We start from the raw sequence: 144,179 nt of genomic DNA, 5'->3' as shown, positions 1-144,179 counted from the left end.
AAGGCGGTGCTTGGGAGAAGAGTGAGGAACACTGAGTCTCTGGGGTTAGTCCAGGCCTAAGCCCCTATCCGGTATCCCGTGTGTTACAGCACCAGACACTCTCCTTTTCTTACACTACCTGTACGTGCGCACACACACACACACACACACACCCTGGCTACTCACAATGACGAGTGGGCCTAACAAAAGACCTGCACGTGATCTGTGTTCCCCCACGCCGGACAGGCCGGCTACTTTACATGGACGGCGTTATGCAAGTCATGACGTCATGGCCGACCAATGGCGTTCCTCGAAGAGGGGCACTTATGCCATCCTACTGTTTCAGCAGGGCCTGAAATGCTTACAGCTAAATCCTAGTGATTAGCAGTGAAGGCCACTTGTGTGTTTGCAAGGAGGAAAAGCTCTGTAAAGCCAAAACTCTGTTATCTGGCTAAGGCCACAGCAAATGTGCTTACCTACAGCATTTGTGCTGACTTGTACATGATACGAAGAAGTAATGTGGCTGCACTTTACATTAGGATTTGTATCCTATGCGTCTTCTGTAAGATGATTGTAATGTGTTTATACAGCACAGCATCGTTTGATATAGAAGCCTTGACAGACGCCTGTTTAGTGGTTATTGTATCCGTGAATAATATTACATGTGCATTGTGGCATTACAATTCCTCCCGCATAAAAATTACTGCCTGAAAGGAGACACTGAATACATAAACACAGATACACAATTAGCAAGATATGCACGCACACACCCAGACACACAAAACACTCCCTCGCCACAAAACGCATCGTCAACACAGCCTCCCCACAGCCACCAGAGAGGGTTTTGATATTCCAGTGGTGCTATGGGATGCATCATCTTTCATATCACATACTGGCTGAGTTGCTAATGGTCTCACCAGGCTTACATCAGCCGCTCAGAGCCAGACAGACAGACAGAGCCGAGAGCAGCAGACAGGGCTAACTGCTAGCTGCTAACCCAGACTACATCTCCCATAAGCCCATCATCATTATTTTGATGACCTCATGATGGCCTTGGCTTGTGGTGCGTGGGAGTGGCAGGTTAGATCAGACCACATGGTTTAAATGACCATGGGCCCAGGGACACCAGCTGAGGTTTGTTTATGGTCATAAACATCATGGTCATGTTTGGCTAATTTCTATAGCTGGGAAATAAGATGCCATATTGCTTTTTTTCCCCACAGGAAAGTGACTGCATCTCCATGGTAACTAATCTTAGTTCTTTTATGGTCATGGTTTTATGTCATGGTACAGCTCCTCTTTAGGTAACACACAACAATGAGAACATGAATTCGCCAGCATATCAATGTTTTTCAAACTGCAAATGATGGCCTACTAAGCACACAGGCACCAACATGCTAACCTATATGCTAACATGCTAACCTCAGTGCTAACACACTAACCTACGTGTGAGCATGTTAACCGACAGTGCCTGTCAAAAGTTTGGAAACACCTAGCCTTTTATAATTTCTGAGAGACACAACCTGTTTTTCATTGTTTTTAATGACTGAATTCAATCACTTAATCACTCAGTCACGGTCTGTGACTGAGTGATTTAACCATGACATTTAACCTACATCTATAATGTGTTATAATGAGCATGTGACAAGGAAAAAATTAAGCTTTTTGTACCAATATCTGTACATATGTGCATTTGTACTTACAGTTAAATGACCTATTTTGTTGCATATAAACAATATGAACATGCGTGTCTCTCAAAAACGATGAAAGACAAGGTGTTTCCAAACTTTTGACAGGCAATGTATGTGCTAACATTCTACCTTCAGTAATAACATGCTGACCTATGTGAAAACCTCACAAGCTGCCAGAAGAAAACAAATAAAACTGTTACTGGTCTTTAATTATGTATATCCCTAAAAATAGTGTTTATCTTGTATTAAGACTGGAACATGCAAGGGTGGGAATAATACAGCAGTACAATGTACAGTTGCAACAGCTGTTGTTGAACCAAAGCACTGCCTGAAAAGACCAGCAACATTAAGGTATATTCTAAATGGCTTAAATGGATGACCATTCCTCCAATAAATGTAAAAACATTAAACAACGGGCTCTGAATGGTCAAATGTGGTCGAAATAAACAAATGAACACAATTGGCTACATTGTTACTGATTGTTACTCACATTTAGGAGCCATAGATCTAAATTCACTGGCTTTTACAGAAACTACGAGTAAAACCATTGGTGAAAAGTGTTGTCAATATGTTGTAGATCGTTCTATACATGTTCAGCCAGCATGTTAACATGAGACACAGAAGCATGCCTCCATTCAAAACAAAGTGCAGCCTATATAAATGTTGCTATGGAAACAAAGACAAGAGAGAGCATGTTTGAATATTCATAGCGTGGGGCTATATATCTCAACATTACATAAATATATTCGACTCAAGTCTTCTGTTGAACCCGATCTCAAACAGAGGAAGGATCCTCTCTGCCATACGTTTGGCCCTGTTGAATCACTGTAACACTCAACATGGTGTGTGACCTTATTTGCATACTGTATAAAGGAGCGTGACCTCATCCTGCCTAACTTGCATAACCACATGGAGATGGATCCCTTGATGAGTTGAATGAATGAGATGAAGTCAGAACGTTATCTGCAAAAACAAAACACTGAGTTTGAGCAAGGACTTGAAAGGGTGGACATCAAACATGATGAAGACACGCCACACCGACACTGGGCATGAACGTGCCCCTAATGTGGTTTGTACACGGCAGAAGCAGACCACAGAGTTCCGGCTATAAAGCTGCAGGACGGAAGGCACTAGAAGAGCTTGGGGTTCCACATGCTCAACGTGAGAGAAACAGGCTGCTTGTGCTACTTTTGTCACAAATGTCTTTTTCTCTCTCTCTTACCCAAATAAGCTCTAAATCTCCGGGCTCAGGCTATCCAAACAGGGCGGGCAACGCTCCGCTTCACAATACCCAGAGTTCCGGGCTTTTCCAAGGGGCCTTGTTTTCATGGCAGCTTTCTGCTGACCCTGGAAAATACCCATCTGGCAATGGACCTTCAGCTTGGCTGTGTCCAAAAGGGCAGAGGTGGACCGAGCTCGGCAGCAACGCCGGCTCGCGAGCGAGCGCAGACACGGGCACGGCGTTGTACGGCTGGACAGGCACGTAAATAAACTCCAAATGTGGACGCAGAGACACAAGGACAGACAGACGGCTCGCTCTGCATCGAGACGTATAACTAAAATCACCCGTGAAAGCCTCACGATGGACACTCCCCGCTAAGCACGCGCTAAAAGCAGACACACACACACATCCAACCGTCACATGTAAACACCCCCCCCCCCCCCGAAAGCCCACAAAGTAAACACCCAGCCACACCCTAGTATCCACCCACACACATCCCCCCCCCCCTCCCCCCCAACCCCCCCCCCCCCCCCCCACCCCCTCCACCCCCCCCCACGGACACTATCCACCACCCGCACCTACACCACCACAGCCTTACGGGGCCAGTGAGCAGAGTGAGGGAGCCATACCGAGCTGGCGGGTAGAGACAGTCCTTCAACGCTTCGCCATGGCATCCCTCCAGACAACGGCAGCCAACGGCGGCCGCCGTGACGCACTCAAACACCGCCTTGTCCTCCGGGGCGGCGAGGAGCAACGAGCCGTTCATCAGCGACGGATCAGCCGGCCTCCCTCTCTCCCTTTCCTTCTCTCCCTTTCCCTCTCTCCCTCTCCTCGACTCGAAGGGAGGAAGGAGGGAACAGGAGGAGGCAAACACACACGGGGGGAGATTTTCTTCAGCAGGCTTAAGGCCACTGATCCCTCCCCCCCCCCCCTGCCAGCCTGATCTCTTAATAACGAGATTACGTCGCCCTCGGCAACACACGCAAACCAGAGGGGGAACGAGAGACACAGAGGGAGGACGGGTGGACAAAAGACAGCTGTCTCCTCCCTCCCTCCCTCGTGTCATCCTATCTATGCCGCCCATCTCCGTCCTGCTGTCCTGCGTTTGGATGTCTAACAAGCTTTCTAGGCACGCTTCCATTCAGCCGGTCGGCTGCCCCCCATCCCCACCCCCCACCCCCATCCCCACCCCCCACCCGCCCCCTTTCCCCCACTAACCTGGTCGCCATGTAGAGAGCGGCTCGAAGGCGTTCAGCCCTTTCCAAGCGCCTTCATTCAAGCAGCGTGAGCCGTGGAGGAGGCATGGGAGGAGGAGGAGGAGGGGGCGAGCGAGGGAGGGATGAAGGGGAGGGAGGACGAGTTCCGGAGCATGCCAGGAGGACGAGAAGGGAAAGACACAGAGAAGGCTGCAGCGCGAGAGAGAGAGGAGAGGAGAGAGAGTTCCCTACACAGGGATACCCTGCTGAGGCTAGTAACTCTCGGTGTCTCGCTCCCTCACTCTCTCTCCCTCCCCCTCTCTCTCTCTCTCTCTGTAAGTTGACGATACCTCCTTTTCTCACCCTGTGCCTCCGCTCTCTGTCCTGTTCCCCGTGCCCCGGGCAGTTACCCTATCCTCCAGCTCCAGTGATAGCTGCCGTATGCAGCAGAGCTCCGTTCCGCTTCGCGAGGACGCGGCGCCCGCGTCGCGGACAGACCCGAGCAGGCGAGGGCTGCGAGCACAAGGACAGAGCGCGCGTGCGGGAGCGGGATCGATGGAAACGGCAGCGCGGCAGAGCGAGAGACACCGTGACAGAGAGGGTTAGGGCTAGAGAGGGAGGAGGACGGAGTGAGAGAGAGAGAGATTGTTTCCACTTTGCATTCTGCCACTGCCTGGTGCAATGAGCCTGCTGGCTGCTCAATTATTCAGGCTTTTCATGAGTGGAGGGGCTGACATCACCCGCATCCAGGTTACTTTACATTCTAGCCTCTCCTAAATCATACAATCACCCCCACCGCCCCCAGGCATAGCCAACCACACCATTTGCTAGGAAGTACACACACACACGCACACGCACACACAACTTGTTCACCTTGAAGACTGACTTTCAAGTTGGGATATAGCAAAATAGAAGTATGTACTGTATGAAGGCCTGCTTTTTTAAATGTAAAGCATTTCTTTTCAGGCATTAGAGTTGACAGACTTAGATTGACACTCCAGTCCTTCAGAATGTCAGCTCATGACAACACCATAGTTATATCAGAGCCTATCCACTCCCTATTAAGCCCCATTGTACCGAATTATGTTGCAGTTACACCAGAGTTCCACTGGGGGTGATCGCGGTCAAGTGCAAAATGAATGGGAGTCTATGGAGCTAAAAGGAGGAAAGCAGAACTTAAAACATCGCTCTGCTCAGGATCATTTATGTCTCCACTCAAAGTGTAGAGTGTACGCACCACACTAACACCACCAAATGTTCTCTCTTTTCCACTTCAGTGAGAAAAAGCTGGCTAAAGCTGTTTCACCACCCATTCTGCATTGAAATCACTCCTGTCAGTCACCTGTAAAATGTATTGCACATACCTGGCTTAGCACGTAGCCAACACAATGGGCTTCAACCAAAGTTCTTCCCTGCTTATGTGACAGTCCTACTCTGTACCCATCTCTTTTCCAGGCTGAATTTGAGCTGTTCTGTCAGAATTCAGATTTACATCTAAAAATACCACAGTTCAAGTCTTGACTGACTGACATTTTAGAGCCTATTAAGGTGATGTGCACTGCCTGGGTACAGTACTTGATTTGTCTCAGCTCATGTGGAAAAGTTCACCTAAGAAAGCCTTAGTCAACGGCGTAGAATTTTGTGCCCAACATAAGTTTACTCAGGGAACAGAATATTTAACACCCAACCTTTTATTGCGCTGAGAATTTAGGATGGCAGTAAAATGTGCTTTTGGTATTTACAAAAGACACCAATTAATTATAATAACAGGCAACATACAGCAATGTCTGTTATGCTACAGTCATACACTCTCCACAGTGTATCCTAGTCCCATGAAATGGTCTGGAAATATCTACAGCAAAGACTTATGGTCCACAACAAGACAGTCTTGACCATGCACCTTAAACACCCTGGCACAGAAAAGTCTCTTTCAAAAGCCTCACTGACCTCATGACACATACTTCCTGGACGTTTGGTCTGCCATTGTTGTCAAGTCCAAATGAAGTTGTTGACCAAAGCATCTGATTTGACGGTATGAGGTATTTGTACGTGCTCTCCGTGAACACAAAGCTAAGTTACCTATACCGACCATATTCCGCCTAGTTTTGTTGTGTCAACATTGCCCTCGTGTTCAATGACCTCCGTGGCTGTGTTCACGCCATCGCCATAACGACCGCCATGGGAAGACGCGTGGCCGTGTGGAAGTGCCTCATCTGTGTTGGGGACTGTGCCGTTCCCATGGCGACCACACAAGCAGTTCTTGTGTACGCCGCTACTTGATGTGGGATGCAGAGACAGAGAGAGAGAGAGAGAGACAGAGAGAGAGACAGAGACAGAGAGAGAGGGAGGGAGGGAGAGATAGAGAGAGAGGGAGAGACAGAGAGAGAGGGGAGGGAGAGATGGAGAGAGAGGGAGGGAGAGATGGAGAGACAGAGAGATAGAGAGACAGAGAGAGAGGGAGAGAGAGAGGGAGGGAGAGGGACAGAGAGATACCTGGCAGTTGTAGACAAGATCTTTAGCCTGTCATTGGGTGTTGGGACACATTAGCTGGGCACTCACGCGTGGCGTGTTATCCTCTTTCCGGGTGTTAGAGTGCACTTTGCCGGGGGGAGACTGAGTGTGTTCTACGGCCACTCTGAGCGACAACGCAGGTCGCTGTGGTACCCCCCCCCCTTCCTCCCCCCTCCCTGCTCGCCACCCCCCCACAGCACCATCTCCCACTGTGACTGTTTAAACCAGAACCCACGCTGGAGAGAAGCTAGGTTAGATACCTCAGGAACTTTAACTGCATTGTGTGTGTGTTTGTGCGTATGTGTGTGTGTGTGTGGGGGGTTGTGGCATATGAGCATAACTAAGAGGCAGTGCGTGGGTAAGTGTTTGTGTGTGTGAGACAAAGGGAGAGACAGAGAGACACACGCACAGACGCACACAGCCAAACAAACTCGAGGACAGGCGGAAAGTCCTTGGGAGTCGGCCGGCACTGCGGAGGGGGGGGGGGGGGGGAGTCACGGAGGGGTGAGCGGGGGGGGGGGGGGGGAGGGGGCGGGAGGTATTTCGCTGGAGGAGACAAGCTGCCAGCGACACAAAGCCCTCGGTGGCACACATGGCAACGGCGGTGCGCGGGCGCTGCCATCTGTAGAGGGGACATGGCGGAAGTGGGGTCTCCGAGCCAGGGCTGCCTGGGCGGCGGGGCGGGGCTGGGGGAAGGGGGAGGGGGGTAAGCCTGCTTCGGCGCTCTTTTGCTTCCTCTCTGGAGCGTCTCGCTGGCAGCTTAGCCTGGGCTCTGACCCGGCTCCGATGACGCTCCGCGCCCCGAGGCGTGAGGCAATCTGGTCCCCGAAATCAGACGGCATCGAGACAGCGTCTCCTCCACGCGTCTCGACGCCGAAGAACTATCAGCGAAAGGGAGGGGGGGTACATGACTAGAAATGACGACATCTACACTACGTTACTCAGATGACATAAGAGAGGACAGGACGCATGAATATGCATTCAACAGGAACACCTGGTTGCCTGAACAAAAACAAAAACGTGGAGGGAACCGCGATAATCGCCGGACCGATGACAAAATCAAATCCTTGACCTTTCTGGAAACAGGGATTTTCCAGCCCTTGCTCTGCGATCGCAAACAACGCAACACAAAAGGGCTCGTTTGGCCAAACGGGGAGGCAGGCGGTGAGGGTAAACAGAGGCAGTCTATAACAGAGTCAGTGGCACTAGGTTACTGTTTGCTCGCGACAGAGCCTTTTGTAACGCTTGGTGGGAAAAAATCTTGTTATCGTTCAGGCTGTCTTTCATTAAACGCAACCGTACGGGGCCCTACCATGCTTGTTTGCTTTTTTTGGTCATTACGCAACAGCCAGACAGAAATGGGCTGGCGAACGCACGCCAGGCCGCCTCTGAACGCAGCTCGCGGCCCATTCATGGTGAAGGGGGTGGACCCCAGTGTGAAGGGGGCTGGGGGGAACTCCCCGTGCTGATGATGCCGTCAGTCAGCCAGACCGCTCTGTCCCTCAGCCTGCCCACCTGGCTTGCTTATGCTGACGGCGGTAACTCAGCTGAGCACGTCCGTTAGAGAGAGAAAAACTCATCTTCTCATCACGTACATTTTTTGTTCATTATAATTCTCGTTGTGAGCTGTTTTTCCGATGTGTTTAAGTGCCGAGCCCGTTGCATGGTGAACACACAGAATCGACGTATCCTTTGCTTTTGTCCAAAGCGACGGGCCTGTGGGGGTTTGAACCGGCAACCTCTTCATCTGCAGCCAAAAGCAGCTCTACCCCCAGCGCCTTACCTAGGAAATTGAAAACAATTCCTGAAAATCTAATCACTGTCTATGCTGGGAAACACAGGGGCTCGAGCGTTCAGGGTGATCTGCAGAGAAACCAGAGCTGATGACGAAGAGCGAGAGAGACAGAGAGAGAGAGTGAGAGAGACGGGGGGGATGAAAACAAAGCCCAGTTCCTTAGAGAACAATCGGCAGTCTTCTGTTCTCTAGAAGCCCCCTGCTGAGGCCTGGGAATCAGAGCCTGGCTTTCCGGACATGATGATGCAGTTTACCCCTGGAGAGAGAGGGAGGAGGGGGGTGGGGTGAGAGAGAGAGAGAGAGAGAGAGAGAGAGAGAGAGAGAGAGAGAGAGAGAGAGAGAGAGAGAGAGAGAGAGAGAGAGAGAGAGAGAGAGAGAAAAAGAGGGATTGATTGAGGAGAGAGAAAGAGACAAAAAGAGAGAGGGAGGAAAGGGGTGGGGGAAACAGAGAAAGAGAGAGGGAGGGAGAGAGCATGAGAGACAAAAAAAAGAAGGAGGAGAGGGATAAGAGAGAGAGAGACATAGAGAGAGAGAGAGTAGGAGAGACATAGATAGAGAGAGAGAGAGAGAGAGTAGGAGAGACATAGATAGAGAGAGAGAGAGAGAGACATAGAGAGAGACAGAGAGAGAGAGAGAGGGGTGGGGGAGACAAAGAAAGAGAGAAGGTGGGAGAGAAAGGAGACAGAGGAAAAGCAGGGCAGTTTTCGTCTGAAATGTTGGCAAGCGCAGGCAACATCCGAGAGTAAAGGGAGCGTGTGTGCGCACGCGTGTGTGCCCGGTGGTTATCTTGTGCGTTTGATGCCTGCATTGGGCCTGGATCCCATCAGAAGATAGTCGGATGTTGGGAATATAAGGTCTTGGCAGGCAGGGCCTTGATCTAGGATGGCTTGTTCTCCAGGCCCACACCTTCTCACACTACAGTGATGAAGACTGAGACAGAGAGGGAGGAAGGTGGTTCAGCCTAAACCACCTGTACGAAACTGCCCGTGAAAGCCTATTAATCACCATCCCCATTGAGATCAATGAGCTGTCGGAAAGACATGAAACACAAGAGGACAAACCAATTATCGACAAATAGTGTTGCGGAAGGGTTTGTGTGTGTTGCTAACAGGAGGGATCAGAGAGAGACGAGACAGTGTGTGTTTGCCTCCTACACCCTGTAAGCTAGCATGTCGGTGAGGGCCTTTGTATTGTTTTAGATTAATTCATCAAGAAAGAAAGATTGCATTTATAAGGGCTTTTCTTTATCTATCATCCCAGTAATGTATTCATCAGTGTCTTGGTGCAGGAGCTAGGGAAGCAACTATTGTTCAGTACCGGTAAAAATATCTTAGCAGCATGTCCCTGCTGGCAAGCATAGGAGGCTTGTATAATGCATTACCTTGGCGGGCGTATGTGTGTGTAGTTGTGTGTGTGTTGTGTGTTCCTGGAGTGTACGGGTGTGTGTTTAGTGTGTGCGTGTGTGTGTCTGTGCTCGATGCATATGCATGTGTGGTGCTGGGCTGTGTGCGTTGTTGCGTGTAGCGTGTGTGTGTGTGTGTGTAGTGTGCGTGTTAGACTGGAGGCTGCTAAAGCTGCCATTGGGAAGAGGAGGGCCGGGACTGGAAGGGTGTGAAATAAGGGATGACTTCCCAGCAACGTGCAATTGATCTGCTCTCATGTGACTAAAACATAAATACAGGACAGCACCGCAGTCCCCCTACTTAGAGTGACAGATGAGTCACAGGGACATTTACATTTAGTCATTTAGCAGACGCTCTTATCCAGAGCGACTTACAGCAAGTACAGGGACATTCCCCCCAAGGCAAGTAGGGTGAAGTGCCTTGCCCAAGGACACAACGTCATTTTTGCACGGCCAGGAATCGAACCAGCAACCTTCTGATTCACAGCCAGACTCCCTAACCGCTCAGCCACCTGACTCCCATGACCCAGGGAGCCCCGAGTGAGAGGCAAGCTGAGCTCCGTCATGAGAGGGGAACGTTTTTCCTCCAGGCACAACTGTGGGACGCCTGGTGCTCATCCACACGTCTGTGCGCACACGCACACACAGACACAGGCACACACACACACACACAGTCTGCCCCGGGTGCATCAGGCAGCTTGGACACAGACATACCGGCCCAAGCTGCTCGGGTCTTCTGACAGCTAACATCCCAACTCCGGGGCCGTTGCCAAATCCTGACCAATCACACGCACCGCCACTCCTCCCCTCCTCTCTGCGACTCCGGCTCACCATCCCACCATTCAGCTCATCATTCATCATTCATTAGCAACATCACCTGGTGTTTATACCGACAGTGGTAGATATCTATCTTAAATATCAAGCATAATCATACCTCATGCGTATCACCGGCACAAACTAACCTGTTACATAAACAACTCATCAGTGATTCAAACAGCCAGGATAAAATCACAATCACGCTAACCGCTCAGGGAGAACAATTGAACACAACCTGAATTGTAGTTTTTAAATTGTATAAATAAATACATACATACATACATACATACATAGACACAAAGCTCAAGCTACATCTAGATACACACCATATGCTCGTGTGTGAACAGGAACAGCGGGCTTAGGCCCACTGATATCACTGATGATACGAGCCAGGTCTTTTGTAAGTACAGATAATCTGTAAATGCAAGCAATCACACACACACACACACACACACACAAGCATTCAGCACACACACACACAAGCGGGCAATCATACATACACACAAGAATACACAAGCATGCATACGCATACACACATAATGGATGTGATGTGTTTAGTATGCAGCGGTGACCCGTTGTCTATAAGGCCCTGGTGTATACTCTCTGATTAAGTGGTTGAGATATTGACTGATTGAATGACCAGGAGGCCGGAGGGCTTTGCCTGCGTGAGAGAGGGAGAGAGGGGGCGGGGGGAGAGAGCCAAAGAAGAGCGATAAAAAGAGAGAGAGGGGGACAGAGAGAGAGAGGAGGGCGGGGGAGAGAGCCAAAGAAGAGCGATAAAAAGAGAGAGAGGGGGAGGGAGAGAGAGAGAGAGAGAGGAGGGCGGGGGAGAGAGAGAAAGAAAAGAGAGTGAGAGAGAGAAAGAGAGAGAGAGAAAACAGAGAGAGAGAGAACGTGAGCGAGAGAGAGAGAGAGAGAGAGAGAGAGAGAGAGAGAGAGAGAGAGAGACTGGATGAAAACCAGTAATGAGGGATCTAGGGCTGGGACTGTTGGTGTCGTCCCTAAGGGTCGTTCCCATGCATCACAGCCTGCGCTCGTTTGTTCCCGTCACCTGCAGCCTTGCGAGCGGCTCCTACCAAGTCGTGCACAGAAAGACCCTTCCCACAGTCCCTTCTGTGTGCCTCTCACCGTTGTCAGCCATGTCATCACCATTAGTTACAGCAAAACAGCAAATGACACGAGCAGATACAACGTTCGATTGCAGCGGAAGTCGATCTGGGCCACGGCTCGTCATCGCGTGGAGAGCTTCGCCGTACAAGCTAGGCACACGGGAAGACCAGATGTGCTCGTTCGTCCTCGTTCTCCTCTCGCTTTTCACTCACGTCGCGTTCCCGGCGAAACGCGGAGAAGCATTGCCAGACTAACGCATCCAATCATCACGGCATGTTGAAAAGCTGCAACGCAACAACGTGCAAACTAACAGCCAGACGAGTCACGTCCATGGAAGACAGTAAACACTTGTTGTGTTGGGGGTGCAGGGACAGGGTTGGGCCTGTGTCCGGCAGGCCTCTCGGTGCTGGCTAAGCTCCAGTCAGGTATACAATGTCCCCACGTTCCACAAAAAAAAACGCAACAACATGTTGTGTGCGTAAACGTGCAGCAAGCCCTGCACCGAGAGTTCACAGTTTAGTGAAAGTAAACGAGGGCAGGGAATGAGAGGAGGATGAGGGGAGAGGTAGATAGGACAGGATGATGGGAGGATGAGGGGAGAGGTATGTGGGAGAGGATGAGGGGAGAGGTATGTGGGAGAGGATGAGGGGAGAGGTATGTGGGAGAGGATGAGGGGAGAGGTAGGTGGGAGAGGATGAGGGGAGAGGTATGTGGGAGAGGATGAGGGGAGAGGATGAGGGGAGAGGTAGGTGGGAGAGGATGAGGGGAGGATGGGGGGAGAGGGAGGTGGGAGAGGATGAGGAGAGAGGGAGGTGGGAGGATGGGGAGAGGATGAGGGGAGAGGGAGGTGGGAGAGGATGAGGGGAGGATGAGGAGAGAGGGAGGTGGGAGAGGATGAGGGGAGGATGAGGAGAGAGGGAGGTGGGAGAGGATGAGGGGAGGATGAGGGGAGAGGGAGGTGGGAGAGGATGAGGGGAGGATGAGGGGAGAGGGAGGTGGGAGAGGCTGTGATGAGAGTGCGGGAGGCAGGAAGCAGGGCCGCACGTTGACAGAGCTGCTCCCCCCTTTTTATTTCTTCCCCTCTCCTGCGGTGCTCTGTAATTCGTCACTAAAAATATCTAGCTGAGGAAGAGGCGCATAAACAAACGCGTGCGGAGGAGTGGGAGAGAGACAGGCGCACGGAAAAAGAAAGGGAAAGGGAGACTTACACAACCAAAAGAGAGAGAAAGAGAGGGGAAAGAGAGGGGAAAGAGAGGGGAAAGAGAGAGAAAGAGAGGGGAAAGAGAGGGGAAAGAGAGGGAAAAGAGAGAGAAAGAGAGGGGAAAGAGGGGAAAGAGAGGGGAAAGAGAGGGAAAAGAGAGGGGAAAGAAAGAATGACAACCGAGACAGGGCAACGACAACAAAAAAGCTGGAGAATGCCGCGTTCTGCACACAAGCGCTTCAGAGCGCGCGCGTGTGCGGTTTCTATTCTTCCAGGCAGCCACGTGATTCCTCTCCTCAGCTGCTTCCCTCACACGGAGCTTGCCGGAGGGGTGCAGTGGATGGACTGGGTCCAGGCTCACCCAGGCCCCCCAGGGGTGCAGAGAGGGAGAGAGTCCACGCCAACACAGCCTTCCGACAGGGACAGGAAGACGAGGGTCCATGCCTCCACAGCCTCCACACCTCATTCGTCAACACTACAAAGCCACGACGACAACGCTAAGCAAGGGACTGCCAAACGAACACGACCGCGAAGCTGTCGGATCGTACCCTGAGCTCGCACGCACGCACGCCGACAATCCGACACACACACACAGGCACGCGCACGCCGGCACAACATCTCTCCAGCCTTACCAGGCGAGTTTGAAGCCTTTCATTAGTACGGCGAGGACTGTCTGACGGACGGGTCGTCTTCTCGGCACTGGGCTGCCCGCTCACACCGCTCCATGCTGGAGCCTGAGAGAGCCTGCCGCAGCCTCGCGTCCCGAGTCCGGAGCAGGAGAGAGGGGAGGGACAGGCGCAGCCTGGGGAAGCCCCGGAGCTTGGTTCCCTTCCGCCTGGTGGTGTGGCCTCTGCCCTGGGCTGTTCCCCCCTGGGCTGTTCCCCCCTGGGCTGTTCCCCCCTGGGCTGTTCCCCCCTGGGCTGTTCCCCCCTGGGCTGTTCCCCCCTGGGCTGTTCCCCCCTGGGCTGTTCCCCCCTGGGCTGTTCCCCCCTGGGCTGTTCCCCCCTGGGCTGTTCCCCCCTGGGCTGTCCCCCCGTGGGCGGTTCCTCTTCTTCCTCTGGAAGCGCCGGCTGAGGATCCGCAGTGTCGAGTAGCGGCGCCAGCGGCTCGCTGCTCGCCCGGTGCGACGGCTCCGCTCAGATGAACCCAGATAGAGGGCGAGGGAGCGCGTGTGGGGTTGCCGACAGGGCTAGCAAACGCGCGGACGCTAAGTGCGCGCGCTCCGAACGGTGTCCGGGGTGCCGTTTGCTCGTGTCTGTCTCTCTCTCTCTCCCCGCGCGCACACACACACACACAAACGTGTTTCTTCCCCCCGTGCAAAATCTCTCTCTCTCGGCTGCTTCTCTTGTGGCCGTTCTCTCTCTCTCCCTCTCCGCTCCTGCTACAGATGAAAGCTGCACTTGCCAGGCTCACACTGAGCATGCTCCGCCTCTGTTCCCTCCTTCCCTCTCTCTCTCTCCCTCTCCCTCTCCCTCTCCCTCTCCCTCTCCCTCTCTCTCTCCCTCTCTCTCTCCCCCTCTCTCTCCCCCCTCTCTCTCCCCCTCTCTCTCCCCCCTCTCTCTCCCCCTCTCTCTCCCCCTCCTCCCTCCCTCCCTCCCTCCCTCCCTCCCTCCCTCCCTCCCTCCCTCCCTCCCTCCCTCCCTCTCCCTCCCCTAGATGGCTCTCGCTCTGTCACTGCTGCGAGTGTGGCTGTACGGTCGGTAAACTTTAAGGAGACACTGCCGGGAAAACGTAGCCCAGGCGGAGTGACCTTATGTCGTGTCGCTGGAGTGCTTACCCTCCCTGGGCCATGCTGGATCCGGATGAGGAGGGTATTATGGGAGACCTGTTGCGGTCCTTTAACGCTCCCTTCTCTTGTCAGACTTACATGGTAATCAGAGCCAGCAGCTAGACCCCTTAATCTCTTAATGCAGGGAAGAGAGTATGCGAGAGGTTATTCCATGCATGCGTGTGCGTGAATGTGTCTGTGTGTGCGTAAGGATATTTGTTAATTTACTTTGTCTGAAGGGCAATGAATACGGTATGAGTTTGACAGTTGGCATGTCTTACTGCATTATATTAATTCATATGGATTGTCTCTCCCAAACTCCGCCTCCCATCTCCCAAACACAATCGGCCAGTTGACCAGAGTTAGACGGCAGCATATTCCTCCCCTTTAATCGCCTTATGCACCGCACGCAAATTACACCTCATTTGCACTGCTAATGCTCCAGCTAATGCTAACCACTCTCCATGACAATCACTTCACAACCTACGACTGCTAGTTAGTAACGCGATAGAAGCCAGCGACGGCCCCCAAAAAGACACGCACAGAATACCTACTGGGGAAAGATCAACGATTTAAATTACAAGGGGATTGTTGAGTCGATTTTCGACCAATTTGAAACCTTCTTTCTCACTCTAGTCTGTAAAAACCCTGTTCAGAGGAATGACTGAAAAAGGGAAGAGGAGGAGGACAGGCTGTAAGAGGAGAAGAAGGTATGAGAGATCACGATAACACTCTGGTGACCCGAACAATCCTGGCAAAGTTCTGAGAGAACACACACACTCACACACACACAGATCAGCTGAGCCTGTTGAATCACCATGCGAGGTAACCGGTAGAGCATTAAGGCCCTAAAGGGTCAATACACCGCAAACATATAATAAGGGTTATAAGACGTTTTCTTATAATCCTCAAAGGCAGTTTGCAGTCAGTATCCGAACTTACAGGGCAATAACTGGAGCGTAATATCCTTTTGATCACACACAGACCAACATCTTGAGCCACAACGCTAAAACGAGTTACCAACTGAAGGCCTGCCACATAAAATAGACAAGATACATTGTTTTGGATATTTGAAAAGGACACCCAATTCTACCGAACCCCAGGAAAGGACAGGAGAGGACGGGCTGGGGTGAATAGTTTCCTGTGTTTGTCAGAGCAAAGGCCCGTCTGCTGCTGCTGGAGGGGAACAGTGGTGTCGTCAGCCCCTGGGCACCTCACCCAGCAGGACAGCGCTCTCGCTCTCTCCCGCCAGGCGCCCCGTGCGGCCGGTCGCAGAAACACCCGCTGGCTTTCGGAGAAGAGAAAGAAAAAAAAAAGGGCACCCGAACAACAGCAGGATGAAACGGAACGACCACAGCTGTTGTCTCCTTCTTTGTGCCACTTCCTAGGAGAGAAAAAACCCGGTAGAATCCTTGGAAATGATGTCCTTGTTTTCTGACAAAAAAACGGGGGGGGGGGGGGGGTCATTGTTGTAGAGTGCAGGATGAACCCTGATAACATGAAGCCTCCTGTTTCTCATCAAATATGACTAACACGTACAATCAGTAACACAGTCGTTCTCATTGCCATTTTCTGAATTGTTGGGAGGGTTTGCCGACATCATTTGCAACAGCTGAATGTCGATTTAAAGGGGAAAACAACGGCGGCTTGCTGCCAGCTGGTTGTGACTTCTGGTTAGGATTCGTTCTTTTCTTTCAGACTATGTGGTGTTCTGAAGTAGCGACTGACAGCTTTTTCTTGGAAAAATGCAAATGCATTAGGAGACTCCTCGGGGGCAGAGATAGAGGGTGCTGAAAAGGACAGCTCCTCAGGAACAGGACACAGACTGGAGACCTCTGGAGACGCCGCTCTCTGTCTCCCCCTGCTGGCTGAGATGCCCTCGGCAGACCCATCGCTGCCTGCTGTCACCAGCTCAATGACATGAATTGGAACAGCTTTCCCAATCTACATTCAAACGTCACGTTTGCTTTAAAGTAAACAATGTTTTTATGATCTGGAAGTATTAGGGATGTCCATGCGTATCCGTTTAGTAGTAGCAGCTGGAGAACACGATGCAGGACTTAATGTTCTTGAAAGGGAACTAGGCTATAGGCCAATGTTATAAAGCTAAAAGCCCCAAAGTGGACACGCCTTGTTATGCAAGACAACACTACAGGATATCTACTCTCATTTAAAATATATTTGTCCATTTTCTCTCCATTAATCAAAGAAGTCCACTTGTTTCTAGGAATATAATAGATAGGTAATCGACATTAATCTCGTGTATTAATCCTGTCGTTGTGACCAGATTTATCGCCACATGGTTTTCTTTGGACATATATAGGTTGATCCCTGCCAGCCAATGAGAGTCGTGCATGCGCGATCAGGTGACTAGGTCTGTCACATTGGTTTATTGTCACAGTGGTGGCGATGCTAATCCCAACCCCCAAGCCACGGCCACACAGCGGAGACAGAGAGCAGCTCTGGGGCCGACTGTAACAACACACACACACACACCATGCTATAAATATTTCCTGTGGAAAATACCACTAAACTGATCGTGGATTATTGATGGTTTACGAACATAAAACAGAGTGGGTGTGCAAGAGAGGAAGAGAGAGAGAGAGAGAGAGAGAGAGAGAGAGAGAGAGAGAGACAGAAAAGGAGATGACAAACCAGTACTTGAACTTCCCCCTCCACTATAAATCGACCAATCAGCCTGATGAAAGTGGGCCCACAAACAGGCTGATGCAGGGAGCGGGCTCCACGATCGGCCTCGACGTTAGACGTGAAACATGGCCGTGGCGCTCGGGAGGGAACGTCACGTGGGCCATAAATAAAAGAACAAAGTAGGGCACGCGTCGACATTAAAGCCCTCATTAAAAACTCTGCTACTTCCTGTTTCTGCATCAGCAAGCAGGACCTAAAATAGACAGGGCTTCTTTTTTTTTTTCTTCTTTTTTTTTTTTTACACCAAATCCCCAACACACACAATTAATACATGACCCAGAGGAGGAGAGTGGGGGTGGAGGAGGGGGGGGTTTCCTCTGGTTCCTGTTTGATTATTATAATGCACAAAGGAAACCAGTCGACTATTCCAATAAAACCGGCTAGGATTTGAAGTCACCTTGACCAAACCTGAAAACACTAGGGGTGAGTGTCGCTGAGTGTAGCAAACTGCCACATAAAGCAGTACAGTATCTGATGGAAATCCAGGACTCTTGTATTTCTCAAAGGTTTTGATCATCCTTTTTTTATGTACCATGAATGGATCTGGTGGAATATCAGGCTGCAGGCAGCCATTTTGGCTCAACCGTATTTGTATAACGCCGCACCGCACAAATACAATACACTAACGAGCGGATGTGCCCGTGCTCTCTACCATTATTATATATCAATGACTCATCACATCCAAGTCCCTGGCCTCTTGGAATAGACTGGCTGCTCGTTCCAGGATGTGAGGTCATCTTGCTCGAGGAAGGATCATATTCTGCACTCATCGATCTTAGTCGGCGTTTTCCCCTGCATGAACGTGCCCTCACTGCCGCCGCGGCGGAACCACACGGACGCTCATATCGAATAGGGCTCGCGGACCACGTCGTTTACTGAAATGTCAACAATGTTTTCTCTTTGTTAACTGTGTCCTCTCCACTTTGAACCCCTAGGATGAACGAGTAGGTCATGCACAGCACAGATCACTGCAGCGAAGCTGTATTATTGACCAAAACAAACGCTTTTCTAGCAGCGGATGCACAGTACATCCCAGGACATGGTGAGCAGACTGAATCAGGTCCTTTAGTGAGAACGCTCACATGACCACACCGCCTGTCCTGCACTTCCAAGTCTATTACGAAAGAGCCAACACTGGACAGTGGATTTATGTGAAAACGAGCATACCGAGTTGGTCTCCAGGATAGCATGAGAACATCGTCTACAGCTTGAGGCCCTGGGGATTTCATGAACTCAAATGCGAGCCTCCGTAGAGAGGTGAGCCCATCTGGCTCCTCGTCCGGCAGGCTTCATTAACAACAGTGAACGTGTTCCCTCTGCATCGCTGCAACCTTTCTGCTGTCACTTTTAGTGCTGCTCGTACTGTGTCAACACACACACACACACACACACATACTTTATACAAACTGGCATGTTGAATATGTTTGCTGGAGCATGCACACACAAACGCCCCCACACACGCCCACACACACAAACATGTAGGACACGAAGTGGAGTAGAATGAAGGGCTTAAGTATGTATGTACGGGTCTAGTCTGAGCTTTGACTCATCCTCTCGACCCCACCAAAGTCTGCTCAGTTGCCATAGAGACAAGTAGAGCCCATTATCATCAAAGTCAGGATGAGATGGTTTCACAAGGCCACATGTGGACCCCACCTGCTAGTTCTAACCTTGTACAGGTGTACACACACACACACACACACACACACACACAGTTCATTGTTTGCCATTGGTTGTCATGCCATCAAAACAGCACAAAGCATTCAGGAACAACACTTGAGTTATTTTGAGCCGAGCACATGATTAACATCACTCTGAATGAAAGAGCCGCAAAGCTTCCACTCGACAAATCACACCTCCCCGACTTCCACTGAACAAATGTACCAAGGCAATTCAGTTCGATTTTCCCACACAATCACCCCCCTCCCCCCCAAACCCCAGAAAATAGTGAATATTCCCACTAATGTAACATCTGACGTGATCAAGGTAATGGAACTCGAAAAGCACAAAGAAACTCAAGCATCCGCTTCCAACCACAATTCTCTAGCATGGCTAACACAGTCCTATATAGAAAATTTAAGCTCAGATTGCTTAGTTAGTAAGCCTAACCTGGTGTACTTACATTATATATAATACTGTATTAGTATGCATTAGTATGCATGCTAAGGTCAAGTTTACTGTGGCGAGTAGAACCTAAACTATATTTGATGCATTTCACCCAGTAACAGACACACATAAGGCACTGCAGCATACAGGAAAGTGAAGCAGGCCACCTCTGGCTGCGAGTCACAGGGTGACACAGTTCTGCGGGGACACGACGGGACCCGGGCGTGCACCACAATGCTGACAGCGCATCTGGTACGCCATCGATGTGGCAGCTAAAGGACGAGCCGCAGCCCCGACACCTCCTGACACTGTGAAATCGGAGAACAGGAGCCAGGGTGTCTACCTGTAACAAGCCACCCCCCCCCCCCCACGGAACGCGGCTAGGTTTTGCAAGCTTCAATGCGCCACTGAGCACTTCAGATAGAAACCAACGAGATGCCATCTTTACCCCAGCTTTGATGCGTGGTCTACTTAATAATAGGTCTCTGACCCATACCAATACCCAGGAAACTAATTCTGCCAAGAAGAACCTATAGCTATACAAATAAATTTGATTTTTTGAAGAACCGAGAGGATGTGCCAGAACGGCGGAGCTAAGCAGGGAAGGATCACGTGGAAGATAAGATGGCCGCTTGTCCATTTGAATTGTACAACATAAACATCAGCTACGGTCCTTTTGACTTTCATCAGCCAACCCCGATCAAGGACTGTAACGCTCGGTCGTAACACAATCATGAAGATGAACTCACAGTGCCACGGAGAGATGTTTTTAACGGGTCAGCTGAAAGGCTATGATGGATGGGGGATGGAGGGCCACGGAAGTGTGCATATCCTACCTTTGCGGTCTCCATATCAGTTTCTTCCACTTCCTCTGCTTGGCCTATCGGTAGAGAAGAGGGGGCGACACAATCAGAAACATGGCGGGGGGCATCACCGGCAGGTGTCCACACAGGTTTGATACCCATGACAACCACACTCCCAGCATGCCGCTGGGACGGCACCGCCGGTTCGCGCGCCGCGAGTCGGCGTTACCCGGGGTTACCCGAGACACAGCATGATGAAACGCAAGCTGGCGTCAAAGCCGGTCGAGAGAGAGTCTGGTGGGGAACGAGCTCAAGTCCCTTTCTGACTGTCTTGGCTCGACATCTGGGAAGATCTTAAAGAGAAAGTTGATCCAGTCAAGTTATTTTGTGTTCAGGGTGTGGGGTTACGTAAGGGTTTTGGCAAATTGCTCACAACCTCCCGAAATATAACTTCACTCTGGTAAATGAATTAGAAAGATGGCATTCGTCATATTATTGGACGACAATATGACGAATATACGGACAACATAGATGTTGTCGTCGACAGGATTTTCTCGGAGCGAAAGGAAGCTCAGACACATCTTATCTCCAAGGCCATCGCTTGCGCGCGCGCGTGCGTGCGTGACTCAACACGGCAGCGCCCACGTCTCCCGTGAATCACTCCTGAGGCCTCGCTCGCTCGCTTCTCCTTTGACTATTCAACTCCCATCCTCCGAGGGTTGTCTCGCATCCCGCTCGCTTCTCCTCTCCGGGGAGATGCGTGGCCTTCCCACTCAGTCACTCATTCACTCGCCCATTCACTCACCTCACTCATTCACCCCTCCCTCCATTGTGTCTGAGTCGGAGTGGGTTCCCAGCGCCCACTAAAGTGGTTACCCTGCGTGGGAAGGGAGGACGTTTCTCAGTGGCTAGGATCTCTCTCTCTCTGCAGCCCACGCTCCGAAGCGAGTGGAGACTAAATTGAGCCTCATTTCTGCTCCAGTGAGAGAAATATATTTACTGTCGGTGCTTTAATGTGTATTAGTACGGATATTATGCCAACATTGACTAAAACAGATCGGCAATTTTCATTCGATTTGTTTTGCAGATCCTATCCATGCCTGTGGTTTTCATAGGAGAACTAACAAAGGGGGGTGAAAACACACGCTTCAACAGGGCTCCAGGGTCATGCGGAACTTGAACCCTGGTTGTTTCTGGAACAGGGCGTTTGCTATCTCACCCACCCCTGGGTGGGAGAGTGGACAGCCCCACCATGAATAATCTACGGACCCTTCACGCTGGCCGGGGTAGTCGATCACCCCCGGACAACTGGGGGGGTGTGGGCCGGGGGCGGATCAGCCCGGAGAGATAAGATGCAGATTGAGCCTCTTGATTTATGAAGTCTGGGAGAGTCCTTTCTAATAAGCAGGAGAGGCCAGGGTTAGGACAGTGAAAAAAGCCACCTGGCAGAGTGGTTATTAATATAACGTCATATCAGGGGTCCACTTCAGAACGTTTCTCTCCGCGTCCCCTGAGCTAAGAGTGTTTCTACAGTCTCACGGATACGCAGCGCCCGCATGTATGCCCGCAATTCCACAATTAAGGATCGTACTTAATTACTCATATGAGTATTAGACAGATGGGCCTGCTCCTGTGACATAGTGTGTGTACGCCCCCCTGCGGGTATGTGCGTGAACGCTTGTGTGCAGTAGAATTAGCATTTGGCGCTAGGCTGCTGACAGGGCGAAACGCGGGCGTTAGCAGCAGGATGGATTCGCTAATGATCATAACTGAATTGCTAGGAGTCACCGGAGGCTTGTGTGATTCGTCAGCAGCTCGGGCCTGCCCGCAGACACACACCGGCTGACGGGTATATAAGGATCTGGGAGTGGAAGAGGGAGAACGTATGGTGCCCTGTTGGTGCCACACTGAACTGCCGGTGGAAGGAGGTAATAATTCATGGCGTCGGGAGAAACACTTGAGTGTTTCTCGGTAAAAGTAATTTGATGAAAGATTTCTGCGTGAGAGGTTCTGAAATAGTACACTCGGCAGTATTTCTCGTCAGCGAAACGGTCTCCCCCCCCCCCCCGTGTTTTGTTTGCACGCTTGTACCAAATCGTTGAGGCTATTTAGGACCGAGTTTGGACGATGAAAACAGCTCACCAGGTCGTCGTCGTCGTCGTCCCCCGTGAGGAGGAGGAGACGTCAGGAGAGACAGATGCCCTCCCCGCATGACCCCGGGCACAGTGTGAAGTGTTCTGTGTTACAGCCACTGAGGTCTCACTGGTCTAATGAATCATGTCTAAATGTGGGACATAGGCAAGCTGGCCAAAACATTTGTGCTCATCTAACAATGACTGACTGTCCTGTTGAGCCAAATCTGTAAACACTCTAGGAATTATTTTAGGTTTGAGAATGTTACCACTTCAAAAAGACACTGTGGGTAAACGATGGTGTTTGAACCTGGATCCATAAATTGCTACTTGACTTATCAGCTCACACGGTCACCATTAACGAGGGCCGGGGAAAAAAATGGCGAGCAGAACTTCCTTTTTTTAATAGGAAGTATTCGATAGTTTGATTGTGTAGTTACACAGCCATAATGATAGACTAAGGTGGGCCCAGGACTAATAGCTCTCCATGTGGTCATTAGGCGCTATCCCTCAGCCTAATTAAAAACCTGCGACGAGAGCTTCACCAGGATGGGAGAGAGAATTGCCTGCCGGGGGTATCCATCACGGAGGGGTTAGGCACTGCGCCCCATCTGAATCCCCAGCCGACAGGCCCCATAAATCGCGCCAAATTTGGGCTAATGGGGGATGCAGAGAGGAGATCAGCTGACAGGTTTTCGGAGGGGGCCACTCCACTGCGTAGGAACACCCTGACTCCGCACAGGAGGTGTTGTAATGCCCACCACAGGGAGGACTGCGTGTTGTTGATTTATGTTAGCAGCCACTAGCGGTCCAGATGTGATTAGGTTCCATTTGCAGGTGTGGACCCATCGATCGGTTTAGACACTCCGTATAGTATTCGAATGAAGTGCTTAAGGTGGTCATGTGGCGACAACGGATGTGCTGGGCCCTAATTGGATAGCGAACCACCAAATGTGTTTTTTTTTCATCTCGGGGAAGTCTGGAAAGGTCAATGTTATTGGCAGCCACAAGCATTTTGCAAGCACAGCAGTCGTTTTCACTTTCCAAAGAAAGTGATACAGAGGGTAGGACAAAGCAGGGGGTGGGGGTGGGGGGGGTGGGCAAGGAGTTCAAGTCCAGCAGGGAGGATCAGCCTTGTGCCTTGAATCGACGCAACTATGATCTGACTGTCGTTTCGAAAGACGCCAATCAGCTCTCATAATTACAGCTGCTCACACTGTAGGTCAGCACGGCTCGGTGAGCCAATCCGAAGCGACACAAACAGCCGTTCGGAAGACAAGCCAGGGGATACCGTGCATACATATGGATAGAAAGAGATGACCTGACCTTGTGTTTGTGCATGGTGAACAGGCAGACACCATCCTGTCCCCTGTCCCAGCTCTCATGGCCTCTCTCAGTCTCCAGCCCCCACGAGTGCTTCTTCTCCTCCCGAGGGTGACTCGCCGCTGGCCTGCTATGGCATCGTCATTGTCCCTTCACGCGCGCGTCATCCTACCCCTCTGACTCAGGCGACAACGAAACCAAGTTTCAAAATAGACAGCTCCACTGTCATGGCCGGCACCGTTTCAAATCAAATGACGGCGAACTTCACCCCCCCACCCCCCCCCCCCCCCCCCCCGAAGAATTTTAGTGTCACGTAAAATCCTCAAAAAGAAAAACAATCTACCGCCCCGCCAAAAAGTTGAAATGCTTTTGAGATTGAGAGAGCAGAATCAAATTCCCTTTCCTCCACAAATTGATCATGAATCCTCCAAGTGCCAATATTACACAGTCTTTGCTGCCTGGCTTTTCAGTGTATGGAAATCCACAAGGTCTACGAGAAAACTGGGATCGTTTCCTCCCTGTACTTCCTGTCTGAAGCCCTGATGAGGATGCTGTGAAGTTGGCAGGAGCCCTGTGTGCTGCTGCCTCTTCCCAGCGCCTCTCCACATCTGCCTCCCTCTGCTCTGTGTGTGCAGTTGTACGCCGGCGGACGGGTCAGGGATGCGAGCGCTCCGATTGGCTGCCTCTCCGTGGTGTGTGTGTGTGTGGGAAGGACTTGGGCAGACTCTGAGATGGGCTTGCCTGACGCGGCCGGTCGTCTACCCACTACTCGATCGCGTCTCTCTCTCCATCTTTCACCCTCCTCCCTCTCTCCCCCCCTCCCCCGCTCCATTTCTCTCCACCTCCTTTTTTTATTTTTTTTTATCGTGCCTCTGCGCTGGGGAGAGCTGGGAGGATGGCGTTAAAATGGCAGCGGGCGACCGCCTTGGACCGGAGCCTGGCGGAGTCTTTGTGAATAGGAGCGTCAGCAGTTCTCTCGGTGGTGTGTGCGTACACGCGCACACAGGGGGAGGAGGAGGGGTTGAGAGTGTGTGTGTGTGTGTGTGGAGAAGGTGTGTGTGTGTGTGTGTGTGTGGGGGAGCAGCTGCGTCATTGACCCCCCCTCCCAGTAGCTCCTACAGGCAGAGCTGCCCTGGACTGTCCCTGACCCGCTTTCTGTTGCAGCCTTACATCATCCTCCAACAACGACAACAAAACCCCCCAAAAAATCATTACCGTCCCCCGTCATAGCGTTTTCCCAGCCACTCGGGTCACAAAATGCTTCGTTTCACACAGAATGCACAGGAATAGAGAGAGAAAGAGGTTGGGAGAGATGGAGATGCGATTTTGTTTAAGAGAGAGGTGGAATGGAAGAAAAGTATTTGAGTACACTACTTTAAGCCATCTTGGGCGGTGGTGTTGCGGTGGGGGGGTGTTGTTGGGGTGGGGGTGGAGTGTTGGGGCGGGGCGGGGGGGTCAAAGGGTTGACCTAAATAAGTCCCCCCGTCTCCAGTGCAGTACGTGGACTACAGAGCGGAGCTCGCTGACCACTTTCCACGTATCATTTATTCATTTCATGGGATCATTTACTCCAGGGCTATTGAATAATGTTTTGAGGAAGGTCAGGTTTTGCTGACTTTTCCACAAACTGTGGGAGAGTGTAATGTCTCACCCCACAAGAAAGAATCGATGGCTTAGTGATTGAAAAGCAGAGAGCAATGTGGTTGCTGCTTGGTCGTAGGAAATGGACTCCTCAGAGGTAAAAAAAAAAAGATATAGATCTTTTCTTGCCTTTTATCCAAGGACTACAGAGCTATTTCTGCAACTGATAAAGAATAGTGATATAACATGGTTATATCACTCGATATCGATATAACAAGGTTAACATGGTAGGGGGAAATAAAGAAAGGTAAACTATCTAAGGTCTCTTTGGTGTAATCACAATTACTTTTGTTTGTAGGGCCACAAAAGCTACATCAGACACTAGAAGCTAGCATTGTACGGTGCCAGAGAGGCAACACAAACAAGAGGCTTAGAAAAGAATACAAAGATGGTACATTTCTGTGTAGTCGGAGTACCAAGCCAGAAAGTGTAACATCAGTAGGTTATTTATAATGCGAACGGCAGAGATTTCAGAGGCTCACTAAACCCCCTGCCAAATGGCTTCTTGCATGAATTATTAACCGATGCCTATATACCAAGTTGGTATTGATCCTGGCTTCTGGAGTATGACTCATGACCACTTAAGCATCACCGTGCAGAGTTCACTCTGAGCTCCAGAGACTTTACACCACTAATACTTAGTCCAGGTCTAAAAATATTGGGTAGTCTACAGGATGCAAGGTGGATACATTTTGGAGTTTCAAGTATGTGGTGGTCTGTACTTTCAATCGGGACTGCTGTCATGCTTGCTATACAGGACAGGAATATATCTGACACACACACACACGCGCGCGCACACACACACACACAAAGTGCCGTGAGAAGATCCACACCTGAAAGGGTTGTAGCTTCAAGGTCCTGGAACATTCAGGAAGAGGCCCTCAATCCTCATCTTTAACCGTGACAGGAACGGCAGAGCATCAATAAACAAGGTTTCAGACTGATGACCACTGGAAACAGCCGCCAGTTAAATGGACAGCTCGCTAAGCACAGTGTCCAGTGCATTGTGTCTGGAGTATGTAGTCCCTAATTTCAGATAGACATCTGGGCCGTGTAAATAGATTTATTGTCTAAACGTGGTGGCCACTACGTTTATCTATTCCACAAATCAAGATTTGTTGTGCTGCACGGGGGGGGGGGGGGGGGTACGCATCAGTGCCTTTTCAGAGAGTAGAGCAGAAACAAAAAGAGAGGCATGATATTTAGCCGAGTTGCCAGGTTTGACAGTAGGGTACACCTAAGCTGGAAAGAAAGCAGCATCAAAGTCCTCCCTGTTCATCCCCGTGCCTGGGATGTACTACTGGGTCATCGAGCAGGCTGTTCTGATACTGGATGCAAATGCTGATTGGCCATGGTAGATCCGCTGTAGACCGTGTGGGGGTGGTCACTGGTCTAACTGTCTATCTACATGTCTGTCTGTCTTTTTATCTGTCTCCATGGTTGGCTGTCAGACAGACATCCAGCAATGACTACTGACAATCATAGTATAATCATAGATAAGAATGAGCAACTTTCAGCATCCAACAAACCGTCAAAATCCCCTTTTCCATCTTCCACCACAATAAGACGCAACTGACCCATTGACATCGTGCCGTACTCCACGGTGTTTATCGCATCACACAACAATACGCGACATGAACGTCTCCTCCTCGCCAAGCAGACGGTCAGCGACGGCCGTTTCAGAATGACATGCAGCACTGACGGCTGTCACACACTCGCCGTGCCTCCTCTCATCCACCACTGTGGCCACAACGAGCTGTGACTCACCTCCTCAGACCGTGTCCAAGTACGGACGCTTTCTTTTTCACACCCCTCTTCCTCTCTGTCTCTCCCCCCTTCTCTCTCCAGAGACGAGCCTGCTTGAAAACCACCCGGGAGAACCGATCCAATTCCGGGACAGCCCTCCAGTCCCTGCCACCTCACGAGAGCAGCTCTCAGGAAACCCTCCCGACCCCAGAACCCTACTGTCCCCCCCCTGACAAAGCGCTGTTTGTGCCATTGTCAAGCCAGTTGTTTGTCCAGTAAAAAGCAAACAATAGCATTCCCGCGGCTTTGCAAACTGTATTCTCTGCGCAGGCTTTCCCCGACGCCAAAGGGCATTCACACACCTCTCTGACTGAGGGAGACAAAAAGCCGTAGATGTGTGTCACATGCCGGCGGGGGCCGGCGGGGGCCGGTGGGGTGACTAACGGGGGAGCCCTCCTCCCCACAAGGCCAGCGGGCGCAGGGTGTGAGGTTTTGATGGTGGGGGTGGGTCACTTACCTGATCCTGTCCACTGCACTGTCAGACCTCGAAGGAAGAAGAAGAAAGAGAGAACAGTCAGTCCATCTAAAAGAGTTATGCACCGCTCCATCCACACCATGATCGATGTCAATTCAGTTCAATAATTTGGGTTTAATATGGTCTCTGCATCTAACAATGTCTCGACGAAATATATATATTTTTTGCCAGCTTCAGTGCAAAGTGTATGTGGTTTGAGGAAAACATTGCTTTAGTTATGTATTTATTTTTTTTACATAGGGGACAGCAACAGTTTAAATGATGCATCCTTGATTTCCTCATTAGCCAATCAACAAAACAAATCAACATGCAAACATCATCGACCGCACGGTTTCCGAGCGAAAGGCTGACGGCACATTCCAGCCTCAAACACTTCCCATCTTACGAGGCATACTAAGACCACGACGCGTGGCACAGAATGTGCCATGCTATCCCTCTCCTTTTCCTACCTCTACCACACCTCTACAGGCTGTGCTATATCCTCCACTGCTAGCCTAGCATGCTAACGTGCTATCCTAACGCCGCGAGCGAGCAGCAGACAGGCAGAGCACACAGACAGACAGCAAAGGAAGAATACCGACTCGCAGGTTACCTGCAGAGGAGACATGACATTCCGTGCCCTCTAAAGATGGGTACAGAATGTTCCCCCTGCAGTCGCCCCACACGAGCTATCACGCACAGAGCCAGGAGGAGGAGCAGACCATGCACTAGACATCCCATATGGTTAAAGGTAAAGTTCCTATTCAAGGAGAGACAGAGAGAGAAAGAGAGAGCAAGGAGAGAAAGAGATGGAACGCGCGAGAGAGAGAGAGAGTTGGCGGGGGTGGAAGGAGAGGGAGAGAGAGTGCAGGGAGAGGGAGAGAGGGTGGGTGGGGTAGCAGGCTACAATAATGAACACTGGGATAGACTTAGAGCCTGAGGGGGAGAGGAATAAAGGTGGATGGAAAGAGAGAGAAAGAAAGAAAGCGAAAGAAAGAAAGAGATCAAAAAAAAGTGGAAGAGAGATGAGGGCAATCTACGGGAGCTAAAATGCAGACTCTTCAGTGAACATCCGTTTTGCATCCATTTTCAAATGACAGACAATTCATCCAAACGACCGTCCTTCTTCATTTGCGACAATGTCTACGACAAGACAGTAAAGCCACGCTCAATTACACCCGAACCGTAAAACCCGCTAAAGGCAAATATTTCAGGCAAATACGAGACAACTATAGCCAGGTGCCTGAAACAGCACCGCAGCTGGGTAATTGAGTTTGCCTCTGTCTGTAGTGTCTTGGGGATGAGGTATGCATGGGCCTTTCGGTCTCACTCTGCCCTGCTCGCTGCTCTCTCACCGCCCCGGCTAGGTGATTTACACCCCTGGCCTGCCCTATTCCCTGGCCCCTGCCCTGACAACACTGCGGTATATCCTCACCGCTGACAGGAGGTAATGCAGAGCTATTGCCAGCAGCCAGCAGTACGACGCCCACTCGCACTGAGCTATGGGGAGCTAGAGAGGTCCAGGAGACAGTGCAGTGTTCTAGCAACATTTGGTTGCTAACACTTTGCCTCCTCAAAGCTGTAACTAACCGCATATGCAGAAAGCAGGTTCTGGAAAGTATTGAAGTTCCTTACCGTCCTTGGATGTGTAACAATAGAACGTACTACACTGTCTACTATTCAAAACGGTTGAATGATTTTACAGCCCGTTGAAGGATTTTAATAATGATTTGACTGCCAGTTTGATGTTGACATAACTGCTACCACATAGCTGCAATGCTGTTAAGGTAACAGTGGTCTCGTGCAAGTCATTATTGAGTGCACAAAAGTGATGCAAAATAATGAGCATCATCTCAGCTTGGGTGTCCATATGAGCACATCCTGCCCTCTAGTGGTGAAAATGCAGCTGTGCAACAGACAGCCAGGGCAGCACGGCAACATCCATACAAAGGTTTTGTTTTCAGTAGACTGACATCTTATTTTTCTTTCAACGGGCGAGAGTTTAACTGATATCAGAAACCCCCCCAAAACACAGCATCAAAACATAAGCAGACAGAACATGACTGTCCGGAACAGAGAACATGGATTCGTACACCCATGCCACACACACACACACACACTTACCTCTCCTCTCGGATGAGGGGGGTCAGGAAGCGAGTGGAGTCGTCTTCATGGCTGCTCTGCTGGCTGCTCTGCTGGCTGCTGGAGGAGCGACAGAGAGGCAGCTGTCAATCATCACACTAGGGCTGTCCCCGACTAAGATTTTCTTTGGTCGACCAAGACTCGACTAAGACGTCTGAAAATCGACTAATCGAAATTTGAACGGCTTTTTTTCCCACAAAACAAAACGTACAAACATTTTCCCGATCTGACTCAATGGCTGCTGGACATTGCAGATTCAGCCGCTAATAGCCTACTAATAATAAGACTCGTATCACCAGTCCTGTTGTAACCAAATGCCGATGGTATTTAGTATCTCTTACAATATACTACAAATTTAAAATATTGTTTGTTTAACATGCAAATCATCAGAGCGCGCTTATCACTGCCTGAAGCTTGCAGCATGCAAACTTAGTAGAAGCTGAGTGGGGAACGGTGCAACAGAGAAATATTTTGTTGTCTTGGCCGGAGAAGATAATGTCATTCGATTTGGATGTAATTCTTAAAATCGGCATATTCATTTTTCAACCCAGCGTGTAAGCATGAGCGAAGTAGGGCTAGGCCAACTTACGTTTTTCAGGTGGTAGGCTACATCATATTCGACGTCGAACTATGAAAAATAAACCGTTGTTGGCAGAGTTTGTATAATCTACAATTTCTGTGGAACATTTAGTTAATTCAGCAATGATGACACAAGCGGGAATCAGATCTCACACTGCCATACGGCAGCTCGACTAAAAAAATCTTAGTCGACCAAGAGCATATCGACCAGAAAATCGACTAGTCGACTGAGTGGGGACAGCCCTACATCACACACTCACACCCAAAACAACACAGTGCCTTGGTTGTGGATCCTGTCGGGTGCAGTTACTCAGAACGAACCGTCACAGACCTATTTTGGGGGGAGATCGTGGAACCTGAAGAACATTCATTCCCCATTGCGTCACTAGGGGGCAGCATGTGACACCAGAGGGGAGCTACTCAGTGGAAACACGACTTTTGAAGGGAGTTTAAAAACGTGGAAGTTCTACACTGACTCTTTGATCTATTCCCAGTCTACAATTAGACAGGTTCCATTATTTATTTGATTAAGACTGAGAAAGGATCATGGTAACCATGGACACGGACTGCTTGGAGCTCTGTTTGCACTGTGGGAGATCTCAAAGAGATATTCTGTTTTGTTGTCGCCTATAAATCTATTTTTAGATAATTGCCAACACAGCCAATATAATTCTAGCTTTATTTTGAAGATGCATTCTGGGAAAAAGTTCCAGACAAACCCTGCACTATACTGAGGCATGTAGGGGGTCTTAACAGCATGCCAGTATTACAGTCATTTTCACACACACTCGCATAATCGCATTCCCAGTTGGAGGTCCGAAAGAACCGACACCTGTGTGCTGGAGACACAGGTGTAGAAAACGCTCTGAAATGAAACTCCCAAAGATGAACTCAGACAATATCTTGAAAAAAAAAATTGAAAGTGCTGATATATACAGTATGTATTAAAGGACGTCCCATCCAAATTCGGTTCGAAAAGTGTTTCTTCTAGTCCAAGTCGGACCCAGTACAGCAGTTTAACAGTACAGCAGAAGGAAAACGATGCTACGCACATAGTTAGCCATACTGCGACCAGTTTTCTTTCTTTCTTCTGGAAGCCATGCCTTATAAGTTTGAGAACCATAGCCAGGTTTAAAGAGAAAGACAAAGATGTCCTCATTTACAAGCTATAGCCATATACTGCATCTGAAAGGTACCTCAGTGTGAGTTTACACCTTTTTTTCTGTGAGTTTACATGTTACAACTCAGTGTGGGCAGTATACACACACATCACATAGTGAAAGTGCAGACCTTTTTCAAGACATAATACCCCAGCCTTGTCCCTCACTCACTCTGCGCTATCAATGCGATATGGGTTCTGGAGCTAATATGCTTGAGGTGTACCAAGACACTCTAGACTTACAGACATGGACTGTGTTACAGCACGAGCTTCTTTGCATGTTGGACATTTCAAAGCAGTGTTTTGGTGCACATTCTGAAGAAGTCGGTTACAAGATGGGTTTTCTGAGTAGAAATCTACACTAAATTGAGGACCATGTGTCCTGTTCTATCTGATCCGACCGGGTGGAGTTGATTCACAGGCAATAGCGGTTTCCATTCTATGAGGATGTGTGAAAACGTAAGTGAATGCATTTGTCAACTTCTGACATCCGCTCCTAGGTTTATCAATCGCTGTACACCATGGTGTCCAAGGAAGGACCAAAAGATGATTCATGTCCTCATTCAATCTGTGTTGGTCACAACAATGTCTAGATGGCGTTCATCACCAGACAACATTTGAATCTCTTTGACTGAATTAGCAATACTTTCCATTCTCACACAATAGCTTTTTTTCCTTACTCCAATGTTTCACGAAACACATTTCAGAATGTAAAAGTCTGGACTAAACAGAACCACCTGCTGAAAGATGAAGTACTCTTTTGATTCCCCAAAATAGTTGTGCTCTTATCCGTTCACACCACTCTACACTAATTCTGTCCTGATTCTAGGTTTAGGTAACTAGAGCAGACACACACACACACACACACACACACACACTTATCTCATACATAATCTACCCTCTCTCACATGGGCCGGTAGAAAAACCCCATCAGTATCACTTCAGAAAATGACAAACACACAGAAGATAAGAGTGAGTACAGGGATGTTGTCACTGTACCGGAATTTATGGTCTTTGCTTGCACCCTTCCAGATCCTCTTCTGAACTGGTAGAACAGCCCAGTACTTGGCTTCCCTCTTATAGAGCTCAAGTGTCCAATAGGATATGGCTGGAGATCAGACAGCTAAATCAACATTGTCCCATGGGATCAGTCTTGTTCTAAGACTCTTCATGAAGGAAAACATTTGGCCTCAATCTTTCTCAACTAGGCAACGTTCTTTTTAAAACTTTTTTATTTTTACTTCTCACTCCTCATTTCTCAACAAACTTCACAACGCTTGATTGCAACAAAAGATTATCAAGGACATTTGTATTAATTTGCCACTCATACACAGAATATTCAGGCAAATAGTTACTATATGCGTCCTTTTGATTTTAGGCAGGTTTTAGGCAGACCTTTGAGTAATAAAACTAGTGTACAAGATTACCAAACCCTATCGCCTCTAAACAACGTTCAGATGCACATACTGTGGCAAATGAATCTCCAGTATTCTTGACCTAATGGCTAGGGTAAAGATAGCTATGGTACTCACAGCATGCTTGACAGTTGTTCCGTGTTAAATCAACTTAACCGTTTCCAAAATGTCCAAAGGTGGCCATAGACACAACACAGGCCAGTTTAAGTATTAATGCTATGGCTTGTTTATACATTAACTAACCAAATACAGCTGGCTTGAACTAAAGCCTGGAGCTGCCAAGGTTTGGGCAGGTGGGGAAAAATAAGTTCCCACAATTTGTTCCTGATTTCGTACGTTTTCCTCACAGCTGACTGTTCATGCCCTATAACCCACATTCTACTGAAACAGCCCAACATTGGCCTTGAGAAGGAATGAACACAATACAATGATATAACAACCACTGCAACTGATTTACAAGATGCCAACGAGGATGTAACCCAAGAACAAGGACAGGGGTTTTCATTGCTTTCAAGAGCTATAGAATACTCACCTGGATTCAGATTTTAATTTCAACTCTCAAATTAATAAAGTGACCAAAACAGCTTTCTTTCACCTGAGGAATATAGCAAAGGTACGACCATTCATAAACCAAAATGATGCAGAGAAGTTAATTCATGCTTTTATATCCAGCCGGCTGGACTACTGTAACACACTTTTCACTGGTCTTCCCAAGAAAACCACTGAAAGACTACAGCTCATTCAAAATTCTGCAGCTAGATTATTAACCAAAACTAAAAGGAGAACACATTAGTCCTGTCCTAGCTACTTTACACTGGCTCCCTGTTACCTTCAGAATTGACTTTAAGGTCCTTTTCCTCACATACAAAGCTCTACACGGACAAGGACCTAGCTACATTGCTAACACCTTTATAAACTACACACCAGCTAGAACACTGCGATCATCAAATGCAGGCCTATTAGAGGTCACCAGAAGCAGTCATAAGAAGATTGGTGATTTGGCCTTTGTCAATTACGCCCCAAAACTATGGAACAAATTACCCATAAATATTAGGGAAGCAAACACTCTAGACTTTTTTTAAAACACAGCTTAAAACCTACCTTTTTACCGAAGCATTTAAGTAATTTTATCTCAAAAGGGTTTTCCTACTTTTATTGGGTGTGCTCAAGCCTTCGGCGAGAGCACAACCTTTGTTCTCTCACATATATATTATTATTATTATTATTTTTATTTCTTTTTGCCCCCCTAAAACTCAGTAAATACTTGGCCTACATAGACAACGTAGGTGTCAAAAGTTTCGTCTTGGTAGCGATTGAGTTGCTTCTATTGAAATTTACGTTCCGTTGCATGGTTTAAGCGTAAGTTAAGTTTTTGTGGCGAAAAGTGAAGCTAACGGTGGCTAATTTGCTAGCCACAGTCACTGACGTTACTAACGTCACTGCGTCACTAACGTCACGAAAACACGCGTGACTACCTTTGCCAGAACATTCGTTTCACATCTGTTAACTTGGGGGATAGCTAGGCTAACTATAGCTTTACTGCAAGGCAGCTGCAGAAACGCCACAAGAAAAGAGGCCAGGGTGATAACTATTTACTCATTTTACTTTGTGATATGACACACAATTGTGATGTGTAATGTACAATATAAGCTGATATTATTAAGGAAGTACATCTACTTTCGGAAACAGTAGTCTACTATTTCACTGAAGTATTAGCATCATGACATTAGCCTGTGTTTCCCGGGCAACACATACTACAGTGGTCTATGATGTAGCGTTATCTGTTTTCAATCGTTAAAATAAACATTCCTCACATATACATTTTCGTTGTAGGATTTATTCTGACATTAGAAAACGATTTGTTGGTGAAATTACCATTACCTGTGGTTTCAAACCAGTGTAGCTCACTGCAACGCTGTAGCTTACGCGAGACACACTACAAAAACATCTAGCTACAGTACACAGCTGTTTAGGAAGTCAAACGGCGACAGAAAATGTTCGGCACTCCCCTTACTTAAATCAAAAGTCTATCTAACTACTAACCTGAACTTCATTGCCACAGCCTAAACGTTGTCAATCTGTTCATGACAATAATTAATTTCAGCCTAAACCGTACAACGGAACGTTAAATCCAATTCAACCAAGGCAATCGCTACCAAGACGAACACAGCAGTAGTCTAGTACTGTACCGTGGTAGTACAATTTACCGGGGCAGCTTCTCAACACAGGGCTATATCGCATTTTGCGTTGTTACTGACAATGATCGCTACCAGTGAGCTTTTTATGAATGAGCAATTTTCCACTAAATAAATGTCAAGCTTATTTACGTTTTGGGGGGCATATTTTCAGTTAGCAGATGGTACCGTTTGAATTGCGATTCCATCTACTACTGCCGGGTAACGTCGTAGAATAATCTTCAAAGGGGTTGTTTATTCATGAATGAATGCAATATGAGTAGGCTAAATGCCTGAAAATATCATGAGAAGAGAAAAACTTAAAATGACGTTTAAATCATAGAGATTAGGTCAATTTTTACACCGGTCTGCAATAATGTCACGAAAACACGCGTGACTACCTTTGGCAGAACATTCGTTTCACATCTGTTAACTTGGGGGATAGCTAGGCTAACTATAGCTTTACTGCAAGGCAGCTGCAGAAACGCCACAAACAAAGAGGCCAGGGTGATAAATATTTACTCATTTTACTTTGTGATATGACACACAATTGTGATGTGTAATGTACAATATAAGCTGATATTATTAAGGAAGTACATCTACTTTCGGAAACAGTAGTCTACTATTTCACTGACATATTAGCATCATGACATTAGCCTGTGTTGCCCGGGCAACACATACTACAGTGGTCTATGATGTATCTGTTTTCAATCGTTAAAATAAACATTCCTCACATATACATTTTCGTTGTAGGATTTATTCTGACATTAGTAAACGATTTGTTGGTGAAATTACCATTACCTGTGGTTTCAAACCAGTGTAGCTCACTGCAACGCTGTAGCCTACTGTACCCGAGACACTAGTGTGAGTAGCTAACAACAACTCCTCAGCTGTTTAAGTCAAACGGCAACAGAACATGTTCGGCACTCCCCTTACTCAAAAGTCTTTCCGTAGGGAAACTATCTGACTACTAACCTGAACTTCATTGCCACAGCCTAAACTTTGTCAATCTGTTCATGAAAATAATTAATTTCAGCCTAAACCGTACAACGGAACGTTTAATCGAATTCAACCAACGCAATCGCTATCAAGACGAACACAGCAGTAGTCTAGTACTGTACTGTAGTAGTAGAATTTACCGGGGCAGCTTCTCCACACAGGGCTATATCGCATTTTGAGTTGTTACTGACAATGATCGCTACCAGTGAGCTTTTTATGAATGAGCTATTTTCCACTAAATAAATGTCAAGCTTATTTACGTTTTTGGGGGCATATTTTCAGTTAGCAGATGGTACTGTTTGAATCGCGATTCTATCTTCTGCCGGTAAAGTCGTAGAATAATCTTCAAAGGGGGTTCTTTATTAATGAATGAATGCAATATGAGTAGGCTAAATGCCTGAAAATATCACGAGAAGGGACAACTTAAAAGGACGTTTAAGTCATAGAGATTAGGTCCATTTGTACACCGGTCTGCCAAATGTATTCGTTTTGATTCAGCCTGTCAGCTGCCTCTTGCAGGGGAAATGAGAAGACATCATATTTCATTCTACACTTCACTCGTATTTTGAGTTGTAAATGAGCAGCAAAAAAAAGATGCTTTTAAATCTATGTAATCTTTATAAATAATAAGTAGGCCCGATGCATTTTTATATAAAATATACAGACCCCTGTGCAACCGACGCAAGCAAGCACACCCTACAATTTCCCCAGAAATTGTATCCTCTCTAGTTAGTTATATTATTGTAGAATCTTGGTTTAGTACATTTGGGTCATTATTTGACTTGCTATTTTTACTTTGTCTAGGTCAGAGTTGGCAAACTCTGATAGCGTACAAGAACTCTGGTCGCGTGAAGTATTTAAACAAATATGTAAAACAATCTGTATTCTTGATCTGAGGCAAAGGATCCGTTAACAGAGAATACAGCCCATACTCTTGACCTGGGGAAAGGATCTGTTAACAGAGTGTATGGTTTTATATATACAGGCCAGGGGTGAACCAAATGTATGTGTGTTACTTGTAATCCTACTTTTATTAGTTATTTTATTGTAGAATCTTGGTTTAGTAAATTTGGGTCATTATTTGACTTGCTATTTTTACTTTGTCTAGGTCAGAGTTGGCAAACTCTGATAGCGTACAAGATATACAGACCAGGGGTGAACCAAATGTATATGTTACTTTTAAGATGCATGTTTAAAGTTGTTTTCTCTCTTGAACAGAGATCTTATTGGGATTTTTATTTTTTGTTTGAATTGTTTATCACTTGTATTATTGTTTTTATTGATTTTATGTAAAGCACCTTGAGCTACAATTCTTGTATGAAATGTGCTATATAAATAAAGTCTTACTTACTTACTTACTATGAGCCCTGCTGTTTTATAAAATATTCTATGACTTCAGTAAATACTTGCTATGGCCACTCAAAATAAAGTCACCTGGAAGCAAGACTTTATTGGAAAGTAGTTTTTCCAAAGCCAGTTTAATGTCTAAAATAATTGCAGTCCAGTTGGTTATTGGAAGTTCTGAGCACGTTGCTATAATATATTGAGTCAGATGGATCTAAATCTAAGATTTGAGTGTACATTCCACGCTTCTCATTAAGTAATACATCTTAGAAATAATTCAAGTGTCACACAAGTGAACAGGCATCAAATATAAGTGGCATGTCGCGTAATGACACAGTATTGAACTGCTGTCATTTTGTCCCAGCTTCTTTATGGATTTGACGTCAATACACGATCTGTACTTCAGAATCGTAGATCATGACGCAGGGTCATGACCCCTACACAGGCAACAAGACAGGCTGAGTCAAATTATATCTCGTTATTCTTTCTGTGTACCCACTATGCAATACTGGATAATGCAAATAGCTTGTTCTTCTTTATAAATTATTGACAGAGTGATAAATATTGGATGTGTGGGTTATGTAACGCACTCGCCACTGGCAGGGGTCTTTCATCTTTTCATCCATCCTGTTAACAAAACAGACCACGATGGGATCTATCTTGCACCGTGTCAACCGAACACGAACCCATTAAACAGCTGAAATATGACTGCAGGAATGTCCTGCATTAAGGGTAGATATACTGGAGATGTGCCTGGCTGAGGGGGATAACAGGCCAGTATTTCACAGCGAAAGAGGCAGTGTATTGCATGCATGTCTCTGGGGAGAACACATCTTCGGTTCGGAGAGACCTTCCATAACATGGAGCAACCATCCGAATGTTGTCTACCATCTGCCACTCGGTGCCTTCCAACTGGAGTTGGACCACACCAGAACCCCCCACTAGAACCAGGAAGTGATGTTCGAAGCCAGGGGGATTCCCCCTGAATCCTGACCAGAAAGAACCCAAGGTCAAAGTTATAGGCTGTAGACTAGGGGCCTGAAGTATTTCCTGGAAAAGAAAGCCAGTTGAGGACTGACTCCGGTCCTGACTCATGATCAGTGAAGCACCAGGGGACAGGATGGAGAGGGCAGCGAAATGTGCATGTCTCTGGCTAATTGTGCAAGGTGGTGCTGACTTGAGACTGTTCCAGTCCAAACCTGCCTCGGTCGACTGATCACTGTAAACTAAGACTAAACTGTGGAGGGACTACACTTTAACCCTTCTCTCTAATGGAAAACTAAGGATCACATTTAAGGAATCTGATACAAATCTATTTGAACACGCTTAACAGGCTGAGATTACAGTGCTGTAATGTGCGGTATATAAATGGGTGCTCAAACAGTGTCAAACTGCTTTCCGAACTGCTAACATATTTTTTGCAAATGCCCGCAGACAAACGGCCAAACAGAACTTTGATTTTTAATTTGTTTTACTTTGAGATGTGCTTGCTTGTATAATGAATAATGAGCAGCTACAGAATACGGTGTCGATGGAAGATGTATCCGCACAGGCTTTTATGCTGAATATAAACTATATCTAAAAACTATAAACTATGGACTTGAAGAACCTGTGTGGGTGAATCTCCAACCGACAGTATATAGACATATCCTGTGGTTGCTCTTTATTCACTCAACAAACACTGATCGTACAAAGGGCGACAGGCTGCCATAAAGTCATAAAACACCCCATTAAAATCACAGGACCATGACCTAACCAAAACGACAACGTTCCCTAAACTTTGAAAAACTACAAACGAACAACACCAGTTAGCATCCTCTTTCTGGAGTTAGCACAGCGGCTAATTGGCAGTAGCAGAGGGCTGCAGGATACAAGGAGATTGGGAGGGAGAAGGGAGGATGGGATTGGAGGGACCGGCCCGGTTGGGGGTCAGTGGGAGGTTTTGGAGAACAAACGGGCCAGTCTCGCCTCACACCAACCTGCTCTCGCTGCCGTGCTCCTTCTTCTCGCGCACCCTCAGCCACTTGCGGAGCAGGAAGCGCTTGCGGCGCGGCGAGGCGCTGGGCGTGGAACAGTTGGACCAGGAGGATATGGCGTCCTCGTCGCTGGACGGCGTGATCTCGATGGAGGGCAGCTGCAGGTACTCCTTGGAGGCCGAGTGGGAGCGGCTCACCGGGCGCCCGTTCGCCGGCGAGCCCTTCTCCCGCTCTTTCTCCCGCTCCTTCTCCTTCTCCCGCTCGCTCGGCACGTTCCTCATGCGGCGCATCTTGAAGCGCTTCCGCCGCAGCGTCGGGGTGGAGTAGCTGGACCAGACGGAATGGTACGAGGCGGCGTGGTTGCCGCCGTCCGAGTAGACGGGGGCGTCGAGAGGGATGCTCACCTGGACCGCGGGCGGCCGGAGGGCCTCGGTCATACTCGGTCTTGGCTTCCCGCACCACAGTTTGGAGATTGAACGTGACACACACCCACACCCACACCCACTGTCTTGAGGTGATACCGAGGTTGGGGAGATCGATCGAGATTTGCTGGAATGGTTGAGTGTCTCGACAGGAGTACAGGAAGTCCTATTTCGTGGAATCTGCTGAAGCGGGTGACAGCTCGATGGCAAATTGCTCCTCCGATTGCCGAGGCTTCTTTGGAAAATCCTGAACTCCCTGCGTGTGTGTCACAACTGGCTCCAAAGATGAACACCTCTTCGGGATACTGACTAACAACAGGCAATCCTGCAAATCCTTTGGATATCCTGGTCCTGGGTTTGGCCCTGGCTCTGGCCTCGCTCTGTACCCGGTCGCTGAAACTGTCCTCGTCAGCTGTTGTGTGACCTGTGTCCTCAGCAGTGGCTCCGTCCCTCAGGCTGGAGAGGAGAGCAGAGGGCTGCAAGCGCTAACAAAAGGGTCTTCTGTTCCGAGAGCAACAGATGAAACATGCATAAGGGCTGGCAGGCCGGTGTAACAGTACTCCTCGGCTCTGCCCACGAGACCAGCGGACTGAGTTACACGCTCGCCGCTTTCCCAGCAGCAACCGGCAGCCGAGTGCTGCACCGGCCACGGTTGCGCAGTCCAGTGCTGGCGGAGGAGTTGAAGGGTGTCGGCTCTTGGAGTTTTGGAGGTGGGTGGATGGGATAAGGTGCTGGACTGGCTCCAGGGTGGTGGGTTGTAGTTGTAGGCCTTGGTAGAGGGGGGTGTCTGGAGTCCACTGTGATCTGACGTCCTTCAGGAAGATACTCCCTAGAGGTTAAAGGGAGGTGACAGGGGTGCTAGGAACGGGCTACGCAAGAGGGTTATGATGACACAGCGAAGCGAGTGACAGACACGCCCACGCAGGAGGAAGAGCCCACGCACGGCAGACACACACGGAAAAGACAAGAACACGGAGAAGCGCACACACACATGCGCAGGCTTACGGACACGTGCACACACATATACGCAAGCACACACACATACAGACACACACACACACACACCAGGAAGTCTGTTTACTAACCACAGGAAAGCTACAGTATTGCACCCATAGATATGCTACAGCACAGTTATGCTTTTCTAAATCTAGCCTGTTTATACTATACAGAGGTCCTTCTGTTGGTTTATTTAATGAACTCTTGAATTTAATCAATTCATTAACTTATGAAAACTGTCACTGTCAGCCTTGTGTAGGGTGATAACATTTTACCGAACACCTGTTCAACTGGACAGCTCAGTGAAAACAAGCTCTACTGTTAGTTTGCAGACATTGTTATTAATTTGCATGTTGTTCCACAGACACACAAACACAAGCCAACCCCTCGTCTCATTCCAAGTTGTGAGTGTCAACAGGAATACTTGTGAGCTGTGCTCTACAGGCTGGGCCAAAAGGCAGTGTGTGCAGTACACGCAAATGTTTTAAGTAAACACTGTTCTATGTAGGACAAAATGTGTCTGTGATTCTGGAAAAGTTGGAAAGATTGTCATTCTAAACTGAATGTGCCCCCCCTGAATGTTAGTGACAGAACAAGCTCCAAATAGGTGGAGATGCTTTTGTTCTTGCACCCTAACCAACACAAAGGGTACTGGAAATCTTTCAAATGTAGAACTCTAGGTCTAAAAAGTATATTACATTTAACAAACGTCAACAAGTCTTTGACAGCAATAACCCTTGCATCAAAAAAGGATGATGAGGGCACCATAGTCTTGAAAAGTGATAAAGAAAACGGATTTTGAGGTTTAGCAAACATATCTAGCAATGCAAACACAGTTATCAGAGTCACAGAGATAATTGCCAGACTCACTTCCACCATCTGTCCTCTTAAGCTTACAAGGGCACCTTGTTCAAACATTTAACTTTGGGCTATTGGACTACTTGCAGGTCAATACAAATGTACTGTATACTACTTGAAAAACCTGGTGGAGGTCACAGTGAGAAAGGGTTAGATGTAGTAACATTCGCTTTTCACTGCAGCATTCCTAGAGCATTCTATAAGTTGTTTTGTCACATCTCATTAAATGTTGAAGAAACTGAAATGTGGGCATCACACTACTCATATTGCATGTCATTATTCCAACGTCCAATGTCAGCCACACCATGTGTTCAACAATTGATCAAAAGTATTCCTTTAGTACAAATTCCAACCACCCACACCATCGAAATGCTAACTTTTCAGTGGCATAGCTGGTTAAAGTGGTGTTTATCAGGTGTGTGCTTGAGTCAAGAAGGCCCACGTTTGAAACTGAGGAGGTGCTAGTGACTGAGGAAGCGATACTGACGAGACACGCAGTGACACCTGTCACACAAGCGCACACACATTTCTTCCAGCAGGTGTCAAATTCCAAAGCAATTGTGCGTACGCTTCACCAGAAGCAGATGGAGTTACCAGGGGAATCTGGGATGCAACTGGATGCCTGGTGGGCTCCACAGCTGGCCAGCACACACACACACAGACAAACACCCCTCCTGACCCCACCCACACATGCGTAACACACACACATACATACACACACACATACATACATACATTCCCCGCCACCCACCCACACTCACACACACACACACACACACACACACACACACACACACACACCACCCTTCACTCCTCCCTCAAATCCGCAGTCCAACAAACTGGCAGGCTTGCAGTAGCAGTGGGAAAACAGCATGCATTATACATCAAGACATAGTGCTTCTCTTTCCAGCTTCACACGGTAAGGTTGCCCCGCACTTGACGGGTGAACTGCCAAACAACTGGGCGATGTTGAGCAAGCGGAGACTTGAGGAGAGTGGTCAGAGGTGTGACATAATGAAAGACCTGGATCTTAGAATGCACAGTCAGCACACCAAACCATCTTCATGTTCTGTCCGATACAAAAACTTGCATCAGAAAACTGTTGTTATGGACTTTTTTTCCCCACAGACATCCACTTGACTGGGATAGGCCCTTGCTGGTACACTAGCGCCTGACATGAATGCTGTGTCTGGGCTCCAAAACGATAAACCACAGTACAGCAGTTAGCAAAGGAAGCTTTTGATGATCTTGTGTTATTAGCCGGTGTGGACCCCTCAGGGTCAACAGCTGGGCCGACCGCAGGGAGACCTTGCTGTTCCAGCTGAGGAAGAGAGCAACCTGGTCCCGGCGCTGAGACCGTCGGCCCTCGCTGCCCCCACTCCTCGTTTCTCATTGCCCGTGTTCACTGGTGTCGTTCTCTCTCTATTCTGCCCTATTCTTAGCATTGCCACGTCAACAGAAGCTGGGCCATGCCAGATTACGGAGGTATGTTAATGATTGTTAGATTAGGAAGGGTTTCATGGACAACTGAGTGCAGATGCCGTGCGCCTGTGTCGGGGAGCACGGCAATCTACTGAAACTGTCGAGCACGTCACAAGACAACTTGTGGAAAGTTCAAACAGGCAGACAGACAAGAATATCCCATCATCCTTTTGGTTTTGCTGGTTGAGCTCGTCGGAAAGTGGAATTTTGACGATTCGAAAGAGGTTGATATGTTCACCGTAAATGTCCCGTTTAAATGCTTTATGTAACTGTGATAATAAAGGCCAGTGTTTCTAAACAGCAACATTCTACTCTCATCGAGTCAGTTCTATACCTAATACTGTATTCTTCCTGCTCTGCTCACACCATAGAGGATCCAGAAGCTATCGTTTACGATCTCTTTAGGTGCCGAGCAACACAACCATGATGTCTCATCTTTTCGTTGAGACTCCTCTCGTCACAGCAGGAAGTCAAGAGAGTGTGTGTGTGTTTTGTGAGTGTGTTTGTGTGTAAATGAGACATCCTGTCATGTAGGGCACAAAGCTGCCTGAAGCACTTGAACGGTTTATAGATCTCTAACAGACTGTAGGTATTTTCCTCAGTGATCCATCCTTTTGTGAGGATAAATATATATGAATGATGTTCATTTTTGGGGGCAATTTGATAAAGAATGCCTTGTTTTCTCCCCCAAAAATGGGGAATTCAGAGAGATACTGCACCAAGATTGAAACTAACAAAGAACAAAACAAATAAGTCAAGCCTGCACTGCATCAAATGAAATATGTATGGAGACCTTGCAGACTCAAACTACTGTTTAGTCTCACAGGCTAACATGTTATCGATGTTGTGACTAGATCGACCAGGCATTTTGTACACAATATTTATAAGTTATTTTAGGGGATTGGGTGTTTATTATGAGGTGGTGATGGAAATATCATGAGTGCTGTTAAGCCACGGTGAGAACACAAACCCAGCTGGGTGAAACAAATGTTCCCCTTCGTACCTAGACAGTAGATGCTGCACTAAGGTTAGATATGCTAGCTAACGTTAGCCTTCCCATCAACCTGAGATCGGATTTTACATCTACATACAGCAGGTTGATAAAAGTCATTATATTCTTACCACAACTGGTTTTCAAGAGAACTCACTACCATGTCATTTGATGAGATTGTAATAATATTCCTGAAGATGGATCCTTTAATCATGAAGATCTGTATAAGATCTATAGAATAATGAATATTTCATTTCTCACACCTACATTTGCAGCATCAGCCAACTGCTTTAACCCGTGTGTTATCTTCGGGTCATTCTGACCCATCAGTCATTGTGACCCACCGTCGTATTGCGGCAACTTTAACGTATACAAAAACAAAGTGAAGCATTTTCTTTTAACCGTTGGGCTGTCTCAGACCCCCCACATTGCGAAGGTTAAAAGAAAAATATTTTTATTTGTTTTTGTATTGGGTAGAATTGGGTAAACACAACGATGGTTCGTTATGAACCTTTGGGTCCTGTGACTCAAAGGCAGCACAAGGGTTAAATGCTGTATTTCATGTTCGTCCATTGAATGATTCATCCTAACTCAAAATTGAAAAGGATTTATAAACACAGAGAATCATCCCCCCTTCCCCCTCCCCCACGGCATTCTGATGTGCCCGGAGGCTTGGCTTTCATCAACAAACAACAATCAAGTGCAGCTCTCAACCAAATTCTGCTTGATGAACTGTCTAAAGATCACCCAAACCAATCTGGGTCACTAAGTGGAAGTTCCCATCTTCAAATGAGCAGTCTTTCTTTTGGCCCTTGTCTATTGAGGATTTCTCGTGGCAGACTGAAATGAAAGCTTTCATCTCTTATTCAGCCTTTGTTTCTAAAATTAGCCGATGCGCGTTCAATGCAGTGTGGAACATGTACTGTAAGCACATGCCAACCCCTGTTAGACACACGACACCACAATTCATGTTTAATAAGCATAGTTAGTGTTTTCTATTTGTTCTTTGTTTTGTTCTGTTTGAACCAATTGCTTAAGGACAAGTCTGGATAATTAGCTGATTTCACAAATAAGCAAGCAATGGGCCACACCAGAACACGAGAAGGTTTCATTGAATATTTGATTGAAGGGGTTTGTGTTAACAAAGCACTTCACAGCAGTTGAAGGACTTCCTCTATTCATTCTACTCAGTAGCCCTGTCCTGGATTTGATGAAGGGCCCTTGGTCTCTTTTGCACGCAACTGACCACTTCAGATGGACACCACTTTAAACAGCTACACCTCTGTAAAGTTAGACAAAGTTAGAGTGGAACCAGTTCAGCTAACATATGCATGTCATTTATGCTGTGTTTCATGTCCGTGAAACATATTCCATTCAGTATGCTGTAAGTCTGTAATTACTTTTGAACTTTACACAAGCTCTTCTACTAACAAGCTCTTATAATAACAAAGTAACATTATAAAACGATTTAAACTCTATCGCATTATGACAAAGAAATGTATTGGAGTCATGTTTACGCAAATGGAGTCAGCTCTGTTTTGGAAATAATAACCCGCTCAACCTAATTATTCCAGAGAAGCAAGAGGCGTCGTATTGGATAAGATTTAGCAGACGCTCTGGATAAGAGCGTCTGCTAAATGACTAAATGTATTGCAACAACACATTGCTAAACTACCAAAACCCCTGTTGAATGGTCACTTTAATGTTTTATCACTGTACTTTTTCAGTCCATTACACATGGCGACATGATGCTGAGGAAGGGAAGCATCACGAATACCTACTTCCTGCGTGAACTGAAGACATCCAACCACAACCGAGCAGGGCTACACCCAAACTACAGTGCATACTGGATCTGTGTAATTTATTACAAAAAGTTCGATTCAGGGGCTACAGTTACAATATCATATATGTCCTCAGGTCATTCAAACTTTCAAGCCACCTGGTCTTACAAGTTGCAGTGCAGTGCAGGGGAAAGTGTGTGAACTAGTTTCAGTTGCAAGGTAAACAAGCTTCACAGAAACTGAGAGGTCCCTAGCTTGTAAGCTACATCCTGTTGGCTAAATATGGACACTTTCTCAAAGCCTGTCTCGCAAACCAGACAAGAGAAGAGGCTGTCAGAGGCTCCGAGAAATGGGCTGTGAGAAGCATTCAAAGTGGTCTGTCCCATTCAGACAGAGCTGGCCCACAGTAAGTCTCTGAATGAGGGAGATTCTCTGTATCCAGATAGTCTGGTCTTCTTGAATAGGACTAAAGAAATGTTGGCCTACGTTTTAGAGATAGCTACTGTAATTAACACTGCTGTGGAGTTAGTGTTAGGCAAAGCTACATTGTACAGGCCTTTAGGAAGTGTCTAGTTATAAAATAAAGAGAGACACAAGGATGTTATGGAAGAGACATGGGGTCCCCGGGGGCTTCCTCCAGTTGGCCTGAACACATTGGCCTGAGCGCAACATGACAGACATGTGGTTTCAAACAGCTGGCTGGAGGTCACTTTACAAAACAAACGGAGCAGCTTTATACAAACTGCTCACCCCAGCAAACAGGCCTGTGTCAGGTGATATTATTGTGATGCATTACTCATTAATATGCATTACTGTATAATGTACTGTTAAAATATATATGATATGCCTTATCAGTAGCCGCTTTGTTAAGATTCGTGAATAATCTTTGAAGACAAACGTTACAGGAGTGCGTGGATCGCTAAATATAAACTACAAACACACTGTCACTTTCGAATGGCACTGCCTAAAAGGCTAAGCAATAACTGTTTATCTAGTCAACAGTCCAGTCCAGCCGATGTTTTAATAATGACAAAACTGCGACGTGTCCCGTGTGGAAACAACAAATGTGACAACAAGGCATGGAGTTCCAACAGATGTAGCGACGAGTGCTAATCAAAAAAAAATCCAAGTGTCCCAGTCCAGAAATTACAAACCTGTTGCCATAAACGCGTGAAGTCAATCACAATATTATTTACATGGACGATTGTACACAAAGAGTTGGCAAACATTGTGATGTCTTACCTCAGCAGAGATCCCGTGCAAATTGTGGCCAGTGTGACTACTAACTCAAACTTAACACGAATGTTCAATTCCGCAAACTAGTTCTCTGTAGGGCTAAATTCATTTTCCCCGATATTTCACCGGCTAAAGTAGAACTCAACATGAGTGCCCCTTGTTTGTTGCCAAGTTTAAATCACTTAGGTTCACTTCTCGCGTTTGTAGTCTTCTTAAGTTAAGGATTTTGATCGTGCTTTATCTTCAACATGTGGTTCCAAACAGTGACGTTAAGCAATATACCATAACAATCAAAAATGTTTTATTCAATGAACGTAAAGACAACCCGTCCATTTTAATGAGCTTGGCCGCGTTAAAATGAATAATCAATTCATCTTCGAGGCGGAGCTAAGAAGTCCCGTTACTCTGGATCTGAGCAATCGCCTTCGGTTTTCGGAGCCCAAGAGAGCAGACCACTTGGAAGTGGCCTATCAGTGAACGCACATACAGACCCAAAGAGCATGCTGACCTCCCTCGTTTTAACCTCTTAAAAACTGAGATGCACCGAATGACTATTCCTAGAAAGCTATTAAACTGGCTACAATTGGTTTCATTTCCTGAAACGGGTAGCCAACTGGTTGCACCTGTTTAAAAAACATACACAAAGCTCTAAAAGCTAACTATAGAATCGATGGACTATCACTGCACAAATCACTTACCCATTTCGGTTTCAAAAAGGTGAGTTTCACCTAAAGGTGAGGAGTTTGCATGCCTTTATTTGGCGATGTAGGCCTAAAAAATAGGCTTACTGTCCCAAAATGTATCAATCACGTTTTTAAATCAATGTGATTTGATTAGACCAAATAAAGTTGAATCGATCTCGCTTAGGCTATGTCAGCCCATTTATATATTGTAGGCCTATAAATAATTAATAAAAAGCTGAACTGAAGCCAAGTGTTGAAATGTAGCAACCACATACTTTCTGCACACTTTTTGTAACAGTTTAAACAGTTGAAGAAGAAGAATTGGTATATCTGTCTCGGTTATGAAACCCAGCGGACGCTCATAGGCTACTGCTACAGAGCTCTTAGAAACGTCCCCTGGGAGACAAAAACGGTACTGTGCAAGGCACAATAACTTAACCCTCCATTGAGCTGCTCCCACAGGCTATATTGCGCACTGTGTAGACATTTTTGGTCGTTTTTAATCAGCTCAGTAAAATGTCAACGTGTGATATACAGCACTGTATGTACTGTACTAAATACAGACCCATATCATATAGTAGTTGTTTTATATGTAACAAGACATCTTTAAAATATCCACAATGCATTTTGTTTCACAGTGACAAGGATTGACAGGTTGGGGACATAATCACCATACTGTAGACCACTGGTGCCTGGCCACTGCTGGTGTTATGTCTGTCTGTCTCATTTCCCTATTTTTGAATTTGGTAGTTAGAATGTTGGTTTTGTATTTGTTCTGCATTTCATTCTACACCTCACACAATGCTCACAAAATACAAAAGACCCTCACAAAAAAGCAAATGAATGTCTATGCATACTGCATACTCATTACATAATCTAGGTGATTTACCCCAATTGTCAAGGTTGGTACTGTTTGCTGACCAAACACATGTGATAAACAGGTTTAAACCGAATCACAATGATGAGCATTTATATAATGGGTCTTGATTAAAATCTTGACCTTAATGACCTCAGTGTGGGCATTTTGACAGTTCACGTGAGTTGGTTGTGCAACTGTCAGTATGATTGTGCTAATGAGTTTGTGTTTAAACGTGTGTGTCAGCATGCCATTGATAAACACTCTAAACAATGCTGTCATTCAATGAGCTGAAAAAGTTCCCATCTTTTTCATGGTCACTATCTGAATATTTGACAGCAGCTGGGTGGCCAGAGTTTCCAGAAGAGAGAGATTCTGAATCAGGAGTCCAAAATAGCCAAGGAGGGGATAACATAAGCATTGTGTGATATTGGAGAATACTTAATAGGTATGTGGTTGTTTATTTACATTTGTGTGTGTTTAATCTGTGTGTGTGTGTGTGTGTGTGAGAGAGAGTGTGTGTTTGTGTGTGCTTGTTAGCACAATACCATGTCTTTGTCTACCCTTTTTTTGTTATCTGCACCTTCAAAGAAATCATATCCTACTGGGAAGCAAATCAATATATTTAATTTCCTTGTTTGGGGATGCCGTTTCTGATGTGAAATCACTAACAAACAGGAGGTCACTTGAATCCATTGAGGAAAGTACAGACTACAGCCTCTCCCCAGCATGTGTTGTCTTTTTGAGGCTTTCTGATTGATTTTCAACACAGCATAAGATGTCACGGGAGGGCTGTTTTATTTTACATGTATTTGCGCTTGAATAGCACAAAAGATTTTCTGCTATAGAAAAAGACTAAATTGCTGTGACATGTTTTTTTTTTAAACCAGAGGAAATTATCTTACCAAGACTAACCCGGGTGAAGATTTCTTTTACTGTTGATTAAATTACCCTGGCTCTACATGGGAGTGTTACACAGATAAATGATCATTTGGAATCCCTGAATCCTGAGGGATACAGATAAAGACCGTACTTCACTTTGCAACCAAATCCCCATTCAGATCGTCATAAGATTGCCGTGAGAGTGTTGTACACTAATGAGTCAATGAGTCACAAGATGGACGTATTTTGAATAAGTGATCTCAAGATACAGATGAAATATTTAGATTTGAATTATACATCACAAAATTCACACTTCCACTGAGACTCTCCTGTTTCTGGTTGTGATAGAAAATCGATCGAAGAGTGTAAATATCCCTGCTCACAGAGGGATTGCTTCACTTTCCGTTCGATGAAGTGTGAGTTGGTTTGTGTGCGAGAGAGACTGTGTGCATGTCTTTGTGTGAATTTGAGGTGATTACAGATTTTTCTTCTATGAGGTGCTACTAAGTTGAGTCAATAGGGTTAGGAGGGCGAGCTGTGATTAAAAGTGTTTTTGTTGGAAATAGCCATTAAGAGGCCTTTCTCTGCAAATATAAAAGACACAGACTTCCTCTGTGGATATTTACATTTAGTCATTTAGCAGACGCTCTTATCCAGAGCGACTTACAGTAAGTACAGGGACATTCTCCCCGAGGCAAGTAGGGTGAAGTGCCTTGCCCAAGGGCACAACGTCATCTGGCACGGTCAGGAATCGAACTGGCAACCTTATGATTACTAGCCCGCTTCCCTAACCGCTCAGCCATCTGACTCCCGGATATAAAAGACATGGAGCTCTCCTCTGTTTACAATTCAAGTCAAACATGATTCATGGTTGGATGACACCAAAACAGAGGAACATCATTTGGCTGAAGAATCAAAGGTGTTAATATGATAGATGTGGTTTCTAAAAACAAATACAGTAAGACGTGCCATTGCTAGCATGCTGTGAGTGCTATAATGGGATCAATGCTCTTTTAGGGGATGCAATCACTGTGAGTAATAGAGAGGAAACAGTCTGTATGGGTGAAACCACAAACACTTAAATTGAGCCAAATGGGACTCATTCAGAGCCAAATGGGACTCATTCTAGGGTCGTCCTCTGGAAATATCACCACCCTTCCTCTCTGTCATGTTCTGTGCTAGCAAGGTATCAGTAAGCTTCCTGATGGGATGGGTTGCTCCTGCAATGTCTCTGCAATTAGACCCTGTAAGACAGGCAAGCACACCTGAAGGATGGGCTCATGCACGACTTCTGGCAGCACGGCTGCAGACAGTGTGTACGGTATGTCAAAGCGTCCAATGGATCTACCCTAGAGGATATCTAACCAGACCAAGCACACAGAGCTGCTATACACCTGTCTGAGTCTGTTCCAATGCCCGGCCTTCTGAGTATTTTAAACCTACCACTCTCATCCCAGCACAGTGATAACAGGTCAAACGGTAAGATGTACAGGATTACTGGTTTGGTGATGTCAGTATGGGCTTGGCATACGCTGTAGTCAACAAGGCATGCTATCGAGAGGGGCTTCAGGGAAGCAGGCTTTGTGGACAAACAGCACCGCCTGAAAAACCCAATGTAACTGAGGGAGAAGGGAGCACAGTGTGGGCTTAAGGTAATTGCAGTCTGCATCTCTAACTATCTGGCTCTCCTAGAAGCCGTTAGAAAGAGGAATCTGTGGTATGATGCTTTTTTTTCTCCACTACTTCATGAAAAGACTCTTTCACATACTACACATACATTATCATGAGATATGAAGGAATACATCTACAGTACACATGTGGGAGGAAGACAGTTTCTCCTGTTTCCAGGGTAACAATAGCAGTTTGAAATGGTTTTGTGAGCAGACTTTGACTTTGCTGGTCAGTAAACAAGCTCGTGTTTAGTTTGATTCATGTCATAAATCCCATCGATGACCTGATGTGAATATTATGGGCTGCTACCATAACAGAAGAAATGGCAGGCCCGTCCAGGAGAGAACAACTGAATCAAGCTGTTTTCCTGTCACAGTCGCTGACAAACTGGAAGGGCCTCAATGTGTCCCAACAGTGCCCTCACTGCCCTGAGTGACTCTGATCACAGGTCCTAAAGGCACTGTGGAGAGTTTAGACCACCACTGTGTTGTCCATTTTCATTCCAGTCATATTGCTTTTCTCCTTATTTACACTTCCATGCAGTAAAAAAAAATATATATATATATAAAAGAGAAGTGAAAAACATATTAGGGTTTGATATCAGATTTCATCGAATTACTGTTGAGCATTAACCCTCGTGCTGCCTTCGGGTCACATGACCCAAAGGTTCATAACGAACCATCGTTGTGTTTACCCAATTTTACCCAATACAAAAACAAATAAAAATTATTTTCTTTTAACCATTCCAATGTGGGGGGTCTGAGACAGCCCGACAGTTAAAAGAAAATGCTTCACTTTGTTTTTGTAGGAGGTAAATTTGTCGCAATACGACGGTGGGTCACAATGACTGATGGGTCAGAATGACCCGAAGATAACACAAGGGTTAAGGAATTAAAGGCCTCTGAGTTGCAACTCATCAATTCCTGAACATCGTTCTCAAAAGGCAGTGGAAGGGCAGACAGAGGATGGAAACTGATGGATGAACCCAGTCCCACTATGACACGCTTGCCTTCCTTCCACAGAAATCAGCCCAAGGCCATGGCGGTACTGGATCCATCAAAGAAAGGGCACCTGACAGGGTCTGAGTGGAAAGATTCCTGAGAGAGATACGCTAATTAACCAGAAAGGAGACAGAGGCCAGGGTTATTTACGTCATCAAAGGGATAGATTTGTAATTGTTGGGGCTGGAGACTGTCCGTGGCCGCACAGACCCCCAGGGGTTCCCCCTCGCTGGAGATAATGACCGTCGAAGGAGGCGAGAGACTTGTCTTAGGCTTTTAATAGACCAGGAAGAAGTGAACCTTTGTGACTGACAGCAGGGATAGCTGGTGTGGAGAGTGAAGTGTGTGACTCACGTCCGACACATCCACACATTTAATGAGAAATGTGAGGCGGGTGGCTTTCTTTGGCCAGGATCAATCAAGCCAGAAAGCGGACAATTTTGGCCTTAACATTTCCAATTTAAGTGGTCTATGAGAGTTGATTTGATGTTTGTGATGCATGGTGCACTATTAAGTGCACAACCTTAATAGTGCTTCCTTCTACCTACTCTGTTCTGTTTCATCCATTTGGTTAAGTAAACCAATAAACAATATTTATTAAAGCTTATTTTACAAACCAAATATGGCAAGATCAAATGTATATTTTATGTGTTGTGTCAGATGCCCGTTGTCCATATCTTTATGAGGAAATCGGAGTCAGAGTGCTTTGCTGTAATTTCACCTCTGCCCTCCCATCTTCCACATACTGGTATTGATTGACATCCAAGCACTTTCCTGTCTGCTGTGACATCACATTTCGAAAACAACAAAGTTTGATTACTGTAATTAGTTTTCAGCAGTACAGCACGCCTGTCTACAAATAGCCTGCCGGTAGATAATTGCTATTACTAAAAAATATATTAAAAACTGGAATACATTGGTCAAACATTTTGTTTCTCCACAGAGACCACAGCACAGTGAACCTCATTAGTAGTTTGTGGAGGGGACTGCCTCCTCTGGACCATCATGGATGATGTCCATTTCAGCACACTGGTCATCTTCCTGTGTGGAGTCTCAACTTATATAACCTCTCCTTCAGCACTGATAGGGGGATTGCATTACTCTATATAGTTTGCTATAGATGATTTACAAATAATCAATGCATCAGCAGCTGGAAAGAACTAGCTATAGGTAGTTCCTGTAGCTTGTATGAGAAGCAGGGAGAGAGAAAGAGAGAGAGGAAGGGAGAGAAATAGAGAGGAGAGAAAGAGAGAGAGGAAGGGAGAGAGAGAGAGAGAGAGAGGGAGACAGAGGGGAAGGGAGAGAGAGAAGGAGAGAGAGGAAGGGAGAGAAAGAGTGAATGGAAGTGAGAGATAGTGAGAGAATGAGGGGAGGGAAGGGGAAAGAGAAAGAGAGCTGTAAGGATGGCAAGTGTCAGTAATAAGTGTCAGTTCTGAATCTGCCACTTTATGCCTCATGCATGCCTAGTTGACTTTATACTGTATAAAGTCGGTAATTGAATTAAAATAATGAAAATGTATGCCCTGTCACTTTGAAACCATCCACAGAGCTTGAAGAAAATGTAACATATAAAATGCAATTAGGTTTACACTTTTCTGTCACTTAACTTCACTTTTCTCACTTTTCTCATTTTGCAAAAACAAAAATCTTATTCAGGGATTTCTAACACATTGTGATGGAAACTAAAGGAAAGTGTGAGGCTGACACTAAAATAAGCAGTTGAGCAGATTTAGAATGTGTGTGCTTGGGAGGTGTTAGGTGCTGTTAGTGTGGCTACCATGTGTGTCCTATTAGTTCAGCACACGGCATGCTGTGTGAGTGTAAGTGTTCTGTTTATTCTGTGAATAATAATAAACAATATCCATAATTCTATATACTTACTCTACGGTGTGTCCCTTTGTATCAATTTGCAATGAATACATTGTATAACAGTTACAATGATGTGTTTCTTTGAAAAATGTATTTTTGGCCTAGTTAAACTTATAGTTCCAATCGTGCGAAAAGCTTAAAAAAAGCACTAAATCCCATTGGCAATACTTCCATTCACCAAATGGGGGATTGACAATGAGGTCTCCTAAGCTGACATGAATAGCATGTCCTCTAACTGCAGACAATAACGCAGGCTTGCCATGTCTTTTCAACTTGATCCCTAAAATGACACATACAGAAATGTCTACAATCTGACTTCTGTAGGCCATTACTAGAACATTAATTCATAGGATACAGTCTGCTTAAAAAAACAAAAAAAACCAAGGCATTCTATTGTTAACTCAGGCTATGGCTACCATGGTTACCCAGCAGGTAAACACTTACCTGAGGTAAACACTTTACAAACACCTTTGTGAGCTAAAATAGTGTTATTGTCCATGGCAACGAAACAGATTGGGGTCAGGTAGCTGCATTATAATGCCCTCATGCTAAATTAATCATCGTAGCACAGGCTTTATAACTGTGCAACTGAAGAGCCAATGGGTTGGGTTAGTGTGCCAGTCCTAAATGACATACACTAGCCAGACGAGTCACTGACAATAATATCCTTTACAACGTGGACCCTAGTGAGAAAGTGTTAGGTGTGAGTTGAGAGACTCCTAACGTCTGTGAAAGGTTTGGAGTATTCTGTTCCAAAATGCTGTGCATCAAGAGCAGACTGAATACATTTAGCAATGGTCTGATCCTCACACTTCGATAAAGAAATCCGGACGGTTATGAATCAATTCGGAGTGTATCATACCTATCTCATCCGTATGGAAGGTACATCTAGATATATGATCCATGTTTTGGACATCATCCTAGTTGATTGCATGTGACCACCAACAGAAAATGTAATCGGTGCAGGAAAAATCCCAGAATATGAATGAAATGAAAGGTAACACACACTCAGTTGTTTCATCAGAGCTAATTTCACACATGTCAAAACCTGAATGATTTACCAGAGTTGGGACCACAGCTGTCACAACCCTCGACTGTTTTTAAAGGTCCTTGTCATGATTATTATCGTTAAATTCAGTACGACGGCGACAAGAATTTTGACAACGATAAATAGGTCATCTCTGTTGCTGCATTTTCAGTGTCCAATTACATTCACTTTATTATTGAGGTTTAATACGCTTGCTTATTTCACAAACAAAAGCTTCTAAAGTTTTGTGTTGGCACATGATTAATGTCAGTCCACAATCTTTATTAGTTGAAACAATCCTCATGATAAATACAAGGCTTTAACAAAGCATGAAATTGGAAGACAGTCTTTCCTATGGATCTCACAGTGTAATTTCGTGCCACATTTAAGACCAGTATGCAAGCCTTGAAACACAGGGATGGAAAACATTGTTGTTCTAACGATAGCAGCCCCCTTTGTACTGAATAATTTAAAGGAAAATGAAGAACAGTACACTATTTGTGGAGACATACAGCCTTTATGTCCGTAATAGATACTCTTTTGCTATTGATTCCAGTTGTGGATTGATTTGTCATTGTCTTCCAGCAGCATACCATTTCAGCTAGATAGACAGGCATGATAAATTAGCATAAAGTGAAAAGGCAAATCATAGCAATATCATCTCAACACACTTTTGAAGAGATCGTTTAAACAGGGTACTGTTGCAATTTCCCTTCAAGTGACTCAGCAAAATCTTAAGGAAACAGGAAACACTTTTAATTGAACCCTTGCTGTAGTCGAGGGATCTATTTTGGTTAAAGTTGGTTCAGCAAACACTTTTTTTTCCAGGAGCTGGAAATTCTCTTCATGGGCTACTGGAAAACATCTCTGTTGCTGACAATACCTTTGTGAGCGGTTTCCGGAGACAGAAACTGCTCGCTATTTATTGAAAGAGCCCCTCAATGTCAATATGGCTTCTGCTAATACCACCAGTCAGCACAATGACCCTCCGGTTGTCCTTGTCTTGTCCTGTGTCACATCTAGAACACGTTAGCTTTCCTTGCCAATGCTGATATGTTGATATCCCTGAGGTGGTCTAAGTACTGTTTCTTTTAAGTAAAATAAAGACAGCAAAACAATTCGCCAAAAGCAGAACAAGTAGGCTAATCCATAAGGATGCAGTTCAATGAATTCTGGGATAAGAAAGTCAGTAAAGTGTGTCAGATATGTCTAAGTCTTGGGTAAATAAAGGTTAAAAAAAAAATTGTCAGTGTACCGCGAAAACACAACATAAACAGCATGTTTTAAGCATCAAATGATAGCCAAGAAGGACACATGTCTATTCAATCTGAAATGTACAAAGTAAAATATTTGATAAAACTCACAACCATAATTAGTTATTGTTGTCTGCCTCACTCTTGCTCTTGAAACAAGTTTAGTAATGACACATTCTCCACCAGGGTCTGCTTTAAGCTTTTGGATTGAGTAAACGTACAAGACTGGCCAAGAGTTGTCTACATTTCACAGCTCATATCCGCATGTAGATGATTTAATTGAAGAAGCAGAGTGTGTTCTGCGAGCCAAACATGCGAACTCTGGTGACCAGACGGATTCAGTGATTTCTCTTTAGAATGGCTCAGCTTTAAAGGAGGTGCATTTACGTATGGGAGGAGAATCGAAACCCACAAGCAATTTTTTCCAATATCTAAGGGGGGCTTTTGGAGAGAAGGGTCGCTTATCCAAGCTTATGCAATTGTTCTACAGTCGTAAGCAGAGTGAAGGGGAGGAAATTAGAGGTTATTCTCATTCCCTCTCAAATTTTCAGTTGTGTTGAAAGTATCACCTAGTTGGATATGAGGCAGGAAATAGGAGACCAGTTTGCAGAAGGGGTTATAGAAAGTGCTTTGGACATGACACTGCGCAAACTGATCAGAGATAAGCACATTTATTGAGGTTAGTGATGAGGATTTTTTTTTGTCCATGGAAGATGGGTCCTGTAGTCATAAAGTAATTAAAACTCGGGGTCTGAACCAACTGACCAACTGACCCAGAGTGCTATTAGCACCCATGGAGGGAGCTCTGTTACCTTGGAGGATGTTTTGAAAGTTGTGACAGAACAAGATCAAGTTATTGGTGGATTGACCAGTGCAGTAAAGGATCTCATAAAGGTCACAGTTTTTCCAGAGGAAAAGCTAAACCTAAGCCCAAGTTCACTGATGGATGGCCAATCTGCCTAAAGTGTAGAGGGGAGGGACAGCTAGGAACTGCGCAGAGAGGCGAAATCTGCCTTCTGACACAGGACCGAGTCAGGGAAACGATTAGCCTTGGTTGTCCAGAGCCAGGCTATGTGGGGCCAGGTTTTAGGCTCAAGTAAAACGATTTCAGCTTGTGACAGGGTACTAGAACATTCAGTGGGGATGTGACCTACTACTGATGTTGAAATGAGGGGAGTTCAGGTTTCCCGTCTTTTGGATACTGGTAGCCAAGTCAGTACCCACACTGAGCATTCCTTTAAGGAAGATTTGTCAGGGGCAGATGGAGTATAGCTGTCAGATGTGTTTGTTGACATTGGTGTGTGACAAAAGGCCTCATTTTGGGAACCTTTTGGGCTTTAATTGTGTATTTTTGTCACATTCAGAGAGGTCATGTCAGCTAGCAAGCGACGGCTATGTTACGGCTCATGTGGCCTATGTCAACATAATTATTATTGGTACAGCGCATGTAAGGTTTTGTGGATTCTTGGTTGGGGTGTCTTTTATTTATATGTACTACTCCATGTACAGTTTAATTCTGAGGCAAGCCACGTTAAGTAGGCCTATTTGGTTTTGTGTATAGTAAGAAATAATGGGGTGTTTTGGGTGTCTTTCCAGAGCGCCAATGCAGAATTTAGTCAGATTTATTTAATTTCTTTTTACAAAAAAAGATATTTCAAAATAAATCAGATCCCTATCTACCGGAAATAAAGAACCCATTTTATATTTATTGTGTATTGTTTTGGAGTTCATTTACCAGATTACATGTAAGGGTAGGTCTTTGGTGTAACAAGGCTGGTGGGGGAATAGCAGTTTAAACCTATTTCAGGGAATTGGAAGCTCCTGTCAGCATAATCACCACTTTCATTGTAAACTGAAATACTGTAGCGCTTACAAGACATGAAATTACAGTTATTGTGGTTTAGTAGGCTAGAGTAAGCGCAGGTGTGGGGGAATTGACTGTGGGAATTACAGAGTATTAGAGGGATGGCACAAACTTGTTTTCTACAGCAGCGTGAACGGAAACTTCACACTCTTTTTTTACCACTGGAATGAACAGGATTCAAGGAACTACTGTCCTGTTGTCAGTATGGTTATTTCTTCTCTTGTAATCATACAAAGTTAATTACTGTACACTACAGTATGCCGTTAATAAAGGATCACACACATAAAGCATAATAATGCTTCCTGCCTTAGTTTGGCAAGGGCTTTTCCCTGTAGCCTTGATATCCCTGATGTACAAAACTCATCACACCTACTGTTCCACTCATCCATCCTGATGATGAGTGGAATCAGCCCCCCCCCCCCACACACACACACACATAGAGTCAAAGATGGATGCCTCAGATTGCTGGAGGGACATGGTCATGGCTGAGAAAGGAGGAGTGCATCTGGGAAAATACACCACTGCCTAAGTGAATCCAAACTATGTCTGTCACCAAAATGACATTTCGCGTCATTTGAATGATGGGGTCATGGTGTTACTGGGGAGAAGGAAAACTACACCTTCTATAGGAGGAAACTGACATTTAATAAAAGAGTGGGGTAAACATAGCACAGCATGCATCAACACCAGAGAAGTAAATCTGGCTTATCATAAAACCTATAGTATGTTAATACCAGCAAAGAATTCCAGGTGGGGGGGGGGGGGGGGGGGGGTATTAAATCTGGCAATATGATTAGGAAATCAACACTGTGAACACAGTCTCTGCAAACAAAGAACTCCTGCCGATATAATTCACCAAACTAATTAAATCAGTCAGTACACTGATCACTTGAGCTTATTAGCCGTTTCTCTTTGGCAACTGAAAATGACTGGGATGCTTATCACAATAGACTGTCGGGAGACTCATTTGGAGCATTGTTTTGTTTGAGATGGACTGGAAATTAGCTAAAAAGGAGGTAGGTAGGTGATGCATCCTGCTTTATAGCAAGGGCTGGCACTGCTGGTTGGACAGTGACTAGGGGGATATTGGGAGGTGAGGATTGTTTAGCTCTTCTACGAGAGAATGGGATGTCCATGTTTGTCATCTTAAACTCACATTACTGTGTTCTGAAGAGAACAACTTTTCCTTTTATGTTGAATGTGGACGCATGGGTCAGCAACATCAAATTAACACCTTACAGGCTCTTAAATAGCTTCATTATCAGAACTGACATGAAGGTTACAGTGAATATGATGAGATTAAAAGATACATTACATGATGGGACCCCTTTGTGATGGGTTTAACGAGATTTAGTTATTCCATTATCAATTCATGAACTTAAATAACAGTAAAATGGGTCATTACACACATTCAGAAGTAATCCGTACTTGCTCATTTCTAGGATCTTCACATGACTAAAGATTGTCTGTTATAAAATATGTAAAATGGAGAAATTGAAGATTTCTACCTCTCTTGCTGTGTAGCATTTCACAGACAAAGCAAGCTATTTCCTACAGACATGGGGACCCAATCTGGCTCCAAACTGACAATGGAAAATGAGTCACAATAACTGATATTCCCCCAACTGGAAAAGGTCAGTCTTCTTGTCAAACAGCTCTTTTAACCCATGTACCCTGACTGTCTCACCACAAGTTTCCTCCCAGTCAGTAGCACGCTGTCTCAGATCTTCCTTTCAGGATGAATACGGAGGCTGATAAAAAAAACACAGGCCATAGCAGGATTCTCTTTCGCTCTGACACCCCCCCCCCCCCCAGGGGGGGATTAACAAATCACCTGCTCAGTCACCCTGACTGGGGGACGTGGCGCCTAGCGGGAAGGCACCACATAACACATTTAATCTATAGCTAATAATGAGGAGGTCGATGACGGGGGCTGGGGGATGGCAGGGAAGCAGGAGGGTTGGGGGGTGACCTGGGAATGCTGTAGGAGGACGTTTGGCGTCCATCTTCATTTCAAGGGGGGTCAATAAGAACTAAAAATAAAGCAAACATTCGCAGCCTCCTGTGCACAGCGTTCACAGAGACAGATGCCCTTTCAGACAACGCCGTCTGCACCTGAAATAAAGAGGTGTGTGCAGGGCTGGGAGTACTTCTTGTGCTTTAGGCATGACTTGGGCACAAAGAAAGTCAGCAGAAATAACGTTGATTTTGCAAGCCCACCAACATTAATTATACCCCCCCCCCCCCCCCCCCCCCAAAAAAAAAAGTCTTGAAAAGAACAGAGCGCTTCTGCATATTTCTTTCAACAATTCAGGTGCTAATGCGTCACTTCAGCAGAAAAGTAAAGCTGAGGTTCGGAATTTATGATCTCAGTCGATGCCAGAGTCCGAACATAACTCATGAGATATGGCCAAACGTTGTCTGAGAAAACTTCTCAGGCACATCCAGGAACTTACTTGAGAGGTAACACTGGAGAAGACTTTGACTGACCAGAGTTCAGCTCTGTGATCATGACCGACACACTGAGTCAGGGTAAGTGTAGGATATTCTCAGAGAGAGGGACAAAGGTAGAAATAGGGAAAGAAAGAGACAGAGAAAAATAAATTGGTGTAAAATATACATTACACTGGTCAAGTTAAGCAAGACCATTATGCAAAGTGTGAAGTGGAAGATTAATTTCCTTTACATATAAACCAAAAGGTGTGATTAAACTAAATGAATGCAATGTTCTAATTATCATGCCATCTTTTCACACTGCTGATTTGTTCTGAAGACATGAGCTTGTGTACAAAGACAGTGCATAAACATCGCCAAGGCAGGTTGCAGACCTCAATTAAAGAGCTAATCCTGTTCTCGTATTTGCTCAGCAGTAGTAATACACAATGCCATGCAAAATTTGCTGTCAACAGACCAATGATTTGTCTCACGCTCAACCAAAATGCCTAACTATTAACATGTTGATGTTCTGTATGTTTCACACTTTGCAGATTCTAACCGTTGAATTCATCTCACAAGAAGCTCTCCAAGGCAAGTGTTTTTTTAATCAAGGGAGCAATACTTTTCTCATCCAGACCTTTTCCACTAGTTGTACACAAGTTCTCGGAACTGCCTCGAAAAGCTCCTCTTTTGTGACCATTACTTTCCAACACAGCACCAATCATCGCTATTGATCAGGGACTGATCTAAACTTGACAGAGAGTGAGAGACAGACAGATTCTGGGTGACCTCCAGGCAGTGGAGTAACCGGCAACGGCATGGCTTTCGTCATAACAGATGGCCGGTCAAAATGTACAGGTGGACGCAGCCTGCGGAGGAACAACACTCGCTCCAGGGAAGCTTCCTCCGTCACCTTATCAGCTGACTCTTCCCAAACATCTCCTATCTCACCTGATCCGGAGGTTTCAGTGGAGTATCAACACGACTTCTGTCAAGTGGGGTGAACCCAGGGGGCGGGGACTGGCCGTGAGACATGGAGGATAATTCCACTCTAGTGTGTAGTGATGAGGTTGTTATTCTATCACCTTCAAGGCTGCTCTGAGATGAGTCTGCTAGTTTGACCTGGCTGGCTCTGAACCGGCACTCATCAATTTCAGACACACTTGACAGATTTACCCACACGCAGACACACAAACAGACACAGTGACACACACACACACATATATGTAGACAAACATCCATGCACACATACATACATACATACATACATACATACATACATACATACATACATACATACATACATACATACTGTAGCCATACTGTATTCATTCATACACTTTCATGCAAGCGTTGAAAACATTGACATCAACGTAGCACAGTATGGAATTCAATGCAGTGCAGTAATTACACTAAGCTAAAACAAGTCGAATTTGCTGAAGCAATGGATCAAACATACGTTACCTCAGAGAAAGAAAAAGGCCATTGGCTGGTTAAGAATGCCCAAATCCCTTTGCCATGCCATCTGTCAAGCACGTTGGGCGCATAGGAAGTGGGAGGAACTCTCTCCTCTTTCACTTCCCTCGCTCGGTTCTCTCTCCGCTACACCGTGGACGAAAGGGATGCTCCGACTGCACCTCGCGAGCAGGGAACCTCTGTTTGGAGCCCATTCAGACCTCCGCGAGCGCACCAAACGTCCTCCTTCCCCTACCCTGGGAATTGCGACTTACGCTCCCGCACTCGACAGCCACCGCGCTAAGACGTCTCTCTCCCTCTCTCTCTCCCCCACTCTTTCTCCCGCTCCCTTCTCCCACTCCCGTTTTTTTCCCCCTCAACTCACGGCTCACACACACACACACAGACAGACGCACGCGCACGCTGAGAGCTGTTTTTTCTGCAGTAGTTGGTCTGGAGGTGGTAGAACTAGCACTTTCCTCATCGAAGCCCTCCTTTCGTCACACCGTAAAGATTTCAGTCCCTGTGGGATTTAGCAGCCACTGGTATGTGTGGGTCTGTAGCACCATAGTAAACTACAAAAGAAACCTCCATCCAAACCCATTGAACGAGACCTCTCTCTTCTTCTACCATTTCACTTCCTTAAATACATTGCTTGGCAGTGACAAAGAATGATATTGAGTACTTGGGTGAATGACAAATGACCATCAAAATCCATTTACAGACAGAAAGACAAATTGCGTGAGGACTCAGTCAAGAGGAAGCCTGGTCTATGATGTAACAGTAGCTTTAATGAACATAATAAGCAAACCAGAGTGAGTCATGAGCTTGTCTGCAAATCCCTTTAGGATGTAAAAAAAAAAAAAACGCAAGAAAGTTCCCATTTTATGTTCTATGGCTATTTCTATCTATGGCTTTGTATATTTATGTGACAAGTGTATTTTGCACGTGTGCGTACGTGTGTGCGACTCCACTTTGTCTGTCTGAGCCGCATCTCCGGAGATGTTCTATTTTGAGATCTAATGCATGGGGAGGAGAACGAGAGGGAAAGTGCTGCTGGAGAACCCTGCTACTGCCCCTTCGCCACGCTCTGAAGGGATAACAAACATAAAAGAGAGGGAGAAGGAGAGGGAGAGGGAACAGATACAGGGACAGCAGCAGAGAAAGACAGAGAGAGAGACAATGAAACAAAGACAGAGAGTCCAAGAAATGGAGAGACAAAGGTTTGGGAAGAGAAGGAGAACGAGACAGTAGAGGGAGAGAGTGAGAGAGACACAGAAACAGAGAGACAGTCAAAGAAACAGAGAGACAGTCAAAGAAACAGAGAGACAAATACTGAGGAAGAGGAGAGGGAGAGAGCGAGAGACCGAGAGAGGTGAAGTTCTATAAATAGACCTTGCTGAGAGCTCAGTTCTCGTCACGTTATTTGGGGTGGGAGATCTCCTGTTGTGCGTTCATCGTGTAACACAGGTAGTTAGATCAGTCTGTGAGCTAACATGTGTCTCTTTATGATGTTATGAGTTGGTGCATGTTCCCCAGCACGCACCAACTCTAAGCACCTGAAGAGGAAGTGAGGCTGTTAACACTGCAAATGACTCCCCATTATAAAGATCCATCTGAGCCAGCGATTCACAGCGGGAGGTCGGGCGATGATGACGTCACAGACTGCCCAGCCCTCTAATAGACCTGTACTGTACCTCGGCCTTTTAATCGGTGGACATCAGTTGTCTTTGACCTGGGCTTCCGAGTTCCTTCTTCCAGTCAAAGCGAGGGATGTGTCCCTAATGCAACTGTAACGTTTACTTATTTGATATATGTGTGTGTGTGTGGGCGGGGGGGGGGGGGCGGCGGGGGCAGTACTCATTTTACTGTAGCTCTCTGTTGTGACTAACAGTTGAGTCCAGCACGAACAATACTGCGCAGAACAGGCACATTTCTGGGTCACCTAATTAGAGGACGTCCAAAATTAAAGGATTTAAAAATAGATTTTTGCATAGCTTTTTAGTGAGCATACAGTCAGTAGAGCCGGTTGAAGTTAGGGGAAAGCATTATGTGGATCTAATGGTTTTATACGCTTTGATATACTCCAATATTTGCTCGAGGGATATTTTATATATTGTGGTTTCTACTGTACTTAATAATTAATAAAATCCCTGCAATGATATGCTGTGCCCCTCCTGCAAAGCAATTTTGCTAACACACACGCACATACAATCTCTCTCACACGGTCAGATATTACAAAAGTCTAAGCAGTATATATTATTACATTATACATGGCAAGATCGAAATTGCAGCAGCGTTGAGCCATTGTCCAGGATTAAAAAGTATAGTGGAATAGATTGAAATGATTCCAAGAATTAAAACATTTAAATGTCCCCAATGATTTACATTATATTTCTTGGTTGGGAAAAGCAGGGACAGAAAAACAAAGAGTTCATTGTGATTACAATGTCATTATGGTCGGTCTACTCTGCAGATTAGCCTGGATGTGGGACTTAACGGAGAACTGTTTTGCTTCCAGAATTGCTGCTGCAGACAAGTCATAAGAGGCTGATAGAATCAAAAAGATTGAATTAGGACCTGACAGGAGAAGTCCAGTATTTTCTCAAATACTCATTGATGTATGATATATTCTCCATCACCTTCCAGTACCTTATATTAAATCCCTCACATCACTGTTCCAATGAGTAGACGATGGCTTCGGAAGAACTGCGGCTGTATTCAGGTGCCACACAACTGTAGGGTTAAAAACACTACTAATAACTGTGGCTTGAATACTAACACTACAAATCGTATTATACTGTAGCTACCAATGATTCAAACTTAATAAACTTGGTAAAACTGCAGCACAGATACATCACCGTGTTTATCTTGAGTTGCATCCTTGTATTTTAAATGCCGCAAAAGTGGTAGTTCATGAGACAGGAAGAATATATTGGGTCATAGAGCAGTATTGCCACATGGTCTTTAAACTACTAGTGTTTACAGTACCTATGTGTGGACACAGGTTACACTCTAGTGTAACAGTCAGTACTGCTCATAAAAATTCATTGAGGATTTCAAGTTCGGATCTCATGAACTCACATTGACTTAAGCAGACTGAAAGAACGCTGAGGAACATTTCGCAGCTCTCTGGCCTTGCATCGAGGTGTTATTGTGTCACAATGACACAACTCAGCACAACTCAGCTACCAGGTAATATGAACAATGAAGATGAGTGCAAAACAAACATCTCAATTCCTCAACTACAATCGTATAAAAATGTCTCAATACTACTGTTAGAACTGAGCCCTTCATTAGCTGCTGCAGTACATGCATTATTGGTGCGTTACTTTGACTAACAGCATTTGCTAAATTAATAAATGCACATTTGCATCATGTAACGCCAAACAAAGTCCCCCAAATGTGGTCAACTATGAATGAATAAATACTATTTATTTTATTTTGTATTTGGCCCATAAAAGCAAAATCAAGGCTTCGACACATCCTCCATGCAGCTACAGGGTCTAATAGGGTCAGAATGGCCTGATCTTCTGTTCAGTACGTCCAGTCCCACAGGAACACACATTACTATGGAGAGCCAGAGGGCCATGATCAGTCAGACAGCCGTCTAATGAGGAACGCTCCGGGCTTTTCATCGTTTTCATGGCAGTGCGGTTGCCTTTTGCTTAAAATTCGCAATGTTTGCCATTGGAGTTGGCGGTGCAGGTTGTAGGAAAGTCGGGAGGAAGGAGCAAGGTGTGAGAGCAGTGCTTCCCCTTCAAACATTCGGCATGAGTAAGCTGCTGCCTCCGCCACCGTGAGCCCCTGGGGTCCTGCTGCCTCCGCCACCGTGAGTCCCTGGGGTCCTGCTGCCTCCACCACCGTGAGCCCCTGGGGTCCTGCTGCCTCCACCACCGTGAGCCCCTGGGGTCCTGCTGCCTCCACCACCGTGAGCCCCTGGGGTCCTGCTGCCTCCGCCACCGTGAGTCCCTGGGGTCCTGCTGCCTCCATCACCGTGAGCCCCTGGGGTCCTGCTGCCTCCGCCACCGTGAGTCCCTGGGGTCCTGCTGCCTCCACCACCGTGAGCCCCTGGGGTCCTGCTGCCTCCACCACCGTGAGCCCCTGGGGTCCTGCTGCCTCCACCACCGTGAGCCCCTGGGGTCCTGCTGCCTTGTTGTGTCCTGTTCCCCCCACTTTTTAACAATGTATATTCTATTTAGGAACCACATTTTTATCATAATACATTGAGACTGTTGTATGATATCACTTAGTCATATGTTAATTTGGACATGGATACAGATTCCAATTTTCTGTGACTCAGCCTACTCAAAGCACACAATAGTGTTGCTGTTTTCGAAAATGGAGAATTACACGTAATCTCTGCTACCAATCCATTGCTTAATTACTGGCAATGAGGTAGGTGTTAGTCATTCGTGGAGAGGGGCAGACATGCCTTGTCCCACAATCACTGATGCAATTAAGGAGCACAATCACCACACAAATGCCTTCAATTTGCCACTGGGTATGTTGGTTTAATACAAAAAACAATGTCATAAATGAAAAAACCCCAAGAGAGGATGTTTGATGGAATGCTAGTCCAACGGTACAGAAGTGTTGATATCTCGAGGGAGATGTAACCGGCAGAAATCCTCTATAGTATGGTATCGGACCGTAAATGTCCTTTCTTTCTGCTGACTTTGGTCTTACATTGTCAATGTTTTCTTTTCTAACATTGACTGCAGCGTGACAAAAGTTCCTGGACCATGCAGAACATATGCAGTGGAGTTGCCTAGTTACCTGGAGACAGCAGAGGGGGGGACAGATCACGCCTGATTGGTCCGTCGAGGTCTTGCTGATTGTGCACATTCCCTCACTCGTTGTGATGACATGGGCATCTGAACAAAGGTACATTTCCACAGACGTAGTACACACACACACACACACGCATGCACACACACAAACACTGTCCAACTGATCCAAAGGCCACTACCAAGCATAACATATCAGTCTAGCATTTGCCCTCAACAGTCAGATATGGTGTAAATATGCAACATAATGTGTGACCAGTCAGGTTTCCTCATCACATCTGTTCATTAAGTGAAGCAGTGTAACGTTGAAGTACCACAGGCAGCCCGCGCCTCCCATGGCTCCTCCGATTTCAATTTGAGGGAAGCTAGAAGAGAGTATTCAGCCACTGAGGAAATAGATCAATGTAGATTAAAGTGATTTACCTTAACTGCAGATGGTTATGAAGAGCCGTGCTAGCATCCCCTGCAGCCTGGTTCTTGGTGATTGGATGTGGGTATTATCAGACATGATTACACCACATCAGTGGAAATGGCCTGGTTCACTGATTCAAACACTCCGTCAGGGCTTACAAGAACAAATTGTGCAGGATCAGAGAATGCAATGAGTGGAATTAAACGTGGTTTTGCAGGTATAGCTAGTACGTTAGAAAGGCGATGCATTGAGTGTTGTGAGGTGAATGTATAAGATGGATGAATGTCGAATGTGGTTGAACAGGTTTCTGTCAGTTTCCGGTTGTGAGATTTGATGTATGCTGGGTGAAGATTAACACAGCATTCTGGAGATTAGGCAGACATGTCGATGCAATTAAAGTATTGCCCATAATTTGTGTTCAGGAATGCTTCTGTTTCTCTGACTGCGTTCACATACAGCATTTCCTTGTTGTTCCATGTGAGTTTGTCATTTATCAGCAAATGCTAATTTGATGTGATCCTTCTTGGCAAAGGCAGGAGTATCCATCAGTTTGTAGATATCACAGTGTGGTGGTGTGGTCTGAGTTTAAAGGTGTGACATTGTGATGTGTGTGTGCGTGTGTTTCTGTGAGTGATGTGAACATCCTGCTGGTTTAGTGGCAAGAATGATGTACTACAGCAACGAGACCATAGGAAATTGTCTTTTGTCATCCCAAAATGTACATATCAAATACATCGTAATGTTACATCCAACAGGCATCTGATTTGCATTAACACTTTGGAGCAACCACATGTATTACACTCGAATGGATTGAGTAAGTTACAGTAAGAAAGAAAAGCCGTTTTTCTTTTGAAGTTGTTCTGTCACCCTCATTTCATTGAGTTGCTAAGGAACATGCTGAGCACAGATATTCTGAAGATTCTAGATTTTGACAGCTGTTCTCTTGCAAAACATAGCATTGTCTCCTCAGGACTTGCTCAATTCTGCATGTCTTTCAAGTTTCATACACAAAGAGGAGGAACACAAAGGCAACCTTGTCTTTCAATGTTTTTTGTGTCGAAATTGTTCTTTTGTCCAACATTAATGGGGATTTTTTATTTAGTTTAGAAGACATGGGAAAACAGCCACTTCTTTACTCATATTTCAATAGCTTTTGACAAGGATTGTCTCTAGGGGAATGAAGTGCAACAGGAAGTGGATGATGTATCAGCCTTGTTTGAAAGTGATTTATAACAGACCTGTGAATCACACCCATATTATTGTTTACAGGAGCACACATCTAAATCCTCAAGCCTATGTATCCCAGGCTTTCATGTCACTCAAAATTCAATGGAGTGCCTGACAGAGAAACCGTGAGTGACAGGGAGACAAAGTATTCTAGATAATGTCACTCTTTTAAAAAAAACCTTCAATGGTTGACCCGTTTACATTTCAAATGTGACATTCTCCTCACTGTTCCCAATTTTGAGCCACCCCTAATAATATGCAGTGTATGTGTATGTGTGTTTGTGTAAATGGCTGATAACGCGTCACAATCTGGAATTACAGTATCATGGAACTCAACTGGACTCTCACAGCAATAAACATGCACACAGTTGAAAGGGTTTAGTGTGATGAAAGTTTGTGCATTCAAACTGAGGCAAACCGCAGACATCCAACTCCCTGCTTGGACTTCAGACTTCCAAGCTTTCACTAAGAACATCCATCCGACTGTGTCAAATGCAGCCACTAAAACAAACAGACTTTTCTACAAGCAAAACTCCTTGTTCACCTTTATTTAAATGACGACTCAATAGATCAAGGGCATCAACATCTTTGAAGCGATATCTGTTTCAGAGAACAGGAATGGTGCCACTTTGAAATAGTAATGCTATACTGCCCTCGCATGGACACGCTGGCTGGTGTATTAACTGTGCCACTTGTCTCCATGTTCAAAGGAAACACTTCATTAAATCTCTGTCTGATGTCGGGGAGAATCGTTTGACAATTCTCACATTGCCACTTGAAAACATTTGTTGAAGATGTAGTCATCTAGAACAGGGCTGTGACACAACCCCACTATCTGCATTCCTACTCTGACTGGCTTTGGTGACAATTAATTAAGCATTGAATTAGGTCTGTGGGGGGGGGGGGGGGGGGGGGGGGAATTACTTTTGGGGGCACTTAGTGAGCCAAGACCCTGGGGATTCCCCCTGCTTTATCTTGGCCCTAAGACAGGGGGTATTAGTGAGGTGAAGCTAAATCTATTTCCCTGTGTAGTCTCGTTACCTAAGGAGGGAGCTGTTCTCCATGGTGATGCCCTTGGAGGGTGGATTGAGAAGGCACACTCCATCCAACTCAGATCAGGTGCGGTCTAGGTCTTTCGAAATGCCACCTACTGTACTGTAGCAGTCTGGTTAGTTTCGTTTAGGTCTGTATGGTTTAGCAATTTGATGCAGTATTTTGCAGTATGCAGACGAACATTGTCGCATGGACGTTGCATTGCATCCGTGGAAAATGAGCGGATGTCAAACAAGTGATCCTTCTTAATGTGGTTTACACTCTCAACATGACAGCTTGAACAAATGGCTAAGCTTGAGCGATATCTTACATGAGCTCATGCACCTGTACTTGGCTGAGATGACACAGCCAGAAAACCTTCATGTGACATTTGGGTCCCATCTGTACCATCCAACCATCTGGTCCTTGTCAAGTTTATTGGGGAGGGAGCCGCGGGCATACGAGTATTAGCACACTCACATGCAAACACACCTGCGTGCACACACTCACACACACACATGCATTTCCTGACAGCATGTGCCTATGACTGCCAGGCACGTCCCCAGCCTCATCATGACACATGGCGGAAACAGTAATGTGTCTAAAACTCTGGGCTTGGAAGTACAGTTAAACCAGCTCAGTGTTATTGCCCCTCCGGCTGCAGTTTGTCAACAGGGCCGGAGAGGAGCCAGTGAAACACCACTCTCTACCAGAAGGCAGTAAATTTGAGAGATTAGAGCTTTCGCTGCTGGGATGATCTGTATCTAATTACCTTGACAGGAGAGCTTAGCTGAAGCCCTCTAGGTCTGTGTGCTGTGCTGGAGAAAGCGATGGAGAGGAATTATGCTATTTAGGACCTTATAAGGCTGATGGAGGGCCAGCTCACTAGTACTGTATTAAGTCCAATTAGGCTGTCTTGACTTCTTAGGACGTCTTCTCTTCTTTATTGGGAAATGCAGGAATTCAAAAGCATGTTGGGTCTAGAACCGTTCATCTGAAATGTGGGTTATTGAATTACAGAGTGTAGACAACTCGTGGGTTCTTGTTCCCTGTAGCAGTGCCGTGCTATGATCTGGCGCCAGAAAAGTTCCGACATATTTACATCCAGACACGATGTTAGTCTGCTGCTGGTATTTTATTCCCTATGATAGAACTCATAGGGAATAGTTACTGTATAACGGACTTCAGTGTGTGTATTCATGGGGCTTGTTTCACCACACTCACTTGCCAACAAGTTGTGCTAGACTGGGCCCTACAAACACGACTTTGCATGCATGCATCGAGAATGCCCACTCCGCCATCTTCTCATCTCCTAACCACACTTGCCCGATAAAACCGATCCATGAAAATGTAAGCAATCCAGCTGCTTTCCTTTCGCCCTGTCGGCAACAATCCCTCGTCATCACTTGCCAAATGGGTGCAGGGCACCAGGAAGGCAGGGATGCCTGCTTTGGAAAACCAGATCTAAAATATGCCGCGACGCTTTGATCTAGGCGGCAGTAGGAGATTATCAGAGAGAGCTGGTGCACTACATTTCACAGAGATAAAACATGAATCCCTATGCCAGGCCTAGGATGTGCCTCATTTACTAGTCCCAGCTTCGATAGTGTCCTCATTAGACACTGTGTAAACAGACTTAAGCAGTGCAGTGCTCTGTAGCCAGGAGAGAGAGAAGAGGGGCATTGGACTTTTCATTAGCAACATGACTAAGAATGGCTTCGGAGCATAATTGCCCTCAAAGGACTTTTTCATATCTGTTTTGCATGTGGCTGTGTTAACATACTAAGGAGGACTGGGGGAGGATTTGGAAAGCCAAAATGCAGCCATTTTCAGGGTGTAGATTTGACTGATTGTATGGTATCCTGTGTGGACGATTCTGAATGTCCAGACCAGGTTGAGTTAAAGACAGGAAGAGCCACAGGCAAATTGCTTCATATTGGTGAATACAGTATATTATATATATATATATATATACACACACACACACGCATGCACGCACACACACACACTTTCCATAGCATTTCCATAGCCACTGTTAGTGTCTCTTGGTCTTATTGGTGCTTTGGGAACAGTATGTCATCTTTCCAATCACCTCCCCGCTGTTCTGGAGAAGATGGAATTGTCTGGAAATCACATAATGAAAACCACAACCTTCCATGAATACAAAGTACCCAGAAGTTTCAATTTCCTACCTGACTGTATTCCAAGAGTAGAACACTAATCTAAGTGTTCATATCACAGCTCCCTTGACTACCTTTATTAAGTGAGACAAAGTAGAACCAGAAATAATAGAGGGAAAAGGTTTCCACACTCAAAGACAATACTCAACTTAATGGATCACTGGTTCATAAAGCTGGTCTAATTACACTACATCTTCAGTATCCAGAAGTGGTATTACATCATCCTTGGCTGCAGTTAGTCTTCATTCTGCTGATTCTGAATGTGTGGCCAGAATAAAGAATGCATCCATATTCATTCATCTGGATGGGTGCCAAGGGTAGAGTAGTCTTACAGCTGGCTCCTGAATGAATTCTTTATTAGCTGTTCCCTAAAAGCATATAAATCAAGTGTCTCTAAAAGGCTACTAAAAACTGCATGCCCAAGCATAGTGACACATTGACGAGCACACTTCTCAAAGGCCTCAAACACAAGTCGGTTTGATGCTGCGAGGCCAACCGCATTTGTCCCAACGAAACCCTCTCAAGTGTCAAAGTCTTAGGTTGCACTTGTCAAGTATCATACACCCTCATGTGTCAGATACTGGTGAAGAAAAGTGCTAATTATGTAGGCCAAAAAGGAGGTAAAGAGGGCACCGTATTCATTTTTAGCCTATCACCTTGCCACGATGACTGTAGAGAAATGGGCTCGGCATTTTTAGCTTTGAACTCAAATGAGCTGAGCCCTCATCCTTTCTGCTTTATAAAGTGCGTGAGTGGCGCTCAGATGCCTGACAACCACCCTTCTAGTCGACCCTGTCGCCCTGGCCGTGTCCTTCCGCCTGTGTAGCCTCAGGTCATAAAACAATGCCTCCCATTTTGCCTCTCAAGGACAGGTTCAACCTGGTGTTAGTGACCCATTTAACATCCGTCTGTGAAATGGGTTGCACTGACAACTACCAGTATTGTGTGGAGAAGGTCACCCACACAACATCCCATAAATGGCCAGTCATACATTCGGTTTTGGTGCGTCCCGAGGCAATATTGGTCTTTACCAGCGTGAATCACTAGAAATCAACTAGCAAGCCATGTTCACACCCAATGATGTAGGCTAGTATGTTGCATTGTTTTGTTTTGTAATGATTGGGTGGACACATCCTCTTTTCAGCCATTGCTTTTTTTTCTTTCTTTTTTTTTGTTTGCATTACTTAGACGGACGCCCTTTAGCCAAATTAGCACTATCAGTAAGCTGTGTAATCAGGCCCTGACACAGTTGGCATGCATCATCATTAGCTGGAGAAAAAGGGAGCAGATTTGTTGCAGAAGAGGTGTCATAAGTGGCCTGAGAGGGAGTGAGAGAGACAGAGAGAGAGAGAGACAGAGAGAGAAAGAGAGAGAGATAGTGAGATATAGTGAGAGAGAGAGAGAGAGAGAGAGAGAGAGAGAGAGAGAGAGAGAGAGAGATAGTGAGATATAGTGAGAGAGAGAGAGAGAGAGAGAGAGAGAGAGAGAGAGAGAGAGAGAGAGAGAGAGAGAGAGAGAGAGAGAGAGAGAGAGAGAGAGAGAGAGAGAGAGATAATAGTCTTAATAACACAGAGCTTCATTTAGGTTTAAACAGTCTCCAGTGACAGCTCTCTTTGACACTTTTAAACATGTTAGCCAGTTGGCTAATTCACAGAAATACTACTTTGGATAGAGCAATCTGGCTCAGCTTTGCTCTGCTATTGAATTGGATTTAATTTCCCAAAGGGTCTGATTTGCTATATTATTTACATGAAATACACCATGGAACTTTAAGAGTTTTGAGTTAATAAAGTTAAAAGTGAATAAAATACATTCTTGCTATGTTCCCTGGAAACTATAACATGATTTATAGTTGAATCAGGTACTCAAGTGCACTTTGGAAAGTGAAAGGATTTCTGCACTCTTTTGCAGTGCATAAGAAATTCAGTTTCCTACTTCATACACTACTTCATTTAATATCTCAAGCAGCAGACATGTTGCAGTTAAACCACACAGAAAGTGATGTCTTGATTATGACTTTAGACTTAGGCTATTCCATTATCCCTCTCAGTTACATATACATACTGTATTTAGTGCACCTAATTACACCAGGGACATTGGAGTCCAGCAAGAAAGCTGAAAGTGGCAAATTACAGTGTTTGTTGTCATGCCAGACATGTGGCTCAGCACAATCAATACTTATTAACTGAAGTGCTACAGTTTGACAGGATGAGTGGACATTTGACATTGACAGGCATACATTTGTGAGTCAGATGGCTGAGCGGTGAGGGAGTCGGGCTAGTAATCTTAAGGTTGCCAGTTCGATTCCCAGCCATGTCAAATGACGTTGTGTCCTTGGGCAAGGCACTTCACCCTACTTGCTTTGGGGGGAATGTCCCTGTACTTACTGTAAGTCGCTCTGGATAAAAGCGTCTGCTAAATGTAAATGTAATTTGTCCTTGGCTATGTAATTAAAGTTTTGGCACATAGGAATCAATGGAAATCGTATGCAAGAACACATCAGTAAGCCTTTCATTTGTTAGCAACAATGTTTGTATTGTAATGTATTATAATCAAATTTGTTTGTGATCTAGCATTACAAAATGTTCACTGGAAGTGACTGGAAGAAGGCCTCATTAAAATATGGTTACAATATTTCCAAGATAGTCATATAACCATTTTATCTTAAATGTAGGCTACCATACAAACAAATGCAAATGTTTAAAAGTGTATAGGTTAAAGTGTAGGCTATACCTCCAGCAGTTAAAACATTTAAAAATTGTATTACCTATAGCCCACCACACATCCAAACCACAACTTACTAGATCCCAACCTTTACAATTAGAGAATGCAATTACCACCAAGCCTAATCGGAGAAACTTCCAGACCATTCTTACCTGTGTTGTTTTCTATCACTGGACGGGGATGTTGGTTTGCCGCGTCCTTGATGGAAAGGACGCAGAGACATGCTCTTGAACAGCCCGTCCTCTGACAACTCCTCTAGCCTCAACTGCGGGATGATGTGTCCAAAGGCCATGTCTTCTGCAACACGTGGACTCACTGTTTACAAAGTATCCCACCACTATCCGGATGCTGCGCATCGATACTGAAACACTCGCATAATCCTCTCAAATGTAAGCTCACCTCTTGTCTCTATTGTAATCACTTTCAGCAACACGACTGCTCGGACGCTCCGTTCCCGGCGGGTGAAATTATGAGTGGGATGCTGCGGAGAAAAACAGCACTCGTCTCATAACACACCACCGAGGTCGTGCGGTTCGCTCCCTCCACAAGATGGGTGGCGGGAGCGGAACAGTTTCAGGAGGACCACGTGCTTGTGTCGGGCATGCGTCGGTAAAGAGAAGAAGGCCATCTCTCTCTGATGAGAAGACCCCAATTTATGCAGCCTCGTTTCCAAGCAATATAACACCCTGCTGGTGTGCAAGCTTTGTGGATATTTCATTTAGTAGACACTTGTCAATCAGAACCATTGTTTTACTGCCTGTGGTTATTGTTTGGGTTTTTAAAGTATTAAATATGTTTGGAAAACAAGCATATCTATAGCTCCGAACACTTGGGCAATACTGTGATGTCAAGGGTACCCTGCCTCTTTCTCTGAGGATAGCCTGGTCATCACTTGTGAAGCCTAATCAATTAGCTCTCCTCCATTGAACTTAATGTAGTCCACTCAGCATCTGCCAAAAAAACAAGTCTTAAGGGCCTGGGATAATTTGATTATTAAATGTATCTCATGCCAATTTGGCCTGCTCCCATTGTGTTGCACTGGGGCTCTATTAAAAGAATCCTTCTATGGCTTCAATTAACAATCACTCATATAATGGCTTTTTGCTTCGAGCAGCTAGTTTACTTTACTGATATTCATGTCTAAATCACTCTTCCTTGTTCAGTGTCAATCAAGGTTGGTGAATTCAATAGTCTATAAAGTGATTTACACAGAACCTTAACCAAGAAGACTAGGGTGCAGTACTGCTCTTACCAACCAAGCTTGCTAGACAGTGGGGCTTTTATTGTTGAATGTCCTGTAAATTAAAGGTTGAGTTCCAAAAATACTTAAAATTTCTTTTTAGAACACGAGGCTGTTAAGGAATAAATTGTTCACAATTTAGTTGCAACAGACTGAGCCTATCTGTACACTTCATCCGAATGAATACTATTACGTTTTATTAGGGAATAGTAGCACTGAGTGGATGTTAAAAATAGCATTCTATTAACCTCTCTGTTTGACTTTATGGCACGGCTGTAATTAGTGTAGTCGTTAGACAGTGAAATGTATTTTAAATGTGGGTCACAGTGCAACACTCATTATCCCCAGAAAATCACTACAAGGATTTATTGTTAAAAGTCTGTGGTGTACAGTTTGTGTTCAGTTTTACAGAACCTCAAACCGTTTTATGTCAATCCCTCAATAGTTCTGTCCACCAGCCAGCTGGCTATGACACAGAGCAGTAACCTTGATCAGCAGTGCTTTGTGTCCTACTACATTCAGACTTATTTAACTGTTTTACATGGGAACCAATGGGTCATCACTTAGGGTCTAGTGTGAAGGGCTTGCATTCGGTCATGTCATTTTGAGACATGACAAATGCTGCTTAAAAGTCAAATATACGGAACATCACATGTTTCATTTCACTGGTAAACACAATGCTCTCATTGGCTTATATCTTAGTGAGTTGAAGTCTAAAAATGTCCGGGCATTGCGTTCGCTTTACATGGCGTTTTACCACCAGAGGGTGCTTTAGTCATATCTAGTCAGAGGGCTGCCCTCACAGTACACACTCTCTGTGATGCAGTGCATCAACAGTATTTTCCTACGGCAAGAAGACTATGCAGAGTTGCCGTTTAGCTTGATAATTACAATTGCGAGCAAATTCACCATTTTACTAATTGTTATCTTCGTTGGATCTGTGCACCAGATAATGTGATAAGGATCTGTCAATATCTCATCAAATCTAGTTTTTGGGTTATCTTAAGATAACACCAGGGGGCAGAATTCAATAAGCGTTGAGCTCAAGTCTGTTTTTGGTTTCCAAGTAAACAACTAAGAGCAGTATTCAACATTTAGTTTCAAGATTGAAAAGGGGATCAGCAGAGAAGATAGGGTTTTGAGAAGGATACCAAACCTTGCAAGGTAATGTAATCATGAAGTATTTTTCTTTATTCCTTTGATTGTCGGTTCAAAGTGTGTCTCCTACTCTTGCGATGATTCATTAAACGTTTATGTCTCCCTGCGTTGCATGTGTGTACGTGTGTCTGTGTGAGTTTATGTGTGTGTTTGTGTATGAGAGGGTGGGTAACAATGTCCTTACACACGGTTAACCAAGTGGAACCAAAGGGCACAGACGCGTGGGAGCAGAGAGAGGAGAAATGTGATCTGGGCTGAAAAATGTGACGTTGAATATGTATGTGAGGACATGAAATGATGCAAATGTCTCAACAAGCAAACAGATGTCAGAGAAAACAATGTTTTACATGGTATGTAACATTTCAAGGTATTGTATTACTTCTCGCATCTGCATTGACTTAAATCCTCTCTCCTCTTGCTTACAGTACAATGCATCCTCTTATCCGCATTTACAGTGACGTGTTATTGTATCATTTTTCCATGGCATTACCTTGAACAAGGAATAGAGACCCAAACTCCACCCTGTATCTTTCATCAGGTTTGACACATACAGTCCATCTGGGCAGTTCAATAAATTGTCAACATAGGAGGAATTTTTCAGAGGAAAAAAGATGAATGTCAGTCAATAAATCCCTGACAGGTCAATAGATATCTCTGACCTCACTGTCATGGACGCACGATTCACGCTGAGAGGCCAAGGAGAAGCACTTAAGCCTCAGAAGGAAGCCTCTGATGGGAAACGCCATCACCAGGCATCCTGTCACTGGGAGACTGGGGATCATGAGGCCTATTAGTGACAGAGAGCACTGCAAGTGTTGTCTTTCTTTCAGCAAAAAATCTTCATTGACTGTTAGTTTCATGCAATTGTTACCTCCACTGAAAAAACTTGTCTTCTGCATTGTCTGCAGTTGTCCTATACTGAAGCAAAACAAGATGCCATCATGCAGTGTAACTTGTCATTGAATATTTTATTTGCAAATGAATAACTCAGAAGTCGTAAAAATATACATTTTTTTTTTACTTGTGATATTTACATGGATTGTTTTTGTCAAAACAAACAGTACCGCTTTACAAAACCAAAGAGAAGCGACTGTGAAAATATGATGATGAATAAAAAGGAAAATGGTGACTTATATTTCCGTGCTGAGTTGTGTCCCTCTGACATCCAGACAAGGTCATAGCAGACAGACCCAACCACCCAGAACCCTCACCGGCGATGAGAACAGCACACAAAAAGTGCAAAGTACATGAAAAAAAAAAGACGAAAAAAAAGAAAGCTTCATAAAACGTTTCTGTGTATATTTACAATTGTACTTTTTTTTCTTTTTTCTTCTTCTGCCGAATACAGGTATGTTACATCAAAGCAAAGCATTCCCCTTCTCGATTTGCGTCGACATGCACGTCCTTTGCTTTTCTTTGCTGAAGTGGGCATCTTTCGCCACCTCCGTTTCACCCCAAATGCCAACACTTCAGAGTCCTCCCATACCAGAGGCAGGCCAATCAACAAAGTCAGAACTTCACTTTGCCATGCTTGACTGCTTTATCTGAAAAACGGCTTTAAGAACACAAAACGCGGTGGCTACATAAGATTTATATTCCTATAATATAATGCAGGATAATCATAACATGAATCTTTGTTCACTTATTGTACCTTAGAATGTTGATAACAATACACAGTGGTGCCACTGTAGATCAGAATACAAGTTGTGTTGAAACTGAGAGGTGGAAAACTTCCATCTTAAAATCACCACAGCTCAGACCAAAAAAAAACCCTCAAGATTAATTTGTTGGAGTTTGTCAGTCCACAAAGCTGGCACAGATGAGAGGAGAGGCAACGCGAGGGCTCATAAACTGGGGAATTTGCCACCTGAGACCTCCAGTTGCTGGAAAGCAAATCAAAAAAGCCAAAGGAATTTAACAGCTGGAAGACAAGCATCCCACCCTACACCAGGCTCCATCTATATAGAGACAGTGCAGGGAATGTAAATGTGAGAGCCTGCAGTTCTGTCTCGATATCAATGCTGTTATCCCCCACCCTCCACTTCTCTCAGGTTTCTCTCCAAACGGTGTCAAAGCCTCTGGATCGGAGAGTGTTGAGATGCATAGCAGCCCCTGTGTGTGTTTATTTGTGTGTGTGTCATGAGTGATGCACTGTACAATGCATCGTTCTGTTAACTATGGTGGAAGGGCACCATCAGTCAGTCATAATACTTTCCGACATTCCATCCATCTCAATTATCCTGAACAAAACAAGTATGACTATTAGTGCTTTTGGTTTTGTTTGATTGTGTGTGTGTGTGTGTGTAGGTAGACTGGTGCATGGCGGAGTGCATAAAAAAACTGCAGCATGCCACCAACCTCCTTGTAGATGAGTATGAATTATGGACAGGCCTTGTCTCAAGATACCACTGCCGCTAGCGAAAACAAGATTGCTGTCTGTGGAAGTGAATTGAATTGTATGAGCGTATAAAGTCAGAGGAACTAAAATAAACACTGCGTGTCTGTGGCCACATCATTCTGGAGAGGTCATGTCTAGCCTGTTCTCTCTCTCCACCCTCGAATGAACAGCTAACATGAGCAAATGTGTGGGCGTGGCTGGAAACAACCCATTTCTTCCTGTTGTCAAAAGGCATTTCTCCTCCTTAGTACTCCCCAAGCATTATCTCATCTATTAAATTAAATGACATCATGTGCATATATCTATCTGTATGTACAATATAAAACAACACTATGAATACAGAATGTACATTGATCCTGCGGACACGAATTGCCATGTCATTGAGAAGATGTCTACAGTCTGCACTTTGACAAGGTTGCATATGATATCGTTGGGTTAGCTATGTGACGTTGGAGCTCTCAGCGTATAAGCCGCTGTGATTTACTGTCTTTTCAAACACTAAATCAAGAACAGCAACTTGTGTGTCGACGACAAGGACAGAATACCAAAGCATCAACGGGGATAGGGATTGCAAAGGCACACTAAATAGGCTACTTGTCCTTTTCATTACGTCCATTCAAAAGTTTTCCACTGAGATGGAGCTACCGATAGGGAGCATCGCGGACGTCACAGCCTGACCAATGAAGAGCAAGAGACTTCCACCAATGAAACAGCAATGTGGTGCCATACTATTGTTATGGGTCCTAAGGAAGTACTTTGGGTGATACCATACTATACATGCTATACAATTAGAACCCTCTATTTCTTCACCATTCAATCATCGACAGTATTGTTAGGTTACCATTTCAAGGTAATTCATGCCTATACTGGATATCCATTAAATACCCTAGGAAGCGAGAAAAATCATTCTACCGACCATCTTTGTTCAACACACATTCATGGTGTTTTGTGACAGATTTTGGTTTCATAAAAAGATAGCAAAAGGTAAATGAAGTAGAAAAGAAACAATGGCTCATTGTTGGGATTGGTGGCACTTCTTTGGGTAGAAACGGGTCTCTTACCTTTAACAACCTTTTGAGACTTAACAGGATAGACAGAAATGAAAATAAAACAGACACAATTCTAAGGAAACAGACAAAAGAAAAAAAGAATCATGACTTGCAAATATTCTTATCCTAGGTACAATATATTCATAGTCATTTATCCCTACCAATCTTACTAACTAAACCTAAACATACAATTTATTAATTTGGGCAGGTTTTCCGGAACACATATCCATAGTGGTGTGACGGAGATAAAACAATTACATTTCTTATAACATACATTTCTCCATTCAAGAGAAGCAGAGTCCGGGATTTTGTCGAGAATGTCGTGATGAAGTACTTACTGCATCAGAGAGCATTTTGGGGGATGATGTAGCATGTGTGTCCACAGTTCACCCACTGTCTGAAGGGGATATGGACTTTGTGGTTTCAAGCAGTTGTTCAAAGCTGCAAGCAGGAAGTGGTGTGGTTACATCAGTCAGAGACATCATTGGCCCAAAATAAAAGGTGCCGTCCTCCCTCAAACCCTCCCTTCCGCATCAACAAGGGCTTGCCAGCAGGGACATCTCGATCGGCAACCAGCTCTGACTTTTGGATATCTTGTCTTTATTCACCCATCCATTCATTTATCCGGTTTTCTTTTATTCCCTTCTTCCTCTGTACGCCTGTCCCTTTGATTCCATAAATAAATAAAAAGCTCCACTCGGGATTCTTCCACCTCACCACACACAATGCTTCCTTGTGCATTCCGAAAAGTTTAAAGAAATAAAGCTCAAAAGAAGTTTTTTCTGCCTGTGGCCGAGAGACCCGAACAGAAGAAACTGTTCCGTCTGGGGTCTCCTTTCGTTTTGTTGTTTTCTTGAATTCAGTAGGGGGCAAGCATGTCTTATGTTCCCTTGTTAAGTATGCATTCATTGAAAGTTTTTTTTCTTTGGGGGGGTGGTTCTATTGTTGACTCTTTTAATTACATCCTTTTTACTTGTTGCATTTCTTGGTTTATGGAATAGTGTGCGTCTTCGAAGGGAAGATCGAGGGAGAGGGTACAGGAGGTCGGATGGGACACAGGGGTTTTACGCGTTCTAGCAGGAAGTGGGGAGGGGGGGGGGGGGGTCCTCTCTGCCGTCCTACACAGTTTGAAAGGCTTTGGTCTGGGCGGGGACCATGAGGGTGGGGGGTGTGCTACTTGTGAGGTTCCTGGAGTTGAATTTGGGAGTGATGGGGGGCTCCGGGGTTTTGGGCGGCACCACAGAGTTGTAGGCCGGGGGAGACTGAGGGAAGCCGGGGGGCTGTCCGTTCTCCTTGAGGGTGGCCACGGGCGGAGGGCGGGGGCCCCGGGGTCCCCGGGGGACGCTGTTGTGAACCATGGACTGCGTGGACGAGGCGCCAGAGCGGGAGCTGCCGGAGCGGGACGAGGAGAGGGAGTTGGGCTTCACCAGCTTGGCCTTGGGAGCCTCGGCATCTTCCCTGGGAGACGAGAAACACAACATGGAAGAGACCATGACATTTCTGCTTTAAGGAAAGACACACGCACACACACACACACACACACACACAACCTATTGTGACAGACAACTGGAGAAAGCCCATACGGAAAGAGCAAGGCTGTTCTGTGGTGCATCAGTGCCCTGGAAGAACTTCTGGAACTTCTGGGTTCTATCACAATGTTTCTCATCTGGGTCTAAATCGAACACATTAAACCAACCACCACCACCCCACCCTACCCAGCCCCCTCCTAAGAGAAGCTACAGAACCTAGGATTGACAGTCCCTCTTCGAACCCTGTAAGACCCGGTTTAAAATTACATCACTTTTATCTCTCTTTTTTGTTGTTGAAAGACCACATTTAGAGAGCTAAAAGTGACGTCGTCATTTTACAACCAGGGGTCTTACAGGGTTAGGAAGCACTCAGTAGCTACAGATGGCATGTAAACAGGAAACACCTCCTCACGTCTGCATAATTTACACAGCGTCATTCCCGAACTGGCTGCAGAATTCATTCATATGGTATAACTGGCAAATAAGCAGCTACATAGGCTGTGAGCTGTATCAAAATGTTTGCTGCTGAAAGTCTGAGCAGAGAGGCTCCAGTTTACAGTAACTTGTGCTTTGGGACACAGACACAGCTGTGAGCTACACCTCGTCTCGACACAACCGTTTGCCAGTGAGTCCCTGGGCGCCGAAGAAACGCGAAAAGAAGACTCTTAAAAGGCAGTCGATATTGCACTTGACCTTGTAGCAGACACACATTCTGTACACACGCGTGGACACACACGCACCCACACACTGAATGCACCCACGCCACATGATCCCTAGAAACACACATTCCTGAGGTACTGACCTGATCTCGTTAGGAGTCTCCTCCTCCTCATACTTCTTCTTCTCCTTCTTACGGAACACGAGCCAGATGATCAAGATGATGATGAGGACGCCGAAGGATACTCCCACCACAGCCCCCGCCATCACGCCCATCCCCCTCACATCTGTGGACGAGAGATGGGTAAGATTTACGATAGCCGCGCCCAACCGCGGAATCTACAGCACGTGGACCTGTTTAGGTCCGCGCACACGCACGCACACGCGCGGATGATGCGCACAGGTATTCTCGACGTCGTCGTAGATTGAAATCCGTACATGTTGTCCACCGTGAAGTGGGTTGTTGCTTAAGTCATGCTTAGCCTCAAAAATCACTTGTATTAGGTAAACACATCAAAACATTTCCCGCTATGGTACTAGGCTGTCATATCCACAACGGTTCACCTCATTTTGACCGCACAGTTCCTGTGCTTCCGCAAATCTATTTGTGTGACATTGAAACATGGCTGTTTGAGAAGAGCGGGTGACCAATGGCCACTGATTTGCAGGTAGAGTCCCCTGCGCTGGGTTACAGAGGGCCAGGGAGAAGGAGGGTGGAGGGGGGGGGGGGAGAGGAGGAGCGAGGGGAAAACGAATTTTCAGGGGGCCACTGGAAACTACAGCCATCCATCACCATCGAGGCGACGCAGGGGCGGAGAGATAAAGCACGGGCCGGCTCTGCTACTCACACTGCATGGTGACTTCGATGATGCAGTTCTCCTCGCCGACATCATTACTGGCGGTGCACTTGTAGACACCTGCGCTGTCCTTGGTCAGGTTCCTCAGGGTGACGATCTCGGGGTTCTTCAGGTCTAAGAGAATGAGACACGACACACGACGTTGTTGCATGTCGCGTTCCCTCGGTTGGGATTCATATGCAGTTGCACAATTACTCTGTAGAGTGATTCACGACCCGCAGTGTGTTCATCAACGCTTTCTGATGAGGTTTCATTCTGTGTCTGCTTGTAGCGATTTACATAAGTACATTCTGAATTCTCGAATTCTATTCTATTCTGCTGATGGAATGCAGGTACTATTCAGCGTGACTGTGTGTTATAATGAAGCTGTTTGGGTAGGAGTTCCCCTTGCCTTCGTTCAGCCTGACTCGGGTGGGTTTGGGGCGGCCACGCCTGTCTGACTGTGTCAGTTCTGATGCATCACACTCGCTGGGCAAGGAGCAGAGGAGGCCGACTGGCAAATGTTTATCTCGGGCCTCCGAGAGATTGGACGCGGTGTGAGTAAGCGTGGGGCCATGATTGAAGAAGGGAGGCGCGTAGCGCTTTGAGAGAACGCGCGTGTATGTCTCTGTGTGTGTGTGTGTGTGGAAGAGGGGGAGAGAGTTTGTCTGGGAGAGCGACGGAGTTCTACAGGGCTAGTTGATGCTTATTCATCCTCCAACCACGACAGGCACGTGATCGCACTGTTCAGTGGACCAGTGAATAATGGCTGACGTCCGTGTGTTTTATCGCCCAATGAAAACTAATTAGACTGAACAGGTGTTGTTTCATGGAGGTCATTAATTTGGAGGTTTTCGTCTAGGCCAGGCACGTGCCACCGCTCATGTCGGTTGGGCACGGGGAAATAGGTGGCAAAGCTGGCAAGGCAAGAGAGGCGTGTTGCACGCCTCTGGGGATCGACTTGTCAGTTGCAGGGGACACACGATCACCATTCGTGTCCTCTCCGTTCAAAGCCATGATGGGGAATGAGTGGAGCGCAGGTGTGTTCACGTGGATTGCAGGCGTTCTAACCGCGGAGCTTACAGCTCCTCGGTGCCACGCGTTGTTGTGTCGAGGGGGACGGACGCCGTTTACACACTGCACCCATCCTCTTACCTATCAGTGCCAGAGGGGGAAGTTTTCCAACACTCTTGCCCTTGTCCAGGACCCTCTCCCACTTGTAGCTGATGGGGTCGGAGCCGTCGCTGGACTTGCAGCTCAGCTTGACGTCGCTGCCCTCCAGCAGTTTCCCGTCCATCCAGCATCGGGGTTTGGAAGGCTTGACTGTGGGACACAACAAACAGCAAATGCTTAACCACGCCCGCATGGCTTCCGACGTCAAACAGCCACAGGGTGGCAAGCGACCTACAATGAAAGATACTCGATCTGAGGCGATTTTTAACGAGGGGCTGGTCATTGCTGCTGCAGGTGTGATCGAGCAGCGAGGCAATAAATAACAGTAAAATAAGAACAAAGGCTGTAGAGACCAGCCTTAAAAGAGGCATCGGATCCCATCAACAGAGCTTGTGTCCGAGGCCTGTGTCAAAGGGCCTCAGGTCTGAATCGAGGTCTGACAGCCTGCAGTCAGTTTGCATCTCCAGGTCAGAAGTCCAGTAGCCTGAGGATCAGAGCAATAGATGGCCCGCCCTGCCCCGGGCTCTTGTGGCTCTTTATAGAACAGCTGCTCCCTCTCTCTCTCTCCCTCCCCCCCCCCCCCTCCCCCACATCTCTGTATCCCTCCACTGGTGCACTTCCACAAAGACCAGTCAGCTCACACGGCCAGTAAGGGATGTGATGAGAGGGATAAGGGGAGTGCAGGGGCTTCTGCCGTGCCATCTCACAGCTCTGTCAGGGCCAGTTAGGGCTAACTGTCGCCGAAACAGTGCACGCACACACACAAACACGTACACACATACACACACGCTCAGGCTCAGGACCACGACCAACCAGCCAGCCAGCCGCCAGCTACTGCCAACCCATTATCTTAGCGTCGGGAGCGAGGGAGAAATGCAAATGTTCTTCTCTCAAAATCGAAAGTGTCACCGCAAAGCTGAGGGCAATTTGTAAAAATAGTGGCGCTAACTCACGGAAATGTCTTTATAGAGAAGAAGGAGGGTGGGGGGGGGTATAGAGGGGGGAAGGATTAAGAGACTGTTCCATTAAAGAACCAATAACCGCCGGTTCAACTAATCTCCCATGATGTTTTAATAAATCGTCTGCTTTGTGACATTGAGAATGATCTCACTCGTCCCTTTGGATTCCTAGGCAGGCTTTGTGGAGCTGCTGCTCTCCATTCGCTGTCTGTCCTTCAAAGCCGTTTGGCTGCTCGAGATACGCAGAGATGAATTTACCACTGCGCCAGTTAAAACTAAGCCATTTTTAAACCGATCTGCCAAAGCCGCTGTGTATTGCGCCGAAGTAAAAACAAAGGAGAAAGGAGGAGAAAAAGACAACCACAATGGTGTCTTTGCAACGGCTAATGCAGCCCAACTGGCTTTGTCATCCTTCTGAAGGCTGAATGGCAGCACACGGATCTCTTAACATTTTCATAATTGAAAACAGATCAACGCTACTTAATTCACATTTGGAGGCTCGTCTGCAGTTTATTCCATGACCGCAAACTTTTTTTGTTCCTTCATTGCACAATAAAACTCATTAATTATTTTGTTCAAAGTTGACAAGTTGAGGTCAAGTTCCAATGTCTATAATCTATCTTGTTCTGCCACATTGACGACCACATTAACTCTATTGGCTCCATAACTTGTAGTCAAAGACTACAGTGCTCATCTAAACAACCAAAAGAACCCAAACAAAAGCAGACAACAGCAACCGGTCAAATTGGATCACTCCGTCTGAATAAAATTGAATCATTAGATCGGTTAGCATGACAGAGGAAATGCACTAGGCTAATCGGCAAATGATTACGCGTTAGTGTGTGTGTGTGTGTGTGTGTGTGTGTGTGAGAGAGAGAGAGCAGACTCACCCAGCACTATGAGGTTGACCTGGCCCCAGTGGTACTTGCCCCCTGTCTTGACCTTACAGTGGTACTCCCCAGAGTCGGTCAACAGCAGGTCACCAATGAGCAGGGAGGCATCCCCGTTCAGGTAGTCCCCTGCAAAGGCCAGACGGCTGGCGTCGCCCATCACCTCGTTGGTGTACACCTGACCTCCAAAGAACGTGATGATCTAGGCGAGGAGTGGGGGATAGAAAGAGAGAGAGGGATAGAAAGAGAGAGCGAGAGAGAGAGAGACATTGTAAAGCAACTTTCTTCCTTTCTCTCTCTCTCTCTCTCTCTCTCTCTCTCTCTGCGTCTTTTTGTGTTGCTATGAACAAGCACAAGCACAACCTGGCTGTCACAGCAGCCTATTACTCTAAGCTAGTGAGAGCCTGCAGATGGGGACTGCTAAATGCTCGTGCCACAGCACATCAGTGCCACAGGAGCTGGGCCTACCTGCTGTGCTCGCAGGTGACGGACTGGCCGTTTACACACGGGCGCACGGTCACGCACACCCTGCACACGCTCAAGCACATACACACGTACACGCTCACTAGTACACACAACAAGACTCACCCACAGACGCTGACTATCTCTCTCTCTCGCTCTCTCTCTCTCTCTCTCTCTCTCTCTCTCTCTCTCTCTCTCTCTCTCTCTCTCTCTCTCTCTCTCTCTCTCTCTCTCTCTCTCTCTCTCTGTATTCCAAACAGACACACAAAGACATAAACACCCACACAAACAGACTTGTCGCTCACACACACACACACACACACACACACACACACACACACACACACACCCACACAGTCCTGCCACAGGCACACTGTGACATAGCTCTGGCACCTTTACTGAGATGGGTAAGTTACTATGCACAAGCCTATGGGCACACTTCTGCTGTTCTCATGAATTTTGGATGTTGAGAGCATACTTACAGGTGAGTGTGTCTGTATGTTTGTGCTGGTGGCTGTGTTTTGAGCCCATTTCAGAACATATGTTTATGAGGGAGAGCAAGTGACCGGAATTGTGTGGAAAAGCAATGAACGGAGCACCTACAGCAGCAGTTCTTTCTGCTTGGAAGGCCTGAGGATAAGGGCCTACGGCTATTAGCATTCGTATGAGCTGTTAGCATTAGCGTTAGCATGACACAGGGCTCTGTGATGGCTCTGGCCTTCGGGCCCCTGGCACATGTAGCCTGTACGCTTGGTAACAGAGGCTAAATGTTGACAAGCTGCTCTCTTCCATTGAAAGCCCACCTTCCAGTGGAAACAAAACAATGATTTATTCATTCCGCCACTGGCATAGTCTCATTCCTAATCAAATTTTCAGACGTTTGATTTTAATTAATGGCGCCTTCAATGTTATCGCCCGCGTTAAATATTCAATGTGATGTGCCAGCCCCTCAGAAATATCAAAGCGTTAGACGTTTGTTTCTCCCCCTTCTTTCATTCCTCTTCTCCTAACCCCTCTCTATTTTCTCGCCGAACCAAATCTCGCTATGCTAATCAACAGAGCGGCGTGCTAACAAAGGACTTAAAAAAAGAGAGAACATCTCTTTCTTCTGACGGGGGCTGTTGAGATTTCACAGTTCTCCCTGTTATCAGATACTACGTTTCATTTGGAGAAGAGAAACAAAGCAAGTTCTACAAAGCAACGCAGGCAGATCATGTAACATCCTCTCAGAGTTGTGAGACATGAAATCAAATTAGGTCCATTTTAAGACTGGCCTGGATGGTAATTTAACCAGGTGATAGGATGGATCCATTGTTATTCCATTTAGGGCTGGCAGATATAATGCCGTCTAATTCAATTTCCAGGGTGTAGAATATCAAGGTATTCTGTTTTCACAGCTGGTGAAATGTCCATGGATTGCTTATGCTCATTACCCTGTCTCTGGTCGACTTTCAGCCAAAAGAATCCGCTCACTATGCTGCCGTCTATTGATATCAGGACTCTCCAGGGAATATGGAAAAGCTAAGACACAAAAATATGTGCATCGCTGCAATAAACAAGCTTTGTAAAGGACACATCATTGTTAGTTGGGGACGTAGGTATGGCGCTGGGCAGGATTGGAAGTAACTAGTTGGGAATGTTTTGTGGTATAATTGCTTTGAGAAAGGCATTACTTACTAAGGCACAAAAATGGTGCCTTAGTAAGTAGAACCAATCAGTTGTATTTGACCATCATATTGTCTGTGGAAAATCAATTGGAAGGGTGTTTGTTTGTGTGAGGTTGTGTGTCTGTTTCGATGTCCACGTGTGCCTGTGAGAGAGAGATACAGACACAGAGAGAGGAGAAGGCAGATATGTGACAGAAAAAAGAACGTGAGACTCCTCACCACTCTCTGCTTGGAGTTGGGCTTCTGCAGTATCCACTCAATGTCGAGCGACTGCGGGTTGGACTGCCAGAACTGATGGTGACACGGCAGGGTGGCGTTGTCTCCCACGACCCTTTTCATTTCTGTCTGGGCGCCGGCCGTCAGCAAACTGAGCAGCACTATAGGGAGAGACAGTAGAGAGAGAGAGAGAGAGGGGGGGGAGAGAGAGCACAAGAGAGAGAGAGGGAGAGAGAGAGAGAGAGAGAGAGAGAGAGAGAGAGAGAGAGAGAGAGAGAGAGAGAGAGAGAGAGAGAGAGAGAGAGAGAGAGAGAGAGAGGGGAAGAACAGTCTGTCAGAACAGAAGTATCGCCATATACAACACATGACAGCAGGCATGACAGAGATGGGGACCCGAATGAAACATACCGTGGGGGTTGAAAACTGAATTCAAACTAGTTTGACATGGAACAAACATCACTGCAAACACATGAAACTCAACCACCAGACCAGTAATTAATTTACTACGATAGAAATTCTAAGTAGAGCAGGGACTGGATAAAAACTCAACAAATAAAAAAAACAAGAAATAGATAGAGAATTGTTAGTTTTTTTTCATTATTAATGTCTCCTCAGCTGTGGAACAGAGTATAGGTTACAGTCGTTACAGTAGCACGTAGAGTCACAGGAGGGTGTGTATAAGAGTGTGTATATGTGGTGTGTTTGCAGGCCACAGGCCAGACTGTCAGGGCCTGCTGTGGTGGTGGGGGGGTCGTTGGGAGGGGTAATTTATTGGAGGATGCTGGACAGCCCTGCTGGCTTGAGTGGAATTAGACAAAGGCGTCAGGGGGATTTGGAGGGACCAGGAGCTCAGGGATGCGTGTTTGTGTGTGTGTGTGTTTGCGTGTGTTTGTGTGCTTTGCAAAGCAGGGAGGGGAGGAGATGATATACGATTCCCCCCACCTGGTAAAACAGAAATGCAGTGAAAACAATGCACCCCCCCCCCCCCCCCCCCAGCATGAGCTCACGCTCCCAAATGCGACAGATTATTTTGGAACAACGGCATTAACGTAACTACCGCACTTAATTTGGCCACTGTGGAAAGAGCTGAGGTCTGAGAACCCCCCCCCCCCCCTCGCCCCTGAATAGCTTTAAATAAAGTTATGCTGCTCTGTCCTGGTTATGTAAATATTGTGACATCTTCTTTTCATTACATGCTGGCGTATCGCTTAATAGGTGCTGAGCCGTTCAAGAAATCCCCTCAGAGGGTTAGAACTAAATATACCGCATGTTATACATACTGGTGTACTAACACCACACAAAGACAAGCTCAGGCATCAGAGTGTTATGTCTGGGGTTGAGTGATTCAACTGACAACCATTGGTTGAAAGAAAGCCTTCGTGCTTTATGACGTCAATTCCGAGTTGTCCTACGTTCTTCGGACGACCATTTGTGGCGAACGCATCGGCGTTCGGAGCCACGCGCGCTTGACTCGCCCTCGGGAACTGGAGCCAGGTGGCGTTGGAGCCAATGATAAAAGCTCACTCCCAGACGTCATACGTGACTCAGCACGAGGCTGTGGTCCAGGGAACATGTGCTGGAAATTGAGCTGCGCATTCAAGAGTTCCTGATTCACAGCGACAACACTCTGGCTCGACCCACAAAGATGACATCGCTCGGTTGTCTCCCTCGAACCTCCGGAAGTTTCCTTCCTTGCTTAAGATTGGCCACGACACCCCTGGGCACTGAAACAGTAGGTGTATTCCATCTCGAGTCACGACTCCGATGCAACCCAAGATGCCCTCCCTGACTGGCAACCTCCCTCTCCAGAGGGCACCACACAGAGGGAGGTTTCCATGTGCCCACTACTAACCCCGTGACAGGACAAATTACAAAGGTCTGCCAGCTCTCGCCCTCCTGCTTGGTTCAAATCATTACTCAGCAGAAATAAGGGCCACCTCTCCCAGCTTAGGAGCTCCCGGCCCCTGAAGGTATCCCCGTTCATGAATGTTTAATGCAGCATTTGCAGAGTCATTCATCTTGTGGGCTCCCCGCCGATATTAGTTTGGAAGTCAGAAGGGAAGCCAGAGGAAGAGCCAAGAGACCGAAGGAAAGCGAGTAGGTAGGGAGAAAGAGAGAGAGAGAACCATAACTAAGAACGGCAAATATCCTCCCTCCCTGCACAGGTCTCTAAACACCCAAGGAGGAGGTGAAGGAGACAGGGTCAGAGGGAATGTCTGGTATGTGAGTGCGTGGGTGGGTGTGTGATGATAGTGGGACTCGCCTCTCCGTTGGCAGCACTGTGTCGGCCTGTTGGCCCAGGGACTCTCTACAGCCCGGCTGTCTAATCAGTGGCCCCACACTCGTCATCCTCGCCCTAAAGCCGTTCCTGCGGTGCGCGGAGCTGATAAGAGCTCCCATCGCTTCAAACCTCCCTCCCTCCTTTCCTCTCTCTCTGTCTGTCTTACTCTTTAAATCCTCCCTCCCTGCACTCCCACTACACCATGGGAATTGAAGGCCAGGGAGACTTAGAGTGTTGCATGGGGGAGATAGCAAGGGGAGCCAATGATCAAAGAGGGCATTTGGAAAGGCGAGGTGTAGCGTGAGGGTACAATTAAGTCTGCACTCCTACAGTATATCAGCCTACTTATTCCCTAACTTACAAACAACCTTCGAAGAGAATTATACTCCATTACTGCCGCTTATATAGTCGGGCTGTGTCCTTCAAAAACTTCAATGCAAACATCTCATTAAGACCATTCCGAAAAGAGTTAACTTTCCATCACAAGAAAAGCAAAGATTCCAGAGCGTTTTTCGCTCATTTTACATTCACAGTTTAAGGTCTCGGAGCGGGGGATTTTGTTCTGTGGAATGGATGACACAGTTGTTCCAAAATAAACCTGCATTGGAGTGTATTTGCTCTCCAGTTTGAATTGGCCTCTTTTACAGTGTGAACAGCTGGAATCATTTGGACTGACAGAGCATCGTTTGTGAGATTCACTGTGTGGCATTCCATTCATCCCAGCACACTATGGTGACATTGCTACACAAAACATTTGTTTGACTCTTTATTTTGCAGACTTTGATTTATGGCATTATGTTAGCAAAACAGTGGAACACTTCCAAGTACCCACTGACAAAAAAAGCTGTTACCTAAAACACAGGCTCTGCTTCAAGGTCAAAAGAGTTCTACACAACACCACGTGCAAGTTCCCGTGTCTCTGTGACATTCTACAGACACCTGCGGAAAACCATGTTGTGGAGGAAGACATCGTAACCCACGGCTACGAGAGGAGCTGGAGACAGCCGAAACAACGTCAGTAACCGCCAACGCTGTCCGGAAATCTCCTTTGGGTCTGGCTAAGACCTCAAGATCCTCTCCCTCTCTCCCTCTCTCCCTCTCTGTTCCCTGGATGGTAATCAATTCAGCTGCACACCGTCCTTTTCTGGCTTGGACTCACGGCTCTTTCACCCTCAGAAAGAAAAGAAAGAAGCGTATCGTAATCAACAAAGGAAGAGGAGCAGGGCAGCGTGGAGCTTAGGGGACAGCGATAGACAGACAGGGGCCCAAATGTGGAGGAACCAATTTCTATGAACATGCCCTAGGGGGAGTTGTGCTCTAGTAAATCCTTCTCCCCACAGAAGACTGCAATCTTATTATAGAGCAGCCAGTGGGACAGGCAGGGCGCGGGGACTCCCAGACGCCTGCCGACACGGACCCTGAGTCTTTCACATTGCCCCAAAGTCAAGCTCTGCAGACACAGTCAGCTGATTGGCTTGGCCGGGGGGCCTCTGACACAGGCCAAGCCCCTGACCTTTGGCTCAATCACACCCCTGAGAGGATCAAGGGAGAGGAGAGGGAGAGAAAGAGGGGGACAATATCTTACCCTGAGCCTCTTGAGTCCTTCCACTCAGCTGCCTGACAGATACCCCAGTGTGGCTGATAGATAGTGGCCACAATGAGGTGGCTTTACTGGGAGGTTGGTCGAGGGAGGAAGATGGGTGCAGAGGTAGCTATCTTTGACAATGCCTTGTTTGTATGGATATGTCTAGCCTTAGAAGCGAACCTATAGGAGAGTGTTGTGTATGGGCGCTGGTGTGTATGATGCATTACTCATGTGAACATATGCTGTTTCTCAAATGCATTCCAGTGCCCCTCCTGTCTCTGTAATGGAAACACGAGGCCTATCTCGCACCGACAGTAAATCAATGCCTCAGCACACAGAGGTGTGAATTCGTATATTGAAATTGTCAGGCATATGGCTATTGAAATACCACACGTTATTAGTTACTAGGCTGCCCGGAACAACGTGCGCATCCAGACATCCCCTTTGAACGGTTGCAGCAGAAGGTGTCATTTCTGTGCTCTGCCATCCTGACTTTTATCTTGTGCCACCGACAGACTCATCTGGCAAGATCGGAGGGGGGAAGGAAAGAGGGGTGGAGAATCAGTTATTAAAAGCTGGCGTTGGGACAAAGACAGGATTGTCTTCCAAGTAAGCGAGGCCTCCGTTTTTTTTTTTTTTTTTGGTATGACGACCATGTGTGAAAAAAGCACATAGCATCTTTTCGTTGGTTTAGGGACGCCTTCAAACGAGAAAATGTTGGATGGGAAAACATTTAAATATTCAGAGGTCACTGTCTTGGGTGGAGGGGTGGAGTTTCAGCCCCATGTATACACCTCAACGCACAGCACCGCAAACTCCCGTCGTAGCTACAAAAACGTAATATGTAAGTGCCCCCCCCCCCCCCCATCCATGGCAATGAAGTGAAAGACTAGCACAGAGGGAGGTAAAACACATGCCCTTTTTTCTCTCGCTATCTCGTAGGCTTCTGAGAGCAAGATGAAGGGCTTGGTACACTGACATCGTCTCGTAGCTCTGATGGTTCCCCAGACAAGAGTCTGACTAGAGACACTAGTCCAAACTGACAGGCTGCAAAAACAGACCTTGATGAAAAGCTTTCAGAGAGACTCCTTTATTTATACAGCCTGGGCTCTTTTTAATTACCGCCTCTGACGGGCTAAATCTTTATAAACGTTCCCAGCCATCACGCCCCTACATTAAATCGTGCTCATCGCAAAGGCCCATTCTCCTGGTTCTAGGTCCAACTCATGAATATTTCCTTCCTGAGGAAATCAAAGGCCGGTTGTGTTTTCTCTGACTGGAGGCTGCTCTTTGAAGGGATAAAGCCCCCATAATCCTCCTTGCCTCGCGGCGTGGTCACCAACACCCTGGCTCCTCTGCCGACATGGTGCTTTTTTTTCCCCGCCAATGCCATTTTGCCCCACTATTACAGATCACGACACTCTGAAGCATGGAGAGAGGCCCGGAAAAGCTTGAGTGGAAAACGTTTACAAAAATGAGGGTGACTTCATGTCCGAGCGGGGCTACAATGATGGATTCCTAAGGGTGTGGGCTTCAGCAGCCGGTAGGAGAGAAATGGAAGGGAGTGGATTTGCTTCCAAGATAATCTGTAAGACCTGGAAGAGAGCAAAAAAGAACAGGGCCTATAGGGAAATAAGGAGTGGGAGATGAAAATGTCACCAGGAAGTGAATAATACAATGCCCTGTGGTAACGTTTCACCTCCAGCAGCTATTGTTGGCTTAATTAGCATCCCCTTTAAAGGCTCGTAATTTCTGTCACATACAGAGAAAAGGGACGCAGTCCCGCTGACAGACTCCCAAAATAGATACTAAACTGGTTTCCTGATGTTCACTTCTGAATTCCCCCAAAGTATTTGGCATTTTCCTGCAGCAAAATAGGAAGCGAAAAAAAGCTAACATTTTCCCCAAAGGAACAGTCTCCCAAACTCTGTCTGTTGGCATCATGTATATTCAAGGGAGACTTAGATGATGAGGCTGTTTTGTCCTCCATTTAGCATTAGCACTTGCTGAAACTACAAGACACAGAGTGTACCAGATGTGGGACTCCAGACGTCCCTGTAAACAGCCTCCCGGCGCCCACTTCCTCCATCCACCTTTAAGTGGCTCAGTAAAACCAGGGCTCCACATATTACAGAATGGAAAGAGTGACTGAGGAAACAGACCCAGCCCTAACACACAAATCCCAGTGATAGTCACTGGCTGAGGTTTAATTAAAACACAATTCATCATTTCAGAATGGATGTTCTCCATTTGAATTTTAATTGCGGCAATGCGTCTCAGCGTCTTCAGGCTGCATTGAAGGATAATCGCCGGAAGCTGGCGTGGCGTTAAACCGTTTAAAGGGTTCTTTTCAGGCGGAGAAAAAACATTCCAAACTGTTTTCCGTAATGTGCCCGGAGTGAACAAGGGTCCAAATGTCACATGGTCTGTCTAGCACAAGGTAACACGCTGTAGCTGCATTGTGGAGCTAAATCGAAGACCTTCTGTTATGTAGTTGCAACAGACCTTCTCCACATCTGGCTGGGCCCAAACAAAACAAAAACAGTTTGCTTACCCCACCAAGAATCTCGACAAACCATCCCTCTTTTAGAACATTACAGTGAACGGCATAGGGCCTACTAACAGAAAAGAGATATGGCTAATGTACTGTTCTGTGTGTGTATCAGTGAGGGGCAAATCCCCTGCCCCCCCCCCCCCCTCCCAGGATCCTAAGAAGATCCGATAACAAACTGAACTGACACCCGAGACAAGCTTTGAGACTTTTCAAAAGAACATTCAACAAAGAATGATTCTCCCTTGTGTGTGCAAGTGTGCCGAGACAACATTGGCAGGACTTAAGCGAGGCAAGTCAGCAATTTGGGATATTAAAAGAAAACTATTTCAAATCCTGTTAAGAAATTTTGTTCTCCCTGTTATTGGACTCACTTTTGTCTACAAAAAAACAACATTTTCTTTTCATTCTTGAAATTGGATATTTTCTCTAAGAACATAGCAAACTATTGTTTTAGGCTGAGCCTATTTCTCGCTTTGAGTGACATTAATATATTTTCCTTGGTGAAGGATAACAAAAAGTGAAAAGGAAATATTCATCACGCAGGACTTATACTGTAACAGGAAACTGGAAGAGAAACAGGACCCTCAGAAAGAAAAACACAGGTTGCAGGTTTGAGACTCGGCCATAACCCCGCCATCTAAACAGATGGTGTGACCGGCCGTATTAATCACAACACAACTCAAGATTGCTTCACAAACTGTTGATACACTTTACTGATATGACAGTGTATTTGTGAGTTATTAGCAATAGTAGCTTATGATAAAGACAGATGAGAAATCCTAAGTCTGATATCATTATGAAAAATCACAATGTCAAATCAGCAGCTTACATTATAGGCAAGCGCACTCTACGAATGTGGGCATAACTCTCTCTGAAACAGTGCACAAAATGGATGCCTATCTCTCCAGTTATTTATGCAGTCTAACTCCATTTGTGGCTGTCTGCTTGTGAAGTCCTCTCACATTGTAGGAGCTGCCAGACTTGGGCATTGACCTCCGAAGATCAATACTTAATAAGCTTTTGTGCTGCCAAGTCCGTTTTGCTGCAATGTGCAATTTTTTTTATGTCCATTAGGTGGAAAATAGAGCTGACTAGGTGTATGACCACAGGAAGTGGAATGTATTGTGGTCACCTGGCTTTCCAGTGATATATGCTCTGCAGCAGCGTGTGACAAATGAAAACTTCAAATGCTAACCTAGCTAGTATCATGCTACTGCTTTTGATGAAATACAACCCAAGTTGTAATTCCATACTGGGTGTCAAAAAGAAGACCGTTTGCGTTTCTTTTAAAACAAAGTAGGAAACCAATGACCACAACAAAAAAATAGAAATAAGAAGTAAGCTATTTTTGGAGCAGCGCTAAAGCAAGCGCTTCAGACACTGTAAGATGGCCCCAATTTGGACATGCTAATGCTAACGTTTTTATGTGCTCAGTAGGAGTGCGCTACAAGGACGGGAGGGAGGCGGGGAGGTGGAGCGCTCTGAATGGTTCCCTGATCCCCCCCCCCCCCCCCCCCGCTGCTTTCTCCACGCAGATTTAATTCCATCACTTTTGGCCGCTGCCACTGTTTGTCACTGTCTTGAGCCCTGGAGTTCACCTGAGGTCAGACAAGCGGGCGTTTCTGAGAGAAACACACTGACTCGCTGCTTTGGCTGAATCCGGGCAAAGAAGAGCACCAGGGACGACAACAACAAGCGAACGGCTCCCATGTCGTACATTTCAGTGGCTAATTGAAAACAGACGGGACTCTAACTCGCTCTTTCCATCCGCCGCTGCTCGCCGTCGCCATGCCGCCTCGCTGACATATTAGACCTGTCGCCGTAACGACCTGCGGCGCGGCGCGGCACGCACGTGACGTATCGTTTTACTTGATCGACTGAGCGTGTCATAACCAAACCTGAGAGAGGGCACAACCCAGGGAAGGAGTGTGTGTATGTGTGTGTGTGTGTTGGGGGGGAGGGGATGTCGATCCTCTTGCTGTTTCATGGGAAATGGAGCCACCCAATCCATCCTGGAGGATGAGTGGGAAGGGCACGTCGATGGCGGATATCTCCCCAGAGGTGAGGAGGTGCCAGGGCTACGCTCAGACACTCACGAGAGGCGTTGATTTGTGAGGTATGTGACAAAGACAAAGTGTCTGGCTGTGACACCAGAGGGCAAACAGAAGGGGGCTAGACAGGGAGGTCTTGCAGCAAAGATCCCATTTACACTGGGAGGAACGCTAATGGCCTTGGTTACCATCTGTCCAGCACACTTGCCTGTATCATGGCAGCACTCACGAACATGGCTGTGTTGCACACACATACCAGCACACACACACAAACAATAACGTACATTCATATCCATCACGAAGCTGTTAGAACTGATGATACAAGGGGTGGAATAGCTTTTGGCCACTGAATGGATGTACTTGGTGGAAAGGCCAAGCCACCAGACTGCTTCAAGTACCAGTACAGTAAGTCCTTTCAGCTAAACATGGCCTTTTAAAGAGAGGTTCATTGAGGATCAACAGGCTCCCCCATTCTCTCTTCGTATGGGCCAACACAGACAGACAGCACACACACACACACACACACACACACTGTTCACACACTGTGGGGCTGCGCTCGCACCCTTCATCAATGTGTTATGTTGTGTCTGTTAGGTTTTGCGAGTGTGATGTGTTTAACGACGCTTTCAAAAAAAAATAAAAAAAATAAACCTGTTCTCTTAGAATGAGGAAATCTGAATTGACACCGTCTCACACCCGCACACACCCTATAAATGTGACTGCCCTTTTGAGCTCCTAAGTGTGCCCCCCCCCAGATAAGGAATGCCCACGAGGCCACATGCGAGGGCGGAGGGGAGATTGAAACCAGATGAATGGAGCGATCGTGGAGCTAGCTTGCCAGACCCATATTTCACTCCCCAAAGCCTGATTAAAACGAGTCGCGGCATTGGTCAGGCCAAGGCTCTCTATCTCTCTCTCTCTCCCTCTCTCTCTCTCTCTCTCTCTCTCTCTCTCTCTCTCTCTCTCTCTCTCTCTCTCTCCACTCACAGTTGATCTGAGGAAGGCGTGTGCTCTAAGTGACACCGCAGGCAGAGAAAAGCAGGTCAAAGTTCAAAACCGCCTGCTGTCTGATTGGTTGAAACAGTCCTTATGGAGTTCGCTCTCCAGACGCAGAAACGTCAAGCTCCAAATTTCCTTCCGACTAAATACATTTACTGACCCTGATTCATATTTTCCAGTTAATCGCAAATGCCCATGAACTTAATTAAATGAGATTTTGCTGAAATGGGGTTTGGGGGTATCTGTCACCTTTTATTGTGTTTTTGAGGGGAAACAGGCACACTAAGAAGCAAAGTAGGCCACGGGGTGTGAACTGACAACTGACACTGCCAAAGAAAATGAGGGCAAACTTGCACATTTTCAGGAGAACGTGAGAAAAATGAAGCATCCTAGTTAAATCCATGAGTCTACAGCAGAAGATTGATTATGTGAAATCAGTAAAGAGGTCCTGACACACATCTATGCATTCCACTCTTAAAGCACCGTATTTTAAAGTTAATACGCATTCAATAAACTGCACATGAGCCTAGCTTCAAGCGTCTCCAGAGAACATGTAATACTACTTGCATCCATCAATAACACAAGTTCAAATGAAGTTTAAAAACACATTTCATCAAAGTAACATGAATTTCATAAGAACCGGACTGTTCTCTTACTGTGAAGAGTAAAAGTCTCCCTGCGTCATAGCAATGTGGCAGAAAGTTCCTGCATAACTTGTACTGGTCATAAAACACCACAGAAAAGTTGAGCAACTGAGGTTTTCTTGAACTGTGATCTAGAGTGACTTCGGAGAAAAAAACAAAACAATCAAATGGCACAAGGCTTGTTTTTCCAGCTTGAAGGCCATGTTTTGTTGGCCTGTGGAGAAGTGTGCTAAACGCACCACGCGTTTGTGCTCGCTGTGTCAAGCGTTTCATACGCTCAGACCATGCGTGGTGCGACTGAAACCTACTCAGTGTGTGTGCCTTTTTTTGTATTTTCTATGCTTGTAATGTGAATTGTATGTTTGTGTGCACGTGTGTGTCTTTGTGTTTATTAAACCGAACGTGCGTGAGCCATTAAAGGGGGTTTTCATCTGTTGTCAGCAATGAGTCCTCCTGAGGGAGAATGCCTGCTATTTTCCATCCCCTGCTCCAAGACCCTTCCCTCTCACATGCAGCAGGTCGAACACACTCCCCCTGCCCCTCGTGACAATTCAGCGACGTAACTGCTGAGTGAACTGTGGCTTCGCAAACCCGCCCCGGAGAAAATTAATCTGGGATCATTTCATTTGGCTTTAACGTTTAATCCGTGTTTGTTTGGTCAACGAGAGATTCATCTCATTAACTGACGCTGAACGGCATCTTCTGAAGAGACCCCCGTTTTACCTCCAGTTAATTAAAAGAGCTATTAAAACCATTAAAAGACATCAGACCCTCTACACTCACACGCTGGGTGACGTGTCCGTCTTTGTTGACATGGATAGCTGCTCTTGCATGCATACAACCAACCCCTTTCAACATAGTAAACATGCTGCATGAACAGAACAACAGCCACCCCTGGCACAGGTCGGGCTGCACTCGCGGTTGAACATGTGCTTTTCATGCTGCCGAGTTAGTTAGTTGTGGTTTACCTGCTGAGAAGGATCCCCATTAAACTCAGCCAGCTGTGCCACAATACACATGTAGCTAAGCTTATTAGCTAATCAACTGACTCTGGCTATCTAAAGGGGCGGGGAGGCTGGGAGCCCGCCTCTGGGGCCTCCCTCGTTCTGATTGGCTCCAGCCTCTGCGTGTATGATGAATCACCGACAAAGCCCCCAGCCTCCATGACTTGATCCTCTGTGACATCACCGCGGGGACCCTCAGTAAGGAACGGAGAGAAAAACATCCTCGCTATCTACTTTCAAGTGAACGAGAAGAATGATGATTCATTCAGACAAGGTGTATCTGAGGATACGTTGGAAGGAAATGAGCAAAATCCCTTTGAACAGATGATGGCGTCGAGGCAAGAAAACCAAACCAAACGTGCGCTCTTCGCCTTTGGAAGGGCGGGAATTAAGAGTCGTTGCCTCGTTCCCGTCATGGTCTTCGTTCCGTCCTTCCGGCTCTTTCTCTCTACTTTGCTCTCGCTCTCTTGGTTTCACATGGTAATTGTTTCCTCAGAAAGCTTCATTGGAATACGACACAGCCTTAGATGAGTGGTCCACATCGGAGGGCATCTATAATAAACACGCAGCCGAGCCCATTTTAGCTCTGAAAAATCAGGCCGTGAGGGACGAATAAATGGGTTTATTTTAAGCAACCGAATCTAGAAAACGTGTACAAGGCCAGACATGCTAAGTGCTTTGTCTTTTATGCATCAGCCCTTGGGCATTATTTTCTTCTTAATTAAAATGAGAGCAAGGTGCAGCAGGAGCCCGCAATGGACTGAGTGGTTTCCCATGTTGTAACTCTCAACCCAAAAGTTGTGTGTGTGTGTAGGAGGGGGGGGTGGGGGTAGTGGGGTGCGATGCATACTTTCTTTTGCCGTATCGCTGTGCTGCACTTCTGCTGAGGCAAGGACCTTTGTCTCAAGATTAATGAAAGACGTTTGGCTCTTTGGCGTTTCGAATCCTGCTCCGAGTTTGGAAGCTGGCTCTGAACAGCAAATGCTGTATTGCGCTGCTAGGACGTTGTGCCTCGCTCGAGGAAAGCAATATTTTTTCCCGTTCCTCGGTCTCTCAGTTATTTCCACCAGCCTAACAAATAAATACCAAAGTGTAGCTTTCTTTTATACAATGCCCTTTTCATTTCCCAATGCTGATGAATAAGATGTCACTACCTAACCTAAAATGAACCCAAATAATCCACCCCCCCCACCCCTGCTTTTCAGCATGTTTATTTGAACGGCAGCATCCATGTTGGAGTGGTGTAGATGCAGGCATCGTACAACCAGCCACAGGTCTTGTATCCCGAGAGACCTGATGTTAGTTGAAAAGACAGGGGGGGGGGGCTAGTGGGCTTGATTTATGTGTTGCCCCGTATCCTGCAGTATCACACCGATCGGTTCCAAGTGCTCCGTATTTGTAAATACGTGTCATGATTGTCATCCATCTTGAGGACGTCTCCATTTGACCCTGTCAGCGTCCGTTGTCAGATAGCTCCCATCCCCAGGCGGCAGCCGTCGCCCCCTCTCCCGGCACTGAGCACATCGTTGTGGGGAGTGACGCAGTAAGCAGGTGAGGAACTACAGTTCCCATCAGGCTGTCGAGTGTACCGGGCAAGACCAAACAGAGAGGGTAATGTAGTTCTATAAATACATATTGCCTATTTCAACCTCCGAGGGGGATGACATCTCCTGACAAATTGCAGGTCAAACCTTTCTTCCAGGAGGCCACGGAGGAAGATGACGCTTGGTCACACTGCCTGAAGACTCACTGAGGAGTCCGAACCCATTTGAAAACTGTTCTTCTTCAGTATTCCACTGTTTGGTTGAAGCACATCTTAAAATGGATTCCCTCCATCCGTCCTGACTTTAGTGCCCCACTGGAGATGTGATTCCGGTGGTGGGGGGGGGGGGGGGGGGAGGGGGGGGGGGGGGGGTTGGTGCTGAAGAGACGTCTCCATATCTACATCTGCCCCCCCCCACCCCTTCATTTTCCGACGCCCACCCCATACCAAAACCTTCGTATTCCGTTATGCATGCTTGTGCACACAGAGACTCAGACACACAGATGGGCAGACACAAAACACACACACACACATGCGCCGAACAACGACTGCTCCGTGAAGGGTAAATAATGTAGGTGCCATGCATGGGTGGACCAACGCCAGGCTGATGACAACATTCTCCCCCAGATTCAATAACAAGAACTGATTCAATCATCCCTGTTTCTGGCCCTCAGATGCCAGGGGGCCCCCGGTACCGACCTCGTCCCCTCGCCGAACTGGCGGCGGCGGCGGAGGAGGAACGAACGTTTTCAGTGAGGAGACGACTCCAGCTCCTTTTAAAACGGCCGGAGCCAATCGGCGCGCAAAATGATCTCTATTCTCCCGCCGGATTAGGCCGGGTCTAATCTGCTCAGTGGCAGCCCTCAACGCCCCCCACTCCCCCCCCCCCCTCCCCGACTCCCCCCCCCCCTCCCCCTCCCTCTCAGCTACCCTCTCCCCCCCTCCGCACGTTCACGTCTCCCGTTGTCCCTCGTGTCTGGTTGGGCGTTAGACGTCAAGATGCCCTGCTGAAAGAGGAGAGGGGGGACGGAGACTTCACCAGATCCACCGCCTTCCTCCGTGCAGACGGAGGTGAGTGTGGTGGGTGGGTGGGTGGGTAGGTGGGTGGGGGGGAGCGGATGGGGGGAGGGGCGGGGGTGGCGGTGGATCAGGCCGCCTCTGCATGCAGATGACGAGGCTCTGGTGTGGATGAGGATGAAATGCCCCGGTATGATTTAATGAGCAGTGGAGATCAGCCGGGAGCGAGGTCTTAGGGTGGTTGTGCGGACACACACACACACACACACGCACGCACACACACATACACACACACACACACACAGACACACATACACATATATGGGCACACAAGGAAGCTACAATTCTGCACACACAGACATATGTCCATACACACACACACAAAGACACACACACTTCCGTAGAGCATTAATGCAGCCCTAAGCGCCTCGCTATAGACTTGGCAGTGTGACCTTCAAGCCCCAATGTCCTTCCTCAGCCAGATGTCCTTCGTGACAAGCCTGTTCCTCTGTCACTCAAACAGATATGGGGGGGTGGGGATCTGTCTACACGTGAAGACAGAAAGAGAAGCAGACAGGGAGGGTGAGTGAGAGAGACACAGAGAGAGAGAGAGAGAGAGAGAGAGAGAGAGAGAGAGAGAGAGAGAGAGAGAGAGAATGTGGGGAAGGAGGGAGGCAGAGAGATGGTCTGGTAGGCCTACAGTACATATCAGCAGACTACGTTCACCCATTCACCCATAGGGTTTTATTACTTTTATTAGTTGTTTTATTGTTTTGATAGATTTTTGGGATTCCCGCCAAAGACTGCGGCTTGTGTTTTGTAGAGTTACATTTTATTTATATTGGAGAACCACAAAGAATGTGGCTCGAGATACCGCAAAGACTGCGGCTTGTGTTTTGTTGAGTAACATATCATTTATAATGGGAAACCACAAAGACTGTGGCTCGAGATAGCGCAAAAACTGTGGCTGTATGAAAAGTCTTATTATTAATATTATCAATATTATTTGGAATCATCATCCCCGCTCCTGAGGAGAGCACAAAACAGCCTCGCACAGCCTGCACTTCCATATCGGTACACTTTTCCCTTTAGTACGTGACTCCCAATGTCATTGCCAAAACAACGGCTAATGACATTTGAAAGGGGGGCTGCATTTTGCAATCGAGGCCCTGCCAGCGCTTTCGAACGCTACTCAGGCTTCTGCGCAGCGCTCCTGGCCAGCAAGGTGCATGTGTGCATGCCTGGCCGCTCAGGCTGATCAGCGGAGGAATGTCACTGGGTTTTTAACAGGAATTAATCTTAATGTCACTCTGTCTCCCACGCTTGAATGTCACTGCTTTTTAATTGGCCCGCTTGCGAAATGGCGGCGTTGTTTGTGACTGGAAGCCACGGATGGATGGGAGGGGACGACCGAGGTGACTGCTGAGGGGAGGGCGCTGGACTACTTTCAGCCAATGGGAAGCGAGCGCGAGCCGGGCCGAGGCGCGTTGGCTGTTGATGGTGTGCCACTGCGGAACGCCTCGGAGCGGTAAAGAGATGCCAGAATGTCTACTTTTTACATGATGTGAGGAGGGATTAATACAAGTGAGAGGCTTTTAGGCTTTGAGGGGGTTGGAGACGTGTAAATCTTGCTGTCTCAACATGAGGTGGGATTGGGTAAACAGCATAACCATATTGAGCTATTCCATTACCAACAACAGTATAATATAAAGTGTTCTGGTGCATCTGGTGCATCATCATTCAAAACATACTGTTTACTGTATGATACACAGACAGTCCCTTGATCTAGATTACAGTAACGTATGATAATGTCGCAGGAAAGGACTAGGCCAGAGGTCTGCATTGCTCAGTAGTTCTGCATGTAGGCATCCAGCCAGCCACAACCAGCTAGCTACAACCAGCCAGCCACAACCAGCTAGCTACAACCAGGCAGCCACAACCACCAAGCCATAACCAGGCAGCCACAAATAGCCAGCCACAACCAGCCAGCAACCAACTGCATCCCGTGATGACCTTCGCCTCTTCTTTGAGCGTGGCTAGATGCCCAGTCAGCACAGTCTCAGATGGGTGCCATCCGATGCTGTGAGTAGCGGCCCCCTGCCCGTCTCCCCGCACAAACATCTGTGGGTGGATTTTGTTTGGCAAAAGGTAACCGGAGGGTTAGGAAAGAGCCCACAGGGAATCTACTGCGCAAATGTTCCTGGAATGGAAAAAAAGATATTAGATCAGATTTCCACTTTCCGGCCATAAAGGAGGTTGTTGTTTGTTTACTCTATACTCTAGTAGTCTCTCTGTCTCTCTCTCTGGATCAGTCAGCTACATGAGCAAAACTGAGAGAAGGAGAGAGGAGCCCGGTGTGGATGGGGCGTGTGTGTGGAGCTCCCCAGTGTGTGATCTGTGTGCAGCCTGAATATCCACAGCGAGATGAATTTATCATCTAGCTGTGACTATACATGGCAATCAGGTAAAACGGGTTGGGATAAGAATATCCTCGGTCTGCCAAGAGACTGCCAGGTTCAAGTTCACCGAGTGTTTCATCTCAAGCACACATACTTGGAGACTGAGTACCACATGCATCCCCCCCACCCGACCCCCGACACACACACACACACACAGGCACAGGAACACATAGACAGACACGCACGTACACACGCACACGCACTGACACGGACACGGGCACAGAAACACGGACAGAGATAGGCCCAGACAAAGCCGTGCACACCCACCCACACACACACACACACACACACACAGACACAAAGCCCTTCGCGACCCTCTCCTTTGCCATGACAAACAGTGTACACATTCCTCCCTGGTGCTCCGGCAGAGCTCTTTGTTTGGATTAGCTGAGGGAGAGCAGAGCACTGTCAGTCCCTGTGGCTGTGAACAGCACACGTCAGCCTGCTGCTGGTCTGCAGCCCACTCCTACACACACACACACACACACACACACACACACGCACACACACACACACGCAGTCCACACAAACCTCCACCAAGCACACAGGCACACACGTTCTGTCGCACACTCCGATACGTATAAACATCCACCCCCGCCACGCACACCCTCACACAGACACATGGACACGCACGCACGCACTCAGTCACATACACACGCATACACACGTACATGTAAACATCCACCCCCGTTGAGCACACACTCACACACGTACACACACACACACACACTCGAATACGTATAAACACCCACCCCCATCATGCACACACGCACACAAATAAAGAAACACACACACACACACAAACCTCCACCTCCAACAAATGCACACACACCACCCGCCACTCTCCCGGCCTTATACAGGCATGGCGGTGACCCATTGCCTTTCATGGGAGAGCTGGCTTCCTGTCATACTGTCCTGGGGCACAACGTTCCCCACTGGCCCACCAGTGAAAGAAGAGGGGGGGGGGCAGGGGAGGTGGCTGGGGGGTGAGAAAGGGGGGGGGGGGTACATGGAGACATCGTCAGACGCCTCGAACGCTCCTCTTCCTCTGCCCCCTCCGCACCTGAGCGGCTCAGGGATCCAAGACTTGAGACTCTAACGTGTAAATCAAACGCCTGGTGGGGGAAAAGAGTCGGTCGTCGCCGCTGTATTTCATCCGCCGTTTTTCAAGGGCTCAAAGTGTGAGTTTTGGAACACTTGAAAGCAGAGCGCGCATCGCCACTGAAACATCACAGGCCCAGTTATCGTGGGTTCCCACCATCCCCTCATGCTTCGTATCCTCAGTGATAAATAACGTAAGCACGGCACAGTGTCGTTCCTGCAAATGGCCTCTTTCGTGCTTGTCCTACTGACAGACCCAGGGTATTTACAGGTCCGGCAAGATGTTCACTGAACAGTCAAACTCCATGGTGGCTTGTGGGAATCGTAAGAGGTCCCATTATAATTGAATGATGGGTGCAATAGCACCAAATGCACAGACCTACTGACATACTGTTATGGGGGTGCATTAGAGATCAGTTCTTCAGAAGGTATACAATCTAGAACCCCGATATTGATCTGAGTCGAAAAGCCACTAAGAGGCCATAAAAGCGTTGTTTTAAGGTGATGGAGAAATTGTTTGAGAGTTTTAAATATCCGTGACGATGTAAATAAGGCTTTGGGCATTAACCAATGGGAAGTGGTCGTATGACCGTATAGAGGTTATGGTTAGATTAGGAAATCAAACATCATTTGCATATGTAAATGACAGACACAGGGGCATTGGTTGTGCAATGATGTCACAAGGTTGACTGTGACTCATGTTCTGCACATTGTTACAGAATGATTCTAATGGGTTCGCTGAAGCATTAAGTTATATGGATAATGCATAATGCATGCACTGGGAGCAGCACAGCTTTATGCTGTCTATGCAACACACACACACACTTGTTCTATAAGCTACCAGACGTTCTTCCAGTATATTCTCTCCAAATGCCAATGCGCTGCTATCGACAGACTCTTCTGTGTTGGTCATGTTTAACTTGCTGCCAACATCCAACAGTGGCATGATCTCATCGTCAACTGAAGCATTGTGTATAGTTAAGATGAAGGGATGGAAAGAAACGAGCATCAAAAACCAATCCCGGCCTCCTACAGAGAGTACTCTGTACGGTGCTCAAGGTCTGCACTTTAGCCACACCCACCAGGAAAATAATGCATGTTCCCATCAGTCATGCTACACCGCAGTGCTCTGCTCCAGCCCCCTCCACCTCCTCCTCATCCCTCCAACCTCCCTCGCCCCAATCCATCATCCCTGACGATGGCGGACCCAAGGCGCTGTCTGCGAGCGAGCCATCTCTCTCTCTCTCTCTCTCTCTCTCTCTCTCTCTCTCTCTCTCTCTTCCCTCTCTACGTTTCTTTTTTCTCTTTGTTTTACACCTTTTTAACGCTTTCTCCTTCCACCCCCCCCCCCCTTATAGGTTTTCCCTCGCATAAGCCGTTCTCGCTTTCTTTATCTCTCTTTCTCCCCCTCCCTCAGCCCCTCCTTCCCTTCATTTCTCTTCCCACGAGAGCGTGGGGAGAGGGAGCAGGAGGCTCCTAGCTGGAGACTGTGGTTGTGAGGAGCTGGGGGGCTGGGTGAGACTGCGGGAGGCCCAGCCCACTGTGCATGGGACAGGCCGGCACTGATCAGCCACAAGAGATAGAGTCGATCTGTCTCTTCTCTTTTTCTCTTTCCCCGCTGAAGTCAGAACAGCTTTGTCTCTTGCCTGTCTGTGTAGTGACCAGCTGTTTTCTCTCTCTCTCTCTCTCTCTCTCTCTCTCTCTCTCTCTCTCTCTCTCTCTCTCTCTCTCTCTCTCTCTCTCTCTCCATTCTCTTTATTTCTTACTTTTTCTCTGACTCTTGGTCAGAGAAAAACCTCTCTTTCTTCCTTTCTCCCCTCCTCTTTCTCTCTCACTCTCTTTCTCCCTCTTTCTCTCTCTCTTTCTCTCTCACACACGCACTCCCACACTTCAATCCATGTGCTTTGGTTTTATGACCCCCCCCCCACCACCTTTCCGCCCCGGTCTCCCTGTCCACCCCTGACTCATTAGCTGACAGCCACAGTGGTGTTCCTCTGATAGGGCCAGATGAAAGCCAAAGCGCTGTGACCTTCACATCACGGCAGGGACACTATCAGCGACACGGCGTCAGCTCCCCGACCACGCGGTATCACACACTCACACATCCCGGAGACCCAAACACACACGTGCAAGAACGTACACCACACACACTCACAAAAACGGCGCCTCAGCGTTCTTTCCGCACTAAACCGGTTCGCGCCCAACCTGCTAAATGCCAAGACGCCAGAGGTTAAACTTATGGGGTGGGAGAGCCAAGGCCGCCCCCTCCCAACTCAACCTCCCATCATGCACTGTGGAAAGAGGGGGAGGGGGGGGGGACTCCCGTGTGTCTCGTCCTTGGGGCTACAGCAGTAAATACAGCCCATCAGCCAGTGTTTTCATCAGCCTCAGGGACGCACTAGCGCTCCCAGTCGTAACGGGCCATCACTCACCCTGGCTTTGAGTGGTCACATGGGTCTCGTAGGGTCGGGTGGGGTGGGGACCCCAGCTTGACCTGCTGGGGATCATTAGCATACTGCACCAGGCCACGCCCCTTGGCCGGACAAACAGGATGGAGCAACGCAGGAGTGCAGAGCGGATGGCTGTAGGTAACCTTGGGATGGTGTGCAGGGGAGGAGAAGGGGTGGGGGGTTGGGTGGTGGGGGGGTGTGGGCGTGATAGATGTTGACTGCGGCTATTGGCTGATTCATCCATCCTGGCTCTTTCATCTGTCTTCCTCACTGGATCAATGATCCGTCAATCAAACCATCATCCCGTCAGACCTCACCTCATTTGTGGGCTACTGTCAAAGTGAAATGGTACCACAGTAAACAAGACCAGCCGTTAAAACAACAATTATAATCAACGGGGGGGAGGGGGGTGGTGATTATAACCAAGACCCCACTCAATGCCATCATGACAAGACCAGGAAGGCCTGCAACCCAAACAGTGAATGCTAATTGACGTAATTAGCTTAAATATTTCTTAAATGTTTCTGGTTCTAAAGAGGTCCACAAATTTAAATGTTCTACTGGAAAGGGAGAGAAAGAGAAAAAGAAAGAGAGAGTAAAAGAGACAGAGAGAAAAAGAGATCATGAGAGATGCTGAGGGGAATTATATTCAAGGAGACAGGGAGTAATGTTGTATTTGTTGTGGATGGGCCACCATAACATCTAGCTTCCTGTACTGCGTGGAACATGACAAGTGGCTACCCAGTGCCTGAGGCTGGTGTTGAGGCTGGGGCTGAGGCTGTTGTTGAGGCTGGGGGGGCTGAGGCTGGGGTTGAGGCTGGGCCATATGCACTGAGTCATGCCAAGTGGAGAACAGGCGCCTCCTCGCCAAGCTTTTTCCCATCTGGGAGTCAGTGCTGCCGGGACCCGCCTAGCCCCTTCAGGTCCGCAAACATCTGGCATCCGACCTGCGGTGTGAAACTGGATCCCACCAACCCCGGGGTGGGCCGTCTCTCTCGTCTACTGTACCCAAACGACCGGGCGTTTTCCAAGGAATGCTTGACATGCAGAATCGTACACTCTGGCTATGTAATAACTCCATAGGGCCTGTGAAGGCTTTCCTGCCAACCTCGTAGTGAATCACAAAAATGTGACCCAAACTTAGCAAAGCAATATGTAGAAATGTGATGCAGAACAATTCTGTGGATAGTGAATAGGCTTTGAAAAGATAAGCGCATAAGACCTCATCATCACCATCTTTTTCTAAGCATCACATAGCACTATTTATAGTATAATATAGTATGTATATATAACGTATACACTATATAGAATTGGGATACGTGTTATTTAATGCAATGGGAAAAGCCGGTGTGTGAACATAAGACACGAAGAGTCGGGAGATTCGGATGTCCTCCATGCTCACTGGATCATTTGCAGCTTTGTCACGATTAACAAATTAGCAGCTATGAAGACAAAGTGCAACAGAGGTGTCAACATCAGTAGGTTCAACAACGACTCAACGTTACTGCGAAAGCCGAGCCAATTGCGATCCGATTGCCTCATCTGGGGCGCTCCAAGCGTCTCTCTCTTCTTCTACTCTCACTCTCTCTCTCCTTTTCTTTCTTTTTCAAGCTCTTGTCTTCTTGTCTCCTGCATCGTTCTTAGTATTATTAATGACACTGTTTCCATTGTTGCTTTATAACAGAACTTGTGCTTGGCAAACGCCTGGCTCTTCTTGGCACAACAAAAAATGCAGCCAGTGTGACCGTGAGAAAGAGGGGATGGAGAGACAGAGAGACAAAGAGACAGAGTGCACAAATAATTGGGACTCCAGTTCTGTTTTTGAGGCCTAGATCTCAGATCCAGCCTCCTCCCAGTTGACACAACACACATCTCAGGCTGAAACAACTTCAAACCTACCCCTAGTCCCTTACCCCCTTAGAATTGACAAGAGCTAAACACAAAGAGCTTTCTCTTCTCATCTCCCCGACTTCCTATCTGTGGCATTATCCACTCCTGACTTGTCCCCCACTCAAGTGGAGATCACTAAATTCACATCTTCTCATCAATCGCACCTCAAACCAGACCTATGCCACCTTGTCTGTTTGCCGGGCTCCCTGTAATATCCTTCTCGAAAAGCTCAAAGCGCCGGGGGAAAATCTCTTTTGTAAATAGAGCGAAAGCAAATAAGAGTCTGATTGATTAGGAAGCAGGTGAAATCGGCTCAAGAGTCCCGATTTACTCATTTAGGGTGGATTAAAGCTCTTAAAACCCATTTACTGTACAAATGAGAAGAACGCCCAGCCTGACTGTGACCTGCATGGCTGGCTGAGGTCCGCCAGGTTCAATTCTGCAGTAATAGGGGAGTGTCTCGCGTTCAAATGGATCATTGCTTCCTTGCTCCCGTGGTGGGTGGGGAGATCATTTACAGGGACAAGTATAGACCCTGGTTAAACACTCTGAAACAGCTCTGTAGAGGCAAAAGCCTGACACAGTCGGGAGGATTTTGCCAACTAGCAAAAGATAAAGATAAAAAAAATAAAGAATTCCTTGAAGGTACTTTCTTCTTCTTTTCTTTTTTTTACTGAGGAGATGATTTGGAAAAACTTTTTCACAAGTAACCCTGAAGGGGGTTTCTCACTATTGAGCTAATTGTGTACTTAAAGAACTCAAACTCTCAGCCATCCTTGATTAGAGTACCTGAGATCATTTGTAACTAGCAAAGATCAAAGGGATTTTGAATTAGGCAGAGTGAACACGGTCATGCAGAATGTTAGCAGGGAATTAGCATAAACTCTAATAGCACAAAGGGATGGGCAAGGAGACAACGAGGCTTAACAGTTAAAACCATTAAGGTCTGCTAAATAGCATTTCATTAGCACATAGGTCCCAAAGAAGCACAGAGCCTCGTGCTATGCTAGCATTAGCTTTACACTATACTTGTTGTTTTTGCTTGCATAGCGCTAGCTAAGTAGTCCTTAAAAATAGCTGCCCAGGGGTCTGGCTGGCTGGTTCCATGAGAAATAGAGTGATAAGCATCGTCTCCCTTTCTGGGCTCTAAGCTCTTCATCATTACAAATGGTCCTTGAGAAAATAATAAAGCAAGGAAATGGCATGTAATTAAGTTGTTGCTGCCATCCACCTTTTTTTTTATCCTAATGAAACGCTCCGCGATAACTAATTTAGGAATTAATTATGATTGATGCAACTCTGGGATTTATCAAATGCCTGGCGAGTGTTGATGAGCGTGTGAGAGAAAAAGGCGATGGGGGGAGGGGGGGGGGGGGGGGTGTAGAGAGACAGGGGTGAGGGGTGGGTGGTTAATCTTGGAGCTTCGGTTAGCCATCTTCAGATCCAGATCATGAAGTATTTATAATGGTAGGACTCTTCAAATTTCGGGATAGATTTAATTTCCCCCCACCCTATTGCTCTATTCCAAATGAGCTGGAGTCAGGGAGAGTTCAGAGTTTGCTCCCGCAAATATACCTCCACCCCTAACCACCACCCCTCTTTCCCAAACCCCTTCCACACACACACACACACACACACACACACTTACACACCCTTTACTCAGTTTGAAACGGCGAGAGCTAACCCTGGGTGGTGGGATGAAAAAGAAGGATAGGAAGACAGAGAGAGCGAGAGAACATGGAAGGGGGGGAAACTTCAAAGATCTTCGGCTACCCCCATTGCGAGGAGTATGCCTCGCAAAGCCTCCAGAGGCTGGGCAGAAAAACAAGTAGCTCGTGGTGGAGGATATAAGATATTGAGAACAACAGAGTAGAAAGAAAAGTAGCTTTCATATGTGAAGTCTTCCTGAGGCTTTATGATCATCTATATCCTTCCACTCTCCAAGTCCAAGCCAAACACCCAGTGAAATGATAGCATCTCAAAAAATGGCTGCATGATTGTCAAGAAAACATGAGGAGGACTAAGAATCCTGGAATAACAAGGGCCCATTTATTTTCGAGGGAGGGAGGATTGAGGCTGTTTTTGGTATGGCTACACGGTTTAATGTGACCCAGTAATTGAAGCGAGATAGATATTATTCTGGGTCGGTCACACCTTAATTTGCACACCTGTGGCAGTGAAAGATGAGGAGACATTACCCCCCCACACACAGACACACCCACACAAAGACAGACAGACACACAAAGACACACACATAGACACACACACACAAAGACACACACAGAAACAGAGACCGTCATTATGTCTGAAGAGCGGTTACCCCCTGATGGTTATGAGCTTGACTTAATAACTGGTGGAGGGGCACCAGGTGTTTTTAATTGTGTCTCTGTTTATTATGACTGACTGAACGCACCTCAACAAGACCCGGTGAACGTGTCTAAACATCTTCTCCCTGTCTCCCTCTCTCTTTTTCACTGCCTCACGTGTCGGGGCATTGGCACAATGAGCAATGAGATGTCGGAAAAAGCCATCTGAGTGTGGCAACAACACAAACCAGGATGTTTGTGACAGAGCGAGTGTAATGGCATTGGTACACAGAGAGACTTGTGTGCTCAAATGATTGCACACACGCATGCACGCTTACATGCCGGCACACGCACACACACACACACACTCTCTTCCGATCGCACAGATCTCTGGGGTGTGTTAACGAAGCAGCATCTTCCTCTTGCCCCGCTCTGTAGTAAATCTCCAGTCTATGCGAAGGGAAGGAGCCACTGCTAATGAAGTCAACTGAATGCGACTGCACTGCGTAAGTCCGCTCCGCCGGCCTCAGAACTGGACCGGTGCTCACTAGGGCACTGTGCCTTGCTGCCGTAGTTATATAGATAGATAGATCCATAACTACCGAAGATCATCTCGCTGTTAATGGGTCCTCTATCTCCTTTCATCTCTTCCCAGTCCCCCCGGTCTATTTCTATCCTTCTCTCTCTGGGTTTGATCTCTCTCTCTCTCTCTCTCTTTCACACACTCTTTCTCTTTTCACTCTTTCCCTCTCTTTCTTTCTCTGGGTTTGATGTCTCGCTCCCCCTCTCTAGCAGAGATAGCTCTGAATGTATTCATTACCAATCCACTGGGCTGATAGAAGTGGGAAACACAGGGGACTGAAGCAGGAAGCTGATAATGTACACAGATAATAGAAGGCTTTCCAGCCGGGGCCCCTCCTTAATGCCTCGCTATCATCCTGATGTCTTTGTGCTGGATCGTTGTTCCTGTGGTTTGGAAAATGAGGTAAATCGGATTCACAAAACAAGTGGATTAACTTAATCACTCCTCATGCTTTGACAATGACCTTCGCTTCTCCGAGCATAATAGGGATTAGGGGGGAGTTGAGGACACATGGCGCGCAGCAGAGTCAGATTACAGTTCTCCCGTGGCAGAATGATTGAAACGCGCCATTCAGACATTCCTTCGCCGTGCCAGGTTTCGATAAGATACAATGCTGCGAGTGGTGAATCTCTAGAAGTAGGTTGTGTCAGGGGAAACGGCTCGATGCAGAGGCCAGGTACGGACGCCCCCCAAAAAACGCATGTGCAGTTTATATGAGATTGAACACTGTGGGCTTCACTTTCACCGCGTCGAACCATATGATGCTGTGTGCGCAAGCTAGAACAGCCAAGTGGCCAACATATCCACATCGGATATGTTGGCCATGGCTAGCTTATCCCTATCCTCGCTGCGAGGGTATAGGATGTCGTAATATTTCTCAGGACTAATGTTATCGACTAAAGAGCAGGAAGGAAGTTATTCCCGGGGCATATGAAAGACAATAGTCCCTGCTGTTCGATAGTGCATTAAACTGAATGGGAGGGGGGGAAGGTAATTAATAACACAGACGAGCGACCTTTGCCCTTCACGTCGGGAAACCTGAGGTCAGACAGAGGAGAACAAGGTCGCCAGGCGAGCCGCGGATGAAACGAGATCGTCGATAGCGAACGACGGATGGCCATTGATTGGCGGCGACAGGCAGGGACGCTCAATTGCGACAGCAGACGCGCGTGTCTCTTGGCGGGCACCTCCGAGAAATGGGAAAGGGCAGGACAGAGGTGAGGAGACGCTGCTGGAGGGCGGCTCTGCTGTGGACAGGATATGCTTGTGTGCGTACTTCCCGGGCGACGTCACGGTTCCAGTTTGGCGGCGATTCATGGTGGGGGGGGGAGTAGTCGCGCTGCGGCCGGGTGTGTATGTTTAAGGTAAGGTGACGTTTGTGTGTGTGTGACTGCCAGCGTGGTGGGAGGCGAGGTCGATGAGGGGACTGTAAATTATGGCTGACACGAGGCGATGGCAGGGGGCAAACGTGCTGTGAATCTGTCCCCCCCCTTCCTTCCTTGCATCTCTCACCCCCTCCCTCACCCCTCCATCCCCACCCAGCCTTCCCCTTCACCAGCCCCCCCCCCCCCCCCCCTCGCACGCAGCATTCATAAACGCAGGAGATGGATGTCAGGGTTTTGGGAGGGGGTGACGCAAAGTTGTTGTGACTGGTGTTGCGTCGTGTCAGCGGGGGGCAGGAGACTGGGTGGGTGTGAATAAAGGTTTGCTTGTGAGCATGTGCATGCTGCACTGTATGTACACACATGGCTAATGTTGGCTTGTTTGTATGGATCGCCGTACACTCTTAAGGTTGCCCAGGGACTGCTCCAAGGTCTTGTGGTTTGACAAGCCCCAGGTTTAGGGGAAGCATAACAATGGTGGACAGGGTTAATGTAGTCCATTGGAGCCAGCCCTGGTGTTGTACACTCTGTATTGCTCTCCATAATGCTGCAGACAGTGTTCTCTCAGTCTGTCTCTCTCTCTGCCATACATCCCCCTATCTCTCCCTCATCCTTCCTGCGTATCTTCATCCCCCTCTCCTGGGAAAGACAGCATTGTATATTGATTAGGCAGTGTGTCACATGACCTTGACAGCTCTCCTTCCCAGCAGTTTACGATGGAAGGAATGTGTATGTGAGCATTTTTGCGCGATTACTGCATGTCAGTGAGGGTGTGTGTGTGTGTGTGCGTGCAGCCGTTTCACGCTCAGATGGATGCTAATATATACACACACACACCGTGACAGATACCTAACGCTTCATGTGCAAACAATTCCTATGCAGACACATGCCTTTACAGTCTTTACCTCACACACACATAGTGTACGTGCACACACGCTCACAGACGTACTATACACATACACTCCGAAACACGTACGTAGCTAGTTAGGCTGGGGAGAAACTGGCACGCCTCGTGGCATTCCCATCGCCTCCTCAGAGGCAAGCATAAACAAATTGATTAGATCACTCCTGCTGACTCATCTGATACAGTACCCAGAAAGGGGTGGGGCTGGGGTTGGAGGTGTGTGTGTGTGCGTTGGGGGGGAGGGGGGTTGGTGGCGGGCTGTGTGTGCCGTGTTCATAAGCTGGCCCTCGTTCCAACGATCAGCTACCTTCTTCACCTTCTTCCTTTACCCCCCCCCCCCACCTCCTCCGCCCCCCACCCCACCCCGGCCCGGCACGAATACATGAACACGCACCCAAGGTTATCTGGGAGGGAGTGGAGTGGAGGGGGCCTGCCTCTAAACGGAGGCCCTCGAACAGCCTCTGATTATCGATCTGTCCCACGGCACAAAGGGTGCGGCGGCGTGTGTGTGTGTGGGGGGGGGGGGGGGGTGGTGGTACGGGGCATAAGACGGAGGGATCATCGCCGAGGTGGCGGTGTTGCCGGGGCTAGATGTGAAGTGTGCTCCTCCATTTCTATGTTTTTTGGAACATGAGCCCAATGTCACCGTGACAGCCTGGCGCTCCTCTGAGGACACCGTGGGCCGGAGGGAGAATGATGGATGAGTCCCACAGTCCTCCTCCTCCATGCACACGCGCGCATACAAACATGGATATTCACACATGCACAAAAATGACAATGCTATATGTTTTGTCTGGTGTTTGTAGAAATGCTTGCGCTCCAAAGCATAGCACAGACTTCATTATCACTGCAACCCTTGTTAATGCTTCAGGATCAATGACAGATCCAGCCTCTCCCTTCCTCCGTCCCTCCCACCCCTGCTCTGAGCTTCCTTACCCTTCTAGACTTTGTTACTGAAACATTAATCTCATGCTGTACTCTTCTGGGCCCCTCCCACTCACTTTGCCTCTCTGTCTTTCTTTGCCTTTCTCTCTCTTCTAATCTCCACCTCCTCCCTTCGTGTCTTATACTTGTACACTTCCTTGTGTGTCTTCCAGTGTTTTCCTTGACCCGGAAGCTCCCATAAAGGTCCTGGAGGCATGTTGACCTCATCCAGGCAATCGTCCCTCCCTCCCCCACCCAGCCAAACCCTGCACCAAACAGTTCCTACAAGGGAGATGAACACGAAATAGATGGGTTGCCTCGGGTGAGCAAGACGCATGTGGCTTAGTGGCCATCCATCACGACGCTACAGTGGCAATGCCCTGTCCAATAACAGTGGGGTTGGGGTGGGGGTGGTGATGGTGGAAGGACAGTAGGGACAGGCTTGTAAAATAGCCCACCCCCCCCCCCGAGATGGGGTGTTAAAGCCAAATAAGTGTGGTTGGAGAGAAAAAAAATCCTGTGTCCCCTAGATTGATGGACTCGGGTTCTGCGGGCGTAGCGTTCTTTTTGCCGAACGATACTTGGTGCAGGCTATGATTACTTGTAGTCAAAGCCATAGCCTGGAGTGGGTACAGTATAAATACTGGGATTAATGACTGTGTGAGTCGCTGGAGTGAACCATCCTTCATGCTTGTAGTCCATTCCAACAGCACATTGAGACTGATACAAAGGTCGTTTGGGCATTGGGTAGAAAAATGGCCAAGCGCTTACAAGAATTTTCTCCCCACATCAAATTACAATATGTCAAAAAGAAGAGGGATAGATAAACAATAAATGGGATTACTCAAGATCAAACTCAACCAGCTCCATGACAAAAGAGAAAAGGAAATCAATAAGTGAAGTAATTGGGTCTTTCAAAGCCTATGTAGGCTTCCCCAAGGCTAGCCATGCTAATGCATTTAGATGATAATGCGCTGCGCGATACATCAACATGTCCACCCCCAAGACATGACAGGTTAAATGTATTTTTTCCTCTTCTGCTGCATGAATGTTCAGAGAAATCAATTGTGGGAGGTGGTTAACCAAGAGGCAGATAGTCTGAAGGGGGAAGAGCAGCACAGGAAATGGACAGAGACATGCAAGCTAGGACCGCAGGTAACTAGGTCAGACCCAACAACCTTCATTACCCATCCAAAAAATGAATCGGCAGCGACACCGACGTGATTTCCCAAAAGACCAGACTGGAGACAAAAACGCCATTCCAGAATGGAACTAACTACACTGTCAATGAGCTGCCGCTCCCTGGTGCAAATCAGTACACTGGGGGAGTGGCACTATCGACATGGACTTCAGGAAAACACAGTCTGAGACTAGCCATTTATACCGGTTGTTAGCGACCTCTAGTTAGCCGGCTAACTCGCAGACTAGCCAACAATTAGCTGCATGTAGCCTAAAAGGTACCATAGAACCGTAACAATAAAACAGACAGGAGTAGTCAGCAACGAGACAAGAATCCACAGGGGCGCACACTCAATGTATTTCCTCTAACAAGGGAAAATTCTAGTCCTCCACTGTCTTGTCCCGCCATGCTATGTGGCTGCAATATTGAATAAAGAGTCATTCCTCTGTCTAATGTCTTTATAAAGGCCCTGTAAGCGGTGCATTTGGAGGAAAGGATTATGTCTGGCTACAGATGAGGGTATTTATCCTTCAGAGAGCTGTGCTGTCAAGGCACATTTCCTGCCAGATCTGGTGTCACTCCTCCCAGCCTATCACAGATCAGATGTGGTCAGCCGTTGCTCACAGGGCACTTTTTTAAGGTTTACTGTGCCCTCCATGTGACCTGTAACCGAAAACTCCACCCCCCAAAATCCATCCCTCATACTAAAGCAGAGGGTGATCTCTTGGTATTGATTGGGCAGCGGGGTCTGCAGATATATTGTGACACGCAATATGTCCTTCCTGACATTTTCTTTCGCAAACCGAACAGGATCGTCAGATTCTACAGAGACCACAGTTTAGCATATTTGCAAGACTTCTAAATAGGCAAACAATCTGGAATGGTGCTTTTATTTAGCACTACACTGCACAGTACCACCTCAGCACATTCTCCATCCACCTGCACCACAGTTTCATTACAAATCACATATGGATCGCTCGTCAAAGTTGTCTGATCAATCGCCCGCCGAAACGGACACATAGATCGGACTTCAGAGACAGGCATTGATTTCAAGCAAATCTGCCCGAACATCTCCCCGTCTCTTGCTCGGCACACCTTTCCAGTACTAATGAGCAGCCGCCTTCATTCTTTGCCAAGTGAGACGTTCTCTTTCATGCCTTCTGTCAGGAAACGCCAGCGATTCATTACGAGGAGAGGAGAGCAGTCTGTCGGTTTAGTTAGCGTTGCAAGACAGACAGCTATGTCACCTTATCCCTTCTAAACAGCCGTAATCAGCCTTTAAAACTCATTTGTATTGTGCATCCCCTTCAAAACATTAATTTAGGCTAAGCTAATTTACCTTCTTCATGAAACAGTAGCCTGTCGCTAAGCTAGGAGGTAAAAACGATATGCTAATTAATGTCACTCAGATTTAATTGGGCACAAGGAGGTGTTCGGTATGAATGTGGGGTATCAGTGCATTTTCAACAATCAACAATCCACGAAATAAACACAACTGCCTTGAGGTGGTTGAATTAGCATTCACTAACAACCATCCCCCATATACCCAGTGAAGATGCAATCGGAAGATTTAAAAATAGACACACACACGCGCAATCACGATCACACCAACATTCAAAGGATATGCTCTCCAGTAATCAGGAAACAGGTGATTGTAAGTAGGGGCTTTGGGTTTCTAATGAGCCTTGTTGGAGATTGCAGGACAAATTTACCTCTTTCTACACTAGCTTCACTTATGCTGTCAAAGCCACAAGGCCTGCTCTGTCGGGGCCAAACTTCCTTCTCGTCTGAGCTCGCAGGAGTTATCTAGAGCATGAATAACTCATAGGCTAAAGGAAAAGATGTTAAATACTCCACTTGCGAAGGGTTCGCCCTGATAGGAAAAACACTGCTACTCCACCTTTCCACTCCTTTCCCGTCCGTTGAAACTGCTATGCTGAAATAAATCCATCAAATAGGGACTATTTCAGCGATCACTGTTACAATTGACTATTGTATGTATTACACAGTCATAGAGAAGAGCTAAGCAGTCATTTTAAAAACATGACAACATTTTTACAGTAAGATCCAAAAGTCTGAATGGTTTTTGTTACTTTGGTTCTGTGTTTTTACAGGATACAAAAACAATAACTTGAAAGTGCAGAGGGACAGCATTCATTTACTCATGTCTGTACTCATGGGACAACACGTTAAGGAATGTTCATTTTTTTAACTTAATCCCTCCATTTTAAGCTTGAAAAGTTCAACATTGCATACAGTATATCAAACAGATTGGGTTTGGTTCACAGCTGAATCCTTATGTAAACATATTAAGATACAACATGTTTGTACTGTTAGGTTGAAATAGTGACAGTAATATACAGAACTTTACCAGGAGTTGGCTGATTGTGTACAGACGGTAATGATTGCATGTAAAGAATATTGCATTTGCAATATTCAACAGTATTAAATATTAATATTTTTTATCATGCATACTGTTAAACTCTTCAAAGACGTTTGGTGCAATAAAATTGAGCAGATGACAGTCTTTTCTTTAACTGTATTGTCAGAATCAAAATAAAAATGGCATCATTGTCCAAGGAATTTGGCTGCTAATTCTATAACATTCAAAGAAACCTTTCAGTGGGCCCTAGAAGGCCCATCGCACGCTAAGGCTAACGGTACATCGAAGACTCTTTCCAGCTCGCCCCTTTTCCACGCGCCTTGACCCCTCGCTTGTGATCGCCAGTGATGAGAGGGTCGCCATTGACGAGGAGCAGGGTCACGGAGGCGGAGGGTTGGGAGAGCAAATCAGACGAGCCTCTTTGTGCATTCTGCGTGTGGCGAGCTAAGGCGCTTGTTGTTTGCTGAGACAGCAGCTGACTCCTCGCTTTGCTCCCTCAGCCCTGCGTTCGGCGGAGGCAGGAGGGACTTAATTGCTTCATTAGCAGAGGGGCTAGTGAGGAGAGTGTTCCTCAACATTGTTCAATGTCAAGAGAGCATCCGAGAGGAAAGGTTAATGGAGTAAATGGCGTCGCTCTCCTTCGTCAAGGCCAGACCAAATAAGCGGGCTTAAAAATAGGCCCCTCCGCTAAAGAGACAGTCATTTACCAATGTTGCGTAGAAATCACCACCCAAGCTGTGTTTTGAATCGTCACATCCCCGTACATGCTTTCCAACACGGAGAGAGCACTGACGTGAGGGGGTTATTTCTGTTGCTGTCGTTCTTCTTTCTTTTTTTTTTGCTGCGGCCCCAGTCTTGAGCACACAGTCATAATGCCAACTTTAATTACCTTAAGAGCTTGATTTTGCAGACGCTGCCTTTTCCCTCCCACACAGCAAACCCCGGACCTCCGGCGGCAAATCATGCCAGACACTCCCCCATATCCTAACTCTGGAATGACACTGACAATAAAGTGATGTGTGCTCCTATAAAAATGAGAAAGTTCAAACCTCAATAGTCCATCTTAAAATGACAAGAAGATAGCAGAAGTCCCAGAGGTGAATTCCACCCGCTCCAAACTGCACCTTTCATTTCTGAACATATTCGAAAGGAAAGATCTCATTCATCTCGCTGGCTCGTTGCCTAACAACCATAATTGAGTACATTTCACATGTGGAGACAACAAAAGAGGCAAAGGATGACTAAACAATGGAGGAACTGTAGGGACAGTGGAACAGTCCAGTACAGTAGCATCTGTACACAATCCATCTGGGAGCTTGGTTCGGGAAGTAGACAGCATTAATTTGCCATTCCCCAGAGTGCACTGCAGTACAGCTAGCGTGCTCAGTGTGCTTGTGTGTGTCTGTTTACACGTGTCCGGTACACAGAATAGCAACCATCAAACACAACTCACTTTTACCTCTACACAATCAAGTTGCCGGTCTCACCCTCATTGTAGACAAGGCAATTGTTTTTTAAGGCAGAAATGTCATGCTTTTAGGTACAACTGAATACAGATTTCTGCGACTGGCTCTCCGTGACACTGCGACGTGGCGGTTACAACCATAAAGCACCACATCTGTATGGGCAGTATAGCGTAAAGGCTCCATTTCATCAACAAGTCAAGTCTAACGACTCGTAAAAAACAAAGGTGGTGGTGCCATCTGTTCTGGAACTGTGTCCCGGGAAAATGGAAAGAGAAAGAGAGAGAGAAAAAGCTTTTTTAGCTGGGGCAGTACACTGTTGCCCACTCTCCCCCATGGCCTAAGCACCTGAATAAGTAACTTAATCTCCTATGCAAACATAAACTTCTTCCGTTGAGTGCATCCCAGCCTCTCAGCATTTAAAGGTTGCGGCATTCAGTTAGTGTGACACACTGCAGGCTATAGCGCAATCAGGGGCATTACACACTTAATTGCAGGCAGCCTAGCGATTGATCAGCGATATCCAGTTTACAATGTTTTCGCTCTGGTATGAACAGCCAAATGTCTGGCACCGTGGTTCGATAATTAAACCATCCATCACTATGCCTCCACTACAAGATAACACAGCCAGCAACTACAGTGGGACCTAAATATTGCATTATACAATTACTACAGAACAGCAATAAATAGGATGCAAGTGATGACCAAAGCATTTATTCGTATTAAGAATTAAACAGCAAATATACATACTTAGTTGTGATAAAAAGGTTACTTTGAGGGACACTAGTAATTTAAAGGTAACATTTATGAAAGTGTCATTTCATGGACGTGACCAAAAATGACCATAAAACTAGAATTGAAGTGTATATAATCTTCAACATCCCTTGATTTCAGAGACCTTCAAAGCCCAGCCAGCCACCAAGACTATGGAAGAACCATCTAGTGTCGTAATGCAGTCCTAATCCATCACTAAGCCAGGTAACTGTTCTGTCTTCCCCTGAGGTTCAAGCACTCTAATCAATGGCCACCAAATTCTTCTCTTCCAAACACCATCCATCTTGGGATCTTTTCACGCCTCGTGCTGTGACGACCAAAGGGTCCCAAGATGAATGTAGGAGGAGCAGGAGTCCTCTTGCTGATTACAGGCGCTAACGCTTGGGGGAGAGGAGCACGCAAGGGAGGAAATGGAGTGAGACAATGGTGCACGCGGGTTCAAAACACCTAATGGAGTGGCCTGCTAGCAGAGCTAATAGACTGTTTCAAATTGAAAGGAACAGCGGGCGTCTAAACAGAGCGACGTGGAACATTTCCCCCCATTCATTCACTCGGCTTTCCACCAGAAACCAAAGAGAGAAAGACAATAGCAAAAAACGGAACCTGCTGGGGTTCCACTGTCTTGTGAAACATGCATTTGCACCATGGGTTGGGTTAGTTTATCTGTAATCAATGTTGGTCATTCCATTACAGCTGAATGTCATATGTAGGGAGAGACAGTCAATTCTAAGTGAATTAGTGCTATCCCGGTGTGAGGGAAATGCATGTCCAGATAGTCTCCTCCTCTTCTACGTGTGAAAAAATGATTTTCTCAGCATTCTTAGACTGCCTTACGTGGAAGTCAAACTGTGAGGAATATTCCCCAGGTGATTCTGTTATCAATGAACCCTGTCTTTTGAATAATCAAAAACTTTCTTTGGCCATGATAATCAATAATCCCACCGAGTGGTGAGAGATAACGTTGCCTCAGGGTTTGGTCTGGATGTTGCGTGATGAGTGGAACACGTATTCGACCAACAATGTTTGAATATCTGACATGCCTGTCACTGGTTCTCCAGCTAAAAAAAATAATCTTACAAGTCGCCCTGGATCAGGTCGTGTGCTGAACAAAGAAACAATTAAACTGATTGTATATCATCTCAGCTCGACAGGAGTGCTCCTGGTCAAGTTAATGGGGGGTTTGGATGACAGTCTATTTGTCTGTGCGTCAGACTGTGTATATTTGGGTGTGCATTCGCAATGTGTGCGTGCAATACACGCCACACAACAGCTTCCACTTTGTTTTAAAGTATTTGCAAATGCTGTGTTATTCAAGCAGATCTATAATTTCCATATCATTGAAAAGGCAAACGCATACACCAAACATATTGTAAGGAAAATGTTATTCTTTTATGTCAGTGATGTAAGCAGTATTCTAAGCTGCTTGAAATTGAGAGACACCTCTGCGACAAGGATTTGGGGGAGCGGGGGGGGGGGGGGGGGGGGGGGTGGAGGTGTTTATTTTCCTGTAGCTCAATCCCACACTGAAAACAGAGATATTATACCTGGTTTCCAAGAAAGAGCATAGATCAAAAGCCTGCTCTGCTGGGAGAAGACAAGCATGCCAGCCTTATTTTGAGCTGCCAGTTTGCGCTTAGGCAACGAATGCTTGAGAGGAGCACTGTAGAGTTGGATGCTCCGAATGAGAGCATCTCGACGGGTTCCCGTGATAAGGAGATCATTTGTAACCAAATGTACAACACCTAAAGATCTTGATCACGTCTCCCATCTCTCTGTTGGCCTCCTTCCGACACATGTACTCGGTTGATGTGCAGTGCACCAGGACCAAACTAGCACATCAATGGGGGGCATTGACAATGCTAACGCGTTCTCTTTCTTTCTCTCTTCTTTTTATCTCTTTTCTGTCTCCTTCTGTAGTTCATGAAATACAGCTTCACCATTGTGTCATTGTTTCATTAACTATTTGGTCTTAGCGTCATCATAAAACAATCAAAGGGACCTCAATCAAAACTGTTTATGTTGAATAGCGGCAAAGCGTTCTGAGGATTCACGAATAAAGGACTGTAATTGTCCAAGCTCCATTGACTTTCATGATTACTTACTGCTACAAACAACGCAAAAATCTTCGCTTTTGCTGGGAAATGACCGCGTCTGGACAGATTAGAGAGCGCCGCAGGGCATTCTAACATTTTAACCCAGCTTGCCAACCTGTAAGGGAAGAGCCATCTCGAGCGATGCAGAACATAAAAAAGATCTCCTTTTTTCAAGAATGAACACATTGCAGTTCCATGCATGTGGCTTGAGTTAACGTGAATTGAAGCCTCCCAAGAACATCTGTCAAAGGTTAGCAGTGAAGTGAAATAGGCAGTTCCTGTTCATGTGTTCCAAAATAATCTGGTAGTAATTTTCCCAGTGAAGGATGAAAAAGAGGCAAGGATTTATAGGTCAGAAAACAGAACTGGGCCAGTCATGTGCAGACATATGTGCCCTCTATCATTCTTAGCAACATTTCAAACACATAATTGAAAACATTGATTTTTTGTTTACATACTCAATGTCAACTTTGTACCTTGTATCTTTTAGCTTTATATATCTATCGAATTGTACATTAAAAAGGCTGGTTGGGAAAATAAGCGTTGATAAGTGAAATAAGATGAAGAATGAGATCTGTTATGTGAAAACAATAATTTCCATGTAACCAGTGACCTTCACTTCTACCTTGGATGTCTTTGGTTGGTAAAAATAAACAGCTCATTGTGAAAACGTTCCACTGAGAGAGGAAGACCGAAAGAGAGAGAGAGAACAAGTGAAAGAGAGAAAGGTGTGTACAGTTGTCGTGGAAGTTTTTTAGAGAATCAATCGTTTAAGCTGAAGTCGGGTGAAGTACAGAGTTAATGTTTATTTGACGTAGATTTAAACATTATAACGTTATCAACATAACATCATCGACACACAAACATAAGACAATAACACAAAGACAATTCCATACAGCTCCATCTAGCATTCTAGAATGGAACCGGGAGAATCCAGCCCACCAGCACTACCCAGCTGATGGCCCTGAACCCCCAGAACATTCTTCAACAGACCGTTTTATAGATACGACAGTTCTCAAAAGTCATTGGTCCATCCTACAGACATGCAGCTATACCAAATCTCTTCTGTCATTGTTTAAATCCTTAGAACAATACAGTTGAATCCACATTGTCTTCAGACCAACTGCCTCTTCCCCCCAGGTGACAAGAACTCTCTCAGGTCACCCAGACTTCCCGTCTCTTAGACTACACGTCTCCTAGTTAGGTGTCATAAAACTACAGGTGGCATCTCTACCAAATGGAGTTTAATCAACATACATTGTATCAAGCTTCTTAACCAACTGTAAACTTATCCTAAAACACATTCATTGTACATAGGCCCAACATTTCTTTCACAGTAACATCCACTCTTTCACCTAGACTTTTGCTCGTTTAAGAACACAGGACAGGGCTTGCTCTAAAAGCTCCTCAATCAATGAAACATGAAGGATCGCTCCACAAAAAGGAGAGGACTACCGCAATGGAAAAACATACCGTCATCTAAAGGCCATAAGAGTCAAGTAACACATCTGCAAAATGTGCTTGGGATGCAAATTGCTGTTTTGTAGTGATATGAGTCTCCAGCAGAATCTCTTGTGCCAGGGACTGGCAAAACATTACCTCTCTCCTCTGAGGAACACTTGATTGGGTAAAACAAAACCAAAAAAAGGGTTTTAGCGATACATATCTAAGTGCTTGTATTTTGTTTTGAGTTGCCTACTGTAGCTAAGCCCTTGGTTTACTTTGAGACCATTTACTTGGCTCTCCGCTTTGGCCCTTACTGGTACACTTCCATAAATGCTTTTTCATTTGTGGCGTGAGAAAAAAGAAGAAGGTGCTGCAGACAAGTGGGTTTGCATGGACCTGGTTTTCAGAAACCACAGTTGAGAGTCTGTTTGACAGCTCTCTTTGACCTCTGTGTTCAACCACCCCGTAAAGGTTGATCCATCTTTTGCGCCCCATGCAATCTGGACTGTTGCTGTACTCTAGTTGGATTTCCTGTTTTCGCATGTATTGCCATGGAGCTGCGCCTGCGATGGATATCATGTCTGACCGCTTCTTCGCACTTCTTGTCTCAAAGTGCTGACCTTCTAGGTGTGAAAGCAGTCATCCGTGACGTATATTTTCTGGTGAGTCAGAACATTATTGAAAGGGAGAAAGGAGAGGTGGTAAAGATGGAAAAAAGGATTCAGACCCAAGTTGTCACTCAACCCCACAGGAATGTCATATCCACCTTGGAGTCAATGGCTTGGGCCAAACGTGTGAAAAACTGTGCGATTTTGGTCCCATAAAGCAGAACTGCCAAGTCAAAAACAACTGTAAATCAAAATACACACAAACAAAATGACAAAGCGTAATTGTATCCATGAGAATCAAATTAAGTTACAAGAAGTTGAAGAACTTTGATATTCTCCTTGGCAACCGAATAAATTGTATCAAAATGACTTGTCTATTTGTGAATATCGAATAGAGGCAGTTTGCGTGTGCGTGGGAGTGTGACGAGAGTGAACACATCGAGATGTCACTTCGGGACCTCTGGCACCGGGGGCTCCTGTCATCTTCACATGGGAGATATGCTTTGGGACTTGATTTGCTAAATATAGAACATGGCGGCAGACATTCAACTCTGAAGCCACTGGTCTATGCATGAACATCCAACGCTCGTCTCAATCGAATGAGATGGAAGGGAAGCTTCGACGTGCACTACTGTGTTGCTTCTGCCATTGTCAGAGAGCAGTTTGCAGCGAGACTGCACAACGCATTTATAGTTAGGGTGACATTGTTAAGCTCTGTTCAGAATGAGGTATGTGCGGCCGGGAATGAACTCCAGGCGGATGGGATACTCATTTTTTCTATTAGATTTCTGTCAAATGAATTACAATCTGTTATTACTTCCAAGACAGTCATTGAAAATTTCTAATTCGAAACCATCCATTGCCAGAGCAAGGACAGGCAGGCAATCCATCATTAAGCTCCTTGACTTAGGTTTCCCTAATACCACTTCAAGCTGTTTTACCTTAATATCACACGCTACACTGGATTCACTTTGAGATCTGGGCTGCATGATAAAGGCCTTTAAAGAATTTTGCTGCGATTAATTGTGGCACTTATCTGTCATGTGAACTCTGGATGTTATGTCTCCCACAGATATTAAATTAAAGGGGTCTAAGGACCTCCAAGTCCAACGACAAATAAAAAGGAAATGAGGCCTATTAATGAGTATTGATCATATTATAATAGAAGGCCCCTTCCTCTCTCGGCTGGGCCTCTGGCGTGATCTGGTTTAAATATTGATGTTATCTTAGGATGTCCTTTACCCTGATTCCAAACCAACCTTTTTTTTCTTTCAGGGTGTCACTTGGCTGTCAACTCAACACTCCCCATTTGAATGTCAAATATCTGAACACAGTTGGTAGGACACATTTGATGGTAACCACAAAAAATCGTAATAACGCTTTACCCTTACTTACTATCTATCTCCCTCTACTAATCATCTAACATTAACAGACATCACTATCATAATCTTCATCAGTCTCATCACCAACATCATCCTTATCATGGTAATGCAATTCACATATTCATTGGCAATATAAAACAAGGGATCCTTACAATGGACAGTTAGAACATGCATAAATGGCAACACCTCATTAACCTTTTAAGGAGCGAGTTATTTTTCCAACTACCAGTGGAACTACCAGTATTTTTCCAACTACTACTGGAACTCCCAGTAGAACAATGGTGTGCTATGTGTCTACGGCAATGGGAGTAACATCATACCTTAGACATGCAAGGTACACCACAGCACGACACATAGCTAAAACATGCATCAACAACTTGTGATGCAATGCTGTTTCCTGAAGTTTAATAAACGTAACGTATACAGTCTGCTTGTAGAGTCTGTGGCTTGTGCTTCCCTATTACTATAAAATAACTAAATTTGAATCTTGTTCAGCTTCAGAGGACAGAGAGACATTTCCAGATGTTCTCATTTCCCATTATCAGGCCAGACCTAATAACAATATTTATTCAAGTTACAAATGTTTGGTCTGGATGCAAGACAGAACACACAGGCTATACAATACAATATATAACGTCAACAGACAGTTTAGCTTGAATGTAATAGCATTCTCAATCACAGGAATGTTATTTTTTATATTTAACCAACGTACAAGTAATGTGAGTCTTGAAGACAAGCCTTTCCCTCTTTCACAAGCTGGCATGCTCTGACCCCGGCACACGCGGGCACGCGAGAGACCAGCATCCTTTAGTCTTGCGGTCACTTATATCTCAGGGCACCAACCAAGCCATTCTCCCACCACCGGCCATCTATTAAGTAGGTCTATTTATTACCAGTTGGTGTCACAACAAATTATGTTATTCCGCTCAGCTCTCATGCCCTGCCTTTGTGCTTACTGTTAAGAAGTAGTTGTGTTTAATCTCTCATTAGCAAACAAAGGAAACTTAAACGAATGTCTGCCAACACTAAAGCTGTCTTTGTTCAGTGACGGGCTAGTGAACGCCTGAAATGTAGCCCTGTACAGTCATCATAGAACCGACACATATGTTTTCAATTTCCATGTCAGGCGACTGTTATAGAGAAAGGATTTATTAGAAGTAAACTTTTTCCCTTCTAATTATGTTTTATTTGCTCTTTTGCTGAATTAGTCGCGACCACAATTTAAAATTAGCTCTTATTCAGCTCCAATTCATTGGAAAACGTGTTTCCATTATTAACGACGGATTTATCGCTTATTTCTAAAGGTAAATGTCGGAAAGATAGAAATGTGCTGCATTAATGGATTTCTTAACTGTAGCCTACCTTGTGAACTGCGGAATAGGTGTGTAGCATATGCATGCAACGTTTTGACAATAATTGATAGGAACTCGAAACAATGATTCTGATATATAAAGGTTAACACCATAGTCATGTCACAGATAACAGACACTTCAGTAAGTCAATAATTTATAAGAAATGGGACCTCACTTACCCAGAGACAAAGAGCGAAATATTGCAGACATCGTGACACCCGACAAGTCTGGAAATCCCATGCAACGAAGCTGGAAACAATGCGCTCAGGCAGCCTTAAAATTCATTCGGGTGACCCAAGTCAACAGTCACAATAAAGCAGCACATCAGCAATTGGTAGAGATAAAACTGCAATGTAAATCTATATTGAGCAGAGTCCAAGGACATCATATCTTACACATTCGGGATGTGTAAGCTTTCAGGAAAGAACACGTCTCTTTCATATCGTCATTTGTACCATATTCGTCTTTAAAATCAAAGTTCCTTTTCTGTCTGGTGTGGGACGCGTGTCTCAGATTCCGCCTGTCTCCGTCGCCACTGTGAGCGTTATTCTCGTCTTTTCACCTCTGCACAAATATGCGAGGGGGCGAGAAGGTGGATGCTGGATGCTGAAGGATGGAGACCTCTAGAGTCTGAAGTGCTCAAATGCTGTATAGCCTCGTATGACCACAAAGCATCTTCCAAGCACAATGGGCAGTTGAATAGGGATACAGGCAGCTAGCTCACTTGCTGGGTGCATGATAGTCAGTGGGTTGAAAGCATATATGCGATACCATTTGATATTTTGATTGAATGTTGAATGTTGGTGTTATGCCACGCATTCACAAGTAGGCTACAAGCAACCTGAACCAATTACTGAGTAAATGAACCTTGTTGTCACTGTCATATAAATCTTTTTTTTTAACAATTAAACGATGTTTTCATGTAATTTTTAAAGAACAATTGCACAGCTGTTGGATTAAACAAATAATATTAATTAATACTGTGATAGATCGCGCATATCTAATCTAAATCTATCCATCAAAGCATCAGTTTGCTTGGTCCAACAGCTGTGCAGACGGTGGTGACGTTTTTGTCGTTTTTATTCATTATTTTATATGTCAAATTAAAATGTTAATGTAACTCATTTGAATATGATGCTGTTATTGCTATTGTCTTGAAGAGGGAACATTCCGGGGAGTATCTTGTCAATGCAATGCACATCCAAGCACAATTGATGTATCTTGTCTGTTGGTTCTCTGGATGTGTTTGAGTGTGTCCTGAGCCTGAGCTCTGTTAAGTAAACAAAAAGAAAGGGAGAGTGCTGCAGCCAGGCTCAGGCCTTGAGACAGATTAATCCCCTATCCTTCCTCGGAAACAATCTACAGAAATAACAAAAGGGCCAGGGGCTCCTTTGTGGCCCACAGCCCTCTTTACCACTCTCCTTACCTCTCTAAAGTGGCTCTTGCAGAAAAGCACAAACCAGCTCCCCCAACGGTCCCTCACCCCCCCCCCCCCCCCGAACACACACACACACACATGTCCCTTTTCCGTCCCAATAGCCAGATAGCTTGAAACAATGCCACACACATGCACGTGCACGCACATCACACACACACACACACAAGCATCGAGGCAATATCACTAGTTCTGAGCTCGCCTGTGCCTCTCTCATTTCATCTGTCACAGGACGGTTTGTTCATTCTCAAATCATGTTTGTTCTTTTTAAGATATAAATATTTGACACTTTTTTATGGCTCCAATTTCATTTGACTGCTAAAAATATATCATTGAATAATCAAAACGAATATTCTGTCGAAATTTGTATTCATAGAATTGAAGTAGAACTGGTGGCGCGTGCCTTTTCAACTCTGTCAAACTATGATGGATGGCAGATTACCCTTGAAGCTGCAATTCAAGGCACTGCAATCCACGTTAGCAGCTGCAATCACAATAGGTAGGCAACAGAGCAATTCTATCAAGGTTGGTCTGTAGTGTATGATATCACAGTGCAATCTGACACAGAGAAAAACGAGTTGATCGGACAATCACCTTTGCACATGCATGGTGCATGGCTCCCCAAAGGACTGTTTTGTTCTTCCTTTCTCACTGGTACATATTGGTGGGGTGCACCAGAGAGCTGCAGATATATCTGACATAACAGCCAAGAAGAACAAGCATCATGTGAAACTTCTATCAAGTGGCATCTCATATGTTATCAGAGCCCAGTCGGTAAACAGACTAATACACTAGAGGAGCAATGTGGAGGTTCAGTGTTTGTTCAAATGAGCGTTCAGCAGCAGGTCATCCACCATCACAAATGGTGGACGGATCCTTCTGCAGAGGTCCAACCTGTCCCTGTGTGGTGGCTTGGCTTGGTTGGATGACACAGCACCCCAATGCAGATGGTCTCACAGATGGCTGATATTTATACCACAGGCCCGGAGAAGTCACTTGTGTGGAATGAAGGTTTTTCCGCACTGATTGGTTTGAATCACAATGTGCCACACACTCCACCTTCAATATCATTGAGTTCGGAATCTCAGGCCTCATCAGTGGCTTTGGGAAAATATGTTTCTTTAATTTAAGTAGATTGATATGTTGTGGAAGATTCTCCACCTGTTTGCTTCAGACAAAGGTGGAACCAGGAGACACATGTTTATTAATTATTATCACAACACATGTCTTTATTATGCTTGCAAGCAGAGAGACTGGCTAACTCCGACACTAAGTCTCTGAGGCACAGCTCAGTGACTCGTTCTGTTCTAGGGAAGGATATAACAACAACCTTTTACCCCTCAGTAGCTGGCCATAGTTGCACATTTGCACAGTCGAAAGAGCAAAGCCTAATCCATTTCCACAGCAATATAGAACATTTCTTATTCAAAGCATATCTATAAATAATAATCATATCACAGGTTTGACGAACCCTACCTTTAAAACTGATGGTGGTTATGTGTTGGGACTTGTTTTTCAACCCAGTGAAAATGTAATTCTCTTAAGTGCAACTGGTCCCATAATTTTTTCAATAAAAACTCTCAACATGGCTTCCATTTTGGTTGTGAGCACTCGCAACATTTAGCCTAAGTGGATTTGCAATTTCACTGTGAACCTGTGAGATGCCGCATGTGAGCTACAAAACTGACCCGACCCGTGTTCCTGGTTACACTCACAATTGTACAGTCCTCGTTGTGACATCATCATCATCATGAGGAAGTGTAAGAGTTTTCCAGACGAGATGACGCTGTACGGATACCGTTGGCCAGTCTCAATCTCCTCTGGAGAACCTCTCTCTCTCCTCTGACCTTAGGAAATGAGACAGAGTTCAAAAGATTCTCAAGTAACAATATGAACTGAAAAATCGCGTTTGGTTGGGTTTGGTCGCCATTTTTAGGCACCGTCGGGATCCTTCAATGGCACTGTTTCACGGCTCACAGATCTTTTGTAATTTAATGAGGGAGGAGGGCAAGAGAGAGAGAGAGGCCTTCTGAGATTTATGCTCTGCATCTCAAGCCACTCTGCTTATTGATCGAAAATCGGATGTTTGTTTACGGGTCAGTATGGCTCACTCACTCCCTTAGAAACCTGCCCAGTCCTTGTGCTGCATATTTTCCCAGGCAACTTCTAACCCAATAACAGGATGGCTGTACCTTCAAATGCCAAATGTGGGCAAAATGTGATCACCGCGTATCTGACGATAGAGGAAGTAGTCAGACGTGGGAAGGAACAACAAACTCATTTGGAATCCAGCATGATGTCATGGCTATGCGGAACTGCAAAACACTCCAGTGGCATAGAATTAGCGTGCGTTGCTTTTCTCTGTCTTCGGCATCTGCTTCTCTTTTTTCATTTTTGACATTTGTGGTAGCAGTGTGCTCATGTCTGTGGAAAGACCAACGACTTCAAAAGCAGATGTTGCTCTGCAGCTCAAGTTATTTATGAGGATCTTTTGTGGTGATCACATGCAGGCAGAGGGAGGGATACCGAGAGAGAGAGGGAAGGGGAGAGAGAGAGATGTTGTAACATGTTATCATGCACTGATTAAAGACCCAGAGAGAGATGATGGAATCATATTTAGGAGCAGGCCAAGTGCAGCCAATGGGACGCCTCTTTTGACTTTGTAAGCTGCTTGCTTGAATGAATCAATCAAGGTCAGCCCTTAGATTGTGATTAAAGAGACTTGAACATTGTTTGTGCTGAATGACGTGATGTTGTCTTTGAGAAGTTAAAGACTTCACTGTAACACAGCCAGTCCACTGCATGTCAAGGTAAACAGATCAATCTTGCTGCAAAATCATTTCCACCACATTGCACACCACATGAAGTTTGGCTTTCCTTGACATTGCGATGGTGTTTTTAGCACCACTTGACACATTTCTTGTCTGTCTACAAACCAATGATTGATCAGCAATATTCTTAAATAGAAGACTGGCATAGATTTGGCACATTATTGAGTTTTGAGTATGTGTGTTTCTGTGTGAGGTTGTATCATCATCAAGCCAGTGATTTGTATAAAATACTATAACTATATGGTGTAATTGCACACGGATGCATTTACACGATGTGTTAAAACACATCCAAGTTTGCATATTTGTACAAAGTGTATCTTCCCCACATTTGCAGTGGTGCACAGAATGGTAAAACGAAAATGGGAGTGAGAAAATAAAAATTCATGAAATTAAAGACATCGGCAATTTATGGCAGAGGAAGTTCTTATGTTAGTTTAACCTCCGTACCTCATTTTCCAAAAGATAAAAAAGTGCTTAGGAACGTTTATTGGACCCGTTTATGTGAGTCTTCACTCTTAACAAACCATATACTATGCAAATTATCTTTTTACTGTGCTTTCTATTGTTGCTCTGTAGCTAGTGTACTGGTGCAGCTTTCTTTTGACAGGGGGATGTTTTTCCCAAAGAAAAACTGTAGCCGTCAGCACCCCAGATGGCTAACCCCTCCCACCTTACACCGCAAACGAAGATAATGAGTGAAAAGAAAACAATCTTATGTAACAACGCGCCTATTACAACGTTTCAGGAACTCCAGACACCGATCGGGAAGCTTAGGATATATTATCGAACCGAATGAATTAGCTGATTACCCTTGGATACCAACGCAAATTGAATGCCTTCCTTGGCATTGATCCTTTCTTTTACCTTCTGAGGGTGTATTGACACGCGGTGGCCGGCCGCAGGCTTCACTAAGCAAACAAGCGGAGCTCCAGAGATGCTTGAGGGGAGGGGGGGGGGGGGGAGGGGGCGGGGTTAGGGGAATGCGGGTGTTTGATGTGTGATGGCGTGGCCCCCTCTCCCCGCTCGTCTTCCAGCCCCTCCACATCTCCTTGATGAAGTGTTCCCCATCGGAGAGACTGCGGGTGGAGGGAGGTGAGGCGTGTGGCGGAGGGGAGCAGGTGTAAATCAACAGGCACGTTTGCGTCATATGTCAGATAGGGGAAAGGCCATAGTTCCTCCACAGGTCTGTATCCATCACACTGGTGGCCCAGCCGATTATTTACACTAGTGTGGCCCAATGGTATTATCAGGCGTATTACAATATTCTAACCAGGGTTACACCAACAGGCATCCTAATAGTAGCATATGGTGTTTTCAAAAAAAAAATGGACACACAGTTGAAGGACTGAAACAAGGCAGACAAAGACAATTATTTTCCAATCGAAGAGGACTAGGGTGCTAGACAAGCCTTTATTGGTGCTAGACAAGCAATCTATAGTCAGTGGCACCACCAAAGGGGTGCAAGGGGGCCCAGTGCCACCCTGATACAATCTCTGGCCCCCCTACTGGCCTCCCCTCACAAGTCACATTTTTACTCAAAATGTTAACGTACCAGTGTTAATCTTTTCACATCCTATCATTTGTAACATTAATTGTAAAATAAGAAAATTATATCATTATTTGATTTCTTAACTTTCATAATGACATCGTTTTCAATTAGCATATATATATAAGAAAAGCATAATAGAATTCCTGAAATTCAGTTATGGCTTTATGGACTTTCAGTGCTCCACCTCCGGCCAACCCTATGAAAAATGTCTGGGCGCCACTGTCTATAGTCTATTGTTTCACATTGGCCATTGGGTCAGTGTTGAGATTGCATCTGTGAAGGGATTAATTCTGAACACAGATGCTCCTCTCAGTTAAGGTTGAGAGGGCTTCATTTCAATCTGTGGTATGAAGAGAGTTTGATGATGGTCCTGGAAATCTTTATGGAGACTCAAATGGTTCAGCTTTAGAGATAACAGCGAGCATAACCCGAGGTCAACTCTTAATTTGCAGAAGCAGGAACAATTATGCTCCCGTTTGCCCTTGCTGAGTTGGCAACAGCACAGCATTTTTGATTGGCAGGCTGGGTGCCGTATTTTCATAGAAACAAAGAGCAGAAGAAGAAGCATTATCCTCAATGTGCAAATCAAAACTGGACAGGCCATTATGCTGTTATTACTGCCACATGGAAAAGTTAAAGAAACAACCTCCAACACAGGGTCACAGCTAGTGTCTAGTATCAAAATGGGGACACAGAAAGCCGAAGGATAAATGTACTGCACATTTCTGGAACTAGACTTAAAAAAATGATGGGGGATTATGACGGGAATGCTTTGGGGCTGAATAACCTCCAAATCAGGAAGAAAGAAAAAAAATCATTTTTCGAAGAAAGAGAATTTATTGGTCACAGACTATTCCATGCCGCTGGCCGTGAACTAATCTAAAGGCTGGCTATTTTTCCAGAGCAACTATGGACTGAGGCGTGACTGACACAGTGTCCAGTCAAGCAAGATCATTTATTTGACAAGCCCTAGCAAGGAAGAATGACAAGACATGAAAAATTGAGCACAAAGACATGATACCCTATATCTTTGCAAGATGAAGCTCGCCAAACCAATCCTGTAGGTGAGGATGTAAATTTAGATTAGGAATATCATATGCCTTCACGTTCCATAACGCATCTTCCTACAAAGGCTTTGGTGTAATGCCTCAGTGAGCCCAACTTACACTTGTAAAATATCAGGGTTGCACTAAAAATAGACTTCTGTTCTCGCTGGGGGTTAAAAGGGACAAAGAATCCTGTGTGCTGTGACATTGTCTCCAGGAGCGTAACCTATCAGACGATTAGAAAGATTGGCTTTTACGGAAATACGAAAGGTTTCCAGGTTATGTTTCCATCCTCTCCCAGTGTGTGCTGTCGAGGGTGTGGAATTACAGTGGCTCCATTTAACATTCTCAGCAGGTGTCTGTTAATCACGCTGGGGGCTCAGTGGAACCTCTGCATGCCAGTAGGACTTAGCTATTTAAACAGATCAATCAATCAATTTTTTCATAAATGTAATGGCCACGCCCCCTTATTTTGACCCCTCGCTGCAGGCCCCCTAAGGGCTATACATTATATCGGTCCTGCATTGCAGACATAAAAATGCACTCCGTCAGTCGTCAGGGATCACATTTTTCACAATATTTTCTTCTGAGACTATTTGAAAATGGTATTCCAGGTGCATAACTGGATAAGGAATAAATGTATTGCTTGTATATTTGTGAGTGCTTACTTGCTTTTACGACAGTACCATATTTCGTTAAGAAGACCAGCCGACTTCATATGGATTATAATGGTGATCTGAGATTATCGTCGCTTCGATTTACAGTCTCTCTGGCCGGACACTCAAATCCCATGCTCCCTCCCACCCACCCCTGCCATCCGCAACGGTGACCTTTGCACTGGTTTCATTTATCACAAAAGTAAAAATAGATTATAGATTTTCTTCTCTCTGATGAAATCAGGACATTCAGCGCCAAACTCCGGTATCCAGCCTGGCTGCGAGTAAATCACCCAGCCCAAGGTCCTGGAGGTGCCAGTCTGATGCCCGTTGCCGTAATCCTTTTCCTTCTCACCGCCCAGCTTCTTCTGGTCTATCTTAATGGATTTTACCCTCCATTTACACACCAGCAGCAGACGCTGGGATGGGAGGCGTACCACGTATTTGACCTTTTGGTGTGAAAGCTGACTTTAGCCAGTCAGGGAGCGGTAGCCCTTCTGTCTCCTGAGAATTGTTCGCTGTCTAGGAGATGGAGAAGTGAGCTCTGAATGCATGGATTCCAATCGCACGAGTAATGAATATGTTAATGGCTGCTTAATGGCTGCTTGGCCCTTCATAATTCAACCATGTCAGTCAGGGAGAGAGGGGTTCTTTTGGGATCTGATTGCTACGATCAAACTGAGGCAAAGACCCAGACTGAGACACAAATGGAAGAAATATGATCAGAAACAGCTGGACTCCGGAATCCACGGCGACGGTTCTCTCCTGAATCCGGCTGGCCTTTCACAGCAGACCTGGGGGAGATGTACAGGAGAACTTGAGATGCATGGCAACCGTCACTTATACACGCTCTCATCTTAAGTTATACTGATGAAGCTGTGTAAAATTGAACAGCTGTCTGGAGGCTCGATTTTAGAACGATGTGCAATGTTTTAGAATCGACATGGCATACTTTAAAGAAACACGCATGGACAAAAACATGACTCACTGCTTGTAGTTGGAGGTGGTACATATTATAGCCGTGGGCGTATCAATCTGCTTTGGTCCTGATGCTGTCCACCTTTTAAATGTTTTTGTCTTTGAAAAACAATTTGAATGGGTTTTAATGTAGAAGCTCATGGTATTGTGTGTAGCTGAGTAGATGTTTGATGCTATGCGAACTGTACACGGTCCAGTACATCTTATACAGGATCAAAGGGTATAGAAGATGATTTGCTGTAGGCACTGGCGGGGCCACAAAAAAAAACCTCAAAACATGTTTCTAAACAACTTAATTCAAGTCTCTTGGCTGTTATTTGAGTCAATGCGAGCCTGCCAACATATTCCAAATAATAGTACATGTTCATATTTAAGATGAATTGCTCATTCAGTCTTTGAACATGGAATGACAGTGTGCTGAAACAGACAATGGACTGTTTGAATGTCCTGTGCCCCATGTTTGTGCGGCAAACCACAGCATTACTCGACATGATACAATCAGACATGTAATAGGTTTAGACATTGAACCGGGGTTCCAAAAGAGACAAATCACAACGTAGCATGCAACCTGTCACATAGCTTTAGTCAGGAAGGCCACCCTCTAAATATCACACAGCTCATTACCGTGCCGCGTGCACGCTGGCAACAATGCCTTAGTAAACAACCAGTTCAATTTGAACGAATACAGCAATGTTGATGAAGGCTCGCTCATGAAACAACTCAAACAGTTTTGCCTTGTAACTATTACAGATGTGTCATGCTTGATGTTCCATGGGCAAACGTCTTTCTCATTCTGCCAAGACTTTGGTGTAGGAAGCCCGATTGGCAAGATGGCCTTCCGCAAGCCAGTGACGTCGGTCGTTGCTGAGAAGTTACGATTTTTGACACGTAAAGATCAACCCCTCAGACTCAGTGAAGAAACGCTCAGAGATAAGTTCAAAATAAACGGTACTTTCCTGCATTACACAGAATGCCCCATGGACATTCATGCCATTTATGCATGGCTGAGCTAGTCTGCTTCCCATGTAGTGTATGAGGATCAGTGCTAATACAGGAATCCATTAGACAAACTGTCGCGCAGGCTTTACTTAATTGAATAAACAGCAAATTGCTAAACACGTTCCCCGAAGTGCTAGCGTTCAATTTTGTTGCAATCTTTTGAACACCATCCAAGTCTGTGTTGCTCGCTGCTGTTACATTTCCAATGCAGGTTTTGGATTCTGACTCACCTGGTACTAACTGAATTATGGACCCACAAGACAGATTCCTTGGTCTGCTGCCAGCTATGCAGTCTCTCTCCCCCTCTCTCACTCTCTGACGCTCTGTCTCTTTTCCTGTACATCTGTCTATCTATCTTTCTCTTTCAAGCCTCTCGCTGTCCATAGTGTTTCTTTTCTCTCAAGTTTAAAACATGTCTTCCAGTCTGTGATCCCCACTTTCTCCCCTTTTCTCTCTCTCTCTCTCTCTCTCTCTCTCTCTCTCTCTCTCTCTCTCTCTCTCTCTCTCTCTCTCTCTCTCTCTCTCTCTCTCTCTCTCTCTCTCTCTCTCTCTCTCTCTCTCCTTGGTAGAGGAGCCCTCAGTTACAGTCTGGATAGTGGCGGCCTGCCACTCTACAGCCCACCAGCCTTGTCATAGTTGTTGGCAGACGCCACTGCACAACTCACTGCCATGGGAGATCAGTGAAGACATATTTTTATCACTTTGCGTAGTAGGCAGTGTAGTCACCAGCAAAATGCTATGCAGGAGAAAGATGATTCAAGTTACAGTCGCTCAGTAGTTTATTGCTTCTCACAGGGAGGCTTTGGGTTCAAAGCAGTAAACTAAGGTGCTCAGAGAGGTGGCTGAATGGAGAGCACAATCATGCCTCTTAGAAAGGACTAGAAAATGAGGCAAAGTTCCAGACAGCACAAAGCTCACCATCTAAATGCGGTAGCCTTGACAACACAGTTCTCTTCAATGGGAGAGCACGGTTAGCGGAATGACCCCTGTGTTCTTGTCAAAATACAGATGAGAAAAACACCATATGGCGACGTTAATTATACTTGTCATGTCCATTGTTAAAAATATCACATTGCATGCGGAACAATTATATCACTGTTCTCTTCAGATGAGCGGATGCTCTAATCCAGCAAGTGGGCAAAGACGGAGGCGTGCACTTATGTACAGTACCTCGGTGTCTTGAACGACAGCTACCTAATTGGTTATTTTTAGGGCTATGACTGAATCCGAGAGACCGCCATATCATTTCCAAGTTTGTGTTTCTTTGAAAAAGAGGCCCCCAAATCAAGGCAATCGAGAGATCCTATCGGCTGATCTTTCAAGTTGATAACGCGATGCCCTTTAAGGCTCGAGCTGGCAGCTGAGATGGGATAGAGGGGAGGATAAGCCCGGCGTTAATACAGGACTGTGCTCCCTCCTCTGTGGGCTGCTGGGGGAGAGAGCTGGTTGGGGGTCAGAGAGACAGCGGGGGGGGGGGGGGGGGGAGGAGGGAGGGGAAGAGGGGGGGCGGAGGGAGAGGAAGTTACAGGGGAGGTTGAGGGAGACAAATGGAGAAGGAGAAGACAAGGAGAGTGTGAGGAGAGGGAGGGGAGGCAGAAAGGAGAGTGCAAATGATCCAGGAAGAGAGAGAGAGAGAGGGAGAGAGAGAGAGAGAGAGAGAGAGAGAGAGAGAGAGAGAGAGAGAGAGAGAGAGAGAGAGAGAGAGAGAGAAAGAGAGGGGTAGAGAGAGAGCGGGAGAAAGAGAGAGACAGAGAGAGCGAGGGAAAGGTAGAAAGGGCGAAAGAGAGACAGGGAAAGACAGAGTGAGGAAGAGGTAGAAAGAGAGAGCGAGCGAGATAGCCCTTCTACAGTAGCTGAGCTCAAGTTCTCAGTCAGCCGCACTCAGTGCCTGTTGGCGCTTGTGGAGGAGGGGAGAGTTCCCTCCCCTGCGTTAGTACTGCAATGTCAATGAGGACTATATATCACTGACTGTATGAATGGATTTTTTCCATATCCCTCGCTAGAAGCTATTTAAAAAGCTGGCCAACAGTGTTCATTTGCTGGGCACTGACTTGAGTCAAATTATAGGACATAAAATAAAACTCCTAAAAATAGCTCTGAGCAAGGAAATCTGTTGCAGTATTTTTTCTGTACCCCTAACTTTCATGTCTCTGCGCCTGTCGTGTGCTGACTGGTGTGGACCATGAAAGAGCAGAACCGCTGGCACCTGGTGATTAAGCATCGCGGGCACCGCGGCAGAGGTGTTGATGGGCGCTGCAGTGATGCCTGGCCAGCACCTAGCACGACGGCACACGCTCTCCCTCTGAAATTAGGGAGGAGAGTGAGTCGGAGGAAGAAGAGGAGGAGGGAGTGAGGAAGGGGGAGGAGGAGGAGGGAGGGGGGGGAGGAGGAGATGAGGGAGGGATCAAGGCCATGCATGAGGTAGTAAAAATAGCTGCCCTCCCTGGCTCTCTTCTATACCTTACAGCAGTTTTCCCCCTAATAATAGCAGATACACACGCGTGCGCACACACACACACACATACGGCTCAGGGCTACAGCAAACAGAGTGAGGCTGCAGACCAACATGGCCACGGGGTGAGTTCAGTTACAGTGATGTCTTGGGCAGACAGCATAAGGATGCCGCACGATGGATTGTCCTGTATACGCTTCCGTTGCCCAACAGCTGTATTTAATGATCTCCAACCGACAGGGGATGGAGGGAGAGGAAGGAGGAGGTGGAGGAGGAGGTGGAGGAGGGCAGCAATGAAATACTGCTTGTCCTGAGCAAACAGGAATCACTTTCCGCCGTGCCATAAAGCACCACCAAAGTGAGACTCACCTTGAGCTTGTTCGGATTGGATGACGGTGGACAGACAAGGAGCACGTATCCGCCCCCAGGCGGAGGCTGGTAGCACATGAACAGGACGATGAAACGTCTCGCTCTCCAGTGAGATCATTCGAATTGTATCCATTTCTAAGGCCAATGTCGAGGCGTCATGGTCAAACGGACCAGGCCAAGAGTACAGAGCCCAGGGGATTATGGAGGCTTCCTCCATGCAATCCAGTACAAAATGGGTCCTTTACATTATATTATATAGTGTAAAGGAATAAGAATAGTTCCCTGCTTTGGATATTCCCAGACAATCATATTTGCGGATGATCCTGGCACTCAAAATCCTCCAATTTATTCCCGGGACATTTTTATATATGGTTTTTGTAATTGGTGAAATGACGATACATATTTTGGCCAGCTTGTCAAAAATATGAAATACAAACGCAGTGTGAAATATATGAACATGTATTTGGAATACACGTTTCACCAGGACAGCTATCCATGCATGCAATTGAATCACATCCTGTATTCTATTCTTCCATGAAGCAAACCTATTGAGGGGAATGTTTTGTCCATTGTCAGTAGGAAACATTTTACATAATTTAACAAATGGGAATGTGGCAGTGTGGAAGCAACACATCTCACATACTTAATATAGCCTGTAGCCTATACATGTCCGTTGTCACACACAAAACTGTTACGCTTCACTGGGCTTTTCTGTTTCACAAATTATGTAAACCAGTTGTCCATGAACACCAAGAAAGCATTTTATACCTCAACAAGTCTCTCCTAATCACATTCCAATATCAAAATACAGTATTTGGTTCAAATCACTTTTCAGGTGAGCCCTATCCAAGTCTGTCAGGAAAAAGGCAAGAGTGGAAAACCTATCAACCTAACACTAAAGACTATCAAGCTTTGAAAGTAATTCCTCACATACACTGGCCTCTTTCCAAAATGTGGTCACCAACTACACAATAAGGATCATGAGAAAGACTCTAACCGGGCCAGGCAGCTGCCAAACCCCTTAACACACCAAGTAGTGCTGGAGGTCTGAAAGCGACAATCGGACACACAAGAAGGGCACTAGGGAGCATAGAAACCAATTACAGTATGGTTGTGTGAAACAAAATTGGGTGGAAATGTCCAGTCAACCGATGTGCTTCACTGTGTTGGGAGAAAGAGAGGGTTAATTAGATTCAGAATGGCTGTACGCCCTGTCTCGCTCGCCCTACAAGAGATAGTAATGAGGCAAGGCATGAAACATCTTGTTGCTTCAGTGGAGGTCTCTGTGCGAAAGAATTGTGAGGTAGGATAGCAGCCATAAATGCTCCCCTATCCTTTCAAAAATGTTAATAAAGCAAAGCCTGGGAGTCAGGTGGCTGAGCGGTTATGGAATCGGGCTAATAATCTGAAGGTTGCCAGTTCGATTCCCGGCCGGGGGGAACATGACGTTGTGTCCTTAGGCAAGGCACTTCACCCTACTTGCCTCGGGGAGAATGTCCCTGTACTTACTGTAAGTCGCTCTGGATAAGAGCGTCTGCTACAAAAATGACTAAAAAAGCCTGGTTACATTTATTGTAGCTGGCATTAAAGGGGCTGAAGTTTAAAAATACCACCTCACAAGTTGTGACCCAAATTTGCCTAAAGAATAACTCCCTGGAAGACTGAAACCAACAACGAACCATGCTAATGTGAACGTAAATCTCATCTTCATATTTGGTCACACTTGATGATACCATATAAGAATTATTTATGGCTTTTGCTCTGGCTAAACTAAGAGTGCAAGTTAATGGAGGGTCATCAGATGATTCTAAATTAGAGTTCAGTAAACTTGAACTCAAAACATTATTACAACAGCTGCTTCAATCGAACTTGACTCGACAGAATGTCATACAGCACCCTGAGAGATAGATGTGCATCAAAACCCCCCACAAATGAAGTTACTTATCAAAGTAAGGAGGGTGATCACAACCTGTTTAGTAATGAGAAGTTGGTAGATAGGATTCCATAAGGTCTCTTACTGAACTCCATGTTCAGGGCCTCGGCTATCGAGGATAAGTGCAACATTACTGAGAGCCCTGATATTGTTTGGATGATTGTGAACGTCCATGGCCCATGAATATAGCAGGTACGTCCATTGTGAATTTTATTAATTAATTTTATGCGCTACAGTTTTTTTGAGATCCGTTTTTCCACAAACAGATTGTTTTCATTTGTTGCACTTTGTTCAGTTAACTATGAATGTGAAAAATCCCCAACTTCCGAGCAGTATAGCAACTTATTGGTCAGATAGATGTCTAGTGGTTTTAGTCGTGAAGGGTTTTCAGAAAATCAAATACAGAAATACAGAAAGTAAACCACATTGATTAAATTGGGCCCACTATACTTATGCCAAGTGGTTGCCATGACAGCTGTTTCGCTAAGGCTTTCTTGCGCTGTACGTTTTCCTTTAATTAGAGGCTGACCCTGTCCACTACCCTTCTTATGCATATTTCAGTTACAGCAATGACAGCGACAACTCCAGGGACCCAAAGATTACACACTCACCATTTCTTTAATTGCACTAAATCCTGTCTCCTGCTAATGGCTGCATAATTGCTGGATTAAAATCAAAGGTGTTTCCTCTCATTTTCCCTTTTGTCTCTCGGTAAATATATCCTTGTGTGAAATGATTGTCAGATAAGGTCCTTGTGG

The 144,179-nt window shown here is 46.1% G+C and overlaps 2 protein-coding genes across 4 annotated transcripts in view; both read right to left on the bottom strand.

The window, feature by feature from the left end:
* The window catches only part of gramd1bb (GRAM domain containing 1Bb), a 61,337-nt gene extending 21,447 nt beyond the window's left edge, over positions 1-39,890 (bottom strand). For 2 of the 3 annotated variants that reach the window (XM_067246006.1, XM_067246005.1), the window contains exons 1-4: positions 39,457-39,890; positions 30,948-30,962; positions 29,790-29,864; positions 27,669-27,695 (exon numbers count right to left, since the gene is read on the bottom strand). In XM_067246006.1, coding sequence (XP_067102107.1) covers positions 27,669-27,695; positions 29,790-29,864; positions 30,948-30,962; positions 39,457-39,890 — 551 coding nt within the window. Of the gene's footprint in view, positions 1-27,668; positions 27,696-29,789; positions 29,868-30,947; positions 30,963-39,456 lie in introns of all 3 variants that reach the window. The other variant, XM_067246004.1, reaches the window with a different exon arrangement.
* A 41,654-nt stretch (positions 39,891-81,544) lies between these two features.
* clmpb (CXADR like membrane protein b) lies at positions 81,545-129,413 on the bottom strand. The gene is made up of 7 exons (XM_067246909.1): positions 129,353-129,413; positions 88,819-88,976; positions 86,471-86,672; positions 84,604-84,771; positions 83,461-83,583; positions 82,758-82,899; positions 81,545-81,884 (listed from the first exon to the last, which is right to left on the bottom strand). The coding sequence occupies exons 1-7, from the start codon at positions 129,411-129,413 to the stop codon at positions 81,545-81,547; spliced, it is 1,194 nt and encodes a 397-aa protein (XP_067103010.1).
* Positions 129,414-144,179: the final 14,766 nt, after the last annotated feature.

Source organism: Osmerus mordax, chromosome 11, assembly GCF_038355195.1.
Source record: "Osmerus mordax isolate fOsmMor3 chromosome 11, fOsmMor3.pri, whole genome shotgun sequence".
Classification (NCBI taxonomy): domain Eukaryota; kingdom Metazoa; phylum Chordata; class Actinopteri; order Osmeriformes; family Osmeridae; genus Osmerus; species Osmerus mordax.
The sequence above is the reverse complement of the archived record's forward strand: the minus strand, read 5'-3'. Positions and strand labels throughout refer to the sequence as shown.

Coding starts and splice junctions, on each gene's coding strand:
- clmpb (XM_067246909.1), bottom strand. CDS start 129,413: ATGGGATTTCCAGACTTGTCGGGTGTCACGATGTCTGCAATATTTCGC. Junction 84,772..86,470: donor GGTCAACCTCATAGTGCTGG/GTGAGTCTGCTC, acceptor TGTGTCCCACAG/TCAAGCCTTCCAAACCCCGA. Junction 82,900..83,460: donor CATCGAAGTCACCATGCAGT/GTGAGTAGCAGA, acceptor TCTCGTCCACAG/ATGTGAGGGGGATGGGCGTG.